General features: G+C 42.2%; 1 protein-coding gene and 3 non-coding genes across 7 annotated transcripts; 2 read left to right on the top strand and 2 right to left on the bottom strand.

Moving 5' to 3' along the window:
- Positions 1 to 17,614: 17,614 nt before the first annotated feature.
- Positions 17,615 to 101,268, bottom strand: GNPTAB (N-acetylglucosamine-1-phosphate transferase subunits alpha and beta). Of its 4 annotated transcripts, XM_060164898.1 has the most exons (21): positions 100,952 to 101,268; positions 77,863 to 77,948; positions 69,089 to 69,208; positions 67,986 to 68,027; positions 65,088 to 65,293; positions 47,061 to 47,125; positions 46,591 to 46,725; positions 41,973 to 42,134; positions 41,398 to 41,577; positions 41,008 to 41,178; positions 39,327 to 39,450; positions 38,022 to 38,225; positions 36,235 to 37,340; positions 33,983 to 34,182; positions 33,544 to 33,763; positions 32,747 to 32,860; positions 28,555 to 28,640; positions 28,209 to 28,307; positions 24,507 to 24,674; positions 20,955 to 21,045; positions 17,615 to 19,048 (listed from the first exon to the last, which is right to left on the bottom strand). In XM_060164898.1, exons 1-21 carry the CDS (start codon positions 101,066 to 101,068, stop codon positions 18,971 to 18,973), a joined length of 3,774 nt encoding a protein of 1,257 aa, XP_060020881.1. In that variant the 5' UTR covers positions 101,069 to 101,268; the 3' UTR covers positions 17,615 to 18,970. The 4 variants fall into 4 exon arrangements, with proteins under 4 accessions (XP_060020881.1, XP_060020882.1, XP_060020883.1 ...); XM_060164899.1 differs by lacking the exon at positions 77,863 to 77,948 and having other exon boundaries at positions 100,952 to 101,267; XM_060164900.1 differs by lacking the exons at positions 69,089 to 69,208; positions 77,863 to 77,948; positions 100,952 to 101,268 and adding an exon at positions 69,020 to 69,078.
- On the top strand, positions 61,531 to 61,637 carry LOC132530156 (U6 spliceosomal RNA). Its single transcript, XR_009543710.1, has one exon. It is a non-coding gene; the product is annotated as a U6 spliceosomal RNA (small nuclear RNA).
- Positions 62,885 to 62,991, top strand: LOC132530139 (U6 spliceosomal RNA). The gene has a single exon (XR_009543695.1). It is a non-coding gene; the product is annotated as a U6 spliceosomal RNA (small nuclear RNA).
- A 6,733-nt stretch (positions 101,269 to 108,001) lies between the features above and the next one.
- On the bottom strand, positions 108,002 to 108,074 carry TRNAE-UUC (transfer RNA glutamic acid (anticodon UUC)). Its single transcript has one exon. It is a non-coding gene; the product is annotated as a tRNA-Glu (tRNA).
- Between the last annotated feature and the right edge of the window lie 13,822 nt (positions 108,075 to 121,896).

The following is a 121,896-nucleotide window of genomic DNA, read 5'->3' as shown; positions in this document are numbered from 1 at the left end:
CCCTCCAACACTAGCAGGTAGGTCTGATTCAGTCTCCCCTGTGGTCACTGCTTCTTGCCCTGGGTCCTGATGCGCACACTACTTTGTGTGTGCCCTCCAAGAGTGGAGTCTCTGTTTCCCCCAGTCCTGTTGAAGTCCTGCAGTCAATTCCCACTAGGCTTCAAAATCTGATTCTCTAGGAATTCCTCCTCCCGTTGCTGGACCTGCAGGTTGGGAAGCCTGACGTGGGGCTCAGAACCTCCACCCAGTGGGTGGACTTCTGTGATATAAGTTAAGTGTTCACCAGTCTGTGAGTCACCCACCCAGCAGTTATGGGATTTGATTTTACTGTGATTGTGCCCTTTCCACCATCTCATTGTGGCTTCTCCTTTGTCTTTGGATGTGGGGTTTCTTTTTTGGTGAGTTCCAGTGTCTTCCTGTCGATGATTGTGCAGCAGCTAGTTGTGATTGTGGTGTTCTCCCAAGAGGAAATGAGAGCATGTCCTTCTACTCCGCCATCTTGGTTCCTCAAAATGCAGCATTTTATGGATTTTCAAAGTTAGCTTTCCTGGGGTTGGCTAATAAAAACCATTGTACTTTCCATTAAAAATTTAACATGTGTCACTATAATTCTACCTAATATTTATTGTTCTTGTTATAAAAGTATTCATTCTAAAACAATTTTTAGAAGATAATTAATTTATGAAGAAATGAAATTCACTCATAGTCTCACTACCAAGAGACAATACACAATTTTAAATTTGGGGTATTATTTCCTTTCTTCTGTACATAAATGTATTTCCCCCCAGATAATGTAAAAGTATATTTTGACTTTTGTACCTGCCTTAGTTTACTACCAGTTCTTCAATTTATTTGTCTGTTTTTAATTATATATTTTTACCTCTTTAAAATTTGGCAAAGGCTTCAGGATTTTATTGACTTTGATCATACTTAAGAGACTGCCTAGTTCAAGTCTCAGGGCTAATTCTTAGAAGACCACATTTTTACTACTCCTCCATATATGTCATTTGCCCATTTATTCCCTCTAATTACCTGGATTCCTGACAAAATGTTTTCTTATTTTCTTTTTTTTTTAATTGTTGCACATTTTATCATTGAAGTATAGGTGATTTGTAATATTGTATTAGTTTCAGGTGTACAGCATAGTGATTTGGTATTTTTGCAGATTATATTACATTATAGGTTATTACAAGGTAATGGGTATAATTCCCTGTGCTATCCAGTATATCCTTGTTGCTTATTTACTTTATATATAGTAGTTTGTATCTGTTAATCTCATACCCCTAATTTGTCCCTCCCCACTTTCCTCTCCCATTTGGTAACCACAAGTTTGTTTTCTGTATCTGTGAGTCTGTTTCTGTTTTGCGTATATATTCATTTGTATTATTTTTTAGATTCTATGTATAAGTGATATCATATAGTATTTGTTTTTCTGTCTGATTTATTCTGTAGGTCCATCCACGTTGTTGCAAGTAGCAGTATTTCATTTTTTTAAGCTGAGTAATATTCCATTTTATATATATATATATATATATGTATGTATGTATATATATGTATGTATATATGTATATATACCACAACTTCTTTATCCAGTTGTCTGTTGATGGGCACTTGGGTTGCTTCTGTGTCTTGGCTATTGTACATAGTGCTGCTATGAACATTTTGGTGCATATATCTTTTTCAATTAGTGTCTTCATTTTTTCTGGATATATACCCAGGAGTAGAATGGCTGGATCATATGGTATTTCTAATTTTAGATTTTTTTTTTTTTGGCCGCACCGTGCTGTATGAAGGATCTTAGTTGCCCCACCGGGGATCGAACCTGTGCCCCCTGCCTTGGGAGTGTGGAGTCGTAACCACTGGACCGCCAAGGAAGTCCCGATTTGTAGATTTTTGCAGAACCTCCATATGGTTTTCTATAGGGTCTGCACCAATTTACATTCCTACCAACAGTATATGAGGGTTCCCTTTTCTCCAAATCCAATATTTGTTATTTGTAGACTTTTTGATAGCTATTCTGACAAGTATGAGGTGATATCTCATTGTGCTTTTGATATGCATTTCTCTAATAATTAGTGATTAGCAATTTTTCATGTGCCTGTTGGCAATCTGTATGTTTTCTTTGGAAAAATGACTATTCATGTCTTCCCATTTTTTTGATTGGATTTTTTTTATATTGAATTGTATGAACTGTTTGTATATTTTAGATACTAACCCCTTGTCAGTCACATCATTTGCAGATATTCTCTCCTATCCTGTAGGTTGTCTTTTCAATTTGTCAATGGTTTCCTTTGCTGTGCAAAAGTTTAATTAAGTCCCATTTGGTTTTGCTTTCACTTATTTTGTCTCAGGAGACTGATCTAAGAAAATACTGCTATGATTTATGTCAAAGAGTGTTCTGCCTATGTTGTCTTCTAGTTTTATGGTTCAAGGTCTGACATTTAGATCTTTAAACCATTTCAGTTTATTTTTGTATATGGTGTAAGAGAATGTTCTAATCTCGTTGTTTTACATGTGGCTGTCCAGTTTTCCCAGCACCACTTGTTGAAGAGACTGTCTTCTGCATTGTATCAATATATTCTTGCCTCCTTTTGTCATAGAATAATTGACGGTAGGTGCATGGTTTTATTTCTGGGCTTTCTATTCTGTTGCATTGATCTATGTGTCTGTTTTTGTGCCAGTACCATGCTGTTTTGATTACTGTAGCTTTGGAGTATAGTCTGAAGTCTGGGAGGGTTATACCTCCAGCTTTGTTCTTTTTTCCTCAGGATTGCTTTGGCAATTCAGGGTCTTTTGTGGTTACATACAAATTTTAGGATTATTTGTTTTATTTCTTTGAAAAATGTCCTGGGTATTTTGATAGGGACTGCATTAAATCTGTAGATTGCTTTGGGTAGTATGGCCATGTTAGTAATATTGATCCTTCCAATCTAAGAGCATGAGAGATATCTCCGTTTCTTTGAATCATCTTCAGTTTCCTTAATCAATGTTTTATAGTTTTCAGAGTATATGTATTTCATCTCCTTGGTTAAGTTTACTCCTGAGTATTTTTTAATGCAATTTTAAATGGGATTTTTTTAAACTTATATTTCATTATTAGTGTATAGAAATGAAGCAGTTACTGTATAGTAATCTTATATCCTGCAACCTTGCTGAATTCATTTAGGGGGGACTTTAGGGTTCTCTATAAAAGTATCATTTCATCTGCAAATAGTGACAGTTTTACCTCTTCCCTTCCAATTTGGATACCTTTTATTTCTTGTCTGACTGCTGTGGCTAGGGCTTCCAATAGTATGGTAAATAGAGGTGGTAAGAGGGGTATCCTTGTTTTGTTCCTGAATTTGGCAGGAAGGCTTTCAGCTTTTCATCATTGGGTATTATGTTGGCTAAGGGTTTGTCGTAAATGGCCTTTATTATGTTATGTTCCCTCTATACTCACTTTGATGGGAGTTTTAATCATGAATTGATGTTGAATTTTGTCAAATGCTTTTAGAGATGCATCTGAGATGATCATGTGATTTCTGTCTTTTGTTAATGTGGTGTATGTATCACACTGATTTGCATGTGTTGAACCATCCTTGTTACTCTGGAATAAATCTAACTTGATCATAGTAATGATCTTTTTATGTATTGGTTGGATTCAGTTTGCTAGTATTTTGTTGTATTCCAAAGATATTGGTCTGTAATTTCCTTTTTCTGTAGTATCTTTGGTTTTGGTATCAGGGTGATGGTGGCCTTGTAGAATAAATTTAGGAGTGTTCCCTCCTTGATCCTTTTGGAATAATTTGAGGATAGGTATTAGTTCTTTTTTATATGTTTGGTAGAATTTCCCTGTGAAGTTGTCCAGTCCTGGACTTTTGTTTGCTGAGAGTTCTTTTTGTTTTTTTTTTCTTTTTTTAACAGATTCAATTTCACTTCTAGTGATTGGTCTGTTCAAATTATCTGATTCTTCTTGACTCAGTCTTGGCAAGCTGTACATTTCTAGAAATTTGTCCATTTCTTCTAGGTTGTCGAATTTGTTGGCATATAACTGTTCATAGTATCATGATTTTTTTCCTCTGTGGTATGGGTTATTTCTCCTCTTTCATTTCTTATTTTACTTGGGTCCTCTCTCTTTTCTTCTTGGTGAACCTGGCTAAAGTTTATCAGTTTTATTTATTTTTTTTTAAAAAAACAGCTCTTGGTTTCATATTTTCTAATTGCTTTTTTGATCCCTATTTTATTTCTTCTCTGATCTTTATTTCCTTCTTCTGCTGACTTTGGGCTTTTTTTTGTTCTTCTTTTTCCAATTCTAGGTTGTTTGAGATTTTTCTTGCTTCTTGAGGAAGGCCTGTATCACTATGAACTTCCCTCTTAGTATACTGATATAGCTTTTGCTATATCCCAGAGATTTTGGAAAGTTGTGTTTTCATTTTCATTTATCTTGAGGTATTTTCTGATTTCCTCTTTGATTTCATTATTGACCCATTGGTTTTTTTAGTAGCTTGTCATTTAGTTTGCACATGTTCCCCCCCCCCTTTTTTTACTGTAATTGATTTCTACTTTCATCCCATTGTGATCCAGAAAAATGCTTGATATAATTTCTATGCTGTTTAATTTGTTGAGGCTTGTTTTGTGACATAGTATGTGATCTATCCTGGAGAACATTCCATGTGCACTTGAAAAGAATGTGTATTCTGCTTTTTTTGGATGTCATGTCCTTGAGATATCAATTAAGTCCAACTGGTCTATTGTGTCATTTAAGACCTCTGTTGCCTTATTCATTTTCTGTCTGGATGACCTGTCCACTGATGTCAGTAGGGTGTTAAAGTCTCCCACTATTATTGTATTACTCTCAATTTCTCCCTTTATGTATGTTAGCATTTGCTTCATCTATTTAAGGTGCTCCTGTATTGGATGTGTATATGTTAACAAGTATAATATCCTCTTCTTGTATTGATCCCTTTATCATTATGTAATGCTCTTTTTTTGTCTTTCATTATAGCTTTTGTTTTAAAGTCTATTTTGTTTGATATGATTATTGCTACCCCCACTTCCTTGTCATTTCCGTTTGCATAAAATCTTTTTACCATCCCCACTCTCATTCTGTATGTCTTTTGCCCTGAAGTGAGTCTCTTGTAGGCAGCATATTGAAGGGTCTTGTTTTTTTATCCAATTAGCCACCCTATGTCTTTTGATTGGATCATTTAGTTCATTGACATTTAAAGTGATAATTGATAGGTATGTAGTTATTGCCATTTTATTCCTTGTTTTCCAGTTGTTTTTGTAGTTCTCTGTTCATTTCTTCTTTTTGTTTCTCCCATTGTGATCTGATGGTTTTCTTTTGTAGTATGCTTAAGTTCCTTTCTTCTCGGTTTTTGTGTACTACTGTAGGTTTTTGATTTGTGGTTACCATAGGGTTCATATATATTGACCCATAATTATATCTACTTGCTTTAAACTGATAATTATTTAAGTTCAAACACATTATAAAAGATCTACATTTAAATTTTTAACTTTTTAATTGAAGTATAGTTGATTTACAGTGTGTTAATTTCTGCTGTATAGTAAAGTGATTCAGATTATATATATAGATAGATATAGATATATAGATATACACACATTCTTTTAAAAATTCTTTTCCTCTATGGTTTATCACAGGATATTGACTATAATTGCCTGTGCTATACAGTAGGACCTTGTTTGTCCATTCTCTATATAATGGTTTTTATCTACTAACTCCAAACTCCCAATCCTTCCCTCCCCAACACCCTCACCCCCTGCCTTGGCAACCACAAGTCTGTTCTCTGTGTCTGTGAGTCTGCTTCTGTTTCATAGATAGGTTCATTTGTGTCATATTTTAGATTTCACATATAAGTGATATCATATGGTATTTGTCTTTCTCTTTCTGACTTACTTAATATGATCATCTCTAAGTCCATAAAAGATCTACATTTTTTATTCCCCTCTACCATGTTTTGTTTTTCATGTCATATTTTATATCTTCATGCTTATCCCTTTACTGTTTATTGTAGTCATAATTGCTTTACAATTAAAAAAAATTTTTAATCTATCTACTGGCTTATTTAAGTGATCTTCAATCCTTACTACATATTTGCCTTTCCTACTGGGATTTTTCCCTTTCAGAGAAGACCCTTCCACACTTCTTTCAAGGTAGGTTTAATATTGCTGATTTCTTTATTTTTGCTTATCTGAGAGATTCTTTCTCTCTCCTGCTATCCTAAAGGATAATCTTGTTGGGTAGAGTATCCTAGGTTGCAGGTTTTTCCCTTTTAGGACTTTGAATATATCATGTCACTCCCCTTTGGCCTTCAAAGTTTCTGCAGAGAAATCAGCTGATAACTTTATGGGGATTCCCTTGTATATAATTCTTTTTTTTTCTCTTGATGCCTTTAGAATTCTCTGACTTCTGCCATTTTAATTATGATATGTCTTGGTGTGGGTCTGTTTGCATTCATCTTCTTCGGGACTTTCTGTGCTTTCTGAACCTGGATATCTGTTTCCTTCTTTAGGTTTGGGAATTTTTCAGCCATAATTTCTTCAAATACATTTTCAATCCCCTTCTCTCTCTCTCTCCTCCTTCTGGAACCCCTATAATGTGAAAGTTGGTACGTTTTATACTATCCCATAGATCTTGTATGTTGCTTTCATTGTTTTTGTTTGTTTTGTCTCTCTGCTCTTCCGATTGGGTGATTTCCATTATTCAGTCTTCCAGATCACTTATGTGTTCTTCTCTGTCAGTTAGTTGTCTATTCACTGCTTCTAGAGTGCTTTTTATCTCAGAAATTGAATTATCTATTTTTTTTATTAAGTCCTAAGTTTCTAGTTCCTTATTAAAATGATCTGTGCTTAGATTGATTCTCTTAATTTAGTTAGCATTTTTATTACCAACTTCTTGAATTCATTGTCTGGTAGACTGATTATCTCTGTTGCATTATTTTTTCAGGGCTTTTCTCTTGCTCTTTCAACTGAGAGTAGTTCCTCTGCCTTTTCATTTTACTTAACTTTCTCTGTCTCTATGAATTTAGGTTTAACAGTTATCTACTGTCTTGAAGGGGTGTTTTTACGTAGGAGCATCCCTGTGTAGACTGCATGTGTCCAATGTCTTTGATGGGAGGGCTGGATTTGATGTGGATGTCAGCCACATCTTTCCTCAGGGTGTGCTGTCCACTGCCACTTTGATAGGGGGTGTGTCTGGTGTTGCTAGAGCTAGAGTCTGCACAGGGTGTGAGGCGGACTTCTTCTCTGCTCAGTGGCAGGGGCAGGGCCTGATCCCAAGTGGCTGGAGTGGATGCCCTGAGGGTCAGGCTTGAGCTGGCTCTGCTCCCTTTGTGTTTTTTTCCTTCTCCCTGCATTGGGGCCTTTGCCCCAAGGAGGGTAGTGCAGAAGTAAGAGGGGCTCGTGTACTTAGAGAGGTTCCGTGCACTGCCTATACAGGTGTCTGCAGCTCCACTCAGATGTAGCCTAAGGTCGCATCTTTTCCCTTGTTGTGGTTGTCCCACATCTAGTGCAATGTTGTGGTGTGGAATGGGCAGGGCTCAAGCGTTTGCTTGGCTGGGGCTCATGGCATTCTGGTTGTGGGCACTGAAGCAGCTGGGCTGCTGTCAGAAGTCTGGGCTGCTTCTGTGACACTGTCTGAGTAAATGCCAGTGGCCTCTGCCACCCCACCTGGATCATACCCCAGGCCTCCCAGCCACTTCTGCATCCTAAATCAAGTCTTTTCCCAGGACCTGGCTGTGCTAGATCCAGTACCAGCTGTGGTGTGGAGTGAGGTGTTCATTCAGCTCAAATGGGGCATGCAGTAGGACAGCAGCCACTAGGGCAGACCTCTCTCCACCCTGTCTGGGGATGAGCCAGCACCCGTGTACTTCTCACGAGTGGGGTCTAGGCTTCTCTCCTCTGCGTGGGAGGCCCAGTCTGTGGCTCAAGCCACTCACTCCTCGGGGCAAGTCTCTGCCCTTGCGATTTCCCCTCCCCTCCCCTGTGAGTCCCCTCTCAGGGGCACAGGTCTCGACTCAATGCTGTTTTATTTATTTTATTTTATTTTTTTAACATCTTTATTGGGGTATAATTGCTTTACAATGGTGTGTTAGTTTCTGCTTTATAACAGTGAATCAGTCATACATAAACATATGTTCCCATATGTCTTCCCTCTTGCATCTCCCTCCCTCCCACCCTCCCTATCCCACCCCTCCAGGCTGTCACAAAGCACCGAGCCAATATCCCTGTGCCATGCGGCTGCTTCCCACTAGCTATCTACCTTACTACGTTTGTTAGTGTGTATATGTCCATGACTCTCTCTCGCCCTGTCACAGCTCACCCTTCCCCCTCCCCATAACCTCAAGGAGGCCAGACCTCAAGGAGGTCTGCGTCTTTATTCCTGCCTTACCCCTAGGTTCTTCGTGACATTTTTTTCTTAAATTCCATATATTATGTGTTAGCATACGGTATTTGTCTCTCTCTTTCTGACTTACTTCACTCTGTATGACAGACTCTAGGTCTATCCACCTCATTACAAATAGCTCAATTTCGTTTCTTTTTATGGCTGACTAATATTCCATTGTATACATGTGCCACATCTTCTTTATCCATTCATCCGATGATGGGCACTTAGGTTGTTTCCATCTCCGGGCTATTGTAAATAGAGCTGCAATGAACATTTTGGTACATGACACTTTTTGAATTTTGGTTTTGTCAGGGTATATGCCCCGTAGTGGGATTGCTGGGTCATAGGGTAGTTCTATTTGTAGTTTTTTAAGGAACCTCCATACTGTTCTCCATAGTGGCTGAACCAATTCACATTCCCACCAGCACTGCAAGAGTGTTCCCTTTTCTCCACACCCTCTCCAGCACTTATTGTTTCTAGATTTTTTGATGATGGCCATTCTGACTGGTGTGAGATGATATCTCATTGTAGTTTTGATTTGCATTTCTCTAATGATTAATGATGTTGAGCATTCTTTCATGTGTTTGTATCTTCTTTGGAGAAATGTCTATTTAGGTCTTCTGCCCATTTTTGGATTGGGTTGTTTGTTTTTTTGTTATTGAGCTGCATGAGCTGCTTGTAAATTTTGGAGATTAATCCTTTGTCGGTTGCTTCATTTGCAAATATTTTCTCCCATTCTGAGGGTTGTGTTTTGGTCTTGTTTATGGTTTCCTTTGCTGTGCAAAAGCTTTTAAGTTTCATTAGGTCCCATTTGTTTATTTTTGTTTTTATTTCCATTACTCTAGGAGGTGGGTCAGAAAGGATCTTGCTGTGATTTATGTCATAGAGTGTTCTGCCTATGTTTTCCTCTAAGAGTTTGATAGTTTCTGGCCTTACATTGAGTTCTTTAATCCATTTTGAGCTTATTTTTTGTGTATGGTGTTAGGGAGTGATCTAATCTCATACTTTTACATGTACCTGTCCAGTTTTCCCAGCACCACTTATTGAAGAGGCTGTCCTTTCTCCACTGTACATTCCTGCCACCTTTATCAAAGATAAGGTGTCCATATGTGCGTGGGTTTATCTCTGGGCTTTCTATCCTGTTCCATTGATCTATCTTTCTGTTTTTGTGCCAGTACCATACCGTCTTGATAACTGTAGCTTTGTAGTATAGTCTGAAGTCAGGGAGCCTGATTCCTCCAGTTCCTTTTTTCGTTCTCAAGATTGCTTTGGCTATTCGGGGTCTTTTGTGTTTCCATACAAATTGCAAGATTTTTTGTTCTAGTTCTGTGAAAAATGCCAGTGGTAGTTTGATAGGGATTGCATTGAATCTATAGATTGCTTTGGGTAGTAGGTCATTTTCACAATGTTGATTCTTCCAATCCAAGAACATGGTATATCTCTCCATCTATTTGTATCATCTTTAATTTCTTTCATCAGTGTCTTATAATTTTCTGCATACAGGTCTTTTGTCTCCTTAGGTAGGTTTATTCCTAGATATTTTATTCTTTTTGTTGCAATGGTAAATGGGAGTGTTTTCTTGATTTCACTTTCAGATTTTTCATCATTAGTATATAGGAATGCCAGAGATTTCTGTGCATTAATTTTGTATCCTGCCACTTTACCAAATTCATTGATTAGCTCTAGTAGTTTTCTGGTAGCATCTTTAGGATTCTCTATGTATAGGATCATGTCATCTGCAAACAGTGACAGCTTTACTTCTTCTTTTCCGATTTGGATTCCTTTTATTTCCTTTTCTTCTCTGATTGCTGTGGCTAAAACTTCCAGAACTATGTTGAATAAGAGTGGTGAGAGTGGGCAACCTTGTCTTGTTCCTGATCTTAGTGGAAATGCTTTCAGTTTTTCACCATTGAGGATGATGTTTGCTGTGGGCTTGTCATATATGGCCTTTATTATGTTGAGGAAAGTTCCCTCTATGCCTATTTTCTGCAGGGTTTTTATCATAAATGGGTGTTGAATTTTGTCAAAAGCTTTCTCTGCATCTATTGAGATGATCATATGGTTTTTCTCCTTCAATTTGTTAATATGGTTTATCACATTGATAGATTTGCGTATATTAAAGAATCCTTGCATTCCTGGAATAAACCCCACTTGATCATGGTGTCTGATCCTTTTAATGTGCTGTTGGATTCTGTTTGCTAGTATTTTGTTGAGGATTTTTGCATCTATGTTCATCAGTGATTTTGGCCTGTAGTTTTCTTTCTTTGTGACATCCTTGTCTGGTTTTGGTATCAAGGTGATGGTGGCCTCGTAGAAGGAGTTTGGGAGTGTTCCTCCCTCTGCTATATTTTGGAAGAGTTTGAGAAGGATAAGTGTTAGCTCTTCTCTAAATGTTTGATAGAATTTGCCTGTGAAGCCATCTGGTCCTGGGCTTTTCTTTGTTGGAAGATTTTTAATCACCGTTTCAATTTCAGTGCTTGTGATTGGTCTGTTCATATTTTCTATTTCTTCCTGATTCAGTCTTGGCAGGTTGTGTATTTCTAAGAATTTGTCCATTTCTTCCAGATTGTCCATTTTATTGGCATAGAGTTGCTTGTAGTAATCTCTCATGATCTCTTTTATTTCTGCAGTGTCAGTTGTTACCTCTCCGTTTTCATTTCTAATTCTATTGATTTGAGTCTTCTCCCTTTTTTTCTTGATGAGATGAGTCTGGCTAGTGGTTTATCTATTTTGTTTATCTTCTCAAAGAACCAGCTTTTAGTTTTATTGATCTTTGCTATTGTTTCCTTCATTTCTTTTTCATTTATTTCTGATCTGATTTTTATGATTTCTTTCCTTCTGCTAGCTTGGGGTTTTTTTGTTCTTCTTTCTCTAATTGCTTGAGGTGCAAGGTTAGGTTGTTTATTCGAGATGTTTCCTGCTTCTTAAGGTGGGCTTGTATTGCTATAAACTTCCCCCTTAGAACTGCTTTTGCTGCATCCCATAGGTTTTGGGTCGTTGTGTCTCTATTGTCATTTGTTTCTAGGTATTATTTGATTTCCTCTTTGATTTCTTCAGTGATCACTTCATTATTAAGTAGTGTATTGTTTAGCCTCCATGTGTTTGTATTTTTTACAGATCTTTTCCTGTAATTGATATCTAGTCTCATGGCATTGTGGTCAGAAAAGATACTTGATACAATTTCAATTTTCTTAAATTTACCAAGGCTTGATTTGTGACCCAAGATATGATCTATCCTGGAGAATGTTCCATGAGCACTTGAGAAAAATGTGTATTCTGTTGTTTTTGGATGGAGTGTCCTATAAATATCAATTAAGTCTATCTTGTTTAATGTATCATTTAAAGCTTGTGTTTCCTTATTTATTTTCATTTTGGATGATCTGTCCATGGGTGAAAGTGGGGTGTTTAAGTCCCCTACTATGAATGTGTTACTGTCGATTTCCCCTTTTATGGCTGTTAGTATTTGCCTTATGTATTGAGGTGCTCCTATGTTGGGTGCATAAATATTTACAATTGTTATATCTTCTTCTTGGATCGATCCCTTGATCATTATGTAGTGTCCTTCTTTGTCTCTTTTAATAGTCCTTATTTTAAAGTCTATTTTGTCTGATATGAGAATTGCTACTGCAGCTTTCTTTTGATTTCCATTTGCATGATATATCTTTTTCCATCCCCTCACTTTCAGTCTGTATGTGTCCCTAGGTCTGAAGCGGGTCTGTTGTAGACAGCATATATACAGGTCTTGTTTTTGTATCCATTCAGCTAGTCTATGTCTTTTGGTTGGAGCATTTAATCCTTTTACATTTAAGGTAATTATCGATATGTATGTTCCTATTACCATTTTCTTAATTGTTTTGGGTTTGTTATTGTAGGTCTTTTCCTTCTCTTGTGTTTCCTGCCTAGAGAAGTTCCTTTAGCATTTGTTGTAAAGCTGGTTTGGTGGTGCTGAATTCTCTTAGCTTTTGCTTGTCTGTAAAGGTTTTAATTTCTCCATCTAATCTGAATGAGATCCGTGCTGGGTCGAGTAATCTTGGTTGTAGGTTTTTCCCTTTCATCACTTTAAATATGTCCTGCCACTCCCTTCTGGCTTGCAGAGTTTCTGCTGAAAGATCAGCTTTTAACATTATGGGGATTGCTTTTTATGTTATTTGTTGTTTTTCCCTTGCAGCTTTTAATATTTTTTCTTTGTATTTAATTTTTGATAGTTTGATGTGTCTTGGTGTGTTTCTCCTTGGATTTACCCTGTATGGGACACACTGTGCTTCCCAGACTTGATTAACTATTTCCTTTCCCATATTAGGGAAGTTTTCAACTATAATCTCTTCAAATATTTTCTCAGTCCCTTTCTTTTTCTCTTCTTCTTCTGGGACCCCTATATTTCTAATGTTGGTGCATTTAATATTGTCCCAGAGGTCTCTGAGACTGTCCTCAATCCTTTTCATTCTTTTTCCTTTATTCTGCTGTGCAGTAGTTATTTCCACTATTTTATCTTCCAGGTCACTTATCAGTTCTTCTGCCTCAGTTATTCTGCTATTGATCCCTTCTAGAGAATTTTTAATTTCCTTTATTGTGTTGTTCATCATTGTTTGTTTGCTCTTTAGTTCTTCTAGGTCCTTGTTAAATGTTTCTTGTATTTTCTCCAATTCTATATCCAAGATTTTGGATCATCTTTACTCTCCTTATTCTGAATTCTTTTTCAGGTAGACTGCCTATTTCCTCTTCATTTGTTAGGTCCAGTGGATTTTTACCTTGCTCCTTCATCTGCTGTGTGTTTGTCTGTCTTCTCATTTTGCTTAACTCACTGTGTTTTGGGGTCTCCTTTTTCACAGGCTGCAGGTTCGTAGTTCCCATTGTTTTTGGTGTCTGTCCCCAGTGGCTAAGGTTGGTTCAGTGGGTTGTGTAGGCTTCCTGGTGGAAAGGACTAGTGCCTGTTTTCTGGTGGATGAGGCTGGATCTTGTCTTTCTGTTGGGCAGATCCACGTCTGGTGGTGTGTTTTGAGGTGTCTGTGACCTTATTATGATTTTAGGCAGGCTCTCTGCTAATGGGTGGGTTTGTGTTCCTGTCTTGCTAGTTGTTTGGCATAGGGTGTTCAGCTCTGTAGCTTGCTGGTTGTTGAGTGGAGCTGGGTCTTGGTGTTGAGTTGGAGATCTCTGAGAGATTTTTACCATTTTGCATTCCGTGGAGCTGGGAGGTCTCTTGTGGACCAATGTCCTGAACTTGGCTCTCCCACCTCAGAGGCCCAGCTCTGATGCCTGGCTGGAGTACCAAGATCCTGTCATCCACACGGCTCAGAATAAAAGGGAGAAAAAAGAAAGAAGGAAAGAAAGAAAAAGATTAAATAAAATAAGATTAAAAAGTTATTAAAATAAAAAACAAAAAATAATTATTAAAAATATTTTAAGTGATTTAAAAAACGAAAGAAAGAATGAACAACCAAACCAAAAAACAAATCCACCAATGATAACAAGTGCTGAAAACTATACTAAAAAAAAAAAAAAACAACGGACAGAAAGAACCCTAGGACAAATGGTAAAAGCAAAGCTATACAGACAAAATCACACACAGAAGCATTCGCATACACACTCACAAAAAGAGAAAAAGGGAATATATATATATATATATATATATCATTGCTCCCAAAGTCCACCTCCTCCATTTGGGATGATTCGTTGTCTATTCATGTATTCCACAGATGCAGGGTACATCAAGTTGTTTGTGGGGATTTAATCCGCTGCTCCTGAGGCTGTACGAAGAAATTTCCCTTTCTCTTCTTTGTTTGCACAGTTCCTGGGATTCAGCTTTGGATTTGGCCCTGCCTCTGCATGTAGGTCACCCTCTGGCAGCTCTTCTTTGCCCCGACAGGAGGGGGTTAAAGTAGCAGCTGATTAGGGGGCTCTGGCTCACTCAGGCCGGGGGGAGGGAGGGGTACGGATGTGGGGCGAGCCTGCAGCAGCAGAGGCCAGTGTGACGTTGCACCTGCCTGAGGCGCGCCGTGCATTCTCCCGGGGAGCTTGTCCATGGATCACAGGACACTGGCGGTGGCGGGCTGCACAGGCTCCCCGGAAGGGGGTGTGGATAGCGACCTGTGCTCGCACACAGGCTTCTTGGTGGCGGCAGCAGCAGCCTTAGCGTCTCATGCCCGTCTGGTGTCTGCGCTGATAGCCGCGGCTCACGTCCATCTCTGGAGCTCCTTTAAGCGGCGCTCTGAATCTCCTCTCCTCGCACACCAGGAAACAAAGAGGCAAGAAAAAGTCTCTTGCCTCTTAGGCAGCTCCAGACTTTTCCTCTCCCTCCTGGCTAGCTGTGGCGCACTAGCCCCTTCAGGCTGTGTTCACGCCGCCAACCCCAGTCCTGTCCCTGTGATCCGACCTCCAAAGCCTGAGCCTCAGCTCCCAGCTCCGCCCGCCCCGGCGGGTGAGCAGACAAGCCTCTCGGGCTGGTGAGTGCTGGTCCACACCGACCCTCTGTGCAGGAATCTCTCTGCTTTGCTCTCCGCATCCCTGTGGCTGCACTCTCCTCCGCGGCTCTGAAGCTTACCCCCTCCACCACCCGCAGTGTCCGCCCGGGAAGGGGCTTCTAGTGTGTGGAAACCTTTCCTCCTTCACAGCTCCCTCCCACTGGCGCAGGTACCGTCCCTATCCTTTTGTCTCTGTTTTTTCTTTTTTCTTTTACCCTACCCAGGTACCTGGGGAGTTTCTTGCCTTTTGGGAGGTCTGAGGTCTTCTGCCAGCGTTCGGTAGGTGTTCTGTAGGAGTTGTTCCACATGTAGATGTATTTCTGATGTATTTGTGGGAAGGAAGGTGATCTCCACGTCTTACTCTTCCGCCATCTTGAAGCTCTACCTCAATACATTTTTGAAAGTTTCTTTCCCTAACTGTGAGTGAAGACTTTATTTTAGGACTATCGTCCAGTGTAGTGCTGGCCTTTGGGGTGGTCTCACACACAGAACCTCTCTTTTCTGGTGGCACAGCAGTTGAGAGTCCACCTGCCGATGCAGGGGACACGGGTTCGTGCCCCGGTCCAGGAGGATCCCACATGCTGCGGAGCAGCTGGGCCCATGAGACATGGCTGCCGAGCCTGCACGTCCGGAGCCTGTGCTCACTTCTGATGATTTAGCTGAAGGAGATCTCCCCGATTGAAAAAGTCCATTTTTCAGGTTCAAGTGTGCAGATGGCCATGCAGCCTCCAAGTGGGCTTTCATGGTTTAATCTTAGGAAATAGCCCAGTGTTGATTCTTGATTCTTTCTCTCGGCGCCTCAGTGCGGCCGCCTCACGCCCGGGGTCGCACGGAGGGGCTGTGCGAGGAGCGAGGAGCGGGCGGGGAGCCACCGGGCCGTGCTCCAGTCCTAGGTGGGCCGGCCGGGGGGACCAGGGCCGTGCACACCCCCACCCGGACGGCGCGGCCAAGCGGGCGCACGGTGTCCCGCGCCCTCCAGGCTGGCTCTGAGGACTCCGCCGGGCCCTCCCCCTCCGCCTGCCGCCACGGCCCGTTTTATTTTTTAACTGTGCTGTGCAGCTTGTGAGATCCTAGTTCCCTGACCAGGGATTGAACCCGGGCCCTTGGCAGTGAAAGCATGGAATCCTAACCACTGGACCACCAGGGAATTCTGGGGTTTTTTGTTTTGTTCTGTTTTGTTTCCGAGCCAATGTTTTTCTTCCTATCCTACCCAACCACGTGGGAATCCTTCTTGCGGTTTCCCTTTTTGGTCCCCCGGATGTGATTTGCACTGCTTTTCAAGTGTTGGGCCAACCTGCAATCCTGGAATGGGCCCAGCCTGATCATAAAGTGTTGCTCCTTTGGAGAATGAACTAACGTGGCTTGCTAGTGTTTCATTTGGGATTCCCATGAGGTAGACTGGCCTATGGTTTTTCCTTTCTTGTGGCAACTGAACCAGGCTTTGGTGTGGGGTTGTGTTGACCTTGACGGAAAAATGAGACAATGTTTTCCTTCTCTTTTCCACACTCTGGAAGAATTCTGGGGGATTAGTGCTATTCCTTCCTTAAATGTTCTGACCTAAGCTGCAATCACATTTTACTTTTAAACCCTTGATCATTATCTGTATGCTTTTTGGTGTATGTAGAAAGTTTTAAAAATAAACACTTTAAGAAAAAGTAGGCAAAAAATATTTTTAATTAGAAAATGTGTCACTTTCTTAGCTAAAAGCAATGTAATAATTTCACCCTAAAGACTACACTGGAAACCTCACCCCTGACCTGGATAACAATCCTTTACATACTTTCCTCACTGTCATCCTCACCACTGACATTTATCAGGCAGGAGTATTTGCCAGGCACTGTGCTGGGTATGTTGCATGTCATTTCTTCCATCCTCACCAGAAGCCTATGAGGTAGGCAGACGCCAGTATTGCCTCCTACGTTTTAGAAGAGAAAGCTGAATCTTGGCAATCAACGTCTAGGAGCGAGGACTCAAACCCCGTAAGTCGGACCGCAGAGAGTGTGCTTTTCACGTGCACATGCCACTGTGTCCTGGGGAGGCGGCATGGCCTGGAGGGGACTAGAGAAAGAGACAAGCTGGGCTCCAGCCCACCTCTGCCCCCAACTGGCTGTGAGACCTTGGACAAATCACGTAATCTTCCTGACCCTAGTGTCCTCGATGATAACATACAAGATGTGGGGCTTTGAAACTGCCTGTGAAGCCTGGGAGTTTTGGAGGCACTGCCTCGGGGTCAGGTAGGGTGAGCAGCTTTCCCTCTTCTGTGTTACATACTGGTCTTCCAGAGGGTTTCATTTGGACTATTGGTTCTGAGGCTTTAAAATTCTGGAAGACCATTTGACGACTCATCAACTTCTGAGGTTCTTTTGTTCTAATGATTCTACTGAATCATTAGATAAATGATTCCATGAACATTCTGATTCTGTTATCCATCTCATTAAGCTCTGAATAAGGTGTGGATTACATTCACCTGACCAGAAATCTCCATCACACCCAAATATTCGTTTCTCTAACTTTTCTAGAATTCTTCACGTTAAGAATGATACCCAGATAACCCCTAAATTTTTACCACATAAATCCCATTTAGAACTTATTTTCCCCCATACAGTGACATTCTCCAGGTTGTAATATTACCACCCTCTCCTTACACTGCCTTCCACTTAATTTCAGTTGTGTTAAGGACAGATCCTGACATTCCATGTAAGCACTCAAAGTGATTTCTGAATCTGGATAACGAACTCACTCCTCAAAGATTAAAAATCAAAGCAGCAGATAAAATTTAAGTTTTTATGAGACTTCAGTTTTTGAAGTACATAACTCTTACAGCACAAACACAGTTATTTACAAGTTCTTTTTACAAAATATGTATGCCATTTTGAAAGAATACTGTTAAGATCATGATCTAAAATGCCTGTCAGAGTTCAAAAAGGACACATAAAGTCCACAGTACAATGACATAAATAAAGCATGGCTGAACATCAGGGCTTACCCACACATAAAAATACTAATTCTCTATCCCAGTGGTCACAGACCAATGGCCTATGGCCCAAATCCAGCTGGTGGCCTGTTTTTGTACATCTGCGACTTAGACATGGTTTTGACATTTTTAAAGGATTGTTAAAAACAAAAGCTAAACTAAACAAAGAATATGCAACATAGACACGTGTGGCCTGCAAATATTTACCATGTGGCTTTTTTACAGAAAAAGTTTCCTGACCCTTCATTGTGTGAAACTGATTGAGAGCCAGCTACTGGAATATACTGATGGGTATTAAAGAAGACACCACTGTTACGGGCCACGACCACCAGCACTACTCGTCTCTAAAATGAGGCACTTCTTTTTGAATATGTACATCTTCAAAACATAATTACATCTGGCAAGTAGCTCAGCTACTTAACTCTAGCCCTTTGTAATCAGGCCTCCACATGAAATCACAGTATTCTCAGGGGCTGAAGAAAACAAGCACAAAGTCTCAGATGTCAGTCACTGAGCTCATAAATAATGGTAAGTGGGTTAAGATCACATTGTTTTAAATGTTAATAAAGTCCATAATTTAGGTACTGCCAATAGGACATGATATTGCTGCTGCATTAGTTAAATAACATCTATAAAAACATGTTTACACATCCCGATTCACTGTTTTCAAAAGCAAGGATAACTTAGTTAACTTAGTATGTACTTACTTTAAAAATGAGAAATGGAAAAGAGAAACAAACAAAAAAAACCCCAAAATGTAAAAGCACAGCAAAAAGCTTTGGAATGCAAAAGACTGGGGACTCTTAGCAATAGCACTCAAGCTGGCTGAGGCGTCTCATATTAGTTAGCTGCTCAGTTGCCATAGCAACCATTGCTGTCTCTCATCAGCGAGGCTTTTCATTAAAAGAAAGATCGGTCCATGAGCAGATGCTTTAAAAGTAAAACCAGAGCTGCTCAACACACAAATTTCCTGTGTGTTGGTTAAGCAATTCCTGGTCAGTAGGCTACATTCATTCCAGAAACCAAGTATTATACTGGATGGTATTCCTTCTTCAGGCCAAGCTGGCTAAGCATTACATCATGAAGACATCTCTGATGTCGAGTTTTAAAATGCTCAGTGAATGCTGAGGTAGATTTTCAGATGAAGATCCTTTATACCTTGATTCGGTCAGGACTGGCTTCTTTGTGTATCCTCCTCCTGGGAAATATCTTCCGCTTAAGTGCAATTAACTAAAGGATGAAAGACAGAAAATAAATTTTAATTCTCCAGGTTGACAAACTTTAACTTTCTTTCTGAGGGTCCTATGACCTTAATCTTTTCCACAGTCCTATACATAAAAAACAGACAGCAAACATCATTCCTCCCCTCAAAACGAAACCAACCACTGATTTTGTCTGGCTTTGGTTAAAGTTACTTTGGTCCAAGTTTCATTTTTTTAAGACCTATAAAAACTACAGATTTTTACATAGCAATTACCACGTATATTTATTTTCACAGTATCTGTTTGTCAAGTCTTTCTACTGAAGGAAATGGACTCTTCAGCCATTAAGATATTGTCTCTGGGTTTGAAAATGACTACATGTGTAAGTTGGAATTTTAATTTTAAGAATTCTATCACCACTTTTTTTCCTATACTTAGTGACCACAGCAATAATCATTGGCCATTGCCTGTATTTTCAAGTTCATGAATGGGCTGAAATACAAAAGTTCATTTATAACTTAGCAGCTTAGAACTTGGATAAATACTTCTAATAGAAACAGTTTATCCATGATACATCTGAAATAGAAAACCTGACCACCTTTATAAGAAAGTTTCCGTTTCTACTGCTCCATCTTGAGGTGAAAGCAGAACTTTGCCCAAGCATGGGACCACCCTGGTCTGGATGACGAGCTGGGATTCTGGGGCAGCAGAAGAGGCAGCCCTGGCTTGTGTGGGAGTGTGCAGGAGTTAAGGAATTCGATTCAGGCAGGTGAAGAGCAGGGTGTCGGGGAGGAGAGGGATTTACTCTTCCCTTCCTCTCACCCTGCCTCTCTGGTCCCCTATTCTCTGCAGGTATAAACGACAGCGGAGAAAGACACTCCTGTTCCTTCCATGGCCGCCAGCTGCTCCTTTCAGCCAGTGTCCCTCTCCTCCCCCATTGCAGGCCAGCGCACAGCTGACTCACAGGTTCCTTGCCGGACCTCCGTTCTAAAAGCAGGTACAATCTGTTTAAGATTTTTTTTCTAAGATTTTTTTTCTAAGATTTTTACTTGCCAAGAACAATGGCAACAAGACCAAGAGGAAGGTTTCTATTCCGTGGGAAGTGGATGAAGGTTAAATTGCAGTCCTGCTCGCCTGTCAGACCTTTATTTCCTGAGTTTCCTTCCATCTGCAGCACGAAGCCCAGGGCTATTTACCCTAAAACTCTCAGTTCTCCGGCAGCCGCCCTACGCCCGGCCTCCTCATTGTAAGTAAACTCAGTGTAAGCTTCCCATCCTGACAGCCAGAAAAGCTCCACTTGAGAGTCACCTGGAATGAGGCTGAGGCAGGTTCGCCTGCCCGGCACAAGTCGGTCAGCCCAGACACCCGTCCCTTCCTTCCGAATCCTTTCTTTTCAGAGCATCTCACACCTGCTGTGGCCTAATGAGGACTCTCTTATCCCTTTCTTTTGACCTCACAAATCTCCCTCTGACTTCTGGGAGGTGGCTGTGTGTGCGCCTGTGTGGGGATGAACTCCCAGCAGCTCAAAGGAAATGTAAGTGGGAGATGGGACGTGCGCCCGAGCCAGGCACCGTCAGCAGAACAGGGGGAGGCCTGAAGATAAGATGCTGTGGCCACTAGTTTGGAAAGATTAACAGAAAATTAGTGTCAGATGCAGATTCGAGGTGGTTTTTTTGGTTTAAAATAGTTTGACTTGCAGACTTCAGGCTAAAACTGAAAAGCTCTGTTTATTGAGCTCCAGGTACAAAGAATACTGGTTATAGATTTAGAAGATTATGACTGTTGCCTGAGTATTATGAAATATTTAACATGAGTATAAGCCAACAGGAGAAATAAACATTTTCTTATGAATTTATATCATTTTCTTAAAAAAAATCAGATTAATGATACCAAGAAATACTGTTTGACATCTGCATAAAATATATAACACTTACCTGTTCAGCAAAAAACGAGAATACAGTAAATATAATCAATGTTGCTAGCACACAATGAGTCCAAAACTTCAATTTGTCTCGATACACCCTCCTGTTCAGAGAGAAAAGAAGGAAAATATGTAGTTATGTGTAGGGTTTAACTATCATTACTTAGTAAAGCTACTAGTTTAGCAAAAACAATGTCTGGAGGCAATTCTAAAATGTTAACATAATTATACATTTCCCACCTGAGTTCAGATTTTCATTGTTATAGTAAATACTAGAATGAGTAAAAGTTACCCAGGCAGGGGAGAGGACTTCAAAAGAAAATAAGAATCTTTAACAAATTAAACAAAATCCCCTCTTCCATTCATTTGTATTTGCTCAGTCACCCAACCGACACCTCCTGTGGATACAGCAAGGTGACAAGGAGAAGTCCCTGCTCTAAAGTACCTGCAAACCTGGGGAGGCGCTGACGTGCAGGCAACTAGCCATCACACACGTGGACAGAAATATCTGTTATCAAAACAGTGAAATGAGGAAAGCACCACAGAGATGGGGACACTCCATCTGAGCCTTGACGTGGGGAAGGAGAGCCTGTGGCTGAGAAAGGGGATGAGCGTCAGCAGCCGCTGCAAGCTGCGTCCTGCTCAACTGAGCCCAGTCTGCACGGAGGCACGAGGGCCACTCGGCCGAGGAGAAGCAGGTAGGTGTAAACTGCAGCTGTTCTGGAAAACCATGCAATAGCGTTTGGACGTAATACTCTGTGGGAAGGGGGATGATATATAGCATGTGCGTGTGTGTGTGTCACAATCAGGGTGCAAATGGCGGCCGTGTGAAGGATGGATGTCAAAGCAGGTGGCCAGAGGCAGGCAATCCGGTCAGTCTGGGCAGAGAAAAGAATGAGGGCTGTACTAGGGCAGTGAGAATGGAAGGAATGAAGCAACAGAAGAGACATCCTGAGGGTGGGATCAACTGGCCTAGGAGATAAATGGGAGTACAGCAGTTTCATCACCTGTCATTTGGAAATAATAATTTGTTATGAAATTAAACAAATGCTTAACATAAGGCTTAGAAGATACGCTATGCTAACAACTGCCAGGTTTAGGCCTCTGCTGAGTTCCAGGCTTATTCACACCTGCCTGGTAGTGGGTGTCTCTACTCTGAGTCACATATTCCAAATGGTACCCTGCCCCGCACTGTTCTTCCTCCTGTGTTTCCTACGTTAAGAGGATCAAAAACCAGCTCAGTGAGTTCTAACGTCTACAGTATCATTCAGAATCTGTGAGTAATTTGAAGAGCTAAGACGCCACAGGCTGTGACACAGGTAATGAGTTGCCCCAGAGAACCCTGTAACGGGAGCTGAGCTCCCCTCAGCCAGCCATGCACTGAGCACCTACTGTGCACCAGGGATGCAAGTGGACTCGGACAGGGAGAGCCAGTCTCTGCCCCGACGAGGGCTCACAGTCTACAAGGAGGGACAAGCACACCACATGGACTGCTCTAAGTGCAGAAGCTGCTCTTCCCGAGAAAGGGACAGGAAGAAAGCCACCGCAGGAAACCAGGGGAAGATGACGGGGACTCAGGAGTGCAGGATCACGAAAGGAAAGCGAAGGAAGACGTTTCTATCGGGTTGGCCAAAAAGCTCGTTCAGGTTTTCTTCCGTAATGTGGAAAAACCAGAAGGAACTTTTTGGCCAGCCCAACAGAAAGCAGGGCAGCGTTGGTGGGTCAGCAGTGAGAGATGACACAGAAGCAGGGCGGCTGAGGAAAAGGAAGCCCCCGGATCAGCAACCTGCACCTGATTCACCTCATCTGTACAACACAGAACTCAAAGCCCTCTCCAGCTACTCATAAACCCACTCCTTCTTATTCAGGCCCTTGAAGGTGAATTTAGTCACGAACTGCATTTGTGGGCACTGACAGCTGGAACCGTCCAAAGATCTTTTTCCTCTGAGCTAAGGCAAGGTGAAAATGGTGAGAAGCCGTTCCTTGCCATTGCTAGAAGACAAGTTATTTAGTAACAACTTCTCCTTATGAAAATAAAAATATGTACATAGTAGCAATACACATGCTAATTGTCTCACCCAACTGCAAGACACCAAAGAGCTCTAGCTGCCAAGGTCTGCTAATTTCCTCTCTCAAATCTCTGCCAATTGCATCTACTGCTTCTCTTTATTCCCTGGGCCATGTCCTTGGTTCACACCTTGACCATCTGTTTCCAGGACAAGTGAAATGCTTACTGCTTGTCTCTCTGCCTCAAGTTCCCAGACAACACTGCCTTACTCCAGACGCCTTCCTCACCAGTCCACCCCGCAAGCACTGTTTGTTAGTTATCTTTCCAAATCGTGAACTCTGATGAGACAGACATCTAAAAAAGTCTCTCCTGGGAACCCCTATTCTCTAAAGAAAGATGTCTAACTCAGATACAGCCCTTCACAATTTCTCCTTTCCCTCTCCACAGCACTGTCTTCTGGAAAAGTCCTTTTCATAATTCAAAACCAAGTCCAAATGTCACCGTCCTGTCATGGAACTAGCTGCTTCCTCCTCTGTACTCTGAGAGCACTGAAGCCTATCTAGTCACGTCCTCCGTGTCATGGCTGGTTCGCTGGCTTCTAGTGAAGGCCGGCGCAGTATCCCTTCCGTCTTGAACAGGAAATACCACACCTAACTGGCCTCACTTTATTGCACTGCACAGCCCTGTGTCAAGCAAGTCTGTTGGCACCATTTTCCCAACAGCATTTGCTCACTTCGTATTTCTGTATCACATCTTGGTAATTCTTGCAATATTTCAAAGTTCTTCATTATTATGTTTGTCACGGTGATCTGCGATTAATGACCTTATTATGTTTGTCACGGTGATCTGCGATTAATGACCTTTGATATTACTACAACTTGCTGAAGGCTCAGATGATGGTTAGCATTTTTAGCAAATATTTTTAAATTAAGGAATGTACTTTTTTTTAGATATAATGCTAGTGCATATTTAACAGACTATGACATAGTCTGAACATAACTTTTATGTGAACTGGGGACGGCAGTGGTCTGGAACCGAACCCGCAGTATCTCTGAGGCTTTGCCCCTGTTCCTAGTGCCTGGTGTGGCCGGCAGGCAAGGGGTCAAAAATTTCCCTAAATTGAAAGATAAAATGATCTTTCTAATGAAGTGTTGGTAGTAAAAATCAAAGAAGGAAACATTCTAAAGCAGCTTTGGAATACAGTGGAACGAACGTGTGGAGGGTCAGGAATCGGGCTGGACTTGCCACTTGTCAGCTACTCCACCTTGAGCAAATCACTCACTTCTGTTACTGTGCTCTCACCTGTAACGTGGCAACAAGAGTAGCACCTTTCATTGTAAAGAGTAAATATACTGCCCAGCGGGTACTCAAGAAACAGGGCAGCCACTTTGATGGCAGTGATGACAAATAAGGCTCAGAAAGTGTGCTCAGCCAGTGAGCTCAATAAAAACTATGCGTGTATTTTACAAAGAAAGCAAATAACACAGTAAAGAAATTTCATCACTCTAAAAAAAGAAAAAATACATATATGTACGTATATGAAACAGGAAAACTTACCATTCCTGCAGCTCATGCATATGAAGGAACCGGTTTCGATACTCCCTTGGCAGCTCAAACTGGGATGGGATGGGGAACACTGATTCGTAGAAGTCCCTGAGAACAGCCTTCACTGTCTGGGCATCTTTATGATTGTGGTCAATGTTGTCATTCAGGCAAACAAACTTCCTGGAAACGAGAGAGACCCAGGGTTACTACTGGTTATCATAAGGATGATCCTTACCTAACAAAAGAAGTGTGGATTCCAAATATATTTTAAATGGATTTATGTCCCAAGCCGTTGCATTTACTGATATGATTCTCTAGGGAAATAATGTTCTGTAAAATTTTTCTTTAGATATTCCTCTCCTGTAAAACAGAAAGAACTAGGGATGATAATTTTGAATGTGCCTTCTAGCTATGGGAGTAAATTATTTTAATTTCTATTTGGCATGTCCCTGACTGAAGCATTCTGTTAGCATCCAGGGAAAACCTACTAAATGCCTACAACTGAGTTCTCTGAACTGACACAGTTACATTACTAAGAACAGTCCTGTAGATCATTGCGATAGAGATGGTTCCTTATAGCTATAGATTTTATGAGATTGATGACGACTTCTTAACATGTCTCCAATGTTAAGATGTCTCCAACTCTAAGATGCTAGAGTTCCAGCAAAAAGTAGGTTACAGTGGTGCTTCCCTACTTGTTTCAGGTTCCCTTCCTGGCAAAAGTCACTAAACTGAGGGCCCATTAAAACAGTAGGTAGGGATAACACCACTTTTGAAGTACATTTAATTTTAATTTTTTTTTACAATTTTATCAAGTCTAATAAAGCCCTCAGATCCTACTACCAACTTACAGGAAATACAGGGGACAGAGAAACACGTTAAACAATTGGGAGACAATCAGAAAAGTCCAAAGTTCAGGAAATCTACAGAATATATAATCTGATTTCTTCATATACACATGCAAACATTTATATGGTTTAAAAAATAGAGATGGGGAACCTATGGACTTAATTGCAATGAATTAACTTGATACCATTTCAAACCAACAAAGTTAAAAACATAAATGCTTATAAAAGACAACGGAGGAGAAAAGTCTCTGCTTATTGAAGATGAGTGATGAGTAAGTGAAAGTTCATTATCCTATCTCTTCTCTAAAGTTGGGGAAGTTTAAATTAAAGGATATTAAAGAGTTATGTCAACCAAATACAATGCATGAGGCTTGACTGTTTCCTAGATTAAAAACAAACAACAGCTGTAAAGGGCATCTGGACGCAACTGGCAAAGTTTGAATATAGACCATCTATTAGATGGTTCTATTTTAGTCAGTGTTAAGGTTCTTGGATATGTGTTAGTGGTCCTGTGGTATAAAGGAGAATGACTCTGTTTAGATGTGCTAAACACTACTGACCCTGTGCTCTAGAGCTCGTGAGCCACAACTACTGAAGCCTGCGCACCTACAGCCCGTGCTCCAAAACTACTGAGCCCATGCACCACAACTACTGAAGCCCGCGTGCTCTTGGGCCCACGTGCCGCAACTACTGAAGCCCACACGCCTAGAGCCCGTGCTCCACAAGAGAAGCCACCGCAATGAGAAGCCCACGCCCAGCAACGAAGACCCAATGCAGCCAAAAAAGGAAGAAGACGTGCTAAAATAATGAGGGGTAAAGGGTCTGGATGTTTGCAACTAATTTTCAAATGGTTTAGCAAACAAAACAAAAACCAAACCTGTGTGTTTTTGTGTTCATACAGAGAGATGGAGAGAGAGAGCAGACAGACATAACAAAATGCTGAAACTTTAAAAGTCTGAGCTAAGGGTTTATTGTACTATTTTTTTCAGTTTTTCTGTATCTTCAAAATTTTTCAATAAGTTGGGAAAAGTTAAAGAAGAAAGTATGTGTATGAGACAAAGAGTATGTGTAGACACAGGGTAACTAAAGCAGACCTTGCTGGGTGCCCAGCAAACACTCCCTCTCCTTCCAATGAGAACTTGCATTTTGCTCCGTATTTCTCCCCCATGAGCTGACTCAAAAGGTAGGCAACCGCACCCCAACCCAGAGTCGGCTTCTGACTAGCGTAAGTGAATCCCTCCCCTTCACTGCGACTGGTATAGAAATGGGGGGAGGGAACAACACACGACACACAGGAAGGGACAATCCCCTATAGCCTCAGAACATGGCTATGTCTGCAGGGACATTGGAACAGCTGCAGCTGCCCTATCTCCAGCCTGAGGATGAAGCCAACACAAGCAGGAAGGGAGAAGGGCAGCGGAGCCCAGATGCCGCCTATCCTAGATTCCCTGTTAATGCAATAAACCTGTCCTTAAAGTGTACGTCAGTCAGAAGGCTGGTTTTCCACTCCTGACTTAAAAATCAGCCCCCCAAAGTAAAACAGAACAAGAGTTAAAAATGATAAAATCTGTTCAGGGTTATAGGACGTATCTGGGCCCGGCAGACACTGCTGGAAAAGCCTGTCTTGCCTTGGGTCTTTTCAGCAAAACCCTATCCCTTTAAGTATCGTGAAGATGTCTGGGAATCCTCTCGCCCAACGACTTTCAAACTGGCACAAGACATAGAAGTATAGGATACAACTAAAAACTCTAATTCTCCATTGGTCTCACTACAGATCACCAAGGACTGAGCAAGCACGTCGACAGAATGGGGGAAGCAAGAAGCAAGTACTGAAATTGGCTCTTAAGGTTGTTTTTGTTTTTTAAAATTTGAGCAGGGCATTCCAAGAAGGGAACAGCATGTACAAAGAGAGCTGCAAGCTGGGTGGTTCTTAATTATTATGGCTTATTGTTTGTTTAGCTTGTGGGAAATATTTGTTATTTTGTAGGAAATATTTTATGAATATACTACGTAAGTATTAAAAATATTTTCATTTTTCTTAAAATTCCATATTCCCCTCTGCCCAAAAATCAAGAATGGAATTTTAAGAAAAAATGCCATGGCTTTAAAATGCCTGGAAATTTTACACCTCTGATCATATATAATTAAGATCATAATTTAAAAGAGATAAAACTGAAAACTTCCAAAAGCATTTGAAAAACTCAGATGAAAACATTCAATTTCATAAGCCAAGGTTTTTCTTCTGAGAAACTACTGAAACACCTATTTCCCACTAAAGTTCAAAACTCAAAAACGCAGATTTTAACCAATTTTTTCGAACTAGAGCAACTGTTAGGGGGCCAGGCTGGAAGTTTTCAAGGTTTATGTAAACCTGAACATTGAATTTATCCCCAAAGAATGACTGCAGTTTACTGGATTTTCACATTTACGGTAGCATTCCTTTTTCCTCAGAAGCTAATTTGAACTTTACTTTGAATTGCAGGTCTAACCACCAAAACAACTTCTCTGGTAGCACCTTTTTAGAAATGCTCTGAGAGTGCTAGCCGTCTGGCCTCACCTCCCCGATGATGCTGTCTGCCCCTCAGCCCAGCCCTCAGCCTCACTGAACAGTCCTGTCACTGGACTCTGAGATGTCCGTGCTAGTCCCTGTGCGCGCGGGGCCCGATCTCAACTCACAACTCCCATCTCTCGGTTCAAACACTACCTCTACCGTTAGACATTTCCGTCTGCTCCGAACAGAAATAAGCCACTCCCGTTTCTATAGTCCTACTGCTTTTTTTCCTCCATACTTTCTATTCAGTTGCGCTGTGAACCTAAAATGTTCTAAATTAAAAACAACGACAACAAACAACAACAACAACAGTACCTGGGGTTTTTTCTTATATCATCCAACTGGCCAACCACATGAGAAACATTGGTACGAATCATCTTAAAAGCAATTTCTTCTTCTCCCATGATTTCAAATCTAATATCAAAACATATTTAAAGAGTTTAAATATTTATGTGGATATGTAAAATAAAATTTCAATAAGAAAAGCATTGTATAAAACTTTAAAAAAAGCATCCTTGGAATGACTTAATTTTTCCATATTACTAAAGAAAATCTCACATAAATTTCAAAGAATGCTTAATAGATAAACTATGGTAAAATTATGAAAATACCACTCATAATTATCCTTAAATTAAACAGAGAAAATGTATGTAGTACTTACCTATATTTGTTTTTGTCCTTATATGCTTTGTGGATTCTATCAGTTACTGGTTTACAGTTGGTTACTAGACTTTTAGTGACTGGTGGCTGCGAGAAAATACAGACATTATATCAGGGCAAAGACTAGGGTGAGGCAACTGAAGCATCATCTCAGGTGCAAAATTTAAGGGGGCACAGAAAGACTCAGTAATTAAGATGACTTTTTTTTTTTTCTTTTTGCGGTACGCGGGCCTCTCACTGTTGTGGCCTCTCCCGTTGCGGAGCACAGGCTCCGGACGCGCAGGCTCAGCGGCCATGGCTCACGGGCCCAGCCGCTCTGCGGCATGTGGGATCTTCCCAGACCGGGGCACCAACCCGTGTCCCCTGCATCGGCAGGCAGACTCTCAACCACTGTGCCACCAGGGAAGCCCAAGATGACTATTTTAATGTAATATTCTTAAAAATCAAATTGGCATACTATAGCCCGCATGCTAATTGCCTGTTATTGTGAATAAAGTTTTATTTTAATCACACATTACTACACACTATCTGTTAAAACAGTCTTATAAGTGATTGCTATAATTTTTTCAAAATGAAAATAAATTCGAAGATAAACTGTAATGAAGTGGTCTATATGATACTCATAAGCTAAGCTGTCATTCTTATAGTCTAATTAGAAAATACTTTATCCTGTGTGTAATCACAGTTAATTACAGTAATGAAGCCAACACCTTGGCTAAGAGTTCACTCGAGTAATGTTAACTAATGCTGTCTGTATAATTAGTACTTATGCTCTAAACAGCTTTATTTGCATAAGCCTGAAGACTAACTTATAACCATTAGCAAAGCAGCCCCTACTTACTTAATCCTTAGCATTCAAAGGATATTTGCTGATTCTAAACCTCATGCCAGATATTTGGTAAAACAGTAAAATACTCTAATAGATGAATATGTGTGCATTTCTTTAAAAAAAGCCCTAAAATCCCTCAAGAACCTTTCATAATGCCTGTAAAAGGGAAAGATGAATAACTGTTTTCTACGCATAGATCATCTTCCTTAGAAAAGAACACTCTTCTCTAAGTTCTATACCAGTGCAAGGGGTTGGTAATTGTAAAATCTTACTAGGAAACCAAAGTTTATAGAGAAGGAAAGACAGACAAGTGAAAGGACGGATGTGGAAATACAGATGGTGAAAGACAAGTCTGGAGCGAGCACTGAAACAGGCTGAGCCACTCGCAAAGCTCCCTGGACCTGGGGTGACGTCAGTGCCTCTAAGGCAACCTGTCAGTACGATCACAACGTGGTCCCGAAGACAGTAAAGACCAGAGAGGCCTGGTCCAGGGGAGAGGCTGAGCGGAGATGGTTTAGGAGCCCAGCACACTTTCTCCTTTCTTCCCCCTCTGTCCAGTGCTCTGGGTTTGCCCACCAAGAAGATACCAGAAAAGACAAGTCAGGGCAGCCTGGAACCCTCGGCTTACTGTTCCCCTCCTGGAGAAAGGGTGTGTACCCAGATCTCTGATAACTGGTAGAACTTTATTTGGACAAATACATAAAAAAATGTTTAAACCAGGACACTGACCTCTGGATGATTTAGAGTTGACTATATTAGCTTTGTTGGGGTAACTCCAAATTGGGGGAAAACAGAAAAGAGCTTTATCATTGTTTGAAAAGTCCTAAAACTGAGAATGTCTTTTAGCCTATGCAATCTACTTTTTTTTTTTTTAACTTTGATTCTATTCTCTGTGGAGGCAGGGAACACACCTACAGTGATTACAAATGTGCCTTTTTAATCATTAAGACCACGCTTGTAAAGAACTACTAACATCTCTGTATAACATTCTGGGTCTGACAAAGCATTTTTACTGGATTGCGCCAAAGACCCAGAAGAAGCTGCTGCAGCTCACAAGACAAGCTGCCATTCTCCTATCAGCCTGACTGCGCATCAGCTCCATGCGGGGCCTCCCGAGAACCCGCAACCCAGGACTAGTCTCCACCTGCTGATTCATGCCTGTTTACCCCACTAGAGGAAAATCCCTTAGGGCTGACACCAGGTCTTATACCTCTACCTCAGTTTTGTTGATTTCATAGTTTTAAGTTTTAGAATATTTAGAGAACTGGCTTTAAGTGACACATTTGTATACAAACCCACGTCATATGCTAAACTAACCAACGCATGATCAGCAATACTTACAGTTTGTCTACGGGTTCCTAAAGCTGCTGGGCTGCCCCTCACACTGTCTCCTCATGAGGGAGCTTCCCAGGACCCTCCGAGAACACAAGTGAGAAATACCATCCCTGCCGTGTGCAATGAATGCCAAAGGAATGACTGCCTTCTTTCAGGAATCAGATTTTTAACTGATTCATTACTCTTCTCTACATTCATTTACAAACATCTGCAGTTAATTATAGGGCTTGAACATTTGCAAGATGGTCAGTTTTTTTAAAATACATGTTATTATGCTTATGAAAGTGTAGTCTATTCATTATAGAAAATATGGAAAATACTAGTGTGAAAAAACGATATTAAGAACTACCTATGGGGCTTCCCATGGTGACTCAGTGGTTAAGAATCCGCCTGCTAATGCAGGGGACATGGGTTCAAGCCCTGGTCCAGGAAGATCCCACATGCCGCAGAGCAACAAAGCCCCTGCGCCACAACTACTGAGCCCAAGTGCCACAACTACTGAGCCTGAGTGGCACAACTACTGAAGCCCATGCACCTAGAGGCCATGCTCTGCAACAAGAGAAGCTACCCAATGAGAAGCCTGCGCACCGCAACGAAGAGTAGCCCCTGCTGGCTGCAACTAGAGAAAAGCCCGCGTGCAGCAACAAAGACCCAAATGCAGCCAAAAATAAAAATAAATAAATTTATATTAAAACTACCTATGTTATTAAAAAAAAGCCGGACACAAGACTGCACGCTGCATGATCTAAAACACACACACACACACACACACACACACACAAATGGACTATTACTCAGCCATAAAAAGGAAATGAAATTGAGTTATCTATAGTGAGGTGGATGGACACAGTCTTTCATACAGAGTAAAGTCAGAAAGAGAAAAACAAATACCATATGCTAACCCATAGATATGGAATCTAAAAAAAAAAAAAGGTCTGAAGAACCGAGGGGCAGGACAGGAATAAAGACGCAGACGTAGAGAATGGACTTGAGGACACAGGGAGGGGGAAAGGTAAGCTGGGATGAAGTGAGAGAGTGGCATGGACATATATACACTACCAAATGTAAAACAGATAGCTAGTGGGAAGCAGCTGCATAGCACAGGGAGATCAGCTCAGTGCTCTGTGACCACCTAGAGGGATGGGTTACGGAGGGTGGGAAGGAGATGCAAGAGGGAAGGGATATGGGGATATATGTATATGTATAGCTGATTCACTTTGTTATAAAGCAGAAACTAACACACCATTGTAAAGCAATTATGCTCCAATAAAGATGTTAAAAAAAAGAAAAAGAACTACCTATGATTTAACCTACTGTCATTTTCATTAATTTTGGGGATGTGTGTGAAGGTATCAGGAGTTTTCCATAGTTCAAACCGTATTCTGTATATGGCAGTACCCATTTTCTCCCCACCTAATTTTATTTTATAAACATTCTTCCATATATATCAGTAAAAATTAACTGTAAGCATCACATAATGGCTGTATTATATCCTTGGTCCATCAATTCTAAATGCACTTTTTTTTTTCCACATTATCATTTCTCTGAAGCTGGGATGCATCTTACAGATATCAACAGAGTCTTCCAATCATTTCAGCCAAATGCTGCTCTGATATACTTGTGTATAGATCATCCACTGCCCCTAGTGGTAAGATCCAGAAAATGCCAGCATCAAAGCAACTGAGCTTTGATGAAAGATGGGATTCCGTCTGATGTTTAACCTCAGGATTGTTCTCCCAAGCCAGTGAGTATACTCTGGCGCTGCCTTCGCTATCCTTAGTGAACAGGATGTCTGCTTATAGAATATAAGCAACTAATCTCAGTATTAGCTTAACATCCATTAGGGAGGAAAAAAAGATATTCCAAAGAAAAATATGAATGATTCTGGATTATCTGTGCTACTGATTTCCACCAAAGACCTATAAACAGAGCCTGCTTCTAGTTTTTCAAGTGCTCTACAGAAATGATGTAACTAACACCCGATAAGGATATACGTTCTACTTTACATAAAAGAACCCATGGCACTCACCAGATTGGGATCATAGTACGCTTCCTGAGTTGGTGGGATGTTGTTTAGCTGAGTGATGTTAGCAGGAAGCATTTTCGAACAATTTATTAACACGTGTTCCAGACCTGTTAAGTCCTAACAAAGCAAAAATAAAAGGATAAACCTATATACATTACAAGTAACAACTGTGGTTTTAAAAATAAAAATGTTAAAGTCACCAAAATTTAAGCGTTATCGTCAAAGAGGGTTTGACTATATGATTCTTAAAGACACCCTAAAAAGAGCAGAATGAAACAATACAAATAACTCATCTTTGTCTCAAAGTAGAACATACGGGCCTGTGAGGCACTGTTTTACACAAGGTGGTCCACGGGATCACCAGATGGGTGTCCTGCAGCTGGATTCATCTTGGAGCTCTCCATTAGTGAGTGTCCTACTCCTGGGACTAAAGGATGCCATGACAGAAGGGGCTCTGCAACACCGTGGGCCTGGCTAAGATCTCCACTCGGCCACACCTGAAGGCCCTGAATGAGCTTGACACGAGAATCTTATCTGCAGGTATGGTCTGCCTCGTCTCCAGACAATACAATTACAATCCCTACTAAAAGCCTAAAAAAAATAATCATATAAAATATGAACTTCAAATTTGATTTTAATCCTGGCATTTAAAATGGACTAGTTGTGAACCCCCTCATTAAATACGAAGAATTACTTGTACTTGCATTCCATTGAAGTATGTAGGGGAAAGAGAGAAAGTATCAAATGTAGAAGTTTCATTCAAAATGTCATTAAGTTTAGGGGAAAAAAAATGACAATACCTGCAAACTTAAAGGCAGGTCGTGAATTCTGGTAGCCAGCGTGCGGATTTCTCTGTCAGATAAGACACCAGATTGGTCTGTGTCAACTTCATCAAAAACCTGAGATATGTTCAGTGGCTGAACTGCACTCATGAGATAATAAAAATAAGAGAAGGCAAACTGCATGTCCTCAGAGTGGCGCACTTTGTGAAATGACGTCTTGTCAAATTCTTCAGGGAACCTGTCCAAATGTAGCATACCATAAGATCTGGATATTTAAGATATATACAGTACCTAACACTTGTGGAGTCAGAATCTTCCTTCCCACTTATTTAGATAATACCTTCGACATACTAGTCATCAAGTGTTAGAGTCATAAACGCAGCATAGCACGGATGTAAACTTCAAGCAGCCTTGGCTCTGAGCACACACAAACAACTCAAACACAAGCAAGACTTACATGTCTTGCAGTTCTTGCATAACTATTCGGTCGATCATGTGAGGCATGTGTGCAGGGACTTTCCGAGACGTGAATCCAAACTTGCTATTTAGAATTTTGTTTACATATCGGAGGGAATCTGCGAACGTATCTTTTAGTTGCCTCCCTGTGTGTTTGCTCTCAGTAAAGTATGCCAGTTGTGTCTTCAGTGACTCTTCTTCCTGAAAAGAGAATTCCACACAACACAGCATTGTGTTTAGTGCACAGGTGCCCTGTGCTAACAAGAGACAGAGGTACTACTTTATGTCATCTGGTAATAACTAGTCACTAACTGTCCTGAGGGGCAAATGAAACGAGCACTAACAGGTCTCCTCAAGCATCCTAACATCAGGACAAACTGGATTTCAGTGAAAGTATCGCCAACATCGGCTCGAGAACAACAGCTGTGGGGTGGAGGTCTGCTTTTAGGGTACTCTTTAAGGATCATGAGATTTCTTAGCCAATTTCAATGCAATATTTAATTGATTTACAATAAATTTGATAGTGCTTTCAGTATCAAGTTATTTCTACTGGTGACATCAAAGCAGCAAGTCCCTTGAGTTCTGAACACAAAGCCTAGAATACAAAATTGGTTTCACCATATAATACTGTTAATATTATGAAATGTAAAGAACCCTATCAAAACCAGTAAGAGGCGAAACTGAATGAATGGGCAAAGAATATTGGCAAAGAACCTGAACACACTTTACAGAAGACGAAATATTTTTGCTTCTCAAACTGATGAAAATATAGATGCTATTAACTACTGTTGGTTAGTCCTGTGGAGAAACAAGCACGCTTGCATACTGTCTGTGGAAGGAGGAAGGGGTGCAATATTTAAGAAAGACAGTTAAATTTTATACGCAATAGACCCTTTAACCTAGCAATTCTACGTACAGAAATAAAACTTCCTCAAGAGTAAGATATATGTACGAGAATATTTATTGCAACATTAGGTATTCGTACCTGCAAAAACACTGGACGCAACTTACAGCTGTTAAAAATAAACAATGGCAATTTGCCCACATACTACCACATCAAAGGCAACTGCAGAGCAATATATATAACTTCACTGCTGCAAAACAAACTATATAGTATGTCTGCATATCTATAGAAAAATACTGGAAGAATACCCACCAAACTACATATTCATAGTGACTGTCTCAAGTAAGGAGATTAAGGAAGGAAGGAGACAGACCTTTCCCTGTTTTTTTTTTTCTGCTTTTTTTGTTTTTTTGCATTGCTTGCGATTTTTACCATTAGCCTATAGTACTTTTGCAATTTAAAAAGCAGGGAGCGGGGGAGAATGAGGAAATCAATGTAGGCAAGAACTCTGCAGCCCCTTGCTTAACAATTAGTAAATGCTACCATGGCAGGGACAATATACTTCCTGAAGACCATGAGAGGAATGAGACAACGCCTCTCTTCATCACTTTCCCCCAGCCTAACATCCACTCACGGCTGTGCTTTGGTCACGATCCAGCCCCACCCTTCCAAGGTCAGCTCACAGGGCATGTCCTCCTGTATGCCTCCCCCAATACCTCCAGGCAGAGTTAAGGAATCTTCCCTTCGGACTCCTTGTCCATACTTCAGCAGACACTTATCACACTGCCACAATTATTTGCCCACAAATCTGTCCTCCCAGCTTGCTCTTTGAGTCTCCAAGAGCAGCAACTGTTCTCACCATCTTGCACTCCCCGGCAGTCAGCACAGTGACGGCGCTTGTGAGATGTACAAAGGACCCCAGGGCACCGTGGAGGCCGTGGTACAGGAGGGAGAGCTCTGGGCTCACCCTCACCTGCTGTTGTGATGTCGGGAAAGCTAACGAAATTTATCTGCCTCTCGGGTTTTTCATTAGTAAAGTTTGAAAAACATGAGATCTGACTGCACGAGGTATTCAAAAGCGTTTTCTGATATCGCAACATGCCAAGTAAAGATACCATCCCTGTTCTACTATGGACTCAGGGTATGCCCCTGGCTAAATCCCTTACTCATTCACATGAAGGCTGCTTCCTAAACTGCAAAATGGGGACAATGATAGCAGACCCTTACAAGGTAGTTTTATTGTTAGAATTATTGGGACAATTAAATGAAACCACATAAGAAAAGTACTGAGTCCAGTGGCGGGCACAGGGAAGTACTGAATGAATGGTAGCTATTATTATATCACTACCACTTACAAGGTTATTTATTTTTCCTGAGCATGGGAAACAATAAGGCTGGATGTAACTTACATCAAGAAGATCTTGGAAATACTTTTTCTTCTCCCATGGCAAAAAGCCCAGGTAACTCTCTGTGTAATGTTGCAGTTTTCTTCCAGGTAATACTTCATTACCACCTAGGTAACTGTTAGCATTTTCCTCCATTCTGTTCTTCTCTTGTTCTTTCCCTGTGATTACCTTTTGTGTCTCCCTGTTTTCCAGTGGGAAAAGCAGAGATGAGAGCTTTTCTTTTGACACATCTCCACCTCCTACTTTCGGGGTCACAGTTTTGGACCTGAATCTTGCTTTGGTTTCTAAGTCCAGGGGTGGAGTCTGGCTCTGGGAGTGGCCATTCACTGTCATTGTCACTGTTGGAAAAGGCAATAACCCCTGGAATCTTTCAGATGTTCCTAAGCTGCTGGGTAAGATGCTTTTGTGAGCCTGTTTTTCCAGTGGGGCCTCCAAACTGTCATTTCTTTGCTCTGTCATCAGAGGGTGATTTATTGTTAACTTTGCATCCTGTGGGTTCATCAGAAACGACCTCAGCAGGGCTGACTTGGATAGATTGTATCCTTTCATGGTGATGTCTCCGTGTTCTAGCTGCAAATCCAAGTTATTAAGGCTCAACTGGGTCTCTTTTGGAAGGAGTGAAATATTGACCAGCGGAATTTGCACCTCCATTTGGAAACTTCCTGTTGTGTTAACATCGTGTCTTTTGACCTTGGGGAAGCGTTTTTCTTCGGGGATATCCTCAAACAGGATTTCCACCTCTGGAAGAAGAGCTGAGGGGCTAACCAAACTTTGGTAAGACTTCTGGGTCGTAGAATTCCGTTTGGGCTCCTCCCTTGTGTCAACCTCTACTGCTATCTGGATTCTGAACTCTTCATCACTTGTACTTTGAAATGTGAGATTAAAATGTATTGTGGTCGCGTTCATTCCACTGTGCATTAAGAGGTGGATGGTCTTCCACTTATTGGCGATAGAAGCATGTCGGATTATTGGGTTGTCACTATAGGCGCCTTCGATTCCCCTTTTGGCTATTTCTGCAAAGCTGAAATAAGGCAGGCATTCACCTTTCGGAATAACATAGTGAGTCTGGTTTGGGAGAAGAGTTACTTTATACAATTCATGAAAATGATCTAGAGGAAAAAAACACAAACATGATTTTTAAAAAACTACGCATTTTCCCCCTTTTCCTTTAATTCTTAGGGTTTGAGTTTTCACTTTCTAAGAGTGACTTTAAATGGACTTTAAAATCATCAGAAGTTCTAACACAAAAGCTACTGGTATAGGGCTCATTTTTACTTTCTGAAGCAATCACTATTATCGACATGGAATGCTGAGGCTGACTCACTACAGAGACAAGGCACGGTTCAGGACAGCGAATTCCAATGGTCAACTTCCATCTTTTTGTCCATTTTAAAAAAAGACAACTTTCTGACCAAAAGGACCGCCATTAATAAGCTATCAACAAGATCCAGTATTCAAACCAAGCTTATTTAATGAATTATTGGTCTCCTTTCACTGTTCCCAAATTAAACCTTCACCATGTAAGATAAATCTGCTAAGATAAATCTGCTTACTAAAAAAAAGAAAAAAAAATCAGACTAGAGCAGTAACAGGAAAAGATGCAGCTTCAGTGTCTCGTGTTGTCTAAAGATCTGTGCCCTCTTATAACTCACAACTAGTTTGGATGCAAGGCTGGGAAAGGGATACCTAGAGAATTATTACTTTAAATAACAAAAACGATCCAAACCCCTCTATTTATGAAAGATTGTTATCCCCTTATCCTAAATACGTTTTTATGGCAATAAATATACCTTGTCCACAGTCACCAGCATCAAAGCCACAGGATAAGACATTGCAGGCTTGGTCACAGAACTTATCAGCCAGCCAGGAATTTGCACATCCTTGATTGCAGTAAGAGACGCCGCTTATTCCTCCACCGAAATGCCAGGGCTGTCCGACTCCAATGCCCCCGGTGCCCCCACCTCCTCCTACATAGCGACCCGCACCACTGTTACCTGGAGGGAGAGGAGGAAAACAGAATCCTGCTGTGCTTACAGTCTTGGAAAAAAGCCAGTTCCTTATTTCTCAGCTGTGTTTTCAAGACCGATGCATGAATTTCAGTCAGGAAAGGTTCACCCCATTCTTTAACAGAAGATTTTACATAGCTTAAAAAGAGACAATCTGAAAAGGGGGCATCAGTTGCCAGTGGACTGGGCGTGGGATGACCAGGCCTCGGCACTTACATCTGTGCAACCCAGAAGTACAGGCCTCAGATGTGCTCAAGGGGGGCACATGCAGATGTGTATGGAGGATCAGATTATTCTGAAGACCGTGATTCTCGGGACTGACAAGAACATGTCCTAACACTGGCAATCAGCTCGTGACCAAGTGTCACTGCTCTGTCCCCGAGCTCTCCGCGTTGCAGAGACTCTCCTGCACGTCTACGTTCTCTCCCTGCAGCGGTTCGTATCTTTCAAAAGTGCCTCTGATAGAGCTGACTGAAACACAAGCTTTGTTTCTTCCAACACCTTCCCAAACCTGTTTCCTCAAATGCAGTAGGATGAGAATTATCTGTGCACCTACTCTCCTTCTTTTGGTGACTGAGAAATTCAAGTGGATAATGGATGATGCTTTATAAACTGAAAGGCAATAAAGAAATGTAAAAACTTGTTATCCTCAACAGTCTAAATGTTAGTGTACAAGAAAGGGAGAAGAGATGCTGAAGAGAGGAGATGTTTATTTCTTCTGCATCTCTTTAGTCCCTCACTGACCTGGAGTAGTGTGCTTCCAGGGGCCACTGGCCATGAGCTCCGACAGGAACCAGTGAGAGCGATTCTTACTCTCAAGCTCACATAATTAAGGGTATAACTGATTTTCATATTTTGAATAATAAAAAACACTTTCAAGTGTAGGGTCATATGGGAAAATGCCCCCAACAATAACAATATGAATAAACTGGGCCACATGGGGACACCAGTCATCACCTCCAAAGAGTCTACGATGATTGTTTCAATACGCGAAGAACGTTTAATTAAGTCACTGTACCTGGTTGATAATGACGACAAATGAAAAAAATTCTGTCAACATGGACAAGTTACATTTGAACACACCCTCACCGGAGCAATCACCGCCATCCCAATCACAGGCCGAATTATTACAAGCCTTGTCACAATAGCCGTCTTTAATCCAGGATCCCGGGCAGCCCTCAGCACAGTTTGGCACAGGCCATGTCAAATAAACCTATGATAAAACCAGAGGGAAAATAAAGTGGTTTCTGGTTTCTGACACTTTTTAAAAAAATATTTATTTATTTATTTGGTTGCACGCCAGGTCTTAGTTGCAGAAGACGGGCTCCTTAATTGCAGCTTCCCGGCTCCTTAGTTGTGGCATGCGATCTCTTAGTTGCAGCATGTATGTGGGATCTAGTTCCCTGACCAGGGATCGAACCTGGGCCCCCTGTATTGGGAGCTCAGAGTCTTATCCACTGCGCCACCAGGGAAGTCCCCTGACACTTTTTATTCTTAAATTAGGATTCCTTTAACAGAAAAACAAAACAAATTGAGCCTCTAGAAAAGGTCTGCGTTCAGGGCCATCCTGTGGTAGTTTCTCAGTCCTGCCCTGCTGATGGGTCTTACCCGGCACATTTACTCTTTTCCGTTGCTCAAGGAAAGAAGACAAGGACTCAACTTACGGGTCAGTCTTACAACATGGTTTTATAAATGATCTATTTTGAAATAAAGCAGCAACATGCCAAACTTAAATGCGAGTTCAAGAGCGTGCAGGTGGAAAGTGTGCACACAAGTCACTGCTTTTCTGTGACACTGTTGTCAACTCCTAAGCAGATTCATGCACCGTCTCGTCTCAAGGCTGAAAAGGGGGGGCAGACGAACTCTCAATATCCTTATACGCGAGGTCCTGTGATGAATTATCCAGCACAGCATTCTGAGCTGTGAACCTGTCTGCTTTCAGAACAACTGACATGGTATATGGTTGCTTTCTAAATTAAAATCATTTTTGAAAAATGCATTCCCCTTTAAAATCTCCGTATCTTTGCACGGTGCAACTACCTGCAAGGTCTTTCTTCATCTGGTTAACTCCTGTTCTTCCAAGCTCATCTCAGTCCCTATCCCAGTGTGACTTCGCTCTCTGGCGCTCCGACTCCTCGCACCCAGGGCACACCTACTGGCATGGAAATCGCCGTACACAGTCACTAGTTTTGTCTGTCTCCCCTGTCAAGCCATAGCTTGACAGAGTTCTAGAACTTACAAGCTCATGGTGCTAAGTCTCCAACTGATCACTGTACCCTTCTAACAACACTACCAGGGTCTTCCTGTTCCCCCCAATACACAGACAGGAAACCTAGAGGCCAGGTCATCACCCACGACAGTGCTACATAGCTGGCACCCATATCTGTGCTCGTGACCACTTTCCCATCCTGCCCCTCAAAGCCAGAGTGAGACCGGCTGCCTCCAATGAAATTTCAGCCCTGTCTTTAAGCACTACTTTGAGCTTTCTATCTTGGGCATTTTGCTGACATGGTAAACATGATTTTGTGTTTCACAGTTATTTGCTATTTCTGCTGTTGTAGTAGCAAATGTAGAGTGGGTCCTGGGTGAGAATATAGGGAAGCGAAGTTCCTACTGTAGTTTTCTCACTCCCTGATTGTTAACTTTCCTGAGCTTAACACTCAAAAATGCTTGTTTGATCAAATGTGAATATGGTATATATACTGATTTCCTTATTTCCTGTCTGTAACTTCTAAGTGACTTCTAAGCCAGGCATCTCTTAGCTACTCACCTTCTGACCTTTGGAGTGACTGTAAAAATCATCCGGCCAGACATCCTTTCCAAACATGACATCATCATTCAGGTAAATGAACTTCTGGGACAGCCCTTCGATGCGATGGATGTGACTTTCAATAGCAGGTGAACTGAAGGTAGGCAAGTGGCTCAGATTTCGAAAAACATCCTTTTAACAGAAAAAAAAGAGAAAGAGAGAGAAGGCGGATGAGAGGTTTTTGTTTTGTTTTGTTTTTGTAAAGAAGGGAGGGAGGGAGGCGAATGGAAGGATTAAAGGAAGGTGGAAATGGAGGTGAGATGGGTAAGAAGATGGAATCAGGAACAAGACAAAGAACAGCAAAAGACAGAACAGGAAATCGCAGCCTTGTGACACATGGCGAGTCACTACCTGGTGTGTGACTATTGTCACTCGAGGATTATCGAGGTTCAGCCAGGATGGGATCTGTCCATTGGTGACAATGAAAATGTTCCGAACCCATGGTGCGTGCCTCTCGATAGATCGCAGTGAGTACCTCAGCTCTTCGTTATCTTCAAAACGGCTGGCAGAAACGTCTTCATCCTGCTTAGACTGAGAAAAGCATGGGGCACAGAAAGATGTAAAATGCGCCTAAGTCACACCTGCCCCTCCCAGCTGTCCCTTCCGCACTCAGGGAGCGCCAGCAAACTTCCAAAGACCGTGTCCAGCTTTTACACATTACAAAAAATGCAGAACACTCAGCATATTTAAAACAGCACAACAAAAACAGCATTTCTTTCACACATTTTTTGAAGAAAAATTTCTTGGATCTGATTCTAGGTCACGTTCAATTAGTATAAACCAATGGCAGTGACTGGAAAATTAGAGACGTGCCAATCAAGTGACCTCTCAGTAAGCCCTCTTCCTTCTTCTAATACAGTGACTCATAAATCTTTAATAATCAAAGCCCTCAATTCGGGTTCTAAAACCATCTCTGCATCCCTTACCTGGCTGATGGCACTCAGATCCCATAATAAATATGCAGGACTTATGGTCAGTTCCTTTCCATTGATGGTCATATTCTTCTTCGTCTGCTTATTCAGTTCTTGGAAATCTTTGGGGTTATTCAACTTTAGAAGTGCTACACTGGCCTCTGAATACAACTGCAACTATAAAATAACAAGAGGGTTACATGTGGAAAAACTGAACAACAAAGAAGAGACACCTTAAACCTCCCAGTTTGATCCTCGATCTTTAAATACATACAATACATATATATACTACATACTGTGTACTCTGCTATATGCTACATATTGTACATATTAAATGTACACTACGTATATTTAAAAGATTAAAAGTCTCACATACATGTATGAAATAGTAAGCCAGTATCACCAAAAACAGAAGACCTGAACAGGCCAGACACATTTCCCAAATGATGCAATGGACCAAGTATTTAGAAACAAGAGGGAGTCAGGGACTTTGGCAAATGGGACATCTCAGGCCCCATCTGAAAACTGCAGCCACTAGTCAATAGTGACAAAGGCTGCCAGATCTCTGGAGAGGCCAGAATCCCCAGTGTTACATGAAATCTCCCGGTTTTCAATGGTAGCGCAAATATTTCTGATTGGCATGCATTCAAACAAAACGCATCTGGTCCCCAGTTTGTGACCTCTGTTCTAGAATATTACCCATCTGCCTACACTGGGGAAAGCCCTGCAAGGTAACTTCGCTGAACACTGGTGGAGAGCACACCTGCCAGCAGGTGTCTAACAGCTCTCGTGCCCACACCTACGACGGGTGTCCTGGCTGCTTGAAGTGTTTCCACAGGAAAACCACCTTGAGGCAACGTTTTCAAAGCAACCATAAATCCAGGAGGGAACACCACAAGCACCAACATGTTTTACAGGCAGGCTTCCCCACCTTGACCAGAGCCCACACCACCCTTGATAAGTTTTTTGTTTTAACTCTGTATCATACAATTTCCTGTGAAAAGAGGCTTTCAGAGCTTAAAAAGCAGAGAGAGGGTTGAAAACCAGTCATCTAGGACAGCAACATCCTTCTGCTGAACTGGCTCTTCTAATAGGGCCAATTTCTTTCTTGATTTTTTAGCCTTCTTTCTTAATTTATAAAACAGAGCAAACAGTTACTTTGGGCTCATTCTGATCTCCTGTATATGCTACATGACTATATCTAGCTCATCTTGCAAAGCTTCCTGAGTTTATATAGGCCAGAAGTAGAGTTTATGTAGGCCCTTTTTATTATGTAGGCATTAACTCTTACTGCAAATTGTGTGTGTGTGTGTGTGTGCGCACATGCACACGTGTGTTGTCTTCCTGATTACTTTCTCTCACCTTAACAGTGTCTGGTATACACAAAGCACTCACCCAAGGTCAGCTCTCACTGCCGTCTCTATTCTGCCTCGCTATGTAGGGGACGGATGGGAGGCGGGCCACGCAGGGCAAACATTTTGTCTGTTCTATCTGGGTACCTAACAGTCTCGCTGCCCTCCCCCAGCCTCTCCTCCCACAGTGGCTCCTACGGAACCTTGGAGGGGCTCCCTGGAGTGCAAAAATCACTACTATAGGATAAATAAACGTAGTACTTTAATATCCTAATTTAATTTTAAATTTATTTGGAAAATACCCTTATCTTAATTAATCTCTTCTATCCAAGCTGCTTTTATTCTAGAAAAGTATTTTGAAATTTCAGACATTTTCCTAAGGTGATCACTAGGGCACAAGATGAGTAGGCAGTACCTGTCCTGAGATGCTCACAGCCCGGCCAGGGTCTCTGGGACAGAACTGAGTGCTAGGTGGCTTGGGGTCCACAGGCCTTGGCAAAGGCCCCCTGGAGGAGCCTGGGAGGGCACAGAGGTTCAGCTGTTCAGGTCCTGAAGCCCAATGTCTAATGGCCCTCCCTCCCACATGCCACAAGGCCCCTCCAATGTAACACCCCAAACTGAGCTCTCAGGGTCCTTCTGAAAACCTCGCTTCTCCCATGAAGCTCTGAGTGTGGTTAATGCCACCACATCCGTCTTTGCTGGTCACATCCACTTCCCCTTTCATTTCTCCTTCCATCTGCTCCAGTAGCTAATAAGTCACCAGGTCGTGCTGAAGGTTTCTCTCAGATGGCTCTGGAACCACTCTCATCACTGGCACCACTGCCAAGGCACTTGTGGAACCTGAGTGTCTTGCTGGGCTACGGCAGCAGCGGCTGAACCGGCTTTCCTGCCTCCGGCTTCCTGTTTAATGTCCACCTGCTACACCTTCAGCTCCCGTGTTCTGCAGACCTGAACCGGGTCCTCCTCCTCAAGACGCGCTCTGCCTCCAGGATAAAGTCCGGCCTCCTCACCAGGGGATCTTTCTCGATCTGGCCTCTGCCTAACTTCCCAGTCTCAGCATCAGGAAAATCCCCACCTGGGCTCTGGCCTCTGAACAGCTGCCTCGGTTCTCTGAAAAGGCCATTTACTTGCAAGCCCCTAGCCCTCTGCTCAAGCTGTTCCCTCCTCTCGGAAAGGTCTTTCCCACTGGCTTCTCTGCTGGAAGAACGGCTGTTCTGTGCACGGCCCCAGCCAAAATGTTTCCTATTCTGCAAAGCCGTCTTTGCCTGCAGTACAACCGAAGCCCACATGTTCTCCCAGCACTTTGTATAAACACTTTGTTTGGAAGCAATCACACCCAAACACTAAGTGATTTTAGTCACTCAGTTATCCTTAGCACAGTCCCTGGCACAACAGCAGGTGTTTTATCAACGCTCACTAAAGGGACTGGGAACCCAATGACTGGAAACTTCATTCTCAGGGTGCCCATAATAGAACCAGAAAGTGGGACCCAAGGAAAGAGAGTCCCTTGGAGAACCAGGCTTGAATACCGACGCTCTCCTTCTGTGCTTCCTCTTTCTCATTTTCTCTCTAGCCTCCAAAAGATCAGAAGTCCTCATCCCTGAAGCCAATCGCAGGTGCTGGCATCGTGACAGTGAGCTGCAATGCACATTGCGAATAACTGGCTGTACCCCCAGGAGGTGCCGGCCTCCACAGAGACAAGTCTGGGGAATCCAGATCAACCTCCAACTGGGTGAATGACGGAGGAGGGGGCGTCCACATGTACCGAGCCCGGTGGTGCTACTGTCCAATTCAAGTTCCTGCGCCCCCAGCGTCTCCCGGCACACACCACTCCACACTGCCCAAAAACTCGTTTGCTGCGGGGTGACCACGACTTGGGCTGGTGATCTTTGGCAGGACACGCCCACCTAGCAGCACATGTGCTGGTCAAACGTACAGATGCGCATATGTCTATAACTATAGAACCAACAGCTAGGAAGCCAAGAAGCCAAATAAACATTGGCTGAGATGAATGCTAATCTATGGTTTTATCTGCCCAAATCCATACTGAAAATAATTCAGGGAAGGAGGAATATAATATGTATTTTAAAATAACTGCAGATTAAGAAATTAACTCTAATCTAGCCGGGCATCACCATACTTCCAGGTACCATAAAGAAAGTTATGGAGGAAAATATGAAGAAAAGAAAAAGCATAAATGTCATTCATATTACCATGGTATTTACAAAGGTAATACAATGTATCTTAAAACAGTGAAACACTTAAGGGGAAAAGGAAACAAGTTAAACAGGAACTTTGACCGGCAGAGAGAAAACATGGTCCAGACATGAACTAAATAACCGACCCTCCCCGAGTCACAGCTCTCCCTGCCACTACCTCCACCCTTTCACCTCCCAACTGTTAAATGACATCAAGAAGAGCAGGGACTGAGAAGCAGGAAGCTAAACACAGTGGCAGAATTTAAAGAACATTTTTTTTGTAAAATCAAGAAAAGCAGAGCCTAACGAATTCTGAGCCAAGAACTTTATGCCCTCTAGTCTGAGAGAAGAAACATTCACGTTTTACAACCTGGACTGTTTCTGACAGAAAAGCAGGCATCTTGGCATAAGGTCAAAAGGAAAGTACACCCACACGGACTGTGCCCTACATGAATCAGACAGATGGCTCTGAGAACAAGAAATGTTACGGAAAGACATGTCACCATCTCCAAAGTCAACTCGCGAATGGCCTCGGTGGTCAAGCGTGAAGAGTTAATAAGTATAAATACTAAATATGTTAGTGGCTCAACTAGCTATTAATGAATGAAGGTTTCACATTATCAAATGTTCCAAAAATCTGAAGCATCCCCCCTCTGTGAGTGGAAGCTCTTCATAAATCCACAGGAGCCTGTGTGTACCTACCACCACATGTCTGATTTCCCCCCATCCCCTCCTTCCATGCTTCCACTGTCATCAGGGCTTTTGTCTGCTTTGTCCACTGCTACATTCTCAGCAGCTAGAACAGCACCTGACACAGTAGAAGCTCATTTGTTAAACAAATGAATCCTGCTTCTGTCTGGGAAACCAACAAACCAAGTTAAGACTCAGAATTTTGCCCAAATAAAGAGTAAAAAGGGAGGATCTTCTACAAATAAAGAGCTGTCTTCGTGACAACACTGTGACAGAATTGAGACCCTCTTTGCTTATGATTGTCGGCTATACTATAACAAAGGGGGCCACAGAGAAGAGGCACGCATGAAATGGGATGTGCTACACTAATTGCTCTACTTTCTATGCTCTTACCAGTTTTATTTTAGAAGAAAGATTTTCTGGCAATTTTGTTTTCAGTTGATTTGTTTCCTTGAATGTAGGTGGAAATCCACTCAGGAAAGCCAAATCTTGCATTAGCACTAACCCAGGGACTTCCTTATCTGTTGTCTGAAATAAAAAGGGGAAAAACACAACTCACTTTCCACATCATAAGGCTGGTGAAAACTTACAGCTGAGAAAACTAGTAAATATCTATTGCATCACACAAGCTTCAAAATAAGAATATTACAATTATTTAATCGATTATTTAAATTATTATTAAATTATTTTATTAAATTTAAATTAAAGTTATTAAATTATTTAAATTATTTAAATCGATATTCACTAGTACTAGAAAGCTAGGCTTAGAGGAAAAGTAAACATTAAAAAGCCTCTCAAAGTTTTATTTCTCATACTTTTATTCTAATCTACTGCAAAAATACAGTTAATTTAAAGTAACATACCAAATAGCCCCTCCAAACTGTCTGTCTGCTGTTTCCTTTAAAAATTCCAGTGTGGGCATCTTCAACTACAATAGAGAATACAATAAACAAGCATGTTTTTAATGAATACTTAACTATGATGTCTGGCAGGACACTGTGCAAGGCATTTTGAGAGCTGTTAAACCAGTATAATACATGGTCTCAAAGAAAAAGTAGTTGGGGGAGACAAAATTAACCCATCTAACAAAAGGGGAACAAATGTAAATTGCTGTACAATTAAACGTTAAATTTTGCAATACTGAAGGAGAGACTCGTGTGGGCAGAAGAAACGTAGAAATGACAGACAGACAGAAATCACAGAGGTAGAAGCAAACATCAAACATCGACATCTTTAATTTAAAAAACAAAATTGACCAGAGTAAAACATCTGGGAGTGCTGGGTACTAGGGAAAAAAAGGGCAACCAGAAGGGGGCTTTGAAAGCAAGGCCAGTGGCATTTAGATTAACGGCAGGGAGCCACTTAGGACTCTCCTAAGGTTCCTCCAGAGTCGCAGTGAATTCCTAAAATTCATCAGGTAATGTGATTAGAGCAGATTAAGTTGGGGGTGAGGTGGGTGATGACACAGCCCTACGGGGAGAGAGTTCTAAAGTGATGGGAACAAATGAGATCAGCAAACCTGCTGATATTCGGGGACCATGGAAAACAGGACAGGTTGCAAGGCTGCAATTCTGATCCTCAAAATGGGCACAGAAAGCAGGGTCTGCAGATTATAGCCTGCAAGATGGGTGTTGATTCCGAGCAAGAGTCTCAAATGTGTCAGAAAAATACAGTTGGTGAGCACTGGAGAAAAGAGAGTCTTCACAATACACTGTTTATCTTTAAAGAAAGTACTGGGCACTAAGAGCATGAGTTCATTATGGGTAAATTTATCAGATACACACCTCACTCTGCCTCCGTCTGTCTGTCTGTCTGTCTCTCCCCATTGATATGGTGGATTCTATACTGGTAAATCAGACAATTCGAATAGATGAGCAATATGTATTTGTACATAATCTCAGGAAGGCAGCTAAACAACACATGGCATCTTTGTGGATTTCACAGAGACCAGATCTCGTTAGGCGGATTATAACCAATTCTGATCAGGGAGTGTAAAATTGTAAAAGCCACAATCAGCCTAGAGGGGAGTTCTGGAGGCCTGCTATAGGTCTGCTCAACAATCCATCAGAGTTTTGGAAGATACAGAAGGCATGCTTGTGAAATGTGCGGGCTTACACGGAGCCGACAGAGAAGCTACTATCCTGGATAACAGACTAAGGGTTCCCCAAAGTCCTTGACTGTTTGGAGCAATCAGTCAAATCTAGCAAAATAAAATCTCTTACAAACGAAGGTAAGATCTTTAACTTGGCAACAAGCCAAGTAAAAATTAAAAGGAGTACTTTAAAAAACATTTTTTTTAAATAAATAAAAGGGGTATTTGAGCATTAGCACATGTAAGATTTTTAAAAAGACTTAGGAGTTTTAGCAGACAGTGAGTTCAGTATGAGGCAGTAATGCTCAGGCCACACTGAGTTTCCATCCCAGTTTTGTGCTTTTAAGCAGAAGAAGAGGCTTAGAGTAAGAAGGGTGACATTCCCCAATACCAACCCATCAGGAAACCCTCTTGAGCTGACCTTCAAAATGTCCACAGTCCAACCACTTCTCACCACCACTCTGTTCCAAGCCCCCTTCCTTCCTGCCTGAATTATTACAAGCTTTGCCCCTCCTCAGTCTATTCCCACCACAGCAGCCAGACTGATCCTTCTGGAATGTAAGTCAGATCACATTACTCCTCTACTCAAACCCTCCAATGATTGATTCCTCACCGCACTATGATTGGAAGCTAAAGCCCGTTGTGGTTAATGAGGCCTGTACCATTTGGTCTCTGTGACTTCTCTGGGCTCATCTCTTGCCTTCTCCCCCTTGGTTCACTCTATTCCAGCCACACTGGCCTCCCTGCTCTTCTTCAAACATGTCAGACACCCTCCTGCCTCAGGACCCTTGCACTGGCTATTCCACTTACCTTATATATAGGGAATATATGGAGAATCACTCCTTCCCCACATATTCATGTTGCTGGCTCTCTCACCTCCTTTAAATTTTCACTCAAAAATCACCTTCTTGGGGAGTCTGCCCTACCACTCAATTTCCCCTGCTCAATTTTTCTCTACAGCATTTATCTTCTACAAACTATATAATTTACTTGTACGTTGTATCAACTGTCTGGCTCCCTCTGCCAAGATGTAAATATTTTTTAAAATTTATTTATTTTTTAAATTTTTGGCTGTGTTTGGTCTTTGTTGCTGTGTGTGGGCTTTCTCTGGTTGCGGCGAGCAGAGGCTATTCTTCGTTGTGGTGCGCGGGCTTCTCATTGCGGTGGCTTCTCTTGCTGTGAAGCACAGGCTCTAGGCACGTGGGCTTCAGCAGTTCTGGCACTCAGGCTCAGTAATCGTGGCACACGAGCTCTAGAGCGCAGGCTCAGTAGTTGTGGCGCACAGGCTTAGTAGCTCTGCGGCATGTGGGATCTTCCCAGGCCAGGGCTCGAACCCGTGTCCCCTGCACTGGCAGGCGGATTCTTAACCACTGTGCCACCAGGGAAGCCGCCCAAGATGTAAATTTGCTAAGGGCCGAGATTTCTGTCCATGTGCTCACTGCTGCATCTTCAGCACTGAGTAGTACATGGCACATAGTATGCACTCAGTAAACACTTCACAAATGAAGAGTCCTGATCTCTTTGAAGACTGAACCACACTGAAACAGAATGTTCAATTCCAGCTGAAACACTTTGAAAGTAATAGAAACTGAAGCTCATTCTGAGAAGAGCAAACTAGGGTGCAGACAAGCCCCTAAGAGACAGCTAAAGGAAGAAGAAGAAATGTCACACAGGAAAGGGATTACACTAGTTCTGTAGGATCCCAATGGGTATAAATTTGATCAGTGTGAGAGAGCTATAAGGAGGCACTTTGTAATTCCTTGTAAAAGTCAGTGTAGTCCAGAGGTAAAATCAAGTGTCACAGGAGGAAATTCATTTCCTAAACATCAAAGGGATAAGCCTGACTGGAAAAACCATATTGCTGAGGAGACGCAGGCCCCGGCCGCAGGGCAGGATGGCTGACTGCAGGAGGACTGTCCAATAGGTGGACACAAGGGAAGTGGCAGGGTAACCGGGACAGAAATGACACATTTGAGAAGGAAAAAAATCAACAGATCTCAATGATTAACTGGAAAGAGGCTAAATAAATTTTTTTTTTTTTGCGGTACACGGGCCTCTCACTGTTGTGGCCTCTCCCGTTGCGGAGCACAGGCTCCGGACGCGCAGGCTCAGCGGCCATGGCTCACGGGCCCAGCCACTCCGCGGCATGTGGGATCTTCCTGGACCGGGGCACGAACCCGTGTCCTCTGCATCGGCAGGCGGACTCTCAACCACTGCGCCACCAGGGAGACCCTAAATGAGATTTTTTAAAAATGCCAAACATGGCTAAAATTTTTTAATCTAGATCAGGGTTTGGCAGTCCATGGTCCAAAATCTAGCCACTGCCGAATTTAGTATGGCCCCAAGCTAAAGACAATTTTGACATTTAAAAATGGTTAAATGTTTATACAAATACCTACATGATATCTGCCATTTTGCCTCTTGGCCCACAAGGCCTAAAATACTTACTACCTGGTCCTTTAACAAAGAATTTTGTGGGCTTCCCTGGTGGCGCAGTGGTTAAGAATCTGCCCGCCAATGCAAAAGACATGGGTTCGAGCCCTGGTCCAGGAAGATCCCACATGCCGTGGAGCAACTAAGCCCATGTGCCACAACTACTGAGCCTGTGTGCGTGCTAGTGCCCGTGAGCCACAACTACCGAGCGCACGTGCCACAACTACTGAAGCTCACGTGCCTAGAGCCCATGCTCTGCAACAAGAGAAGCCACCGCAGTGAGAAGCGCACACACCACAACGAAGTGCAGCCCCCACTCAACGAAACTAGAGAAAGCCCGCACACAGCAACGAAGACCCAACACAGCCAAAAATAAATTAAAAAAACAACAACTCAGCTTTAAAAAAAAAAAGAATTTTGTGATCCTGGATCTCAATAACTAAGGATGATAAAGAGTGAGTTTCTGGGGCTTCCCTGGTGACGCAGTGGTTGGGAATCTGCCTGCCAATGCACGGGACACGGGTTCGAGCCCTGGTCTGGGAAGATCCCACATGCCGCAGAGCAACTAGGCCCGTGAGCCACAACTACTGAGCTGCGCGTCTTGAGCTCATGCTCTGCAACAAGAGAGGCCGCGACAGTGAGAAGCCCCTGCACGGCAATGAAGAGTAGCCCCCGCTCGCCGCAACTAGAGAAAGCCCTCGCACAGAAACGAAGACCCAACACAGCCAAAAATAAATAGATAAATAAATAAAAATTAAAAAAAAAAAAAAGAGGGCTTCCCTGGTGGTGCAGTGGTTGAGAGTCCGCCTGCCAATGCAGGGGACATGGGTTCGTGCCCCGGTCCGGGAGGATCCCACACGCCGCAGAGCGGCTGGACCCGTGAGCCATGGCCGCTGGGCCTGCACGTCCGGAGCCTGTGCTCCACGGCGGGAGGGGCCACAGCAGTGGGAGGCCCGCGTGCCGGAAAAAAAAAAAAAAGAAAAAAAAAAGAAAAAAGAGTAAGTTTGTGGCCCACTAAAAATGGAAGCGCCATGAAGGCAGGAATGTGCCTTTTCTGTTTCTCCGCTGTTTGCCTACAACCACCACCAACTCAGAGCAGTGGCTCGACAAATCTTTACTGAATCAATCAATATAATAGTAGGATAGTCAAATAAAAACCCAAGTGAAAATTCAAAAACAGTGTTCAGAAGACTGTCATTTAACACAGATTTTACTAATACCAAAATTTATAATCTTTTATGTCTCTGATATGTTATAAGATTAGTGGAGATAAACCCAAGATTCTCTCCATAGACGTTATAACTGAGTTATAACTGCTCACATAGTGTCATTCTTTTTTCTCTTCAGGAGAAGTGTTATCAGAGTACCTTAATTTAAAGAAACCTCAATTTAAAAAACAAAGCTAGTGGGAGAGGAGCCAAGATGGCGGAGTAGAAGGACGTGCTCTCACTCCCTCTTGTGAGAACACCAGAATCACAACTAGTTGCTGGACAATCATCAAGATGAAGACACTGGAACTTATCAAAAAAGATACCCCACAACCAAAGACAAAGGAGAAGCCACAAAGAGATGGTAGGAGGGGCGCAGTCACAGTAAAATCAAATCCCATAACTGCTGGGTGGGTGACTCACAGACTGGAGAACACTTATACCACAGAAGTCCACCCACTGGAGTGAAGGTTCTGAGCCACATGACAGGTTTCCCAACCTGGGGGTCCGGCAATGAGAGGAGGAATTCCGAGAGAATCAGACTTTGAAGGCTACTGGGATTTCATTGCAAGATTTCGACAGCACTGGGGGAAACACAGACTCCACTCTTGGAGGGCACACACAAAGTACTGTGTGCATCGGGACCCAGGGCAAGGAGCAGTGACCCCAGGGGAAGGACCAGTGACAGCAGAGGAGACTAAACCAGACCTACCTGCTAGTGTTGGAGGGTCGCCTGCAGAGGCAGGGGTGGCTGTGGCTCACTGTGGGGAAAAGGACACCGGAAGCAGAAGTTCTGGGAAGTACTCCTTGGTGTGAGCCCTCCCAGAGTCTGTCATTAGCCCCACCAAAGAGCCCAGGTAGACTCCGTGTTGGGTTGCCTCAGGCCAAGCAACCAACAGGGAGGGAACACAGCCCCACCAAACAGTCAAGTGGATTAAAGTTTTACTGAGCTCTGCCCACCAGAGCAACAGTCAGCTCTACCCACGACCAGTCCCTCCCATCAAGCCTCTTAGATAGCCTCATCCACCAGAGGACAGACAGCAGAAGCAAGAAGAACTACAATCCTGCAGCCTGTGGAACAAAAACCACATTCACAGAAAGATAGACAAGATGAAAAGGCAGAGGGCTATGTACCAGATGAAGGAACAAGATAAAACCCCAGAAAAACAACTAAATGAAGTGGCGATAGGCAACCTTCCAGAAAAAGAATTCAGAATAATGATAGTGAAGATGATCCAGGACCTTGGAAAGAGAATGGAGGCAAATTTCGAGAACATGCAAGAAATGTTTAACAAAGACCTAGAAGAGTTAAAGAACAAACAAACAAAGATGAACAATACAATAACTGAAATGAAAACTACACTAGAAGGAATCAATAGCAGAATAACTGAGGCAGAAGAACAGATAAGTGACCTGGAAGACAGTGGTGGAATTCACTGCTGCAGAACAGAATAAAGAAAAAAGATTGAAAAGAAATGAAGACAGCCTAAGAGGCCTCTGGGACGATATTAAACACAACAACATTTGCATTATAGGGGTCCCAGAAGGAGAAGAGAGAGAGAAAGGACCAGAGAAAATATTTGAAGAGATTATAGTGAAAACTTCCCTAATACAGGAAAGGAAATAGCCACCCAAGTCCAGGAAGCACAGCGAGTCCCATACAGGATAAACACAAGGAGAAATACAGCGAGACACACAGTAATCAAACTGGCAAAAATTAAAGACAAAGAAAAATTATTGAAAGCAGCAAGGGAAAAACGACAAATAACATACAAGAGAACCTCCCATAAGGTTAACAGCTGATTTCTCAGCAGAAACTCTATAAGCCAGAAGGGAGTGGAATGATATACTTAAAGTGATGAAAGGGAAGAACCTACAACCAAGATTACTCTACCAAGGATCTCATTCAGATTTGATGGAGAAATCAAAAGCTTTACAGACAAGCAAAAGCTAAGAGAATTCAGCACCACCAAACCAGCTCTACAACAAATGCTAAAGGAACTTCTCTAAATGGGAAACACAAGAGAAGAAAAGGACCTACAAAAAAAAACCCCAAACAATTAAGAAAATGCTCATAGGAACATACATATCAATAATTACCTTAAACATGAATGGATTAAATGCTCCAACCAAAAGACACAGGCTTGCAGAATGGATACAAAAACAAGACCCATATATATGCTGTCTACAAGAGACCCACTTCAGACCTAGGGACACATACAGACTGAAAGTGAGGGGATGGAAAAAGATATTCCATGCAAATGGAAGTCAAACGAAAGCTGGAGCAGCAATACTCATATCAGATGAAATAGACTTTAAAACAAAGAATGTTACAAGAGACAAGGAAGGACACTACATAACAATCAAGGGATCAATCCAAGAAAAAGACACAACAATTATAAATATATATGCACCCAACATAGGAGCACCTCAATACATAAGGCAACTGCCAATAAGTATAAAAGAGGAAATCGACAGTAACACAATAACAGTGGGGGACTTTAACACCTCACTACACCAATGGAAAGATCATCCAAAATGAAAATAAATAAGGAAACAGAAGCTTTAAATGACACAACAGACCAGATAGATTTAACTGATATTTTTAGGACGTTGCATCCAAAAACAGCAGATTACACTTCCTTCTCAACTGCGCACAGAACATTCTCCAGGATAGATCACACCTTGGGTCACACATCAAGCCTCAGTAAATTTAAGAAAACTGAAATCATATCTAGCATCTTTTCTGACCACAACGCTATGAGATTAGAAATGAATTACAGGGGAAAAAACGTAAAAAACAAGAACACATGGAGGCTAAACAATACGTTACTAAATAACCAAGAGATCACTGAAGAAATCAAAGAGGAAATCAAAAAATACCTAGAGACAAATGACGAAGAAAACACGATGATCCAAAACCTACGGGATGCAGCAAAAGAAGTTCTAAGAGGTAAGCTTATAGCTATACAAGCCTACCTCAAGAAACAAGAAAAATCTCAAACAATCTAACCTTACACCTAAAGGAACTAGAGAAAGAAGAACAAACAAAACCCAAAGTTAGCAGAAGGAAAGAAATCATAAAGATCAGAGCAGAAATAAATGAAACAGAAACAAAGAAAACAACAGCAACGATCAATAAAACTAAAAGCTGGTTCTTTGAGAAAATAAACAAAATTGATAAACCATTAGCTAGACTCATCAAGAAAAAGAGGGAGAGGACTCAAATCAATAAACTTAGAAATGAAAATGGAGAAGTTACAACAGACACCGCAGAAATACAAACCATCCTAAGAGACTACTACAAGCAACTCTATGTCAATAAAATGGACAACCTGGAAGAAATGGACAAATTCTTCGAAAGGTATAACCTTCCAAGACTGAACCAGGAAGAAATAGAAAATATGAACAGACCAACCACAAGTAGAAATTGAAACTGTGATTAAAAATCTTCCAACAAAAAAAAAAAAAAAAAATCTTCCAACAAACAAAAGTCCAGGACCAGATGGCTTCACAGGTGAATTCTATCAAACATTTAGAGAAGAGCTAACACCCATCCTTCTCAAACTCTTCTCAAAAAGTACAGAGGAAGGAACACTCCCAAACTCATTCTATGAGGCCACCATCACCTTGATACCAAAACCAGACAAAGATACTACAAGAAAAGAAAATTACAGACCAATATCACTGATGAATATAGATGCAAAAATCCTCAACAAAACACTAGCAAACAGAATCCCCACAGCACATTAAAAGGATCAAACACCATAATCAAGTGGGATTTACCCCAGGGATGCAAGGATTCTTCAATATACACAAATCAATCAATGTGATAAACCATATTAACAAACTGAAGAAGAAAAACCATATGATCATCTCAATAGATGCAGAAAAAGCTTTTGACAAAATTCAACACCCATTTATGATAAAAACTCCCCAGAAAGTGGGCATAGAGGGAACCTACCTCAACATAATAAAGGCCATATATGACAAACCCACGGCAAACATCATTCTCAATGGTGAAAAACTGAAAGCATCTCCTCTAAGATCAGGAACGAGACCAGGATGTCCACTCTCACCACTATTATTCAACATAGTTTTGGAAGTCTTAGCCATTGCAATCATAGAAGAAAAAGAAATACAAATCGAAAAGAAGAAGTAAAACTGTCACTGTTCGCAGATGACATGACACTATACATAGAGAATCCCAAAGATGCCACCAGAAAACTACTAGAGCTAATCAATGAATTTGGTAAAGTTGCAGGATACCAAATTAATGCACAGAAATCTCTTGCATTCCTATACAGTAATGATGAAAAATCTGAAAGAGAAATTATGGAAACACTCCCGTTTACCATTGCAACAAAAAGAATAAACCTACCTAGGGAAACAAAAGACCTGTATGCAGAAAACTATAAGACACTGATGAGAGAAATTAAAGATGATACCAACAGATGGAGAGATATACCATGTTCTTGGATTGGAGGAATCAATATTGTGAAAAGGACTATACTACCCAAAGCAATCTACAGATTCAATGCAATCCCTATCAAATTGCCAATGGCATTTTTTACGGAACTAGAACAAAATATCTTAAAATTTGTATGGAGACACAAAAGACCCCGAGTAGCCCAAGCAGTCTTGAGGGAAATAACCGAACCTGGAGGAATCAGACTCCCTGACTTCAGACTATACTACAAAGCTACAGTAATCAAGACAATATGGTACTGACAGAAAAACAGAAACATAGATCAATGGAACAAGATAGAAAGCCTAGAGATAAACCCACACACCTATGGTCAACTAGTCTATGACAAAGGAGGCTAGGATATGCAATGGAGAAAAGACAGTCTCTTCAATAAGTGGTGCTGGGAAAACTGGACAGCTACATGTAAAAGAACGAAATTAGAACACTCCCTAACACCATACACAAAAATAAATTCGAAATGGATTCATGACCTAAAATGTAAGACTGGATACTATAAAACTCTTAGCGGAAAACATAGGAAGAACACTCTTTGACATAAATCACAGCAAGATCTTTTTTGATCCACCTCTTAGAGTAATGGAAATAAAACCAAAAATAAACAAATGGGACCTAATGAAACTTCAAAGCTTTTGCACAGCAAAGGAAACCATAAACAAGACCAAAACACAATCCTCAGAATGGGAGAAAATATTTGCAAACGAATCAACGGACAAAGGATTAATCTCCAAAATATATAAACAGCTCATGCAGCTCAATATTAAAGAAACTAACAACCCAATGCAAAAATGGGCAAAAGACCTAAATAGACATTTCTCCAAAGAAGACATACAGATGGCCAAGAAGCACATGAAAAGCTGCTCAACATCACTAAGTATTAGAGAAATGCAAATCAAAACTACAATGAGGTATCACCTCACACCAGTTAGAATGGGCATCATCAGAAAATCTACAAACAACAAATGCTGGAGAGGGTGTGGAGAAAAGGGAACCCTCTTGCCCTGTTGGTGGGAATGTAAATTGGTACAGCCACTATGGAGAACAGTATGGAGGTTCCTTAAAAACCTAAAAATAGAATTACCATATGACCCAGCAATCCCACTCCTGGGCATATACCCAGAGAAAACCATAATTGAAAAAGACACATGCACCCCAATGTTCTTTGCAGCACTATTTACAATAGCCAGGTCATGGAAGCAACCTAAATGTCCATTGACAGATGAATGGATAAAGAAGATGTGGTACATATATAGAATGGAATATTACTCAGCCATAAAAAGGAACGATATTGAGTCATTTGTTGAGACGTGGATGGATCTAGAGACTGTCACACAGATTGAAGTAAGTCAGAAAGAGAAAAACAAATATTGTATATTAACTCATGTATGTGGAACCTAGAAAGATGGTACAGATGAACCAGTTTCAGGGCAGAAGTTTAGAGACAGATGTAGAGAACAAACGTATGGATACCAAGGGGGGAAAACCGTGGTGGGGTGGGCATGGTGGTGTGAATTGGGCGATTGGGGTTGACATGTATACACTGATGTGTATAAAATTGATGACTAATAAGAATCTGCAGTATAAAACAAATAAACAAAACAACTAATACTAAACTTTCTTTGGGTTATTTGTATGGAAATATGTTAATATAAATGTTTCAGACATTACATGAAATTTCTAAAAATCTTATATGTTCTGGTATAATGTTATAAGTCATAATTCTAGTTATTACTTTAAAATGTATATCTCAGAAATAACAACAAAAGAATAAAATGCTGCATTTTAAGAGCCTGTGTGTGATGAAATAGTCATTCCAATTCTTACATTTTTATTCAGTTGGATAAGGATTAAAAATTGAAACCCAAATATAGAACAGTTCTCATTTGGAGCTAGGAAAGTCAAAAGCTGACATAATCCAATCTTGATTATTCATGAGGCAGATAATTCTTTCATCTCTTTTGTTCCTTACTTTGTTCCTGTTTTTCTGATTTTTGTTTCCTAACATTTGAGAAAATAAGACAATGTTTTTTTTTTTGTTTTTTTTTTTTTGCGATACGCGGGCATCTCACTGTTGTGGCCTCTCCCGTTGTGGAGCACAGGCTCCGGACGCGCAGGCTCAGCGGCCATGGCTCACGGGCCCAGCCGCTCCGCGGCATGTGGGATCTTCCCCGTTCAGGGCACGAACCCGTGTCCCCTGCATCGGCAGGCGGACACTCACCACTGCGCCACCAGGGAAGCCCAAGACAATGATTTTAATAAGTCAGCAGATGGAGATGTTGAGCTGTCCTTGTTAATGTGACAAATCAAATTAGTGGTTCCATACTTTAGTTGGTATGGGAATAACCTGGAGAATGAATTTAAAATGCAGATTCCCAGTCTCCACCCACAGTTAATTTGGTAGACCCTGGATTGGGCCAGGGAATCTGAATTTTAACACCCCTTTCTCCCACTCTGCCACATGCCCCACTTCACCCTCTGCAAGTGATCCTGGTACAGGCTGGCCCATGAACCACACTTTGCAAAACTGATATTTGAAGCCATATGTACATATGAAAACATTTAGAGAAAGAGTGCAAACTGAGGGAAAAAAAAAAAAGAGTAAAACCAATTCCTGGGGAACTCCAGCATCTAAAGGTCCATTAGAGGAGGAAGAGCTGGCAAAGCACTGAGAAGCTGCCACAATAAGAGGAACAAGAGAATGTGTAGCTGTGGAAGAAGCCCAAGGAAGACAGAATGAGGGAAGAAAGAGTGGGCGATAGTTTTGACTGTTGCTGAGAGTCAAGTGAGGTGAGGACCAGAGGACGTCCATTCAATTCAGCAACACGGAGATAACTGGTCACTTCAGAGCAATCACCATTTTGAATTAGTGGGAGGGGCCAAAGTTGTTTTAAAGTGGCTTAAAGCACACATGGGAGGAGAAGAAATTGAGGCAACAAACTTAGATAATTCTTTCTAGAACTTTGGCTGCTAAGAGGAAGAAATAGGACAGTAGCAGTTTGTTTGGAAATAAGGCTCAGGAATTAAGCTGAGAGAGTATTTGTTAATGTTAATGGGAGGCATTGAGCAGAGAAACACAGCTTTGGAAGTCCTAGCCAAGGCAATCAGAGAAGAAAAAGAAATAAAAGGAATACAAATCGAAAAGAAGAAGTAAAACTGTCACTGTTCGCAGATGACATGATACTATACATAGAGAATCCTAAAGATGCCACCAGAAAACTACTAGAGCTAATCAACGAATTTGGTAAAGTTGCAGGATACAAAATTAATGCACAGAAATCTCTTGCATTCCTATACAGTAATGACGAAAAATTTGAAAGAGAAATTATGGAAACACTCCCATTTACCATTGCAACAAAAAGAATAAACCTACCTAGGGAAACAAAAGACCTGTATGCAGAAAACTATAAGACACTGATGAGAGAAATTAAAGATGATACCAACAGATGGAGAGATATACCATGTTCTTGGATTGGAGGAATCAATATTGTGAAAAGGACTATACTACCCAAAGCAATCTACAGATTCAATGCAATCCCTATCAAATTGCCAATGGCATTTTTTACGGAACTAGAACAAAATATCTTAAAATTTGTATGGAGACACAAAAGACCCCGAGTAGCCCAAGCAGTCTTGAGGGAAATAACCGAACCTGGAGGAATCAGACTCCCTGACTTCAGACTATACTACAAAGCTACAGTAATCAAGACAATATGGTACTGACAGAAAAACAGAAACATAGATCAATGGAACAAGATAGAAAGCCTAGAGATAAACCCACACACCTATGGTCAACTAGTCTATGACAAAGGAGGCTAGGATATGCAATGGAGAAAAGACAGTCTCTTCAGTAAGTGGTGCTGGGAAAACTGGACAGCTACATGTAAAAGAACGAAATTAGAACACTCCCTAACACCATACACAAAAATAAATTCGAAATGGATTCATGACCTAAAATGTAAGACTGGATACTATAAAACTCTTAGAGGAAAACATAGGAAGAACACTCTTTGACATAAATCACAGCAAGATCTTTTTTGATCCACCTCTTAGAGTAATGGAAATAAAACCAAAAATAAACAAATGGGACCTAATGAAACTTCAAAGCTTTTGCACAGCAAAGGAAACCATAAACAAGACCAAAACACAATCCTCAGAATGGGAGAAAATATTTGCAAACGAATCAACGGACAAAGGATTAATCTCCAAAATATATAAACAGCTCATGCAGCTCAATATTAAAGAAACTAACAACCCAATGCAAAAATGGGCAAAAGACCTAAATAGACATTTCTCCAAAGAAGACATACAGATGGCCAAGAAGCACATGAAAAGCTGCTCAACATCACTAAGTATTAGAGAAATGCAAATCAAAACTACAATGAGGTATCACCTCACACCAGTTAGAATGGGCATCATCAGAAAATCTACAAACGACAAATGCTGGAGAGGGTGTGGAGAAAAGGGAGCCTTCTTACACTGTTGGTGGGAATGTAAACTGATACAGCCACTATGGAGAACAGTATGGAGGTTCCTTAAAAAAATGAAAAAAGAATTACCATATGATCCAACAATCCCTCTACTGGGCATATACCCAGAGAAAACCATAATTCAAAAACACACATGCACCCCAATGTTCATTGCAGCACTATTTACAATAGCCAGGTCATGGAAGCAACCTAGATGCCCATCGACAGATGAATGGAAAAAGAAGTTGGGGTGCATATATAGAATGGAATATTACTCAGCCATAAAAAAGAACAAAATTGAGTCATTTGTTGAGACGTGGATGGATCTAGAGACTGTCACACAGAGTGAAATAAATCAGAAAGAGAAAAACAAATATCGTATATTAACTCATGTATGTGGAACCTAGAAAAATGGTACAGATGAACCAGTTTGCAGGGCAGAAGTTGAGACACAGATGTATAGAACAAATGTGGACACCGAGTGGGGAAGCCGCGGCAGGGTGGGGATGGTGGTGTGATGAATTGGGCGATTGGGACTGACATGTATACACTGATGTGTATAAAATGGATAACTAATAAGAACCTGCTGTATAAAAAAATAAATAAAATTCAAAACTTAAAAAAAAAAGAAAAAACAAAACAAAGCTAGCTCTCGCTTCGTAAGCACATATAGTAAAATTGGAACAATACAGAGAAGATTAGCATGGCCCCTGTTCAAGTATGACATGCAAATTCGGGAAGTGTTCCATATTTTTTAAACATAAAGAAGACGAAAAGACAACCCTCAGAATGGGAGAAAATATTTGTAAATGTAACAACTGAAAAAGGATTAATCTCCAAAATTTGTAAGCAGCTCATGCAGCTCAATATCATAAAAACAAACAACCCCATCCCAAAATGGTTAGAAGACCTAAAGAGACATTTCTCCAAAGAAGATACACAGATTGCCAACAAACACATGAAAGGATGCTCAACATCACCAATCATTAGAGAAATGCACATCAAAACTGCAATGAGGTATCACCTCACACTGGTCAGAATGGCCATCATCAAAAAATCTACAAACAGTAAATGCTGGAGAGGCTGTGTTGAAAAGGGAACCCTCTCACACTGTTGGTGGGAATGTAAATTGATACAACCACTGTGTAGAACAGTATGGAGGTTCCTTAAAAAACTACAAATAGAACTTCCATACGACCCAGCAATTCCACTACTGGGAATATACCCTGAGAAAACCATAATTCAAAAAGAGTCATGTACCACAATGTTCATTGCAGCTCTATTTACAGCAGCCAGCACATGGAAGCAACCTAAGTTTCCACTGACAGATGAAAAGATAAAGAAGATGTGGCACATATATACAATGGAATATTACTCAGCCATAAAAAGAAACGAAATTGAGTTATTTGTAGTGAGGTAGATGGACCCAGAGACTGAAAGACAGAGTGAAGTTAAATCAGAAAAACAAATACCGTATGCTAACACATATATATGGAATCTAAAAAAAAAAAAAAAAAAGGTTCTGAAGAACCCAGGGGCAGGACAGGAATAAAGACGCAGACGTAGAGAATGGACTTGAGGACACAGGGAGGTGGGAAGGGTAAGCTGGGACGAAGTGAGAGAGTGGCATGGACATATATACACTACCAAATGTAAAATAGATAGCTAGTGGGAAGCAGCCGCATAGCACAGGGAGATCAGCTCTGTGCTTTGTGACTACCTACAGGGGTGGAATAGGGAGGGTGGGAGGGAGATGCAACAGGGAGGAGATATGGGGATATATGTAAAGCTGATTCACTTTGTTATAAAGCAGAAACTAACACACCATTGTAAAGCAATTATACTCCAATAAAGATGTTAAAATAAAGAGAAAGAAAATAAAAACAAAGCTATATTTAGCAAAACAATAAATCATATAACTTGTTAAATTTGTCAAAAATTACCCCTGTACTTTCCCTATATATTTTAAAATATAACCTAAATTTTAAAAATAGGTTAGTTAGTGCTTGCTTCAGCAGCACATATACTAAAATTGGAATGATACAGAGAAGATTACCATGGCCCCTGCACAAGGATGACATGCAAATTCGTGAAGCGTTCCATATTTTTCACTTTGTTATAAAGCAGAAACTAACACACCACTGTAAAGCAATTATACTCCAATTTAGATGTTTAAAAAAAAATTACTCACTGTAAATAATAATGATAATAAAAATAAATAGTAATTATAAGTAAAAAAAAAAGTTAGTTATACAAAATAGTTCAGAAAGAGGTCTATGGTGTGAAGGGCAGATACCTTTGCTTAGAAAAGTCATAGTTTCCTTTCAAATCACAAATAATAAGTACCAGGAAATGAGCACTGTGTTAGACACTGTTCAGGACACCAAATGGTGAGGATAAGGTTTCTGCCCTAAAGAAATTAGATGAGGGACTTCCCTGGTGGTCCAGTGTGTAAGACTCAGCGTTCCCAATGCAGGGGGCCCGGGTTCAATCCCTGGTTGGGGAACTAGATTCCACATGCATGCTGCAACTAAGAGCTCGCGTGCTGCAACTAAGAAGTCCGCACGCCACAACTAAAGACCGCACGTGCCGCAACAAAGATCCAACGTGCCGCAACAAAGACCCAGTGCAGCCAAAATAAATAAATACATAATAAATAAATAAAATAAAATGCTGAAAATAAATGGTGAATTAAAAAAAGAAATTAGGGCTTCCCTGGTGGCGCAGTGGTTGAGAGTCCGCCTGCCGATGCAGGGGACCCGGGTTCGTGCCCCGGTCCGGGAAGATCCCACATGCCGCGGAGCGGCTGGGCCCGTGAGCCATGGCCGCTGAGCCTGCGCGCCTGGAGCCTGTGCTCCACAACGGGAGGGGCCACAACAGTGAGAGCCCCACGTACAAAAAAAAAAAAAAAAAAAAGAAATGAGATGAGAACACCGTAAACTCCTGTGCACTCAAAAACTAAGTTGTGAGTTAGGTTACAAGTACTACAGGGATACAGAAAAATAAAATCATTGTGAATGTACTAGTCCAGGATCTCCATGGAGACAGAACTGGAGAGGGGGCTGGAAAGAATAGGAGATGGGCTGGGAGAGGAAGAGGCTCAGGACAGGCAGCCCCACATCTGTGAGAGGACGCCGGCGGCTGTGAGGAGATGCGAGGAGGGCAGGGATGCGAGGGCCGATGGGCAGGACCAAGGCAATTAAAACTCCATCTGGAACACCAGCAAGAGGAATTTGTGTCCATGTGAAAAACAAATATATACTACTATTATTCTCTCCAAAGGGATAGCAACTGTAAACAAATTGGAAAACTGATTTTATCAGTTTCATGCTAGACAGATCAGAGAAGAACTTCAGAGGCCGGCAGAGCAGACAGGCATCTATCACTGGGGCCTGGGTGAAGAAACTCAGTCTGGTGTAGAAGAAATCTGATGAGTATGAAAGGTAAGAATCTAAGATTTTTGCAAAAAAGCAAGTCATAGGATGAGGCGGATTACTGGTTAGAGTATGAACGGGTCAAAGATGGTTCCAAAGATTTAGGTTGGGAGGTACGGCATTGAAAGAATGGGAACTTGAGAACAGGGCTGTAAAGAGAATGCGACAGTTTTCATTTTACACAAGTGAAAACAGAGCTTCCTGGGAGAGTCACTCAGCACAGAGGAAGGATGAGACAAAAGGAAGGATGATTGAAGGAGACGCAGGCGTGGGGCTCAGCAGCTCAGTGGCCGAGGAGAGGACGGGATCTCTAAGGATGTGGGTGCAGTTCTATGTCAAGAACTACAAATTTAATTCTATTATCGGGCCAAATCAACTGCATAACCACATGATTCAGAACTTAAAGTATGAATGCTCCAAGTATGGTCAGTCCAAGCTGCAGAAAACAACCTTGCTGAGGAATTTTGAAAGAAAAAAGAAAAAAAATAAAGCCTCCTGAATACCTCCCAGCCGAGAGAATACGGTAAATTTGAGTGAGAACCAGGTTTAAGGTCTCGACCACAGCACAGGAAGGCATGTGTATTACAAAGAGTAAAACAGATGCAATCCCTTTCTGACAGCAGGGCTGAAATCCAATGGTAGCTCCCCTTTTTACATTTTTGGTTTATCAGGCATTTCTTTAAAAGTGAACCAATTCTGTTCCATTCAAAATTTTGTTATTACAACATCCAATGATAACATGATTTTAAAATACCCACAAGAAGATCTTACCATTCTTTGTACTGTCGAAAACAACAACTGAGACATTAGTGGAAGGGTTTTTTGGTTTTGCAACGTTGAATATGTCACTGGCAGAATGAAAAGAAGGATAAAGAGATGGCAGGTCCTTCAGTGTGATGTTGGTCGGCAGAGCTGGGTCCAGGACGAGCATTGGCACCTTAATGCAGTGTGTCAGCAAACACTCCAACTGCTTCTCACTGGAAAGAGACATGAACATGCTCACAACTACATGCTTGAAAATTTAATCAACACTGAAAAGCTTGTTGGTACTACTAAATTTCACAGGTGTTTCTTCTATATTTTATTTAAAAATCATGATCTTTCAATAAACAAGGAATTTTATCTCAAGAATATAAAAATTTAGTAAGTTAGCAAGTATGGCATAAAACTATCAAACAAGTGCAACTCGAAAGATAGAGCTTTCAAACTCCTGTTAATAAAATAAGACTGCAGACTTCCCTGGTGGCGCAGTGGTTGAGAATCCACCTGCTAGTACAGGGGACACAGGTTCGAGCCCTGGTCTGGGAAGATCCCACATGCTGTGGAGCAAGTAAGCCCGTGCACCACAACTACTGAGCCTGCTCTCTAGAGCCCACGAGCTGCAACTACTGAGCCCATGTGCCACAACTACCAAAACCCACACGCCTAGAATCCGTGCTCCACAAGAGAAGCCACTGCAATGAGAAGCCCGTGCACTGCAACCAAGGGTAGCCCTTCCTCACCACAACTAGAAAAAGACCGTGTGCAGCAACAAAGACCCAACGCAGCCAAAAAAAAAATTAATTAATAATTAAATAAATTTAAAAAATAAAATAGGACTGCCACAAAATTTACTAACTCAAAGGTGTACAAGAAATTAAGTACTTCATTACTATTGTTTTAAACATTATTTGTAATTCCAGTAAAGCCCAATATCAGACAGATTAGGAAGTAGAAAACTTCTGGTTAACAGAGTATCATCTTACCAGAAACAGTTTACCAATTCCAACTAGAATACAATTAAGTACACTGAATATGACAGGACACTGATGCAAACAAAAGCAAATGTGACAAAGTTTTATGAAGTTACATGAAATATTCCTGTCTAAACGTAAGAAATACCTAAATTAAACAAATGGGCAAAGGACACAGCTAGAGAACTCAGAAGGTGGGAGCTATGACCAGTTAACAGACTACATGAAATTGTGCAACCTCACTAATATTCAAAGAAATGCAAAAGAAAACAATGACCTTTTAACTAAATTAGCACCCCTCAAAAAATGATGATGCAATGTTAGTGCAAGGGCAGCAAACTCTGCAGGTATCCCTCCAGATGGGTTCCCCATTTCCTCTTTGGAAAAGCAATTACATTATATATACATATATACTTCTTCAGACCCATGAAAACATACATACGTTTCTTCCTCATTAGTTTATGTCCAGGAATCTAGTCCAAGTAGAAGAGAAACAAAAACAGGAAAAACAACAAACCCACACACAGAAAATGCCATAGGCCCAAATATAGTATCACAAAATATTTACAAAGTGAAAATACGGCAGTACCCAACATTTAGCAAATTATAGTACAGTTACTTTATGGAATATTATATATTAAAATTGATAAGAAGTATTACAATAATTTATCAACACAGAAATATGTATGATTATATAAAATAAAAAGTAGGACACAAAATTGCAAAGATTATAAATTATTTACTATAAAAACATACATGAAAATAGAATAAAAAAATGATCATAACTGTTGAGTGAGGGCCAAAGAATTATGTGAGTTCTTGTCTTTCCTCTCAACCTTTCTGTAATGTTGCATCATTGCTTCAATTTAAAAGTCATTTAAAAATAACAGTCTTGGGGACTTCCCTGGTGGTGCAGTGGTTAAGAATCCGCCAGCCAATGCAGGGACACGGGTTTGGGCCCTGGTCCGGGAAGGTCCTACATGCCGTGGAGCAACTAAGCCCGTGCGCCACAACTACTGAGCCTGCTCTCTAGAGCCCATAAGCCACAACTACTGAAGCCAGTGCACCTAGAGCCTGTGCTCTGCAACAAGATAAGCCACCGCAATGAGAAGCCCACGCACAACGACGAGTATAGTCCCCGCTCAACGCAACTAGAGAAAGCCCATGTGCAGCAACGAAGACCCAATGCAGCCAAAAATAAATTAAAAATAAATAAAAATAACAGTATTAGCAATAGGTATTTATAAATAAATATGCATAATTAACATTAACAGATGATTCAGAAGGCACTTTTGGATCATTTCTATGAATAACTCTTCTATTTTAAGTCTAATGGTTCAGTGGGGAAGTGGCAGTTAACAGAGATTTCCGCCTGTTAGTGAGACAGTCTTGTTTTAAGGACCTATCAAAGTCAGGTATGATTCAAATCAAGAGAGATCATCTGATTCTTGTCATTGGGTTAAATCTCCTTCCCAAGTCCTTAAATATAAGACATACAACTATGACAGCTTTTAAAGATAAGGAAATATACACTGAACACATAGTTAAACAATGGACATAGATTCTATAAATGAAAACACTGGTGTAAGTTAGACTTAAGTGAACCAAGAGAACAGCACATCAAGACCGATTAATGGAAACGACAAAAAAGAAAAACCTTACCTAACGTATCTAGAAACGATAAAGTTTTGGTTAGCTACAACCAGAATAACCACAGTTCTCAATCAGCTGTGCCTCTGTTTTCTCATCTAACGGATACACTTAATTTGGGGGTCAAAAACCAAAAGAAGAGGGACTGAACAGGAGCAACAGAGTAAGTAAAAAATACTTACTCTGTTTTGTTGTGTACTCAACAAAAGCAAGGGAGAAGAACCTAGACGTTTCACCTCCCTCCTTTGATTTTCATTACTGATGAAATCAGTATCAAAATGCTTACCTCTTCTTAGTTGGTTCCGTTGTGTTTTTCCCAAGGATTTCTCTAGTGAAAGCAAATAGATTTCATTATATATGCATGGACTAGTGCTAGACTTACATGTGAATGAGGGAACTTAACATTGATTTTCCTGGTTACTCCACGAGAACCAACCAGTAAGTTAAGAAGTACTGTACTGTGTATAACATTTAAGATGCATAATAAATTATACATTTTAATACGCTATGATCAACAAATATTATCACATACCACCCACAGTAACCACAAAAGTTTACTTAAAATATAAGCTTTTACATTTACTAGTAAAACATAGTTACGAGGCTATCAAAGTGATTTTCATGCACTGGGGAGGAGCACAGAGAGAGAGACAAATGTGTTGCAGTATAACATGGCCAAAGACCTGCAACTGGGGGGCACCCATAACATTTACAAAGAAATGAACGGGGAAATTCTCAGTAAATACTCCTGAGGAATCAGAGGGAAGTTACATCAGCCAGATCTCCAGCTCAGAAGGCTCTCCAGAAGCCCACTGTACTTTTCCCAGATAAATAAGATAATCAAAATTCCATATTTAAAAAAATTACCAAGGTTTCTAGTTCCATAGTATACTATTTGATATTAAAAAGGGTAACAAATATACTTTTTACTGCCTTTATCAAATGGAAAAAAACTTATGTCTGTAGGCCTGTTTTATTTTCAAGGGACTAATCCATCTTACTGTGTAGCAATTCTGCATGATAAAAGCTTACTTCATGAAGTTATCATCACATCTGGGACTCAGACTGAATAAGCAGGAAGCCCAGGGCTCCCTTAGGTGGCTCCTCCACCTTTAGGCCCTTTGGAGACCAAGGCGTCACTAGAACACCACATTCATGAGATGGCCACCTGACAAAGTGAGGCCAAGATCTCACCGAAGTGGCCGAGTCCTCCTTGGGCGCCAAGAAACAAGGGTCGGCTGCATGACTGCCAGAATCTTGTAACGGCATGAATCTGAGATGCAGATTCTTGTTTGAACAGCAGTGTAAGCATCACCTTACCTTCTGAAATGTACCATTAGTTACAAGGGTAGAGCTTTGTGTGTCTTGTTTTCTGACGATCAGTTTTACCTCATTGCTTTCTGCTGCTCCTCCATCTGCTCTCTGACTTGCTGCAGTTCCTTCAGTAGCTCAAGATCCGTGCCATTCACCCAGGTGTAAACCACGTCGATCGGCATGGGCAGACAGAGCCTAGGGTAAACACACAAGTCCTCCAGCTCACATGCATGTTGCCAACATACTTGGGAATAAGAGCATAACAGGGTTTAAACTCAGAGGTTATGAAAAAATCAGCGAAAAGGTGATCCAACCATGGCGTATACCACAGACTTGCATGCTTTCAAACTGGGGCTTGGGCACTAATATTTACTGAGCCCCTTCTCTGGAGCTGCATTCTGCTAGACACTTTATGCAGTTTTGCATCGTCTGATCATCACAGCTACCCGGTGGAGGCTGCTGTCCCTTCAGTTTTAAGGCTGTGGGGGAGATCTTAGAAGCTCACTTTAAACTGCTACATTCTCAGTTTAGCAAGTGAGAAAGCTGGGATACAAATGCAGCCAAACATAGAAAAGAAATTAGAAGCTTAAACAAAATTACCAAAAAAAAAGAGTTAGCCAGCAGTCCCCAATGAAGACCTGGCCCTCTTTAATGCTACAGGCTTCCCATTCCCAGCTGCCCCCAAGCCTGGCCCCTCCCCATCCTGTTCACCCTACTCTGTTTTTTTTTTTCATAGCAATGATCACCTATGAAATAATTAACATGTTACATACACTGGTAATTCATGTGTCCCTCCCCTAGAATGTAAGCTCCAAGGCAGCAGGAAACATACCTGTTTTGTTCCCTAAAGTACCCAGCGGATTAGGATTTGTGCCTGCAATGTGAGGAACTCGATGATTTACTTGAACACTACTAGCATAGAAGACCTTCCTGAACCTGCTTGATTTTTCCCTTACTATCTTACCCCTAAGGAGTCAGGCAGGCTTTTAATTCTTGAGTATCCTAAGCTCCATCTCAGTGTTTTTGTTCAGGTTTTACCCCTGCTGAAAGCTTTCTTCTCCTTTCCTTCATCAACTTACCATAATCCTACCCATCTTTCAGAGTCTGCTCCAGACCTACAACACGGGAGTTCATAGTGACATAGACATAATTCGGGTAATTCTGTTTCAGGTTTGATCTTTTCCAAGAAACAGTACAGTTTTTTTGCTTTTTTCGGTTTTTTTTTTTGGGGGGGGTTGTTTTTTTGGTTGCTGTTTTTTCTTTAGGCCAAGGACCTAAAGCTTACCCTCCTTTTGTCTTTCTCACAGGCCAGGCACAGGATCAGGCCCCCAGCAGCACGAAGGGCTCCAAAGACTAAGCAAAACATGACTTTTGGCCACAGGGTTAATTATCTCAGGGGAAAACAAATGCAGTTGGGTGGATAAATCTTTCAAATTATGGAAGGAAAAAAATAAACAGAGTGACAAGCACTTACAGCTTAAAAGAAGCAGGTGAGATGACTGGATGAAAGGAGTGCTTACCATTTGGTGAATGAATATTTACTGAGCACTCAGTATGTGCTAGGCACTGTTCTAGGTGCTGGGGACTCAGCAGTAAACAAAAAAAAAAACAAAATCTACGCCTTCATGAAGCTCACATTCTAGAAAGGTGAAGACAGGAAATAAACCAAATAAGTGAAGTCAGATGATGTTCCATGTTATAAAGAAAATGAGGATACACAGTACGTCTAAGTGGGGGGTCAGTTTTAAACAGGGAGAGGAGAGATGGCCTTACTGGAAGGTGGCATTTCAGCAAAGAGATGAAGGAAGTGAGGAAGCAGGCCATGTGGGCAACTGGGGAAGAAGAGCCCAGAGAAGGGAAACATCATGTGCAAATGCCCTGAGGCAGCTGCCTATCTGGCATGGTTAAGGAACTAGAGGCCAGTGTGGCAGAGACAACAGGAGCAAAGGGAAGAGCATAAGAGGAGATGAAGGTCAAAGAGGTTCCAGGGGACCCACAGCTTCATGTGGAAAATGCGGAATCTATCAGCTCATACTCAGACACAAGTGACAGCTGAGCATCTACCAACCCTCCAGTAAAGGTGCACCACTGCCTGTAGCATAAAATCTAAACTCCTTCATAATCTATACCCTGTGCTCTAGACGCTCCATGTGTATGCCCTTACCCAAACAGGATAAGAACTTGCAGGCTTCTGTGTCATTGAACATGCTTCTCCCTCTGCCTAGAATATCCTTTCTTTCATGCTTCTTTTTAACCACTTCCTCATTCCCTAAATGCCCTCCTCCCTCACCTCCCACAAAGAAAATATACTGCTTAAGAAGCAACTTCCACTGTACTTTGTACTCTAAAGAATCCTTAGCATACTGGTTGTACTACTTTTTTTGATGTCTGTCTTCCACTAGATCAACTATCTCTAAGGCAAAAATGGTGTCACGCATTCTGTGCCCCTCTTCATTAATTATTTCCTCTCTTTCCTGTACAGGCTCAGGCTCTCTCTCCTTACTGTAACGATACGCAAATGCTTCCTCATCTAGGTTTTCTTCTGCGTGTGTCTATGTGGATGGTTCCCAAATGTTAGCAGACATCAGAATCACCTGTAGGACTTTCAAAACAGATGGCTGGGCTCCATCCCCAGAGTCTCTGATTCATTAGTTCTGGAGTGGGGCCCCAGAATCTGCATTTCTAACAAGTTCCCAAGTAATGCCAGTGCTGCTGGTCCAAAAACGCACACTGAGAACTACTGATTTACAGGTAGATTAGAGTTCATGTTTTTAAGTTAAAAAAAAAAGCCTTCCCCACTAAAATATCAGTTCTAGATGAGGTCAATGAGCTCCTCTTGTTCATCACTACATGCCTAGGAATAGTGCCTGGGACATAGTGGGGCTTAATATGTATTTACTGTCCAAATAACTATTAGTTCATTCCCTCAACATAAACATTAGTCTTTCCTATTAAAAAAAAAATGCCTCACATTACCCGCAAGTAAATTATCCAGAGTCATCTCACTCCCAAGTTCACAGGTGATCTATCTATGCTCAGACTAAAAATTAATTTGGAAAAAAAAAAAAAAAAGCTTAAGTGACATATTTTAGAAAGAAAAGGCTTTTAAAAAGGAGGCAAAAATTTGCACATTCCAAAGCTTTTCTGTAAGAGTAATTATCTGCTATTAAAGATTGTTTTAATAGAGTCAAGAGATAACCACGCAAGTTCAACTGAGGAAAACAGCATAACTATGTAATAATGCATTTATGTGCTGGTGCTTCTAGTAAGGCTGTATTACATGATCAATCCAATCCTCTGGTGTTAAACCGACAACCCTGAGGAGATCGTGTGATCTGCCCCTGGTCAGTGAGTCAGTTGTTTTTCTACTTATTAGACATGGTCACAGTGAGTGTGAGTCTTTTGTTCTAACCACAGACCACTAGCTTAGTTTCCAGATGAGAAGGAAGTCTTTAACTTAGAGCTGAAGACTAAGAAAGTTACCTATGATTCAGAACCAAAGCCGTGGTGATACCTTTTATTTTTATTAGTTTAGTTTAAGTGAATATGAAGGCACTCAATAGTCCCTTGGTTCTACATCACATAAAGCAGAGAGGAAAACTTAGAACATGAATAGCATCTTAGAAACAAAGTTGGAAGAGATTGTACACTTCATCTAATATCTACATTTTAGAGATGACAAAACTGAGCCCAGGCTGACTCAAGCCCTCACAATTAGCAGCAGCAGACAGTTCACATATTCATTGGTCACTGGCATATAGAATGGGATTTTTTTTTTCATTCAGGGCAAACAACATTAAAAAGACATGTAGAAACACTAGCAAAACAATGAAAACTTCCTATAAACATTATGGTTTTTTAAAATATATTAGAACATATTAGATATTACATATGATCCATTTTCTTGTCATCATCGAAATTAGATAATCTTGAAATATCCCTACATAAAAATCAAACTATATTTTAATGCAATCTAAAATTAAGAGAAGAAATATTTAAAACACACACACACACCCTTCAGAAAGAGAACAAGAGTGTTTGATTAAAACTGTTGACCTCAGTATCTAGATTTTCTGAGCTAATTTTCCTTCTATAAGTTTTGAGGCTCCGTCCAGGCAGAGATTTACGCGTCTGTGCACCATCAGCACGCAGCACAGCATCAGACACAGCAGGCCGAGTGAGTACTCAATAAACGTTGGGAGTAAAAGAAGGCCATTTCGAGCTTTTCTTAGGAAAATCAGCATTGTTAAAATAAAAGTTGGAGAAGGAGGAAAATCATGTTTCATTAAGAATCCGTTAATACAATAGTTGTCGAAGTGTGGTCACCAGACCAGTGGTTTCAGTATCACCAGTGAACTTGTTAGAGATGAAAATTCTCTGCACCTCTCTGAGACCTACAGATGCAGAAACTCTGGAGATGGGGAGAAACTGTATTTTCTCAAGCCCTCTGTGGAATTCTGCTGCACACTGAAGCTTGAGAACTGCTATATTAACGAATTATTCTCAAACTTTTTAGGGTCCAGACACTTCACACTCTTAAATATTCTTAAGGAACCCTAAAAGCTTTTGTTTTTAGGTTATAACTATCTACACTTGCCTTTTTCTTTTTGTGTGTGTGTGTGGTTGTATATAATTTACTTCCTTTTTTTTTAACATCTTTACTGGAGTATAATTGCTTTACAATGTTGTGTTAGTTGCTGCTGTATAACAAAGTGAATCAGCTATACATATACATATATCCCCATATCCCCTCCCTTTTGTGTCTCCCTCCCACCCTCCCTATCCCACCCCTCTAGGTGGTCACAAAGCACTGAGCTGATCTCCCTGTGCTATGTGGCTGCTTCCCACTAGCTATCTATTTTACATTTGGTCCATGCCACTCTCTCACTTCGTCCCAGCTTACCTTTCCCCCTCCCCGTGTCCTCAAGTCCATTCTCTACATCTGTGTCTTTATTCCTGTCCTGCCCCTAGGTTCACCAGAGCCATTTTTTTTTTTTTTTAGATTCCATATATATGTTAGTATACGGTATTTGTTTTTCTCTTTCTGACTTACTTCACTCTGTATGACAGACTCTAGGTCCATCCACCTCACTACAAATAACTCAATGTTGTTTCTTTCTATGGCTGAGTAATATTCCCTTGTGTATATGTGCCACATCTTCTTTATCCATTCACCTGTCGATGGACGCTTAGGTTGCTTCCATGTCCTGGCTATCGTAAATAGTGCTGCAATGAACATTGTGATACATGACTCTTTTTGAATTATGGTTTTCTCAGGGTATATGCCCAGTAGTAGGATTGCTGGGTCATATGGTAGTTCTATTTTTAGTTTTTTAAGGAACCTCCATACTGTTCTCCATAGTGGCTGAATCAATTTACATTCCCACCAACAGGGCAAGAGGGTTCCCCTTTCTCCACACCCTCTCTAACATTTACTGTTTGTAGATCTTTTGATGATGGCCATTCTGACTGGTGTGAGATGATACCTCATTGTAGTTTTGATCTGCATTTCTCTAATGATTCACACTTGCCATTTTCAAAAATAAATCAGACACTCAAAAATTCATTTTAAAACAATAATAAACCCCTTCATGGGTTAACATAAATAACTTTTTAAATGAAAAGAGCAGGGACTTCCCTCGTGGTGCAGTGGTTAAGACTCTGTGCTCCCAACGCAGGGGGCCCGGGTTCGATCCCTGGTCAGGAAGCAGGATCCCACATGCATGCCACAACTAAGAATTCACATGCCACAACTAAGGAGCCCTCCTGCCACAACTAAGGAGCCAGCAAGCCACAACTAAGACCCAGTGCAACCAAATAAATAAATAAATATTTTTTAAAAATAAAATAGGACTTCCCTGGTGACACAGTGGTTAAGAATCTGCCTGCGAATGAAGGGGACACGGTTAAAGCCCTGGTCAGGGAAGATCCCACATGCCACGGAGCAACTAAGCTCGTGCGCCACAACTACTGAGCCTGCGCTCTAGAGCCCAAGAGCCACAACTACTGAGCCTGCGTGCCACAACAAGAGAAGGCACCGTAAATGAGAAGCCCGCACACCGTAATGATGAGTAGCCCCTGCTCACTGCAACTAGAGAAAGCCCGCGTGCAGCAACAAGGACACAACGCAGCAAAAATAAGTAAATTTAAAAGAAATAAAATAAAATAAAAACTAAATGAAAATAGCAGTATTTTCTGAAACAACAAAACAATTTAGTGAGAAGAGAGGCATTGCTTTACATTTCTCCCAATCTCTTTAATGACTTAGTAGAAGCAAGCAAGCAAGCATCTCAAATCATCTGAATTCAATCTGTTCCCATATGCTCTTTTGGTTGAAGAAAACCCAGGCCCACAGATACGTACTTGGAAAGGGGAGGCATATTTTAATAGCCTTTTCAAATAATAGTGCATATTCTTCTTTGATACTACACCAAAATAAGTGGCAGTTTCTTAAAAATTAGTTGCAATGTGTGATCTGAAACTACGTTAGTGAACTTTTTGTGCTTTTACATTAAAGTCCATCGGTCTTGCTTGCACTTTGGCTTTCACCCATGTGAAATTCTGTAACATCAATGCATTGGTCATCTGGAAAACAACAGCTTACTGAGTTATGCAGCTCTGCCAAATGTGACATATTTCCTTAATTTTCTTACATAATATCAACAAATGCAATTTTCTTGGATAATGCTGCAAATCTAATCAGAGAAGTCTTTACAGTATTGTGAAGCTGTTAGGCTTACAGTGGTGGAAACAAGATTTCCAAAATTCTAATTTTCACTTCAAAGCTCAAATTTTATCTTTGGCAGCAAATACTATCATTTCTTTCCTTTCAAACACAGGATCGCTTTGTTTACTGCCAGGAAAATACCTGCCAAATATAACAAGTCTGAGTAATGACACTGTCATCTGTCCTTCCAAGTTATAACAATGGTGATCCATGAAACAGAACAGTGAGTTCAGGCTGCAACTCAAACAACCACGAGAGGGCTTTTCCTCAAGACAATCGCCATACAGTCAGGTGCCTGAGGTGTGCTTCCCGTTGCATCACACAGAACATTAAGAAAATGTGTACTCACGGGGTCAGGGTAGAATCAAATCAACGATTTTTACTGCTTCCTCAGGCACATTCTTAAGCGAACCGGCTTTTTTCTGCCCCGTGCAGATATGTGGCGGTGGTGAATTACAGTGGCTTGTGCTAAGGTGTGGCAATTTCACCCACCATGGCTTTTACACAATTCGTGCAAATGTCAACGCGGTAAAAAAAAAGGCAAATAACACCTCAGCACTGTTATAAATATAGCTCTGATTTCGCAGATCCCCCAGGTTCTTTGGAAACTGCTGTTTTAAGAGATCCTAAGAGAAAGATCTAGAGTTTCCCTACTTCGCCCTTCACTTGCTTAAAGTAAAGCTTAGGCTAACTCAAGGAATCCTACAGCCCTTCTTCGCTGCGAGGTTCAGGACTATAATAGTGCATACATCTATGTCTAATTAGCACAGCTTTTTTAAAAAACTACTTATTTGATAGGGACCATATAGGCACTCATAACAAGCGGATAGAGGCGCAACGAAGTGCTTCTAAGCGGGGACAAGAGCTCCAGCAGAACTGCCGATGCAGTCTAGAGGCTCCCAGAAAATGGTCCAAGTGCATCAACTGACACCGATTACTAGTTACACTTCACTAGGTTTTCTGGTTCAGTGAAGGTAGAGAGGAGGACTTATGGTGTCTATCCTCCAGGGAAAATGGACAGTCAGGATCTAGGGAAGTTTCTGATTATGGCCTCTGACAGTTAGACCAAGGTCTATCTGTGAGGTTAACTACCTTTGTTAGCTACCTCACATTTGTTTTTGGTCACCCCGTGCTCCTTGCCCTATAGTGATTAGCTGTGTGCCGTTACAATGGAAAGCAGTTAATAGATACTGCATAAAGTGAGTAAACCAAAAAGGAGAGAACTCCGTTTTTTGTTTTTGCTTTTTTTTTAAGTTGAAAGGACGGTCACCAGAAGAATCCAAAACAAAAATTCATTAACCATGGTTCCTCTGGGTCAGGGGAAATTCAGAATGGAACAGAGAGAGGCTTTACTTTTTCTTTTTGTTTTTCTTTTTCTATAATGTTTGAACTGTTTTTGACCATAGACATATATTGCTTTTATGATATAAAACCATACAAGTAACAGTTTTACAGACAAAAAAATGAAAAGACCGTGTGTGACTTATTTTAGCTGTGAGAAGGGAAGGAGGATGTTGGAAAAGATTGCTTTAACTTTGAGGTCTGTCTTGTGAGGGACGAAAAAGTCTCCAAGGAAAAGGGTGAAGGCAGCATTCAGGAGTGGCTGCACCAAGAAGCTTGGCTTTAAGGAGAAAAAGACCCAACCTGTGAGGTTGTTTGCTCCTCCCCACAGTGAGGCAGCCAGATGTGGTGACCACAGGGGCATGTGGGCGTCCAGTCCTGGTGGATACCACAGCAGATGCTCTGGTTAACACAGTGATGTCAACAGAAGAACACTGGCCGGGGCTTGGAACTGGCTGCAGAGTAGCCGCCTGGCTTCCTCATCCTACAGGGGGATGGAATTACCTTGAGCTCACAGAACTGGGGCAAGGACAAAGCGAGATCGTGTAACTTAAAGTACTCAATATACTGCAAAGCAGGATTGCTCTTTGGCAATCAAATTTTTCATCCATAAAACGTGAGGATGGATTACAAGGTACCTTCACATGGGAGTAGTCTTGAACAAGCTAAACCATACCTACAACTTGGAAAGACCCCTTCAACTATTCTACTTAAAGCATGGGTGATTTCATGGCTTATTTAAGCCCAAATAAGCTACTCTCCAAAACTGATCTCTTCTCACCGATTCTGAAAGGACTTCCCAGCAATATTGTCTCTGTAGGAATCAAACAAAACATGGTATTGATCCCGGCTCCATTCCAGAACCACCTAGGGAAAAAAAGAAAAGAAAAACAAATGTTTTCTTTGCATCAAATACTGAGAGTATGTAACTTTCATTTCATTTTAATTTCATTAAGAATTGCTAAAGGACTCCCAAGGCAATAGAAATAAAAGCAAAAATAAACAAATGGCACCTAATCAAACTTATTACAAGCTTTTGCACAGCAAAGGAAACCAAAAACAAAATGAAAAAACAACCTACGGACTAGGAGACAATATTTGCAAATGATGCAACCGACAAGGGCTTAATTTTCAAAATATATAAACAGCTCATGCAACTCACAACAACAACAACAAACCCAATCAAGGACTTCCCTGGTGGCCCAGTGGTTAAGAATCTGCCTGCCAGTGCAGGGGACATGGGTTCGAGCCCTGGTCCGGGAAGATCCCACATGCCGCAGAGCAACTAAGCCCGTGTGCCATGACTACTGAGCCTGCGCTCTAGAGCCCGCGAGCCACAACTCCTGAGCCTGCGTGCCACAACTACTGAAGCCCATGCACCTACAGCCCGTGCTCCACAACAGGAGAAGCCACCGCAATGAGAAGCCCGTGCACCACAACGAAGAGTAGCCCTTGCTGGCTGCAACTAGAGAAAGTCCCTGCGCAGCAACAAAGACCCAACACAGCCAAAAATAAATAAATTTATAAAAATAAATAAATAAATAAAATAAAGCTCAATATAACTGTCCTTGGCTAGTACGGCTACCTGGAAGGTGGGGAGAAAACATCAGAGAGAGTGCGCTTCACAAACGGCTGAGAAATGCTGACGTGCTGTATGTTAATACAACATGCCTTCCTTCATCAGATAAATTAATCTTGGCATCTCTAAACCGCTCCGGTGTATTAGAAACAACGGCAATAGCAAAGGGTCCTTAAATACCACATTTAGGAACGTTCCTCTAGTTCAGAGTTCTGCACTCTTAGATCTTGGGGGAAGTGGTAGGAATGCTGGCTTATTACTCGGGATGTGGGTTTTCATCCCAGCTCTGTCACTTTTATGAGTGACACTGAGCAAGTTACTTAGCCTCTTCAGGCTGTTTCTTCATCTGTAAAATGCAGGGGGTCTTTGAAATCCCTGCCAGTCCTAAAAGTCTATGACTTAAGAGGGGCTCCCAGCTGCAGGGCTGACACTGTGTTTCTCACCTGTATCCTCCATGCCCCCACGTCAACTCCATAAGGACACCGTGTCTCTTCCTGTCTTCACCTCCTCTGGGTCTTTTGTCCCTGCTCCTAAGCCCATCAACATTTGAACTTGATTCTCTTCCATCAGAAACATTTCCCTTTTCTGCTATTCCTGTCAACTAAACCCTATTATGAAAATCTTTCTAAACTTTTCTAGATGAATGAGTAATATGCTCTATGAGGAATGAAAAAGGAAACTTGTAAATCAAATAAAATTCATCTAAGGGTTAGTGTCAGATCATTTCCTTAATACTATCAAGGACGGAAAAGAGTAGAAAAAACTTGTGCAATTAAAAAATTGTTTACTCTGGGGTAAACTGTAAAAATATGAACACCTTCCAAACAACAAAGAAGCCAAAAAAGACTTAAACTTGCAATTAGATAGTTTTCAGCCATTATCAGCAGTAAACAAAAGACCAGAGGAACAGGTGAGAGAAACACTGACTACTGTAAAATCGAGTCTCTGTTCTTGCACAAAGCCTTTCCATATTCTTCAGCCCAGTCTGAATGCTTCCTTCTCAGAACTCTGGATAACTTCTATCTCTATCACTTACTTGATGCCTTGCATCACTTAGTTTTATTGTTATTTACCTTTTACCCCATGTTAGCGTCCTGACAGACCAAGCAAATTGCTCAAAGGGTAGAGAACGACTTACGATTCTGCTTATTATCAACTCATACCCAGCACATTACATACCCTCTTCTTCTTAGTAAATATTACCTCACTACTGTAGGAGTGACGTAAGAGCAGGCTGGATTTGGGAACTTGGGATGCCTTCTAAGAGAACCTCCCAGCTCTCCTGCTTCGTAGTTGTGTAACCCTGGGTAAACTACAATGTGTGGGCCTCAATTTCCTCAACTATGAAATAAGTACTAAATCTATTTCATCGGTCTGCTGTGCTGCTGCAGTAGGACGGTGATTCTCCCATGACGTGGGCGAGTAAAGGGTATGGGGAGTGTGCCAGGCATACTGGAAGCCGAGGGTAAACAAGCTTAACTTCTGAAATGCCATCATTTTTATAATGGCAAGACATTTAAAACATTCTATTGGTAGTAATGCAAATTTTTTATAGAGAAAAATGGAATATTGATGTGATAAAAATACAAGATATAATGCTGACCTTCAAAAAATGTGCTATTTGCCATTTTGAGCTATTCTCCACACACACACACACACACACACACACACACACACACACACACACACACACACACACACACACACACACACACACACACACACACACCCCTCCTCGCTACATTATTCTCCTCAGAGGACTTACTTTTGTCTGTTACTAAGGGTAGTTTGTTGGTAAAAATTTAAGACACAATGAACTAAAATACTATTTACTAAAATACTACATGAGCTCTCAAATACCACATAAACAATGTATTATTAATAAAGAATTATAAAAATCATCTAAAGGTAGTTTATTCTACTAGTTAAAGATGTTTATCACTTTTGGACTTCCCTGGTGGCGCAGTGGTTGAGAATCCGTCTGCCAATGCAGGAGACACAGGTTCGAGTCCTGATCCGAGAAGATCCCACATCCTGCAGAGCAACTAAGCCCATGCGCCACAACCACTGAGCCCACGTGCTGCAACTACTGAAGCCCACGCACCTAGAGGCCGTGCTCTGCAACAAGAGAAGCCACCGCAATGAGCAGCCCGCGCACCGCAACTAAGAGCAGCCCCCGCTCGCCGCAACTAGAGAAAGTCCGCGCACGGCAACGAACACCCAGTGCAACCAAAAATAAATAAATAAAATTAAAAAAAATTTTTTTTAAATGTGTATCACTTTTAAGACTCCATCTTAGTAATCATGGCGTCCAAGGTATTCAAGATCAATTGTTGGTTAGTTTTACAAAATTGCAGCCAAAGTCAGTCTTAATGTGCTGATCACAGGAGAAGGGGTTCAAACACACACTCACCAAGCACCACTGTGCCAGGCACACCCCTCCATTGAATCCCCACAACAAGGCACCACTTTGAGGCACGTACTACGATGGCACAAAAAGAAGCTCCAGGCCAAGTTGCAGTGTGTGTGACGGGGCTGAGGTTTGAATCAACCGAACTCCGTAGCCCACGTTCCTGTTTAGCTTGGCCCAGGCTCTCTCAGCTTCACCTGGCCTGCTCTTCTGATGCTTATTTACACAGAGCCAGCTTTGTCAAATACACATTCATGAATGTGGTCATTCAACCAGTTGAAACTGGTATGTTTATCACCCTTAATTCAATGGCCCAGCATTTTTAGAATGTCTGATAGTCCTTCAGCTGGTCTGTGCGCACAAACGCTAAAATTTTCAGTTGATAAACTTTTTCAATTATGAAACTGGCATACACTTTTGTTGATGATCTTGATGGTCCCGAAACAGGACCAAATGCATGCCTGTGGTACAGTAACAGTGAATGAGGTGCAAGCCCCATAATCCTTTGGGGATTCCCCAGCTAAGGAAAGGAGGAAGGTAATTATTAAGAAGCGGACTGGTGAACAGTGCAAGGATCATAAGATTACAATCAGAAGTTTAAGTCTGGAACTTATCAATAATAAAATCTAGGGCACTTCTCCATTTTCAATTTCTTCTTCTGTAGAATGAAGATATTAATACCACCTATTTCACAAGATGTTTTGATAAGATATGCAAATCCTATAGGGCTGTACAATACTCACTGCAAACTGCTCACAGGTCTCTTAAAGACAGCGTTTACATGCTACAATATAATTAATTCACCTGTTTAAATATCATCTACACCTCTGCGAGCAACTCAAAGCCAGGAACTTAATCTCTCTCATTTTCAGTCCTAGAACCTTGCACACTGCCTGGCACAAAATCAATAAACTTTCTAGAATGAGTGAATACGGCTACTAGTTTTACAAGACAAACACCTTGGAACAGCCTACTGCTCTGTGGTTTCCCTCCAAAGCTTCCTGCTTTCAGATCCACTCCCAGATAGTCAATGTAAAGGCTAAAGGCTACAGGTATAGAGAGACGACAGCAGGCCTCAGCACACAAGGATGCAAAACTCTCTCTGTAAAATTACATGTCCCTTTCTCAAAGGTTCAAGTGTATAAATGTGACGAGCTACCTTGTAAAACTTAAGATGCCAGGGCTCTCCAAACTCAAGCAGCAAGAACTCTAAGTAACTCTGACAGAGCTTTTCATACATTGATAATCACATCAGAAGTTTATAATATTCCCAAATTACAACAGGTTCTCCATAGTTTCTGAAAACAAAATATATTTTGCATTAAGAGCCACTAAATGGCAGACAAAGATAATCTAAGCTTTATCTTTTTCTGCTAATTCCCCTCCTCCCCGATCAATCAGGAAGTCAAATCTCATCACCAGCAGCATTTTCTAATCACATTTGATTAAACATGTTTGTTTTCCTGCTTTAGTCCATTAGGGTTGCTCTGACAGAATACTACGGACTGTGTGGCTCAAAACAACAGAAATTTATTTATCACAGTTCTGGAGACTGGGAAGACTAAGATCAAGGTGCTGACAGATTTGCTATTTGGTGAGGGCCTGCCTCCTGGTCCATAGATGGCTGTGTTCACGCTGTGTCACCTCACATGGTGGAAGGGGCAAGGGAGCTCTCTGGGGTCTGTTTTATAAAGGCACTAATCCCACTAATGGGGGTTCCACCCTCATGACCTAATCATCTACCAAAGAGCTCACCTCCTAATAGCATTTAGCATATAAATTTTGGGAGGACACAAACAGCTCACTGCATTTCCCAACACGAAGTGGCTAAAATAAAAGATTAACCCATTTCTTATTAGGCATTGAATGGTTACCAAAAGTGGGCTGATCTCTCCTTTTCATACGCAGGAAATGACCCAAACCCAAGATGCATGACCACTATTTACTTGAACATTAATTAAACTCAAAGATACTTTTCTAGACCACGTCTACCTTCTTTGAATTCTTCACAGAACTAGATACACGATATACATTTGATGACCATTTTAAAGGGCAAAAAATGGGAACCAGGGCTTTGTCCTCAGGGAGCTGACATCCTGTTAAGGACTAATCATGTACTTGCATGAAATGATTTAGGAATACTTACTGTTCAGCTTTTACATGAGTACAGATTAAAGCAGATTACTGTTGGAGAAAAGGAATAATCCAGGATAGGGTTAATCATAATAACTTAACAAAATCTCTCTCCTTTTCCTAGGAGAGAAAGCTGAGATTTTTAAAAAAGTAGAGGAGCAAAGAGAGGGAATTCCCTGGCAGTCCAGTGGTTAGAACTCCGCTCTTTTACTGCTGAGGGCCCGGGTTCGATCCCCAGTTGGGGAACTAAAATCCCGCATGCCGCACAACGCAGCCAGAAAAAAAAAAAAAAAAGTCTCCTCAACCACACTTGAATAAAAGGAAAAGGTGGTGGTGGGGAACTACCAAAGATGGTTTCCAAATGTATTCAAACCGCCTTTCTGGGTACATATATGTAGGTTTAGTTGTTCTACAGTTCAGAGTTTACAGAATCACAGAATTACACAGGGAGTACTTTAAATCCAATGCCAATGTGTGAGCCCTGCTAGAACGTCCTTGCAAACAGTTACTGTACCTATGAATTTAGATCTGCGCTGTCCAAAAACATGGTATTCCCCACTAGGCACGTGTGGTTATTTAAATTAAGACTAAATAAGTTAAATTTAAAACTTAGTACCTTAGTCACACTAGCCACATGTGAAGTGCCCAACAGCCACATGTAGCTAGTGGCTACTGTACTGGACAGCTCCTAATTACAGGCCGTTTCCAACACTGCACAGAGTTCCCCTGGACAGGGCTGCAGCTATTCAATGCCTAAAGATTAAGTACGTGTCACAAAAGCAGGCCCTGACCTCAGCCCCAGTTTTGTGATTTTATTTATTTTTTTAATATAAACTCTTTAGTGTACAGATGAGACTCTGAGACTCAAAGAGTTTAAGTGACTTATCTAAAGTCACACAAAAAGAAGAGTTCTGGGCCTCCCAGGTGGCACACTGGTTCAGAATCCGCCTGCCAATGCAGGAGACACGGGTTCAATCCCTGGTCCAGAAAGATCACACATGCCGTGGAGCAACTATGCCCGCGTGCCACAACTACTGAGCCTGCACTCTAGAGCCCACAAGCCACAACTACTGAGCCCACGTGCCACAACTACTGAAGCCTGCGCGCTAGAGCCCATGCTCCACAAAAAGAGAAGCCACCGCAATGAGAAGCCCGAGCACCGCAACAAAGAGTAGCCCCAGCTCTCTGCAACTAGAGAAAGCCTGTGTGCAGCAACGAAGACCCAACGCAGCCAAAAATAAATAAAAATAAAATCAATAAATTTTTTTTTTTTTAAAAAAAGAGTTCTGGGCTTCCCTGGTGGCGCAGTGGTTGAGAGTCCGCCTGCCGATGCAAGGGACACGGGTTCGTGCCCCGGTCCGGGGAGATCCCACATACCGCGAAGTGGCTAGGCCCATGAACCGTGGCCGCTGAGCCTGCGCGTCCAGACCCTGTGCTCCGCAACGGGAGAGGCTACAACAGTGAGAGGCCCGCATACCGCCAAAAAAAAAAAAAAGGCAAATTTTGTTATTTGCATTTTGCCATAAAATTTTGGAAGAGAAGTAAATCACTATAATACTCCTCCCAAGAGTAATAAAGGAACATTATCAACAATTCTGATCACAGATTGGATAACTTAGATGAAATGGACCAAATCCTTGAAAGATACAAACTACCAAAGCTCAAACAAGGAGAAATTCATAATCTGAATAGCCTATACCTATTAAATAATTTGGATCAATAAGTAATAACCTTCCAAAACAGAAAGCAACTGGCCCAGATGGGTTCACTGGTGAATTCTACCAAATATTTAAGGAAGAAATGATACCAATTCTCTACAATTTCTTCCAGAAAATGGAAGCAAAGGGAACACTTTCTAACTCATTTTATGAGGAAAATTATAAACCAATAACTCTCATGAACATGGATGTGAAAATCCTCAATAAAGTGTTATCAAATAAAATCTAACAATGTATAAAAGGAATTATATAACATAACCAAGTGGGATTTATTCTAGGTATGTATTTTTGAAAACTGGTTCAACATTCAAAAATTAATTAATGTAATCTACCATATCTCAAGGCAAAAGAAGAAAAATCATATGATCATATCAACAGATAAAGTATTTGACAAACTTCAACACCTATTTTTTCTTTTTTTGGCTGCACCATGTGGCTTGTGGGATCACAGTTCCCCAACCAGGGATAGAACCCTTGCCCTCGGCAGTGAAAGCGTGGAGTCCTAACCACTGGACCACCAGGGAATTCCCTTAACACTCATTTTTTTATTTAAAAATAAAAAATAAAAGCCTCTCAGCAAATTAGGAACAGAAGGGAACTTCCTCAACTAGGCTATTTCCAAGTGAAATTAACATTTGCATTGGGACTAGTAAAGCAGCTTGCCCTCCCTAATGTAGGTGGGCCTCATCTAATCAGTTGATGGCCTAAATAGAACAAAAAGGCTGAGTAAGGGAGAATGTCCTCTGATCTGACTGCCTTGAGCCGTAACATCAGTCTTTCCTGCCTTCTAACTTGAACTGAAACGTCAGCTCTTCCTGGGTCTCTAGGCTGCCAACCTTCAGACAGGAACTACAGCATCGGCCTTCCTGGTTCTCAGGCCTTTGGACTTAGACTAGAGCTACTTCATTGGCTCTCCTGGACCGCTAGCCTTGCTAAATGCAGATCTTGGAGACTTGTAAGCCTCCACAATCCTGTAAGTCAATTCCATATAATCAGTCTATTTCCATACACACACACACACACACACGTGCGCACATGCACGTATGCACACACATACATATATCCTATTGGCTTTGTTTCTCTGAAGAACCCTAATATATTTATATGTCAACTGATATCAACTAAACCTGTATACTTTTATATTAAGGTTCAATTTAGAAACTGATCACTCAGGTGACCTTTCCATATTTAGATACTAGGGAAAAAGTATCTCTGCACTCCACCTCTTGGTGCCAGGCTCTATTCTAGGGGCTAAGGATACAGGAGTGAATAAGACAGAAATGCTCCTCCCACGGAGCTTACATTTTGAGGGAGAGAGAAATGAGACATTAAATACACACATACATATTTTCAGACTGAAACTACGTACTACTTTTAAAAAGAAGGGGAATAGAAAAAGGAGTGACCTGGTGAAAGAGGCTGCTTTAGGTTGGGTGGTGGGGAAGGCCCACCTGAGAAGGCATTACTGAGCTGAGACCTGTATGACCAGGAGCACGTCACATGGTGGTCTGCGGGCAGTGCTCTCCAGCCTGATGGGACAACAGTGCAAAGGTCCTAAGGCGGACACAAACCTAACGTGTCAAGGAACAAAAAGAAGACACCAATTCTGAGCCTCAACCTCAGGCAGGTTTGCAAGTATCCGCTTGCTTTCTGTGCCTTTACCACTGCTTGAGAAGAACATGTCCAGGCTGGTCTGCTGGTCCCAGGACGAAAGACATGCGGTCCAAGTCCAACCCAGATGAGCCAACTCCCACCTGACCTGCACATCCCAGAGAAGAAATAACTGTCATTTTAAGCCAGGGACTGACAAACCTCTTCTGTAAAGGGCCAAACAGTAACCATCTTAGGCTTTTCAGGCCATATGGTTTCTGCCACAGCTATTCAATGCTGCTGTTGTACTGAGAAAACAGCCATAGACAACAGTAAATGAATGGACGTGGCTATGTTCCAATAAAACATTTATTTATGGACACTGATATTTATAATTCATATAATTTTCATGTGTTATGAATTCTTCTTCTTCTTTTAGTTTTTTAAAGCCACTTAAAAATGTAAACTCCATTCTTAGACTGCAGGCCATACAAAAACAGGCGTAGTTTGCTGCTCCTGTTTTAAGCCAGCAAACTTGAAGGTAGTCTGTTAGGGTACATTTTTGTAGAAATAGTTACAGCACACACAGTGGATACGTGACACAACCTGCTCAAAGAAGTGGCGCATTTAGGATCTTACATACAGACCATTAGAAGGAGTCTGAATTTTCTACTGTGTACAACGGGCATGATGTAACCTGATTCACATTTTTTAAAAGGTAGCCTGGTTGCAATGTGGAGAATGGATTGTAATGAAGCAATAGTGGTGAGAGATGATGGTGGTTTAAATATCCATAACACAGGTACCACATCTTTTTTTTTTGGGGGGGGTCCACATGGCACGTGGGATCTTACTTCCCCAACCAGGGACTGAACCTGTGCCCCCGCCAGTGGAAGTGTGGAGTCTTAATCACTGGACCGCCAGGGAAGTCCCACCACATATTTATTCTTAAATTCTTGGAGCAGGGGTTCTCAGCTTTTTCAGTCTTAGGACCCCTTTATACTCTTAAAAATTATTTAAGGGCTTCCATGGTGGTGTAGTGGTTGCGAGTCCACCTACCGATGCAGGGGACACGGGTTCGTGCCCCGGTCCGGGAAGATCTCACATGCCGTGGAGCAGCTGGGCCCGTGAGTCATGGTCGCTGAGCCTGCACGTCCGGAGCCTGTGCTCCGCAGCGGGAGAGGCCACAACAGTGAGAGGCCCGCATAATGCAAAAAAAAAAAAAAAAAAAAAATTATTTAAGATTCCAAAGAGTTTTTAAATTTTTAAATTTTATGTGGGTTATGTCTACTGATATTCACCATATTAAAATTAAAACTGAGGAAATTTTAAAATATTTGTTCATTTAAGAAATAAACCCATTACAGGGCAACATAAAGATTTTCATGAAAAATAACTGTTTTCCTAAACAAAAAAGTTTAGTGAGAAGAGTTGCATTGTTTTTAATTTTCACAAATTTCTTTAATGCTTGGTTTCAAAGAAGACAACTGGAATATCTTTGTGTTCTGCATTCAGTCGGCTGCAATGTCACATGTCTGTTAAGCCTCTGGGAAACTCCACTGTACTCTAATAAGAGAATGAGCGAAAAAAGGTAAATAATGTCTTAGTATTATCGTGTAAATAGCTTGAACTTGTGGATCACTGGATAGGGTCCCCAGACTACCTGTGGAAAACTGCTGGCTTGGGGTAATAGCTTACTTTTAAATGCTAGAATCTCAGTGATTCTGAAGTACAGCTGTCCTTCGGTATCCTTAGGGACACCTACCCCGCTTCCAACCCACAGATACCAAAATCCACAGATGCTCAAGTCCCTTATATAAAATGGCATAGTATGTGCATATAAACTAAGCACATCCTCCCATATACTTTAAATCATCTCTAGATTACTTATAATACCTAATACAATGTAAATGCTATGTAAATAGTTGCTGGCGCACTTGCAAGTTTTGCCTTTTGGAACTTTTTAGAATTCCCCCCCCTTTTTTTTTTGGCTGCGTTGGGTCTTCGTTGCTGTGTGCGGGCTTTCTCTAGTTGCGGTGAGCGGGGGCTACTCTTTGTTGCGATGCGCAGGCTTCTCATTGCGGTGGCTTCTCTTGTTGCGGAGCACAGGCTCTAGGCACACGGGCTTCAGTAGTTGTGGCACGTGGGCTCGGTAGTTGCAGCTCGTGGGCTCTAGAGTGCAGGCTCAGTAGTTGTGGCGCACGGGCTTAGTTGCTCCGTGGCATGTGGGATCTTCCCAGACCAGGGCTCGAACCCGTGTCCCCTGCATTGACAGGCGGACTCTTAACCACTGCTCCACCAGGGAAGTCCTGACCAAATGTTTTCAATCCCTGGTTGGTTGAATCTGCAGATATGGAACCTGTGACTATGGAGGGCTGACTGTACTTTGATGTAAGTTACTCTACTTTACATACTATTCAGTACGGACAACTTTAAAATAAAGAGACTCGCCCAAAAAGTCAAGCAATTAATTAGATATAGATTATGCCAGTTTCCAAAAGCGAAGACATTGTTCTTTCAGGCCTTTGTACAATTATAAAAATCAACATGCAAAGCCTGCTGACTGTGCAGCACTGCACCCAGTGTGGCAGGTTCACCTGAACCCCTACTACGCCCCACAGTCTCCTGTTCCCAGTTATCCGTCTGCAGTTCACTGTTCACAACACCTCAGAGCAACTGTTCTAAACACAGATTTGACTCATCACTCTTGCTTAAAACCATTTGAATGGTCCCCATTTTCTTCAGGAGGAATCCAAATTCCTTGGAGTCACTCCATAGGCGAGTCCTAAACTGGCCACCGCCTGCCTCTCCAGCTTCACTCCTGGGTACGCTGCTGCAGCCCTTCAGAACCACTTCTGTTCCAGAAGGTGAGGGCTACCTCTCATACCCATACCTTTACACGTAGAGCATCCTTCACTTACAAGGGGGGAGGGGCTCCCATTTCTTCCCTCAGCCATCTCCTTCAAGATCAAGCTCACATGTCACCCTGAGAAACTTCCCCGGACACCCAGGCCTAGCTCTTCAACTTAAGTTATCACAATGCATCTTAAGTTTGCCTATTTGCTGGTCTGTCTGGAGAGTGAGCTCCTCAATAGCAGAAAGATACAGAACCATCTTTGTGTCTCTAAGCAGTAGAGTACCTGGCCCAGAGTAAACACCTCCACTGATCTCTGCTTAGTGAACAACTTACGAAATTTGGTAAAGAAACTTTATCCAATTTAGAATTAGTCAGAAACAGAAACGAAGTTAATGGAGAGAGGTAATAAAGGAGGGATAAACTAGAACCTAAAAGAAGAAACAATTTTAGGAAGCAATTTTAAAGGGCAATACAGGGCTTCCCTGGGGGCGCAGTGCTTAAGAATCTGCCTGCCAATGCAGCGGACATGGGTTCGAGCCCTGGTCTGGGAAGATCCCACATGCCGCGGACCAACTAAGCCCGTGTGCCACAACTACTGAGCCTGCACTCTAGAGCCCGTGCACCACAACTACTGAGCCGGCGTGCCGCAACTACTGAAGCCCATGCACCTAGAGCCCGTGCTCCGCAACAAGAGAAGCCACCACAATGAGAAGCCTGCGCACCGCAACGAAGAGAGGCGCCGCTCGCCGCAACTAGAGAAAGCCTGCGCACAGCAAAGAAGACCCAACACAGCCAAAAATAAATAAAAAATTAAAAAATAAAGGGCAATACAGTTTTTAGTCTGACCATACATAGAATGCATTTGACTCTCCTTGCACAAGTGTGACTTAGTCTGTAACATTTCTGAAAGATCACTTTTTTCCCTGCTTAATTTAGTGTATGTATGAATCACACACAGGCTGACTAATCACCTGCTAAAGATACTGCATGTGGATCACAAGATTGAAACAATCTAAGGACAGTAAGAACTTAAGAAGATACATTGTGAATATACATAACCTATCACAGCTACAATTGTTCGTTACAGCTTAGAAGGAACCAGGATAACATACGTTATTGTAAAGTGCAGGCTGTGCTAAATTAATAAGGCACTTGCCTCCTCTGCTTTCATATCAACCAAAATAAAGCACGCTCAGATAAAGAAATCATTGTGAACTTTTCTACTCTGTCTCTAAGAAAAGATTAATATACTCTTCAGTGTGACCTTGGACATCAGGCCAGAAGGTAGGTGCCCTGTTGTCTTCATGAGTGTTGTGGTCAAGGGAAGATCAGGGCTGGCATGGGGCACTTGGCATTGAATTGGCATTTACTCAGCACCTTGCACCAGGCACTATGCAAGGTACCTTATATACTTTAGGCATCTTATTTAAACCACCTTTCCTCACAGGCTCAATCACAATCAGTGAGCAAAACTAAATATTTGTAAGTATTCATTCAACAAATATTCACTGAGCACCTATCGCTAGGGTCTGGGAGGACAAACGAACCTGTCTATCTTGTTCACTTTTATATACCAAGATGTCAGTGGAGTGTCTGGCACATAATGGAACATGAAGGCCAGATGATTTTGCCTCCTAAAGCTCTCAAATCTGCCCACTTCTCTTTATCTGCCCTCCACCAGCCTAGTGCAAGGCCCGTGACTGAGTGCCCTGCAGCCATTCTTGTTTCCTCTAACTCAGGGTTTCCCATTTTTGGCACTACTGGCATTCAGGGCCTGACAACTCTTCGTTGTGGGAACTGTTCTGGGCACTGTAGGATATTTAGCAGAATCCCTAATGCCAGCAGCACCAACCCCATGCCCCAGTCATGCCAATCCAAAATGTCTCCAGACACTGCCAAACGCCTCAAGGCTGAGCGGCAACATCACTCCCAGGTGAGAACCAACCGCCTAGAGCAGACTTGCTCTCCCTCCACCCTCTGCCTCAGTAGTTCTGACCCTTCAAAGCTGAGCTCAAACTGCATCAAGAAAGCCTCTGGAATATTACTCAGCCATAAAAAGAAAAGAAATTGAGCTATTTGTAATGAGGTGGATAGACCTAGAGTCTGTCATACAGAGTGAATATGGAATTTAAGAAAAAACAATGTCATGAAGAACCTAGGGGTAAGACAGGAATAAAGACACAGACCTACTGGAGAATGGACTTGAGGATATGGGGAGGGGGAAGGGTAAGCTGGGACAAAGTGAGAGAGCGGCATGGACATATATACACTACCAAATGTAAACCAGATAGCTAGTGGGAAGCAGTTGCATAGCACAGGGAGATCAGCTCGGTGCTTTGTGACCGCCTGGAGGGGTGGGATAGGGAGGGTGGGAGGGAGGGAGACACAAGAGGGAAGAGATATGGGAACATATGTATATGTATAACTGATTCACTTTGTTATAAAGCAGAAACTAACACACCATTGTAAAGCAATTATACTCCAATAAAGATGTTAAAAAAAAAAGAAAAAAAGAAAGCCTCTCCCGACGCAGCCACTACAGGGTGGGTCTCACTGCTGGTCTCTCCCGCAACACTCTCCCCTTTAGTATTTTTCACAATTGTAATTAAGTAGCATTTAATGTCTGTCTGCACAACCAGGATATAAACGCTCAGTCTGCAGGAACCAGTGGGCTTTGTTCACTGCTCTAAGCCCAGGGGCGGTGCTACAACAAAAAATTTACTAGTTTAATGAATGATTTAAGTGCTCTGCTGGGGCACAGGGATTCCAAGGGAAGAAAGACAACATCTTTGTGTTCAGAGAGCTGAGTACAGAAATGGCAAATAAGTTTCATCTCCTGGGCAAGCTCAATTAATTTGTACCTGCTTTGAGAAGCTGTACATCTAGACATGTTTCTTCTAAAGCACCAATATACCAGATACCACATTCCAAAGCGATATGTAGGACCAAGATGCAACGTTTCCTCAGGTGGTCGAAAGCTCATCCACATCATGGCAGAAGGGGTCAGAGGAGAGCTCTGGGAAGCTGCTGGTACTCTGTTAATCCCGTTCTGCCTCATCTAAAGGACAGGGGTAGAAATCTCTCTCCCACGCCAGGAAACCTCAAGTCCGGGAAAAGGACTCAACTAGGATCACCGAGAGAGCCAACCTCGGGTTCACACAGTTGGGTGCATGCAACATCCACCTCGTACCTGAGAAACAGAAAGGGCTGGCTGGCTATCGGCTCCGGGGACGGGGAGACATTACTGCCAGGCTGGAGTCAGCCCACACACCCCCACTTTGAGCTGATGGGGTTCAGGACATGCTACCTCAAAATACGGCACCTTGGCAAACTGAATATTTCAAGCTGAATGAATTTGAGAAACACCACATAAAAAGGATTTTCTGACCTTCCCCTGAAACAGGTCATAAGACTTTCTGTGAGACAGGCCCACTCTATGCTCGGAAGAAAGGAGAAATCCTCATCTCTAAAGACAGAGGAATGCCGCAAGAAATCTGAATGAACAGGCCTCGCGTCTCCCCCAGCTTACTCCCCAGAGCGCACACCCTTTTTTGTCCCATCGCATTTTTTCCGCTGTTCTCCATGCTCCATCAAGCCCAGCGTTACAACCCTCGGGTTTAACTGCTTCTTTGGTCTTCATTTCCTTATGAAGGCCCCAAGGTCATGTAAAACTTAGATTATTTATATTTTTTGGCTGCACTGGGTCTTCGTTGCTGCACATGAGCTTTCACTAGGGGCGGCGGGCAGGGGCTACTCTTCGTTGTGGCGCGCAGGCTTCTCATTGCGGTGGCTTCTCTTGATGCAGAGCATGGGCTCTACGTGCGCGGTCTTCAGTAGTTGTGGTGTGCGGGCTCAGTGGTTGGAGCATGCAGACTCAGTATTTGTGGCGCACAGGCTTAGCTTCTCCACGGCATGTGGGATCTTCCCGGACCAGGGATCGAACCCACGTCCCCTGCATTGGCACATGCATTCTTAACCACTGTGCCACCAGGGAAGTCCCTAAAACTTACATTAAATAAATGTATGCTTTTCTCTTGCTAATCTGTCTTCTGTTACAGGGGCCCTAGCTGAGAACTAAGGAGAGTAGAGGAAAAGGTATCTTTCCTCTCTTACAGAGCAAAGGATGCAGGTCACCTGTGCAAGAGATGAGATGTGGGCCATTCACAAGAGAGCACTGCAGAGGGTCACCTCAGACCAGGTCCGTGGTCCCCCAGAAGAGCAGACACTGAGGGGCTAAGGAAGGAGCAACCAGCCCAGAGGAAGAGGCATTTGCTCTCAGCAGAGTAAAAGCAAGTGACAGCGCTCAGGGTGGGGTCTCTGAAGGATGCCCTTTGAAAGCACTCAGAAGAGAACGAGCTTTGACACCAGCAAATCGCAGAGCTCCAGCGCCTATTTAGGAAGGACTTTCCTGCCCTCATTTCCTTTCCTTCTTCCCAGTCCTACAACCCAGGAGGGGTCAGAAACAGGCTCCGTGGCAGAAGGAGAGAAGCAGCCCACCGTACCCAAGCTCCCTTCCTCAATTGCAGGCTTTCTGCTTGGAGCAGGCCTGGGCCGGAGGCAAGAAGCTTCAACTTCAACAGGCTCAAAGTTCTGTTGTGACATGAGACTGAAGGCTTTCATGGCTAAACTGACATTGTGTTTTGTAATCTGAAGCAACCACGGGACATTTTCTTACCCAGGAGTGACAAGAGCAGGCTGAGTTAGGCCCACAAGAGTGTCTCATCCAGGGGCAGAGGCAGAGCTAACCCTACAAGCTGACGTCAAGGGCCAGTGGGAGAAAAAGACACCTGCTACGTGTCCTCCCGGCTGTGCTCACCAACACGACCGTACAGCTACTACAACCGTACAGCTAGTAGCCGCCAGCGACACCGACCTATTCTTTCCTAGTGGAACACCACCTCCATATAACACAAATGTTCAGGAGAGGGGTCCCAACTTCACGGGGGCATCAGACTGGTCAAAAAGCAAACCTCTTCCTCCTTTTAAGGTGTCTATTAGGGGTGGCTCTATGATCCAGCTGGGGCCAGTTCCAGGAAAGGTTTGGTGAGGTCTTGGGGCAAACTCTTCCTGTATCTTCTGCGAGAGTTCAGGAGCTGGAAGAACGCTGAACTGTTACAGAATTATTCTGCAGTCACGTCTGCGCGTGGTGAGAAGAGAGCACCGTGACGAGAGAGGCCCCTGCATCACAGGGCGGCGCAGTGGCAGGGACGTGCTGCAGGCAGCCAGCAGGAGGTGTGCATCCAGGACCTGTTGGCAAGGCACTGGAACCGGGGAGTCACAAGCATCCGGCTGGGGTCTGAAACCTGACATCCCTTCTAAGAGGAGACAGCCAGGGAGCAAAGCCTGGAGAATCCCAGCGTTTAAGACAGAGAAGTAATGGTGAGGACAAGGAGAACAAAGAGGGGGTCTTCCTGAAGAAAGAGGGAGTGAGCATTCCCACATACATGGAGTGACAGATGCTGCAAAAAGGTCAGGTGAAGCTTTCTCTCTTAATTTTCTGCTTAATTTCATTAACAAGATCAACATTATTTAGACCTCAAGAGTAAGTCAAATCAAATGCAAATATCAAATCACCCATTAAAGATATATATTGAATCGTTACTGAAAGATTTATGAGTGCACACTAGCACTGTGTTTAACAAAACTCCATATTAATACGCCCACTCAAGAATACAAGTTTCGGTGGGCTTCCCTGGTGGCGCAGTGGTTGAGAATCCATCTGCCAGTGCAGGGGACACAGGTTCGAGCCCTGGTCCGGGAAGATCCCACATGCCGTGGAGCAGGTAAGCCCATGCACCACAACTACTGAGCCTGTGCTCTAGAGTTCGCATGCCACAACTACTGAAGTCTACGCACCTAGAGCCCGTGCTCTACAACAAGAGAAGCCACCACAATGAGAAGCCCGCGCACCACAACAAACAGTAGCCCCCACTCGCCACAACTAGAGAAAGCCCACGCACAGCAACGAAGACCCAATGCAGAAAAAAAAAAGTTAATAAATAAAATTTTTAAAACAGAATACAAGTTTCACAGATTAGAGTACTTAAAAACACAGTATCAAAAATGGAAAATGGAAACAACACACTTTCACATCTTCTAGAACAAGGTAAAGGGCTAACAGCTATCACAGTCACAATGTCAATGTGTCAATGTTAAGGCCAAGGAAAAGATGGGTTTTGACTCAAGCCAGTGTCTAGGACATCTGTTGCTCTGGCTCTTTGATAACAGCCTCCTGATTTCCCTCTGGGGAACCCCTCTCAGTTCATGTGGTTCAGTGGAGGCTGACAGTCCCACCCATAACCTTAGCTCCGGAAATGATCAAGGTGGTTAATGAAGGCACAAGGGCACTCACTCCCCAGCTAGGCAGGCTGCCCTGGGTCTAGCTGGCACTAATGAGGAAGAGAAGGTTACTAAACTGGGAGACCAGCTGCTGGAGTTGCTGCCACCAATCTTGGCTCCCATACGGCGAGAGCTTGTCTGAGAACTAAACCCATGGAGCTGGAGAACAGGGACAAGGAGTCCTGATGACATCATGTGAGCACCTCGATCTGATCCAGCCAGAAATTTCACCCTATATTTTTCAACTACATGAGTCAAAAAACTGCCTTTTTTTCTTAACCCAGGTCCGAAGTGGAATTCTATCACCTGCAACCAACTGCCATTGGCTAATACCAGCAACAATTTTAAACCACTAATAATTCAAAAAGAAAAAGCTCCCGTCTCCTTGTAAAAGTCTCAACTTCCCTTAGGATGTTTCAACCCATAATTTTCTTCCCTTCCTCTGATCTTCTAAGTCATTACTGTGTACCTACTCAGGCATTCAATTACTTACTCGCTTGTATTGTTACTCATATGTATATCATGGCCTCATCTCAACTAGTCAAAGATGGCCAAGGATGAGCTGTACATAATTCTTTGTATCTGATAGTACCCTCCACCGTACAGGGTATAACCTGACCAATCATGTCTGAGAAATAAAAGGTAAGTAAAGATGGGCTGCATCAGAGTAGAAAACTTATCTTTACTGGAAATGAGCTTAACGGGAGGTTCTTTAAGATCACCCCCAGTTCATTCATTCATTCACACATCAAGTATTTATTTGGCACCTACTGGGTACAAAGCACTTTAGAGGTGCTAATAATAGCAGGGAAAATGACAATGTCTCTGATTTGACACTTAGCTGGGCTGTGTATCTCTCCCAAACCCCCCAAAAGAAAGATACCATTTAAAGAGGCTCAGTGAGGGAATTCCCTGGCGGTCCAGTGGTTAGGACTCTGCGCTTTCACTGCCAAGGGCGCAGGTTCCATCCCTAGTTGGGGAATTGAGATCCCGCTAGCCACGCAGCACAGCCAAATAAAAGAGGCTCAGCGCAGCCACCGGCATTTTCTCTGTAGCACAAACTCCATTACATTATAGTTCATGCTTTCCCATGTGAAACATCCAATAAATGTATATTCACAGAACATTAAAGCTAAAATGGGGGTGTGAGAAATCCAGTCTGGAAGTTTTAAAACATTTTTAATAATGAAAGTTTTCTCCACACCCAAAAGAAATCTACACAAACAGGCAAGAGTGGCTGCCCCAACCTAGGAGGCAGCTGGGAGTAACACAGTCTGGAAACCACTGAGGATACAGTTTATGGTGGGGCTAGAGCCACGCCAGAGGCTGCCTCCCAGCTCTCAGGCCAGGTTCCTATAACGTCGACTATTTGTTGCCTTTGGCAAAGAACACACTCAAAATGTATCTGTTTAATGAGCAAAGTAATCAAGTATAAGCATAACTAATTTCTTTCTTGAAATTGGGCCAGTATGAGAAACTGGAGCTGGACCCAGTTTTCAATCTTCTTTTTCACTGAATATCTAACTAATCCAAAATGGCGATAGAAGACAGGTGAGCAAAAGAGAGGAGGGAGGCCAGGGTTACTACCCAGTATGGGTAGATTCTATCTGAACTTGTCTGACTCCCTCACTGAAGTTAATTTTTGGACACGTCTTTGTTTCCATACTTAGTACATGTAAGGAAGTGATATATTGTATTTTATACACACACATGCACACAGATACACACATACCCAGTAATGATCTACAATCCTTTATTCACAATCCTAAAATCCAAAAAGCTCTCAACACTGAAGATCTTTTTTGGCAAGAAAACCTGACCTGACCTGAACTCATCTGGTGGCAAAACTTGACCTAAACTGACTTGAAGTTATTTATTGTCTTTATTCTCCCCACTGAGTGTAAATACATGTTTCACTACAAGATACCGATGTTTAATTCCAAAGTTCAGTAGAATTTTCAGATAAGGGATTGTGGATTTCCATATAAAATGTACTAAATAATGAGGACCCTGAAATAACAGATTTTTACTTCAAAAGCACGCTTTAAGGTCTATACAATATTAACAGAGGACAAACATTTAAAATCAGAAGTTTCTGAGCTAAAAGGGATAATCATTCATTTATAGATGAGGAAACTGAGGCTCCCGGAGGCCACATGACTCGCTGAAATCAACTAGTTTACCTGCTACCCTCACCCAAGGCGATGCACTTCAGTGGCCATTAGTCCCCATCCAGAGGGCCCTCCCTGTGGGTTTGGATCAGGTTCTGCTTTTGTTTCATCAGAGTTCCCAAGGGTTCTTCAAAAGGACCTGGCTCAACTTAAGGGGAAAATAAAAAAAAATTTTTTTTAGTACTTCCCTCTCTCAATTCCACTTTTCTTTCTCAGTATTTGGATGAGTATACAAATAGCTTACTAAAAGGTAGCAGCCAATAATACCACTTATCCTGAGAGAGGGAAAAAAGATAGTGATGAACCCACAATTAACAATGATCTTAGCCCTTCTACCCATTACAATCAGTGAAGTTATTAACAAGTTGGTAATATTAACTGTGTGATGAGCATATTCTATTTCAAAGGTTTGTTTCAAAATAAGTATGAAGGGCATAAGATAGTTGATGACAATAATGATAGCAGCTGTAGTTCTACCACTTAACGAGAGCCTATTATGTGCCAGGAGCTAATAGGCTCAACCCTGCAAAGAAGGTATTCTTGCCTCCTTTTTGAAGATGAGGAGGCTGAAGTTTAGAGAGGTTAAGTATCCTTCTGAAGATCATATAAGGGACAGCCCAGACTATCTGAGAAGCCATAGAGACATGCTTAAGAGTACAGCTCTGGAGCCATACACTGCCTTGGTTTGAAGCCCAGCTCCGCCATGAACTAGCTGGATTAATTTGTGCAGGTGCCTCAGTTTCATCACCTGTAAAACGGGTATACAGTCAGCCCTCCAGTATCCCTGATGCGGAACTGGAGGATACGGTGCTGAGTGTAAGGGTCTTGACCACCTTCAGACTTTGGTATTGGAGGCAGGGGTGGGGGGTGGTTAACACTAGTACCCATCTCACAGGTATGATGTTGTGAGGATTCAATGAGTTAATATATGTAAAGCAGTCAAGAGAGTGCCTAACATCTGATAAGCCCTATGTATTAGCCATGATCACGATCATTAATACTGGCACCAGCATTCAAACCCAGATCTGCCGAATCCTGCAGCTCCTCTTTTCAGCTGCACTGTAGAAATTAACTACAGGCAATATAGTAGGGGTATCGAGCCAGCTGTTTCCATTTCCCATGCCACCTGCTGGCATTCTTTGCCTCTCATTTCTTTTGTCTGTTCCAAACTTTAAGATCTGTGGCCATTTCAAGACTTTCAGTAACTAAATAACCAGACGTGGAATACATAAAAAGAAAAAAAAATTTTTTTTTCAGGTGAATGACCTTTAATCCAGTCCCTGCCTCACCAAGACGAGGCGTCCGGAGTGATGGCAGAGCCCTAGGGGACAGGGCAGGCTAACAACTGATGCCTTTGAGTCACCTTCACACTGCAGGGGAGTTAATAAACAGCTAACTTAAAATTACTCAGGGCCAAAAAAATCTTTTATCAGCAATAAGACACTTAACTATGTATAGATACAATCACTGCATTAAGGTGCAATACATGAAACAAAGACAGAACAGCAGGTAGTATAATATTAGGTACATATTCCACATTTACAAGTCTGGGGCACTTTCTCAACCCTTACTTATAAGACTTATTTTCATCAGCCCCTAGACCAAGAACTACTAAAAGTGTAAACCTGAAAATCATGCCATATATTCATTAGACAAATATTTAGACTGTATACTCTGGCAGTACCTGGCACAGCACCTGGTCACAGTGGTTAAAGATAGCACCCTCTCTTATGGAGCCCACAATCCAGCATGGGTACAGACTTCAAGCAAATGTATACTGTGGCATTTCTGAAAAATATTCTGTCAATTTTTAAACCTTTTGCAACCTCCTACCCCCAAAAAAGAAAAAAATAAAACAAAGAGACGAATTTCTAACAACTTGAAAATACAACTTTCTTCCAATTCCTAGACACATTTTAAAAGGGGATGTTCTCTAAAATCACATACGTGTACTCCAGTTCTCACCTATTCATAGTCTCCTGTACATCTGTTTATGACAAAGAATACTGTATTAGACTGTCAGTCATGAAATAGCCATGCAACCTAAATCAAAAGGCTGTTTCATTCAAGAAAATATTTAAAGTCCATACCCAGAGGGGCACAAAATCTATTAAACCTGGGTGTTTCCACCTGCCAAACCTGTTGCTTGGACCCTCTGGGGTTTACAATCTTAACGAATTACTTTATACTTATACATATGCTTTACGCTTTAACTAACAGCAGATCAAGACAGGCTGGGTTTGTGTGATCTGGAATCTAAATGATTAGCATATCCCATGACCCGAGAGCTTGTGCTGATTCCCAAGAGACTGCGTGCTGGAGTCCAAGACGGTTATGGGCATCCTGTTCACAGGAAGGGGCCCTAGGCTCAGCTGATCTCGGGATAGAGAAAAGTGTTTGGAGCTGACACACATCAGTGTTTTCACATCTACCAGTACAGCCTCTAAGGGCTCACTGATGATATTCAGCTGTCTCAAATAAGAGACCAAAAAAAATGAAAAAAAAGCACCTTTTCACGTGGAAGTCCTTTAAATTTGGGGCCCGTACACTCTCCCCACTGCAAATTCATGTGCCAAGAAAACACCCCTCTTGGACAAAGTTTTGAGATCCGGGAAGAAACGGGATTAAGAATATAAAGTGCCTCTGTCAAAGGGAAAAGATCAGAAGGGTGACACCTGAGGAGGAAACCGCAGGTGGGGCAAGGACTGAGAAATCAGTGCAATTTAGGAACTCTGGGTCCCGGGGAGGGGTGCGTGGAGAACAAGGCCTGAGGGAGAAAGTCAAATGACTTGGGGACCCTGAAGAAGGCACCTGGAGGGAAAGGGACTCGGCAGAAGGAGCGCGTATCCCCCAAACCGTCGGGAGAGCGAGGTCTGGAGCCCAGGTGCTGAAACCGCAGCCCGGAGAGGAGCTCAGAGTTCGCGGCGCCCCCGGGGAAAGGGCAGGTTCTGGAGCTCGTCCCCGGAGCTGCAGGGAGGATGGCGAGGCAAGAGTGGAGCGCGCCGGGGCTGGGGCGCCGTGGGGTCGTGCGGGTTCAGCGCGCCCCGGCCAGGGCTCCCGCGCCTCTACTCACCTCTCCGAACTGGAAGGCCGAGACGATGGTGACAACGACGCCCACGAAACAGACGTAGAGCCCATACCTGTGGGACAGGCAGGTATAGGTCTGTCTCTGCAAGAGCTTGAGCAGCATCACCCCGGCCGCCGACACGCCGCGCCGCGCCCGAAGGGCCGGAGACGTCGCCGCCGCCGCCGCCGCCTCCTCCTCAACGAGCCGCCATTCCGCGGCCCCCACCGGGCTGCCGCGCTCAGGTCACAGGCTCCGGCCGCCGCGCATTGCCGCTCCGGGGATCGACGCCCGCTCGGCTCCACGCCGCGGCCGCCGCTTCCGGGAGCCGGGAGCCCACGCCCTCGGTGCGGCGGAGGCGGTCGCGCGGCCCGCTAGGCGGCCGGCGCCGCCCCGGTCTAGCCCAGCTAGAGACGGGGTCGGCGGCGGCGGCGGTGGGAACAGCAGCGCCACCTGCAGGGCGGAGGGGCGGAGGGCAGCCGAGTGCCCTCCCCGACTGCGCGTGCGCCGCGGGCTCTCCCGGCCTGGCTGGGATCCTCGAAACCGGGTTGGGCGGGCGACCGGGCCGGGGCTGGCCTCTGCAAGGAGGCCGCGACCCAGACGGTGCTATATTGACACGAATGTTTTGGTGCACAAAACCCTTCCTGCATTTACAATAATTGGGAAATCATGGTTTTTCACAGCCGTAAGAGGAGATGCTGTTATGGGCCTCCTTTCCTCTCTGGCTGTCTAACCATATTGTTTGAAAGAGGAAATTTGGGGGCTAAATGTGCCAAAACCTAAATTCATTCATTCATTTATTAATTAAATATGTATTTAGTGTCCGGTGCCTGGCATAGTGCTTGGTGTTGGATATTCAAAAATGAGCTAGGGCTTCCCTGGTGGCACAGTGTTTAGGAAACCGCCTGCCGATGCAGGGGACACGGGTTCCAGCCCTGGTCCGGGAGGATCCCACATGCCGCGGAGCAACTAAGCCTGTGCGCCACAACTACTGAAGACCGCACGCCTAGAGCCCATGCTCTGCAGCAAGAGAAGCCACCGCAATGAGAAGCCCACGCACCGCAATGAAGGGTAGCCCCCGCTCGCCCTAACTAGGGAAAGCCTGTGCACAGCAGCAAAGACCCAACACAGCCAAAAATAAATGAATAAAGTAAATTAAAAAAAAAAAAAGAACTAGATCTGGCCGCTGTTCCCAGAGAGTCTAGTTGGGGAGATAAACACAGAAACCACTAAATACAGAAAAAGTTGTTATGATAGAAGTCATGTGATGTACTGGAAGTCATGCGGGCAGGAACCCATGCAAAGGGGGTCAGTTATTTCTACTTTGGCACCAGATGATTTCTAGCAGGGCCTTCAGGTAGAAGAGGGGGTTTAGACAGTACCACATAATGGAATAAAACCAGAGGACTTAAGTCTCCAGGGGTTTGCAATGACAATATTTCATTTCAAGATACACTTTTTTCTTTCAACATTTTATTAACACTCCTGGTGTCTCTTTCCAACCCTCATCCCAGGAGAAGAGGGAGGTACCTGACTGGTGAGGTTGCAAGGAATTGAGCTTGTCTGCCAGAGACAGGAGTTCTGACCCACTCTCTGCCAAGTACAGGAGCACCTGTATCCCAGCCTGGGCCTGGGCCTAGAAAGTCTGTCTCATTCAGGGAGAAAGTATTGGCTGCCCACTTGTCTGAGGAGGTGAACAACATTCTCCAATTAACCCTATCAGTACTAAAGCTGACGCTTTGATCTCCATCTCTCTGTACCTATACCACATTCTCAGTGGTTTTGAAACTTAGGAGACGAGAATGCTTTAAGTGTTGGGCTCCAAAACACCATCCATCTCTGAGTCACCTTTTGCTCAGTCTTGATGAAAAATGAGCAACCAAAATAAACGATCCTACACAAAGAAGAGCCTCTTGCCCTGGGCCTGCAAAACGTAAATGTTGAATATAAAGATGGTGTATTTGGAAGGCCTTACCTTAAGCTTGATAAGAAAACTGAACCCAAACAAAGAGCTTGAACTAGCTGATTAAGCAAAGTTGAAATAACTCCTGATACATCTATATTTAGCTGAGTCCTTGCTTTACTCAAGGTAAAAAGTTGTTAAAATAAAATAAAGTGTTCACATTATGAAATGCCTTTACTTTTCAGCTTTAGGTTTGAAATACTTGCTTGTTGTCAGACAACCTACTTTAATTTTGTCCCCTGCCTCCTTTCAGGATATACAGTGTGTGTTCATAAAACACAGGTCAGTTGTAAGTGACCTCATGCCTTTCTTTTTTTATCCTAAAAAAGAAAGCCAGGGAGACTTTTAATTTTTTTGCAAAATATCAAATAAAACAAAATTATTAAGAAATTTTATTGCTTCTGATAGAATTCCAAGAGCCAAAACATAACATGGCCCACTGTTTATTTTTGTGAATGCAAATATATCATGTACACATAAACAAATATACATTTTTTTCTCATTAGTGTGACCATACATTATTCTATTTACTTGATTTTTACTTGTGGGTTTTTTGGTAGGTTTCATCGATGCCATACAGGCATCATAAAGGCAAGAGACTTACCCATCTTATTCATAATATATCCCTACCCTTAGTATTGTGCCTTGCCTATAGTAGCCAATTGATAAAAATTCTTGGATGAATGTATATATTTTGAACTGATAAAAGTATCAAGTACACAGTTGGAATTATTGAAGTTTTGGTGAGTTGAATTTCAATATGCTGTTAATGGAAACAAGAATATTATGGGGCTTCCCTGATGGTGCAGTGGTTGAGAGTCTGCCTGCCAATGCACGGAACATGGGTTCGTGTCCCAGTCCGGGAAGATCCCACGTGCTGCGGAGCGGCTGGGCCCGTGAGCCATGGCCGCTGAGCCTGCACGTCCAGAGCCTGTGCTCCGCAACGCGAGAGGCCACAACAGTGAGAGGCCCGCGTACCGCAAAAAAAAAAAAAAAAAAGAATATTATGAAGAACACACCAAAATTTTGAGGTAGGACTCACTTTGAAAACTATCTGGACCTAGATCATTTTGGCTGGGGTATTTCCAGAAATGTACTCAAGTCATCTAGGTTTTTAAATTTCTGTTATGTTTATTGTTATTTACTCTGTTTCATTTTGTATATTACTTCTTCGTCTGTCTCAATTTTTTCCTTTTTTTTTTTTTTTTTTTGGCCGCACCCAAGGCGGGCATTTTTGCGCCCGGACCAGGAACTTCAGCAGTGAAAGGAAGGAGTCCTAACCACTGGACCGCCAGGGAATTCCCTTCTCTGTTGCTCTTGAGCTAGTTGTTTCAGTGTTTATTGTTTTTCATAAATGTTCCAAAACTATAAGCTTCCCTCTAAGTACTAACTTTATTGCATCGCATGAATGTCAATATGGAATGCAGGTGCACTCTGGGAGGTGGGGCTCCACTGCATGTGCCCTGCCTGGGGCGCACAGTGTCCACATCAGGGGAACTGAGGCAAGATGGTTCCAGACCTAGGCTAAGGTGGTAACTTGGGCTCTCTGGATGTTCATGGATGGGGCAGAGCACCACTACGTCCCCACATACTGGTACAATAACCCACCAGGCAGCACGTGAAAGAAAAACCGAAAACAACCCTCTGGAATCAGGAAGCGCCCCCTTCCTCCTGCAGTATGCCTCCGGCGCCCTCTACTGGCAAAGTTTAGCGTCATAGTCACTACAAAGGAGAAATACTCCAAGTCCAAGTCCAGTATTACGGAGCCAGTTCTGAACGGTTGAAGTCGGAGCTGAGAGGCAACAACTGATAACTGGCACATCCCTGAAACTAGGGTTCCAGGTGTAATTTAGATTCTCCTAATAAGATGAATTCACAGAAGATTTTAATCCGGGAGTGACATGGGGTGAGAAGCTGGGCAAAGGGCACTTGTTTTTTGCCAGTGAGTCAGTGCAGGTGTGATTTTGTTCTGAAGCCAGCACTGCTGGAAGTGGCTTCCTGCCTCTGTAGCAGATGTCCTGGTCTGCTCTTCTCCGACCGTGGCAGAGTCCACAGCTCCCTTGGAGCTCAGTTCAGCTGAGGTTTGGGGAGCACTTCCTACATATTCAACCTAAAATCTTTGTTCCTCCCTCCTAATGGTTCATGGATGAACCAACTGAATCTTTTTCTGTTTAAATCGATGAGTAGATGTTCTAGTCTACAAATAACGATCTGACCAAAACAAGGTAAAAGAATGTATTTCATATGATATTGACACTTTGGAATTCATAGAGGCTTCCTTTGTTGTCTAGTACATGGTCAATTTTTGTGAAAGTTTCAGGTTTGCTCAAAAAGAATATATATTCTCTCTCTCCCTCTGCCCACCCCGCTCCAGCTCCTATAATTCCCCATTTAAGTTCTCACGAGCTATCCATTTAACTACAGGTTCCAACTATTTCCCAGGATCAATATCAAGCCCACCATGATATACTTTGCAAAATCTACCTACCTGCAAAAGCTAACTCCTACCCTTCTGTTTGAAAGTTGTATCAATTTCCTGATCCTCACACCTTTGGAACTTTCTGATCTCCATGATTTTTTTTTATTGGTTTTTAGTTTTCTGCTCCTTAGAGCCAAAGTAATGAGCACTCAACATACATATTTTATTTATTTATTTGTTTATTTATTTATTTTTGGCTGCATTGGGTCTTCGTTGCTGCGCGCGGGCTTTCTCTAGTTGCAGTGAGTGGGGGCTACTCTTCGTTGTGGTGATCGGGCTTCTCTTTGCAGTGGCTTCTCTTGTTGCGGAGCATGGGCTCTAGGCATGCGGGCTTCAGTAGTTGTGGCATGCGTGCTCAGTAGTTGTGGCGCATGGGCTTAGTTGCTCTGCGGCATGTGGGAACTTCCTGGACCAGGGATCCAACCTGTGTCCCCTGCATTGGCAGGCGATTCTTAACAACTGTGCCACCAGGGAAGTCCCTCAACATAGGTATTTGATTATCCGTAAACACTGATTATCTAACTCATTGCAATGTTAAGTGCATAATTAAATAGGAAGACTTTTGTATCTTACACAGTCTGCCTTCTAGAAGATTGGCAGGGGTTACTCCGATATTTTGCTACAATGCTTTGGCAATGCTCTAAATTTATTATAGTGACTGTTACCAATCTTAAGGAAACAGTATAAATCCAAGTGATACCAGCTATATAGTTAAGGGCACCAAATTCCAGAGTTAGTTTATCTGAAGTGCAAATATCACAGTAGAAGGCAATATAACTGATGTCTCTGACATTTCAGGCCAAAAGGGTTAGGAAATGATTATGGTAAGAATCTCTAGGGGGTACCAAGGGAAAGGGTTAATAATGATTAGCGTTAAGTGTGAATAGAGAGGGAAGCTCATGAAAAAGAAAAGTCTATTTTCTTTTGTCTTTTCTTCTATCATCAAGTACAGACTAGCTGCTGGTTTCTCTCTATTGTCCCATTGTGAGGTGCATGTGAAACAAACAAAACTCTAAAAGCTACATTCTAAGTTCTCTCCCTTGCAATGTGGACAGTTCTATTCCTTCCTAGGGCTGATATCCTCTTTGAGTCCTCAATTTAAAGCAGGTTTAACTGCATTAAAACTGCAATTGAGATGAGACAGAACTAGTTTTGCTCATGTTTCCCAACCCACTTCATACTTGTCTAGAGTCAATGGGTAAAGTCATTCTTCTTGGCTTTATTTTCACTTCACAATGTGCAGATTTACTGCTAATTAATTCTGAGAAGTTCCTCTAGATAAGCTAGAAATATTCCTTTTTTTAAAAAACTGAAACATTCTTTTATATTGAGATAAGTTCCTCTCTAATAATATTAAATAAAAAGTTATGGGTCAAAACCTCAGTGTCTGTTGAGCAATCATGAAACAATATTTTGGCTTCTGTATCCATTTACCGCCCTAATTCTTTTACCTCAATTTCCTAGAATATTATCTAGTTAACATTTTTTTAAAAACCAACGTTATCGAGAGATAATTTACATGCCATAAAATTGAGACATTTTAGGTCAACAATGTTCTTAGTAAATTTATAGTTGTTCAACCATCACCGTAATCCAGACTTAGAATTTAGAATATTTTCATAACCCTAAAAGTTCTCTTTGGAATTCCCTGGCAGTCCACTGGTTAGGGCTCTGTGCTTTCACTGCCGAGGGCATGGTCAGGGAACTAAGATCCCGCAAGCCACAAAGAGCGGCCAAAAAAAAAAAAAAAAAGTTCTCTTGGACTTGTTTGCTATTCTGAGCAGCATTCCATTGTATTCCTACCCTGTTTTGTTTATCCAGTCACTGGACATTTGAATCATTTCCAGATTGGGTCCATTATGTGTCATGCTGCTGTGAACAATCACATACATGTCTTCAGGTGGACTTAGTTTTCGTTTTCATTTCTCTTGGGTAAATATGAAGGAACGGAATTGCTGAGTTCTGTGGTAAGTTTACATTAACACTTGAAAAAACTGCCAAACCATTTTCCAAAGTGGCTACACAATTTTACCTTTTCAGGAGCAATGCAAGGGGATTCCAGTTTTCTCTCATTCTCTCCAACACTTGGCACCGTCTCTCTTTTTTTTGAATTTTATTTTATTTATTTTTTTATACAGCAAGTTCTTAGTAGTTATCCATTTTATACATATTAGTGCATACATGTCAATCCCAATCTCCCAATTCATCCCACCACCACCACCACCCCCGACCTCTCATTTTATTTATAGCCACTCAGTAGAGTTTTGATTTGTACTTCCTTGCCTTTCCCTAATGACTAATGATGTTAGCATCTTTTCAGATGCTTATTAGTCATTTGTATGTCTTCTTGGATGAAATGTCAATTCAAATCCCTTGGCAAATCTTAAATTGAGTTCCCTCCTTAACCTCTGACAACCTGATTTCTACCCTTGCTGCTATTAAAACTGCCCTCTCTGATGAGACAACTACCCTCAACTCTAAACCAAGTGCTAAAAAAAAAACAAACCCTGCCCTCTGAAATAATAAAACACCACTGAAATAATGAATCCTACACTGTTTGGTAATATTTTCAATAACCCCCTTCTTTGGCCGTGCCATGCAGCATGGGGTATCTCAGTTCCCTGACCAGGGATTGAACCCGGGCCCTCAGCAGTGAAAGCACTGAGTCCTAACCACTGGACCACCAGGGAAGTCCCAAACAACCCCCTTCTTGAAATGTTGTCTTACTTTGGTATTCAGAACAGAATACTTCCCTGGTTCTTCTCAAGTATCTTTTTAAATTTTTATTTTGGCAGCCCCTGAGGCTTGTGGGATCCTAGTTCCCTGACCAGGGATCAAACCCGGGCCCCCTGCAGTGGAAGCATAGAGTCCTAACTGGACCACCAGGGAATTCCCCTTAAGTATCTTTGATAAATTCCTTTTTTGGGTTGTGTCCTCCTGTCCTCTCTAGGTGGTCTGGACTACATGGACGAGACCTCTGCCCTCTGCTCTTCTCCTTTTCCATTTCATTCCATGGCAAAATTATAATATCTCTAAGGAAATGTCTAAAAGGAAATGGTATATTTAACAATATCTTCAAGGAAATGGTGTTATCAGAATCTGGTGAGAGCTGGAGCTGTGGAAAAGGAGCTGCCCAATAGGAGTTGCAGTCGTGGATTAGAAATGCAGGCATTATCAGAAGGGATGAAGCCAGCCACGCAGAAGCTGCAAGAGGCTGGGAAAAGCCATTTATGGGGTCAGCAAAGGGTATGGGAATGAATCTGGGAGCAAATGGAGACTAGACAATATAACGTCCTATTCCTTCAAATTCAGGGTCTAAGACAGATCTCATCATCGTTGTGCCTAAATCACTCCCTGTTTTACCTCCTGTGCCTCTATCAATGGTACCATTACTCTCACAGCCTCTTAGGCTGGAACCTCAGAAATCACTCTGACCCTCAGTCAGTGATCTCTTCTGCTTGTAAATTCTCTATCCCTTATTTGACATTAACCATCTCATGAGGTTGAACCAAATAATGGTTAAGATCCTCTATATAAGAACCTACTGTATAAAAAAATTTTTTTATTTAAAAAATAAAAAAAGATCCTCCATAAATGTGAGATGCCATGGTTTTATGGTATGCAACACTGCATCATGCTTTTATTGAAATCCTCAAGTGCGTACTTGTATTTTGAACAAGACTGTAAGCCTTTTTTAGGGCAGGGTCTACTCCTCATACGTCTTCAAACCTTCTTCATGCCCATCAGGTTTCTGTTAGGGAAGGGACTCAGAAAATGTTTGTAAAATGAATAAATGAATGATTCAATCATGGGCCTAAAACTTGCTTAAATCCCTTGTCCAAATTACAGATTTTGACAACAAATACTCAACACATTTTGTTACCTAATAGAACTCAGTTTCACTCACTCAACATGCAGCAAAGCCAATCTACTGACACTGGGTTGTAGTGAAGGAAATTACAGCGTTTATTTGCAGGGCACCAAGCAAGAAGAACAGGCAGCTAATGCTAAAAAGACCTGAACTCCCTGATGGCACGGGTTTTTAAAGGCAACATTAGGGGTGAGGGTTGCAGGGTGTGTGATCAGCTTGTGGACATTCATCTGATTGGTTGGTGGTGAGGTAACAAGGTGATTATTTCAGAAATCTCAATCCTCAACCTTCTGGTTCCAACAAGTCTGATTAGCAGTTTCTATCCAGCAGGGGTCCTGGTTTCTATGAAACGACTCAAGGATATGCATCTGATTGTTATCTATATCCTTCCAGGAGGAACTAGGAGTCCTGTGACTCTATTGTTCAAGTTTTTAGTACTTTTCTTGCTTGACTGCTTTTCCTTTTTTTCTTCATTTTCTCAATCATTAACTGAGTCTGCCCTTTGGAACTCAGGGAAGGCCTAGAAGTCTAAAGCTTTTTCTACAGACAAGAAGCTAGAGACACGGAGAGACTTGTACCTGGGAAGGGCCTTCAGGGTCTTGCTTGGTTTCAATTTCACCTCTAAGTGGCAGGACCCACAATGATAATTTCCAAAGAAGGTCCAATTCCAGCAAGCACATCCTTGAGGCTTCAAAGATCATGGTAACAAGAGTGTAATAAGAACAGAACCCGTTAGTCAAACTATTCTCCTTTTGGTGAAATTTACCAATGAATTACTTTCCGTGCAAATAATTTCTAATAAATGTGGGTAAGAATCAAAAATGTCTGCTTAGCAAATATTTACTTTTGTGCATTATTTCTATGAATTTTAATATCTTTTTGTTTTTAACTAAATCTTAGTTTAGTTTTCTTATTATGAAAGTATTACACTTAGTAGGTCAAAGAAGACAAAATCTCCTATAGCTCTCATCCTGTTTCTTTTCTCTGTGAATGTTTCCTCTTGCCTTTTCTTTTGCATATTGACCTTTATTTTATTTTAGTTTTATTTTTTGGCCATGCCACACAGCTTGTGGGATCTTAGTTCCCTGACCAGGGATCAAACCCGGGTCCTTGGCAGTGAGAGCACAGAGTCCTAACCACTGGACCACCAGGGAATTCCCACAAATTGACCTTTAAATTTTATTGTTCCAAAACAATTCACACTCATAAAAATAAAAACAATAAAAGCATATAAGGTAAAAGTTAATGACTCCTTCCCTCCAAGGCCCTGTTGCCAATCCCAAGGGGTAACCATTGTTAACAACAGGATGCATATTCTTCCAGACAATTGTTTTTGTAGATTTAATTATTTTTTTAAAAAGTTGAAGCATTTTTTATTGAAAGTACAATACCCACCCTGCACCTTCTCATCTACTACTAGATTCTACTATTAGCACATTGCCTTATTTGTTTTTTCACATATCTATTCAAACAGCTATGCCAATTCCCATTCATCAGTCCATTTTTTCGGATTTCAAAATAAGTTGCAGAGATCAGCACACATCATCCCTAAACACTTCACCATTAAATTGCATTTAAAATATCATCTCATATATATTGATCCACAACTTGCTCTATATATATGTTGCAAGAAGGGGGACCCCTTCCAGGGCCCAAGAGTGGGCTCTTGTCTAGTACTCAGAAATGAATTGTCTGGGGAGACACACGTGCTGACAAAGCAAGAGACTTTATTGGGAAGAGGCACCCAGGTGGTAAGGAAATCCAGGAGAAATGCTCTGCCACGTGGCTCGCAGTCTCGGGTTTTATGGTAATGGGGTTAGTTTCTGGGTTGTCTCTGGCCAATCATTCTGACTCAGGGTCCATCCTGGTGGCGCACGCATCACTCAGCCAAGATGGATTCTAGTGAGAAGGATTCTGGGAGGTTGGTAGGACGTATGGACTGGTGTCTCCTCTCTCCTTTTGACCTTTCCCAAATTCTTGGGGTTGGTGGTAGCTTGTTCTTTCTGCGTTCCTTACCAGGACCTCCTTTTGTAAGGTAACTCATGAAAGTTGTTACTATTGGGCCTGGCCAGGGTGGGTGGTTTCGGTCAGTGGTTCCCCTCACATATAGATTCAACAAGTCAATATTTTTTATCAAGGGTTTACTATGTGCCAGGTACTTTGCTAGGCCTTAAGGTTATATTTACAAGGGAAAGAAACGCCATTCCTGAATCATGGAGCTTACTCTAAAGGAGAATTTGAAACTCTTTCCACAGTAATAATGTTACCCCAAAACTGCGTTCACCTCTTGGTAGGTATCAAGACAATAGACACAACCAAGCCAAAGATCAGGAGAAGGAAGGATTTATTACTTGCAGCAAAGTAAGGAGAACAGCAGGGATCTTTCCCGAAGCAGAGTCTCCCCGAACAGCAATATTGGGGAAGCTTTAAGCTAGGGTACCTGCATATTCATGAGGCGGCTTGAGCAGAGGAGAGTTCAGCATAGAACTGGGGCAAAGGTTGACAGAGTCCAAGCTTTAGTTGATTGAATTCAGAAGGGTGAACATCACCATTCCCTCCTCCACCTGAGTGGGGGCCTTAGTTCCTGCAGAACTCAAAGATATTATTGCGTATATGCCTTGAGGAGGAACTAGGACTCTGCTTTATCGCCGCACTATTGTTTGACTGCCTTTTACCGGTTCCTCCGTTCCTTTGTTCCCTAAGATAATTGATTACTGAGACCTGATCATGCAAGCATTGTGGCTAGGGTTAAATCACAAAATGGCTTAGGCCAGGACTTCCCTGGTGGTCCAGTGATTAAGGCTCTGCGCTTCCACTGCAGGAGGCACAGATTCCATCCCTGATTGAGGAACTGAGATCCCGCACGCCACGTGGCACGGCCAAAAAAAAAGGCTTAGGCCAAAATGGCTTCTCTAACATCAAGAAAGCCATTCCCGGTTCTCTTTCTCTAGGGACCCCCTAACCTATCTGTTTACAGTAATGATAATAACAAAGATAGTAATAATAATTAGTAGTAGTATGACAATATTATAACAAAATAATTATTATAATAATATAATATAATAAAGTCTAATATTTCTTGTGTGTCTAACTATATCCCTAACACTGTTCTAAGTATTTTAAATATATTAACTAATTTAACCCTATAGAGTAAGAACAATTGTAATGTTCGATTTGGAAATGGTGATGAAACTGAGCAGTGTACAAATCCTTTTCATGTCCCCTGTTTCTTTTATTTATTTATTTATTATTTATTTTTGGCTGCGCCGGGTCTCGCGGGCTTTCTCTAGTTGCTGAGAGTGGGGGCTACTCTTCGTTACGGTGCGCGGGCTTCTCCTTCTGGTGGCTTCTCTTGTTGTGGAGCATGGGCTCTAGGGTGCACCGGCTCAGTAGTTGTGGCTCATGGGCTTAGTTGCTCCACGGCATATGGGATCTTCCGGACCAGGGCTCAAACCCGTGTCCCCTGCATTGGCAGGCAGATTCTTTTTTTTTTTTTTTTTTTTTTTGCGGTATGCGGGCCTCTCACTGTCTTGGCCTCTCCCGTTGCGGAGCACAGGCTCCGGACGCGCAGGCTCAGCGGCCATGGCTCACGAGCCCAGCCGCTCCGCGGCATGTGGGATCATCCCGGGCCGGGGCACGAACCCGTGTCCCCTGCATCGGCAGGCGGACTCTCAACCACTGCGCCACCAGGGAAGCCCTGGCAGGCAGATTCTTAACCACTGCGCCACCAGGGAAGTCCTTGTCCCCTGTTTCTTGTTCTTAGGAAAAAAAGTCTCAGCCTCCTAGACCTTCCCTGAGTACCAAAGGGCAGATTCAAACAGCAGTTGCTAATCAGGGAAGTAAGGGATTGCAGAAACAAAGGAGGAGCAGTCATGAAACAATAGTGCAGCCTTGGGGCAGGGTCTTGTTTCCTCCTGAAGGGATACACATCACAATATCTTTGAGCTCTTCTGCAGAACTAAAACCCCCACCCAGGTGGAGGATGGTAACTTCAGGTGAGCACATGATCCCTGGAGCACCGCTCTGTTACCTCACCATCAACCAATCAAAAGTAAGTCACTTTGCAGCCCTAACCTCAAATTTTACCTATAAAAACTTCTCCATGAAAACCATCCAGGAGTTTGAGGTTCTTGAACATGAGCCACGTGTCTCCATGCAGGGCCCTGCAATAAGCCTTTCTCTGCTCCAAACTCCAAAGTTTCAGTTTGTTTGGCCTCACTGTGCATCGGGCATGTGAACTTGCGCTGGGCAACAGAAAGAACCCCTGAATGATATTGAGACAGGGGAGGCACGAAGGCACAACATTTAAAAGAATGACATAGCTGTTGAGGACACAACAAAAACTGCTTAGAACCAATAAGGCCCAAGAGGTGGAAGCTTCAACTTCCAGTAGACCTTGAGCCTCATGACTGTAACGCATTAGCATATGCTAAATGACACACCCATGGGCACCACGACAGTCCCGACCATAAAAGGCCAAAAAGTGGGCGGTAGGGCTTCCCTGGTGGCGCAGTGGTAGGGAGTCCGCCTGCCGATGCAGGGGACAAGGGTTCGTGTCCTGGTCCGGGAGGATCCCACATGCCGCGGAGCCATGGCCACTGAGCCTGCGCATCCGGAGTCTGTGCTCCACAGCGGGAGAGGCCACAGCAGTGAGAGGCCCAAGTACCGCCAAAAAAAAAAAAAAAAAAAAAAAGTGGGCGTGGCCCAATTCCTGGAAATCCCCACCCCTTCCCCAAAATAGTTGGAATAAACCTCACACCCCTTAGCCTATAAAATTACCCAGCCCATAAAAACTAACCACCCCCATATTTCAGGGCCTCTCACCTTCTGAGATGGCCCCTACTCTGTCTATGGAGTATCTCTCTCAATAAATCTACTTCTTTCCTATTACTTTGCCTCTCCCTGAGTTCCTTCTGTGAGGAGACATAAAGAACCTGAGCTTCATTAAGTCCCGAGACCATGTGTGAGGATTTCAATTAAGACAATGGGTTCAAGGGACTTCCCTGGTGGCCCAGTGGTTAGGATTCCTCACTCCCAATGCAGGGGGCCTGGGTTTGATCCCTGACCAGGGAACTAGAGTTCGCAACTAAGAGTTCTCATGCCACAACTAAGGAGCCCGCCTGCTGCAACTAAGACCTGGTGCAACCAAATAAATAAATATTTTTTAAAAATTAAAAAAAAAAGACAGCGGGCTGGAGTCCCAGCCCTTGGGTTCAAGTCCCAGTCTGAGTTTTGGATGAGATCCAATCCCATCTGAGATGAGGTGTGCGGTGTCATTATGCCCAATCTAAGCACAGGCACTGAAATTACATGACTGAGATTGAGAAACTCAAAAAGTTCCTGGAAATGAAACACACTTTTGCTCCTGTTCATTCCCTCCTCCTGCTCCTCCATGACCTTGTTTCATGACTTACTTCCTCTGCTAATCAGTCCTCAGATTGGACTCTGTCCTAACCTGTTAGGGCAACCACTGGCCGAAACCGCCCACCCTGGCCAGGTGACCATTTGCATGAGTTGTTTTACCACAGGAGGTCCTGGTAAGGAACACAGAACTAACAAGCCACTACCAGCTGGAAGAATTCGGTAAAGGTCAAAAGGAGAGACAGTCCATATGTCCCACCAACCTCTCAGAATCCTTCTCGCTAGAATCCATCTTGGCTGAGCGATGCGAGCACCACCAGTAAGGACCCTGAGTCAGAATGATTGGCCAGAGACAACCCAGAAACTAACCCCATCACCATAAAACCCAAGACTTCGAGCCACGTGGCAGAGCAGTCTCCTCTTGGGTTCCCTCACCCTGCGGTTCTCCGCCTGGGCGTCCCTTTCCAGTAAAGTCTCTTGCTTTGTCAGCACATGTGTCTCCTCGGACAATTCATTTCCGAGCATTAGGCAAGAGCCTGCTCTCGGGCCCTGGAAGGGGTCCTCCTTCCCGCAACAAACCCATCAGTGTGAGCATCTTCCCATTTTGTAATCATGTACTTCTCTACCTGTCCTCTTAGAATTGGAAGTCTAAACCTAGTGCCTTCAGTCCTCAGTCCAGTGCAACCTAACTTCTGTTTGTACCATGCTACTGACATTTTTCATGTAGCGATGTTCACTGACTGCTTATCTGCCCAAACCAATCTTTTTCCTTCTTGTGCTTGATGTCACGGCAGCACTTACTCCCTTGGTGGTCTCACCTATTTTAATAATGTACCCCCCTGCCCTGGTCCACTGATGCCACCTAAGTCAGTTTCCATCTACCTGTCAGTTGTCTTCACCTAGGTTTCCTAGAAGCATCTTAAACTAGTCATTAAACCGTTGTTATATCTAAAACCAAACTCATAATCATACTTCTGTTCCCGGGCTCAGTTCATGAGTAATATAGGCAGTGAGCCTCTCAAGCAGGAAACCAACTGCATTTCAACTCTTCTCTTATTCCACTCATTCAATTGGCCACCACATTTTTTCTCCATCCACAGTCCAATGCCTTAGATTAGGTCATTAGCATTTCTTAAAAGGACCCACCTGTCCTTAATCCCCACTGTTATCTCTAGTCCATCCACCCAACGCCTGCAGCAGCCTTCACCTGCAGAGAATAAATCTGATAATGACACCACCCTACTCACAGAACTTTCGCCTTTTTCTTGAAGGTTTCTTCCAGGTTATACCCAATCTCTCTATCATATGGATGTAAATCCCTTCACAATGTCATCCCAGGATCTCCCAGCCTTATCTTCATGTGTTCCAGTCACCCAGGACCACTTTTCATCCCCCAAGCAAACCAAGTTCATTTGAACACGGAGTCATTAATTTCAGGCACTGTTTGCTTTATGTATCCTTAAACACAAAGCACAACATCTGACAACTTGTACATCTTCAATGTTTGTTGAATGAATTAACTACAAATCCTGGGTGATTGGTTCTTCAATAAAACATTAATTATTAATTAATTTAGTAAGTAAAAGAATTATGAAAGGAATGCCTCCTTCAAAAAAATTACTTCTTGGGAATTCCCTGGCCGTCCAGTTGTTAGGACTCTGGTGCTTTTCACTGCGGTGGGTCCAGGGTTCAATCCCAGGTCAGGGAGCTAAGATCCTGCAAGACATGTGGTATGGCTAAAAAAAAAATTACTTTTTTTTTCAGATGGGTGGGAGGCAAACAATTTTCTGCTGACGTGGTATTTTTGTCATTTTCCTAGCCAATTTCAAATCTTGTTCAATTTACATCAGAACAGCTGACGAAACCTCTTCCCCCTTCCCTGTAATATCTTTATCTACAGAAATAAATTCACGAGATCATGGTAAACATGAGCATATACCTCAGTTTTCCATAGATAACGACAACTAAAGCATGAACTGCACCTCCTAAGAAAACCCTATATATGTAGAGATTTAAGATTAGCTAAACTGAGAAAGTCAGATCATATGAGTTGCTATATTTGCAAGCTAATTTCGAAACTATTCATAAGGGGAAGGAAAAAAAAACTGAACTCTTAAAATTTTTAAGAAATTCTCACTCTCATTGTCATCATGGAAATCCCCAAATTTCTCAAATATGTTCTTTCTTCCTTAACCCCGGGAGCCTAAAAACATCTGCCAGAAAATATGATGAAACTGAGGAAGTTTCTGGTACCATTGCCCAAACCTGTAGTAACTTGTAATGAACAGGTATCACTCCCACAAAGTGCTCTGGTTTCTCTCCCTTTGAGTAGCCAGAATTTTTAAACCTTTGCTGAGCCTTTCTGATTTCTGTACTCAGTGATATGGGGTTAACAGTGCCTCTTAGGAGATGCTAATGTGCTGATGGTATGTACGATTGTATAAAGACCAGATTCTCTAGGCAATAGTATTAAATCAGTATTAAGCATTCATTGGTACATATTTTTTCAATAAACATTTATTTTGTGCTAGTGTGTAGTGTAAGCCCCGACCGTTTTTTTTTTTCTTTTTTGTAATGCAACAGCCTGACTCAGGCTTTTTTTTTTTTGGCCATGCCATGAAGCATGCGGGATCTTAGTTCCCCAGCCAGGGATTGAACCCTCGCCCCCTGCACTGGAAGTGCGGAGTCTTAACCACTGGACCTCCAGGGAAGTCCCCTGACTTAAGCTTTGATCACCAAGGCATCCGAAGATGGCCATCTCAAATAAACATACTACCAGCCACAGACTAAATAAAGAGCCAAGCTCCTTTGTTTTTGAGATCTTGATTGATTTTAATAACTGACCGTTGGGACTATTCATCTTTTTCTCTTCCTTCAATTTATATTCCTGCTCTGTGCTATCTTTGCAACTTTTGTATAAATCTAAAATTACTCCAAAATATTTATTAAATTGCAGTAATCTATTCCACCCCAGTAAAAGGAGAACCCAGTCCCATGCATGCTCTTTCTCTCTCTCTCTTTTCCCTTAGACCTCACAGGTGTGCTATATGATTTCCAGGTCTTATAAGTAATAACACTTTATCTTTTCAAAGTTTCCTGATGGTTATTGCTGAAGGGCATCTTGCAATCATAATAACCACAAGGGCCGGTCCAACCACATTGGTTATTGATAGGCTGAGACCAGCACAAAACATAGTGCTTGGCACTGGAGATACAAATGTAGGAGGTTTAGTTCCTGCTCACAAAGTTTTGAGTCTAGTGGGTAGACTGAAAAGTTACATTGTGAAGTATGTAACGGAAGTAGCCCAGGATGCCTCCTGATACAGGGAAGTGGCACAGAGGGAAGACTTCCTGAAGAAGGTCATTGCTGAGGTGAATACATTCACCAAGTATTTATTAAGCACCTATGTCAAAGCACTGCTCCAAGCTCTGGGAATAGATCAGTGAGTGAAGCAGAAAGAATCCCCTTTCTAGGTATTCTAGGAGAATACCCTGAAGAAAGGGTGCCAGATGAACAATTTAAAGAAAACAAACAGTATATCTTTAAAGGTTAATTATGTACAAGTGAGTATAGCTTAGGCACCAGAAAAATCTGGCTCACTGTGTAACGTTTCCTGCCTTTGTGTACAGAGGTGACTTCCCTCCATACCTGGGAACAGGGCCCAGAATCCATTCACAGCTCAGGGATCCCTGCCCTGTAATAAACACACACACACACACACACACACACACACACACACACACACACACACACGCACACGGGTTGGGTCACTCAAAAGGTGACTGACACCCGGAGTTGTGACATCCCTATTATGACAATGCCCCTTTGCCAGAGCAGGAATATAGAAAAGAGATTCTACTTAACCCCTACCCCTACGAGCATATTTTAAGTTTCTTCTGAATCGTAAAAGGGAGAGTAGAAATTATACACGGTGCTTTTTAAATTTTATTATTTATTTTGGCTGCACTGGGTCGTAGTTGCAGCACGCAGGATCTTCGTTGCAGCATACGGATTTCTTAGCTGCGGCATGCGAACTCTGAGTTATGGCATGCATGTGGGATCTAGTTCCCTGACCGGGGATCAAACCCCGGCCCCCTGCACTGGGAGCGCAGAGTCTTACCCACTGGACCACCAGGGAAGTCCCAGATGGTGCTTTTTAAAGAGATGGTACACTTTAGTACGTGAGCCCTTTTTGTTTTTTCAGAGCAATGGTTACACACATTCGTTCACATAAATTTCCTTGACTTCCAGAGACTCTTGGAAGGAGAAGCATGGTGACATCCTCTTTGGTGGGATGAGTCCTGAGGCCCTGCCATTCATTGAAAAATATACTATTTTGATTTGATTTTAAATGTACTGAATTACGGGACTTCCCTGGTGGCGCAGTGGTTAAGAATCCGCCTGCCAACGCAGGGGACACAGGTTCGAGCCCTGGTCCGGGAAGATCCCACATGCCGCAGAGCAACTAAGCCCGTGAGCCACAGCTACTGAGCCTGTGCTGTAGAGCCCGCGAGCCACAACTACTGAGCCCACGTGCCACAACTACTGAAGCCCGCGTGCCTAGAGCCCGTGCTCCACAACAAGAGAAGCCACTGCAATGAGAAGCCCACGCACCGCAACGAAGAGTAGCACCGGCTCGCTGCAACTAGAGAAAGCCTGTGTGCAGCAACGAAGACCCAACGCAACCAAAAATAAAATAAAATAAATAAATTTATAAAAAAGAAAAAACCCCACACATTAAAATAAATAAATAAATAAATGTACTGAATTACAATCATCTTTATTCACTTTAGCTCTCCTGTGTTTGCTGTTCATAGCAATGTTTACTAACCTCTGCCTGACCTTCTCTGGGAATCTAGAGTTACCACGTGAAGTTAACCCCGTTCAGATGAGTTAAACAAGGTGGGAGAGGCAAGTTAAGTGTATGTATATGTTGAGAAACATGAGCTGCTGTAGCAGATAAACCCAGAAATCTCAAAGGCTTTAGTATCTCATTTCTGTAAAGACCCAAACCAGTGTTTCTCAATGGCTGGGGATTGGGGTTTGGGTGCAGTTCTTTGCTTCACAAAGTTGTTCAGGGACCCAGGTTGATAGTCTCTATCCATAACAAGTTGTTTCCAAGGTCATCGTGGGCGCTGGCATACTGCCAGCTGATGGGAGAAGAAAGTGAAGAAGGCATACCTGCTGCCCATACTGGGAAATGGCTCACCACCTCCATTGGCAAGAGCTAGTCCTGATGCGGCCAGGAGGAAGGGAAGTCCTTGCCTGAGGAACCACTTCCCAGCGAGAACTAGACAATGGAAAAGAAGCAGGAATCTTTCATTCTAGGGGAACATCTAGGCATACTGTATGTTCTCTGCTTCTACAATATAACTGAGAAAAGTAATATGGTTGTCAAAAGGAGACTAATGAAGTATGCGATTTTAAATATGAGATCTTATTGAGTTTTGGTAAATATATTACTGCAACTTTAATAAATATTTTGGACTAATTTTAGATTTATAGAAAAGTTGCAAAGGTAGAGCAGAGAATTCCCATATAACCTTGACCCAGTTTCCGCTAATATTAACATGTACCATGTAACCATGGTACATTTGTCAAAACTAAGAAATTAACATTGGCATATTACCATTAACTAAGCTATAGGCTTAATTTAGGTTTCACTAGTTTTTCCATTAAGGTCCCTTTTCTGTTCCGGGATCCAATCTGGGACACCCTACTGCGTTTAGATATCATGTTACCTTTGTCCCTCTAGTCTGTGAGAGTTTCTCAGTCTTTCATGACCTTGAAACTTTTGAAAGTACCAATCAGGTATTTTATAGAATGACCTTCAATTTGGGTTTGTCTTGTTTTCTTACAATTAGACTGGGGGGTATGGCTTTGGAGAAAATACTACAGAGGTGAAGTACTTTCTCATCACATCATATTATGATATCCTATTATATCAATATATACAGTAGCAGTTTATTACGGGCGATGTTAACTTTGATGATCTGGTTAAGGTGTTGTCTGACAGATTTCTCCTCTGTAAAGATACCTTTTTTCTCTTTCCATACTCTAGTCCTCAGAAGTCACTAAGTTCAGTCCACATTCACGGAGAGGGGATACTGCAGCTTTTAGAAGAGAGAAATAATTGAGGTTTTTATTGCCTGTGAATCAAAATACATAGAATAAGTAAAGAATGGTAAAGGAAATGGAATTAGCAGTGCTAATTTTTGTACTCTTATCTGGTAATTAAAGAGCTGAGTAATGACAAGTGACCAAGCTCCTGAACTGTGAATTTTAAAAAGTTGCTTTTGCAAAAACATGACAACTTATCCTCATAAAAGAAATGGACCTAATGCAGTGCCCCAGCTTCTGCTTCTAACAACGTTGGACTAGGAAATTCAGGCAACTGAAAAATCTGGGGAAATATAAAAACATCTTAAAAGCATCAGATTTAACCAAAGGATGAGGAGTTATTGGGCCAAGATCTCCGAAAAGAATAGAATCCAGAGGAGTGAGCCCAGCTCTGGGACTGTATTTGGTCAGGGGCATCGGCCCGTGAGGAAAGGCCACTGAAAAGGGCTTTCAACCATCTTCTAAGTAAGGGATTTAAGCCTTGGAGACCAGGGCTGTGGGTCCAAAGTAAGGGTGAGCAAGAAATAACCAGCCCTCATACACACTGCAGGTCTGGCTTCAAGGTATCTGGAGTGGGGCGTGTGCAGGGCAGGGGGGACGTGGCATAGAAAACCTCGAGCCATAAAATAAGGTCTGCGTGATGGTGAATAGCAAACATCCCCAGTGCCAACATGAAGTAAACAAAATACTCTCTGGAGAAATATCAGCAACACCTCAAATTATTTCTAAAAGTAATTCTTCAAGTACAATGTCTAATAATCAATACAGGATAACAATGTGGTGTATTAAAGTGGGAACTCCAGGGATGTAAAAACACACTTTAAGAGGGGAACAAAACGATGGCAGGTTGAGTTTGTAAAATTATCATGACCTGGTAGAAGAAATAAGCAAGGCTCTTAAGCAAGTTCAGCATATGCACATCCAGATTTACAGATGGGATACATGATGGCATAATTTACAAGAGCATTCATTATAGTATTTTAAAGATGGTATTTAGACCTCACAGGTGTGCTATATTTAAAGATGGTATGACTTTATACTCAGTTTTCTAGGAATATGGCCCATTGAACAACTGGGTACCTGGGATTTAGAGACATCATGAAAGGGATGCAATAAAAAAACGAATTTAGGAAGTACGGTTGACCCTTGAACAAACATG

The sequence above is a fragment of the Lagenorhynchus albirostris genome, chromosome 11 (genome assembly GCF_949774975.1).
Source record: "Lagenorhynchus albirostris chromosome 11, mLagAlb1.1, whole genome shotgun sequence".
Taxonomy (NCBI): Eukaryota; Metazoa; Chordata; class Mammalia; order Artiodactyla; family Delphinidae; genus Lagenorhynchus; species Lagenorhynchus albirostris.
Note: the sequence above shows the minus strand (reverse complement) of the source record. Positions and strands in the feature narration are given on the sequence as shown.

What these genes read in the sequence shown, in the direction of transcription:
- GNPTAB (XM_060164898.1), bottom strand. Translation starts at nt 101,068, where the DNA reads ATGCTGCTCAAGCTCTTGCAGAGACAGACCTATACCTGCCTGTCCCAC. An exon ending in ACGGAACCAACTAAGAAGAG is followed by an intron (nt 65,294 to 67,985) that starts GTAAGCATTTTG and finishes GTCTCTTTCCAG; the next exon opens with TGAGAAGCAGTTGGAGTGTT. An exon ending in ATGCAAGAACTGCAAGACAT is followed by an intron (nt 33,764 to 33,982) that starts GTAAGTCTTGCT and finishes ACATTTGGACAG; the next exon opens with GTTCCCTGAAGAATTTGACA.